The sequence below is a fragment of the Myotis lucifugus genome, unplaced genomic scaffold (assembly GCF_000147115.1).
Source record: "Myotis lucifugus unplaced genomic scaffold, Myoluc2.0 scaffold_36, whole genome shotgun sequence".
NCBI lineage: Eukaryota > Metazoa > Chordata > Mammalia > Chiroptera > Vespertilionidae > Myotis > Myotis lucifugus.
Window position 1 is genome coordinate 7483609 of NW_005871084.1, and position 144179 is coordinate 7627787.

The window sequence follows — 144179 nt, forward strand, 5'->3', positions numbered from 1 at the left end:
CACAGAGAAGCATGGTATCTGGAACTTAACAGAAGGTAAAAAAAAAGTCTGCTGCTGAATTATTAGCATATAATTCAATTTTAAATACCAACTAGTTGAGAGGAAAAATGCAAGGTAAATGGACAGAAAGGGGAGAGCAAGTGTGCTTGAGTGAAGGCAAAAGCAGACTGGAATCCTATGCTCACATAGCAGGTATTGGAAGACTCAACTGTTAAGGATGGATCAGAAGCAGAGCATTCCATTGGCTGAATGAGAAAAAATAACGTATGTAGCAATAATCTACTCATCTTCCTAACCCCTGCAACAGAACACCTGGCCACCAGGTGAAATCATGCACCAGGCAGACAGAGGAAAACAAAGCGTGCTTAACTCCACTGGCTGCAGCATGTTCCAAATAAAAGACTGGATCCCCTTCCCCACCTGGCCTGGGGTCTCAATCCCACCGGCGCGTAAATAGTGCACCTCGGAAGTTTTGCATTAGAGAATCCAACAGGGGAGGAAATTTTCTGCAAGTAAAGAGTAGAACTAGGGCAGTCCGACGAGATTGAAAGGGCAAAACTATCACGCAACAAAACTGTAAGTTCTGATTAGTTTTATGACTTTGCCTTCATGCCTCAGGAGTTCAATTGATCATGGCTTCCAGGACAGCTAGGGGAGGGGAGAAGGGAGGAGAGGAAGGTGCTAGTAACAATTCTCAAAACTCTCCTCCAGCTCCGCGCTTTCAGATGCAAATACCACGCTGAGTAATGGACGGGCTGCGGCCCCTCCTACTTTCCCCCAGCTCCTCTGGATTTTCCTGCGAAGGACTCCATCTGTCTGGAGGGCGCTGGAGGAGGGGCGCGCGTGGATGCGCGTTATTGTGTGCGCGCCTAGCGGCGGAGGGGCTGCCTTTCAAACAATCCTCACTGGGTCTCCGGAAGGTGCCCAAGTCTCAGGGCTCCCCGAGCTGGCCGCGCTAGCCCTGACAGCAGGCAACGAACCGGACCAAATCACGGTTCCGTTCTTTCCCCGGGCGCCTTCTTGTTCTCAAGCCCATCTCTCTCTTTTTTTTGGAGAGGGGAGGGCGCCCCGCTGCTCCGGACCTGGTGCCCCGGCCGCCCAGGGGAAGCCCGCGGGGCCCCTCGGAGCCAGCGGAGGCGGCCCGGGGCAGGGCCCCAGAGCCCGCGCCCCACGGAGAGGGCTGTGATTGGAGCAGACGCCCGCGTCCGGCAGGACGCAGCGTGTGCCGGGCGGGCGCCGCCAGTCCGCCCGACGCGCCGAGCTGCGCGCACTGGGTCCCGGAGCGCCTGCGGGCGCCGGGTCGCTGAGCGCGCGCCCTTTCGGATGCAAACACCCGGGCGGCGTGGGTGGCAAGTGCCGGATGCTTCGGGGAGGGCGGCGGGGCCCCAGGTGAGTGTGACTGGCTGCGGGGGGCTGGGACGGCTCTGCCGGGCAGAAGCACGTTGTGGGCATTTGGAAGCTCGACTCCGCATCGAGCAGAAAGCGGGCGGGGGGATCGGCGTAGAGTTTCTCTGGCGTCCCCAAGTTACTGCTGTGCGGCCGTGGGGCTTGCGCACCCAGGCTGGACGGGCGTGCAGATGGAGCTGAGGGCGCTCGGCCCGGAGAGCTGGTGATGCCCGGCACCAGGTACCACGCAGTTCGCGAGTTCAGGGTGAGCGCAGACTCCAGCGCGCTCCGGATGAAGCGATAAACACGGTCTGGACCGCTCTTCTCCAAGAGGAACACCAGCGGGTCCCCTTTGACCTGGGATGGATGGGGGCAAAAGTCTGCGCTGCCTGGGTCGCCAGGCTCCGCAGCCGCGGTCTGAGACTGGAAGGGGGTGTGCGTCTGCGTGTGCCGGGTCCTTCTGCATCCGCGCTGGACTCCTTTTACCTTCCCTGAAGGTGGAACTCATCTAAGAGTGCTTCGCTTTTTGCTATAGTTAGTATTCTGCTGCTGCTGTGCATCTGCAGGGCGCCCCGCTTCCCCCTCTGTCCCGCTGTTCCTTGGGGGTGCCTTGGGGAAAGGGCGCCCTCCTGCCGCTCTGAATGCAGGGTGGACTTCCCCGTGGGTGCACCTGCTCCATGCTGCTAGTTGCTGGTATTCGACCTCCCAGCGTGGATGAATGAGAAAGAGCCTATTGTCTGTGTTGGCTGCACGTTTAGATCGTTAACCTTAAGGATTTCTTAGATACTGTCCAGGTGAGTCAAGATTAGTAATGAGTTCATCCAGCTGCGGGCAAATGGGAACCTGTGAAGATAGCGTCAAAGATTAGGTGTCTCCGAGCTTTGGAGTTCTGCAAATTGGAGCTTGAATATACTTAAAATACCTTTTTATTTTGCAAAAAAGTAGCTTCTCTTTATTTGATAATTTATTAAGTGAAGGATCTTTAAATTGGACGCACGCTCATATTCCCTGGAACCAGATAGGTGTTCAGATCATTTTTAATGCAGAAGTACATGCACAGAACTTTGGCGGGGGTGGGGAGGTGGGGGGGTGTAGAAAAATGTAAGTAACTGGAGACTGTGTGGCTCTTGCTGACAACTATGCACTTTAAAAATCAGATTAACATCACACAAAAAATTGTATTTTAAAAGAGTTTAGGGGAGTAGTAGCAGCCCCTTCCTTTTTTTAAAGGAAAGTTTTCATTGATATATTGCCAGCAACATCTAAATAGTTTTTAAGTGTGTCTTTATAAAGACAAGTTGGGGGGGCGGGGAACTAAGGGAGAAAATAATTACATTGGAAGCTTCCAGTCACTCACAAAAAATTACTTTCCCAAAGAACTAGTTAGACTTTATATTTACCCAAGCTCTTTCTTGTTACATATATAAAGGGGAAATACATCGAGAAGCATTTTCTTCCTCTTTAGGGCTACTTGGAACAGTGTGAATTAAAATTCAAAAGAACTGAGGCAGGTAGTCACATTGGCAACTTTGTGGGAATCTTACTTATGGGTGAGTGTTTAACAAGGAACGGAGTGACAGGAGCAGTTAGGTGGCATCCAGCGTTAATAGTCTTTATCTGGTCCAGCTAGCTGAAAGTCTGTGTGTGAGAGGAAAAATAAAGGGAACAATAATCAATAGTGCAGACCAGCACCCTGCTCAAAGCCATCGAGGCTGCAGCTTTAATAAAAGGGCATTGTGCACTCACAGCGTGAGATATTATTGTAATTAAGGGCTGCAGTAGGTCGTTAGGATTGTGTTAACAATCAGCTGACAGGCTCACAACTCTTCTTAAGTCCACTTTTATTGATTTAATAGCACAGAGCTTTTCCCTTTCTTATAAAAGGGTGACTGTAGAGCATCTATATGACTGCAGTTTACCCTTGAATTGACTCTAGTTTTTCTTGTCCAATGCAGAAAAGAGGGTGGAGAGCATACTGAGTTGGCCGCTGTTCAGCCTTCCTGGATCTAAAAATCAACCCACTATGCCTCCTCAGGGGTAATGTCTTTGCTGGTCTCCCTATCATTCAGCACTTCAGGGTTTTGTTGTGTGTGTGTGTGTGTGTGTGTGTGTGTGTGTGTTTGTTTTGTTTGTTTTTTTTTGAAGGCAGAGCTGCTGTAAACTTCTCAGAATGTTTACTGATTTGAAGAAGTGAATACATCTGTGTGTCCAGTCACATACTTTCTTAGTCAGATTTTTTAGAAATCTTTTCTAAAGCACTGAACCCATAAATTGTTTAGTGCTGTGAATGTGTATGCCTGAGTGATTTCAACCTTCCTGGATTTTGTCAAGTGTTGTGTTTATTGCATTAGTGGTTTGTATCACATCATGGTTCTCACACACAAAAATGTTTTTTCACTTGCTCAGAAGGCTTCAAAAGCCTTAGCTTCAATTGGGAATTTCAGAAACTTCTAAAATAATGAATACACGTTATTTGATGGCAAAGTGAGTCCTTGGTGTGAAGGAATCGGTTGCTTTTAAGTGGGGCGATACAGGGGAGCTGAGGACAAGGAAGGAAGACATGTGACCAGAGTCGTGTGTGACCATCTCAGCATCTGACAGGCACAGCGGATCTAGCTGTAAGCAGCAGTCCTCGGGTGCCTCCTCTGGGGATGTGTTGGCTTTGCAGAAAGATACCCCAGCCAACATCAATCCCCCTTGTCCTTCTGTAAGAATCCTCACTGAGGAAACCATCAGTGCAAATGATATGCAGACATCTGTCTGTACATTCACTTCAGATTACGCTATAGACTTCTGTTCTGGTAGAATTTCTCTTTGGCTGTTTTGCAGAGTGTTTATTGAGACATGGTGCCTTTCAGTGAGGTCACATAAACTGTACCTGGCTCAGTGTAAATGCAAGGGTAAATGAAAAATTAAAGTTGATGCAGCTAAGATATGTTGTAAGAGTATTAAGGAAAACCCTTTACATATAGTTCTGCCACTTTGTTATTATATAAAGAGCTCAGAAGGGCTGTGCCTTATCACCTTTTCTTTTTTAATTGGCATAGGCTGCTTCTAGTTAACGATAAACTATGATTCCCCTTTCTCTTTTATTACTTTTACCCACCACACAGGTTATTTGTGCTTAGTTGAAATGGACACTATAATCCACTTATCGAAGTTTTCACACAGTGGTCTGATAACCAGAGGCACACTGCAGGCTGTGTGGTTCATTTCCAGGGCCCCTGCCTGAATATTTAGGCCAGTGAACGGTGGGAGGTTGTGGTTTGTGGTTGTAATGCTGTCTGACCTGGGAGCTAATGGACTTGATCACAGTTTCTTTACGTGATAAGTCACACGTGACAGAGAGCCCCAGCTTCACTAATTAAGATGTAAAAAAAATTATGTCTTTTATGCACAAAAGAAGAGGACTGTTACGTCAGTGTTTAAATTATTGAAGTTAATGCTAAACTTTTAATGGCATACAGATGAAACCATTTAAATGACAGTATATTTCTGTACTGGAAGCTGCAGGTGGCACTGCTAAGTCTAGAATGATTATAATGGGTACATTAGGAGCAGATTCATCTCCTATTCAAGATTTGCAGCAACAAACAACCAAATAATCATACCTGTACATTCTTACGTTCTAAGATATTTCCCCGAGTTGGTATCCTATTTCTAAAACATTCAATGGGCCATTGTTCAAATTTCAGTGGAAATAGTTTACTTCTATAGTGTCACAGTATAGAGGGAAGTTATTTTTTAATCACCAGAGTTGTTTAGAAGGGGGGGAAGCAGTTTTAAAGCTGGATTCTCCTCACCCTCCATTTTTTTTTTGCTCCACCTGGACATGCAATCCTAAACAACAGGTCCTGTCATTCTCTTCTTCTTCTCCCCTCCTTACCCTGCTGGATGGAAAATCCTGATGATTTCCTGCTTTGAAAATTCAAACTCATGGCCATATAACAATTTCAGTGAGAGCAACGCTGCTTTTCTTGGCTTTTGGAGAAGCTGACACATTCCAAAGATAATAAATTAAAAAGCACTTCATTATCAGAGTGAGAAATACTTAATAGCCCCTTTAAATTACCCGTAGCATCTAGTCATGCCCAGTTCCATCAGTAGCTGGCTGTGTGACCTTGGGCATTGCGCCGGATTCTGTAGATTTTTATTTTATCCTTCATAAAGAAGACAAGCCTGCCTTGGGTTTTTCTAAAATGTGTTCCAGTTCATGTATGTTATTCATCTGTGGTTCTACCATGTGCAGGATCTTCAGTCATGAGGAGAATGCATTGGGGACGTCTTTATGGTTTTTTATCCTGTAACATGAACCCTCAGGAGAACCAGTACTGAAATGACATCTTTATCCTGTAGGTACTGCCCTTAATAACTCAGCTTCAAGTAGGGTGGCCACAGCTGTTAACATGCTCCTTGTCCTAGACCAGTGGTCCTCAAACTACGGCCCTCGGGCCACATGCGGCCCGCCGAAAACATTTATCCGACCCGCCGGGTGTTTTTGCCGCCGCTCTGTGCATAGGAATTCGTTCATAGTTTTTTTTTTAAGCTATAGTCCGGCCCTCCAATGGTCTGAGGGACAGTGAACTGGCCCCCTGTTTAAAAAGTTTGAGGACCCCTGTACCTAGACTATTTTCTCTCTGTCGTGGCACCTCTGCTCATTCACGAAGGGGAGGACTTTAGAACATATCTTTTCACCTTTCTGTGTTCCCCCAAACACATTTGGTGGCTCTACTTTAAAAAGAAGTAAAAGTGTCAATGAGCAAATATGATCCCTGCTACAGAGCAGGACTCTAACTTTATGTACAGAGATAAATCACATGAGGACCTCAGTGGTAAGGGGTGGCAGCTGTCCTGGTTAAGGCGAGGACAAATGAAGGTCTTTAAAAAAGACATTGGATGAGCCAGGAGGCGGACTTGTCACTGACTTTAAGTAATATCGTTTACTACCCAAGGAATGTCTAAAAAGAACAGGCTTCTTTTCTCTGACCGTACAAAAGAACCGGGAAATGGAAGGTTGTTCTTAAAGTGGTGATATCTTTACAGCGCCCTCTCACCACCGCTGTGAAGTGGTATCAGTCCCACTTTGAAGCATGTATATTGTTCACCCTTCATGAGGATTCATTAAAAACGTGTTGCTTGTCAAACGTAGTACCGTTTTTTCAAAGCAGTCTCGGGATGAGACAGTTTCCTCTCAGGAGGCCAACAGAAAGATTTTTCCCCCCATTTTGCTATTGTTACAACTGTGAAGTCTTGTACAATTATGTTTTATAGATCAGCCAGCAAACATCCGGAGGAATATCAGTTAGATGCTGGAGGTGTCTGGCAGTCATCCATTATGGATTTTTTTTTTTAATTCTCCTGCATTACTTTCTGTCAAGCACACTGACAGTCCTCAAGTATTTTTACCATTGTTTTCTTAGAAAATGCATATTATTGAATTTATTTTGTGGCTGTTATGTCCCATCTAATTGTAAACTGTACATACCTTTAAGAGAACAAAACTTCCGTAAGTCAGTACTACCAACAGATGATAAACAGTGTGTTTGCGGTGAAATATACACTAAGTATATTTTCAAACAGTGTCAAAGGCCCACTGCTGATGCTAACTTCAGACACAGAAGCATGAGAGCTGCTCTTGCCCATAATTTGGAGAAACTGTGATGGTATAAAGTCTTTACTGAGATACACTGTAAACCATTGTTTTTATTTAATATCAGACTCCATGTTAAGTGTCAACAAAAGCTAAAATAGTAATATATTTTATTTTAATATAACTGATAGTCATATTTTAAAGCTCAAGTTATTTCCAGAAGGCATATAGCACTGGGTGCCTTTTAAAAAGCAGTTTAGCATATGTAAATTAATTGGTAATTAGGCATGTGTTGAAAACTACTTGTATGGTTATATATAAATGGGAGTGGCTGAATATGATACATTTGATGCTACTTGTCATGTTTTTAGCATGTTGCCTTTGAGATGGAACAGGATCTGGAGGATTTGTGCTTTTACTAATTAACGATTGGTATGCTGATTCATAAGTAAATTTTGTTGTTGTAGGTAAGGAATTTTTGGTCATTGTTTTAGGTATGAACAAAACATTCGCTTAAGAGCATTATTGTGACTTGATCTGATTTTTAAAAGTGGTTTCACAGTTAAGTGGAGCAGAAAATCCAGGGAAATTTTATAATAATGAATTCATTTTGCTAAATAATATTGGCTATTAAGGTTAAATGAATAATAAACTGTCTACGTACTTGGATATAATTGTTGCCACTTAGTTGAACAAAAATAATTGGAGCAAAATGTAGCATGATTAGGTGATTTCAGGTCAAATAAGTGATCTTGATTTAGTAACTACTGCCTGACTGATTCACACCCCCCTCTTTTTTTTCCTTTTTGCTTCAATCATTTAAAATTTCCTTTGCAAGGTTTCATTTTGTATTCTCTTGATTAAGGTGTGTTGTGCTGATCACAGTATTGTGATTTTCATGTGTTGTTTGGGGGAAAAGTAAATGTTAGAAATGAAAAATATACAAGTTTTATCTTTAAAATATCAGAGCAAAGACAACACATTCTAAATCTTACTCCGATAATTTTTTTATTCTAGATTAATTATTAGTCCTGTAGCCATCACCATGACTCTCCCAAACATCTGTGGTTGGCTCCTATTCATTCTCCTCTCTTCAGATATAACCTATTCCTGGCTTCCTCCTCAGAGTTATAATGCTCCCGATTTGTAACTGTCCAGAAGTTGACACAGATCTGTAGAAGTTACCTAAACTGTATACCATACATCATTTCTCTGCACTGGCTTTTTTCCTGAGCTAGTCAGCTCGCCAGGCCTGTCGCGGGTCACTCTCCTACGCTTGCCCGCTGAAGACAAGATGACACAGCACAGCTTGGGGGCAGAGGTCTTTGCTTGCTTCTGCTGTGACTTGCCCCTTGTTGGCACCTGTATATGGTACTCAGAGAGGGGAGGAGGCCGCAGGAAGGGAGAAGATGAATGATACGGAAATCTAAGAAGGGGGGGTGCAGGTTTTAGCTCCGATTCATGAGGCAATATTTAACCCACTGTGAAAAAGTCAACAATTGTGATGGATTGTGTGCTCAAGTTCATTTATATATAAAACATCATAGCGTGGTGCCTTTGTGTGTTTAACATCTGTGGGATGATAGGAAGTCTGTCTGGAGGGTGAGGCTATAGGAAATCTCAAGTTCAAGTTTTGTTCCTTGTGTTTGATAACACAGATAACTGGAGATTCTCATACTGGTTCAGGATCCCTCATTTCTTACATGCCATTACAACACGGGATGACTTGGGTTGGACTGCTGTACTGGCCTTTACCTTGAAAACCAGATGCCAGGGTAAAGATTGAAAGGAAGGGCCGGATTGGGGGAAGCCTGACTAAGAAAGGGGACATCCGACCTGCTCTCAGGTGTATATTCCTGGCAGACTTAGGCCCTCATGAAACACACCCACTCGGATCACAGCCATTCATATAGTTTACCAGTTTTATAAGCGCACTCCAAAAAGGGTTATTGAGGCATTTACCTACCTCATGAAACAGAATTTCCATCCTCCAGTAATGTACACAAAGCCAGGCAAGGTATCCTTGTACATTCTCCTAGACCTTCAAGAAAGGTAATGAACATTTGGCTCAAGGGCCTGGCAAATACTTCAGACTCCACAGAGAAATATAATGGAATTATTTCCAAAGTGATTGTGACTCATAAACACAGTAGAGTTAGCAAGCAGTTTATATATTGACTTAGCACATGGTTAAGTGTTGATGCTAAAAATTAATTTAGCTCTGGCCCATGTGACTCAGTTGGTGGGCATTGTCTGGTCCTGTTCCCAATCAGGGCATACTATATGCCCAGGTTGCTGGCTGGATCCTCAGTAGGGGGTGTGCAGGAGGCAGCTGATCAATATTTCCCTCTCTCTCTTCCCGTTGCTCTCTTTCTAAATTCAGTAAAAACATGTTTAAACAAATAAAAATGAATTTAATTATAATGAAAACAAACAGTCCATAACTATTTTCTGCCAATTATGTGTCTGCTTCTGTTCTAGATGCTGTGATACACAGATAGGGCAGACATCCCTCTTCATCGAGGTTCATGTTAATACTGGCTGCTTTAAGCACCCTTGACTTAAATAGGAAAATACAAAATTCTCAGGTGTCTCTTATTCACAAATGTTACACTGTGACTAAAGGACCCCATGTCATGCTCCATAACTCACCTCGTTGGGATGTTCTAGCCAGTTTGATAAATCCATAATCTTGTGTGGGAGACAGTCTTATCCAGAGGCAAGAAGAGTAAGTTAAACATCTCATGTTAAAATTCATGCTACATTTCATAAATATGCCAAATGTTTCTTTTATATTACTGTGACTTTCTTAAGTCCCTCTACCCTTTATCTTTGTTAACAATGCACACCTTTTCATAGCTTAAACATGTCAACAAAATCTATTCTATATAACTGTCAAAAGCATAAAAGGTAAGATCTGTAAAAAACAGACTGTGGAGAGTGGCAACTGTGTTTGGACAGGTTCAAGCCTCGGACTAATGAGAGGGCACAGTCCTCTCATTGCCAAGTCAAGTCCCAGCTTGGAGGGCAGAGCCTTCCCAGCACAATTATAGCCAACAGCTATAGTTGTAAGCTTGAACCTATGGTCTGAACACGTGGCTCCACGTGTCTGAGTGATATGGGCTTGATAGAGTTCAGGTGCATGTAATTGAGTAGGATCGAAACCCATGAGAATGTTGTAAACATCTTGACCATGCCCTTACTTTGCTTTGTGGAATCTGGCTATAAAATAAAGACACAGCTTGTGGGCGCTGGCACTGTTTCTCCATTTTATTTTTTTTTTATTTTTTTTTTAAATATATTTTATTGATTTTTTACAGAGAGGAAGGGAGAGAGATAGAGAGTTAGAAACATCGATGAGAGAGAAACATCGATCATCTGCCTCCTGCACATCTCCTACTGGGGATGTGCCCACAACCCAAGTACATGCCCTTGACCGGAATCGAACCTGGGACCTTTCAGTCCGCAGGCCGACGCTCTATCCACTGAGCCAAACCGGTTTCGGCATGTTTCTCCATTTTAGAGCAGCGTCCCACCTAGACCCAGCTCATTCTCTTGTCTGTCTTTTCTCCATCCTTCACTGCCCCCTCTCAGGGTCACTGAACCTGGCTGAGCTGGCGTGGCACATAAGGCGCCCTGGGGCTGAGTATGCCATGGCCGTGCCGGCTCGCCACAACAGACTTTCAAGATAATGTAGTTCAGCTCCCTTCTTTTGCCAATGTAGAAAACTAAATCCCAGGGGGATTCAAGGTCCTACAGAAATAGGGGAGGTTTTAGGACAAAGACCCCAGTGTTCCTATTCCCATTCCCATTATGTTTGTTTTCTTCCTATCAGTGAACATCCCGAGTGAGCTGGAATAAATTTCTCCAACTCCAATATCAGTCTTTGGCTTGTAAGAATTACAGAAATTGCTTTCCTATTACATTATTTTTGAAAAAAGAAAATTGGTGCTATTGTTTGTATCCATCTAGATTTTTTTGGTTCATGATCCATATTCTCTGGCACTGACAGGAACTATCAAGACTGTTTCATTCAGCGTGAGAGTTGTCTAAAACATTTTACTACAGATAGCTTTAAAAAAATGTTCTTGATTTCAGAGAGAGGAAGGAAGAAAGTGAGGAAGAGAGAAAAAAACATCAATGATGAGTGATAATCATTGATCAGCTGCCTCTTGCAAGCTCCCTACTGGGGATTGAGCCTGTAACTGAGGCAGGTGCCCTGACTGGGGAATTGAACCCTGACCTCTTGGTTCATGGCTCAACATTCAATCACTGAGCCACACCAGAGGGCTACACATAACTTTTAAAGGAAAACTAACCTCACTTCACAAACTAACGTTAACAGAACTAGTATTAAACTGAAAAATATCATCATGGCACTAATTACCCTAACAGCTATTCTTTTAGTTGGCCCAGACACTATCATGATTTGTTCATGATTTACTTATTTTATCCTGTTATGAAGTAGATGCCATTATTATCATTTTTGTTTTATAAGCGAGAAACTTGAGGCTTTATCTCTGCAACTTACTTGCTTAGAATTCTGTAAATAACTTGTCCAAGATTGTTTAGCTGACTGAAGACTCAATCTGTCTCTGTCCGATGCATTGCCCAGTCTTTACCATTGTATAGTTATCATAACTCCCTTAACTTTGAATTCCCAAAGTTCATTCGCTACTTAGTTTGTTAGAAGTTGGATACATTTCATTCTAAAACAATGCTATCAAAGTTCACTTAATTCATAAAGTAGTCCAAATAATATAATTTAGCTATATCACATTTAAAAAATTGCCCCAGGCAGCATGGAGGGACCTGGAGAGTATCATGCTAAGTGAAATAAGTCAGAGCAAGATTAGAATCACATGATCGCTCTCATGTGTAATCTAAGTAACAAACTGATGAACAAACAGAGTGGATCCTGAGATGTGGAAGCGTGGAACAGAGTGTGGAATCTCAGAGGGAAGGTGGGGGAGGGTGGGTGGGAGGGAGGTAATCAACCAGAGACCTTGTATGCATATATGCATAACCCATGGACACAGACAATAGGGTGCTGAAGGCCTAGGGCAGGGAGGGCGGGAGCAGGCTGGAGGGGGTCAGTGGAGGAAAAGGGGCACATATGTAATACTTTCAACAATAAATAATTATTTAAAAAATAGTACAATAAACTTTAATACAAAAAAATAAAAAAAATACTCTCAGGGATCAAAGTGCCTGACTCCAAGTTACTTCTTATGATTCTAAGTCTAGAACAACTTGACCTTCTAGAGTGGTTTCTAAATGGACCTATTTCATTGTTGCTCCTCAGATGGGAGATCTGGATTTGGGGAGATGTGTTCAGTGCACAGACGACAGTCAGTGTGCTCCAGTAATGGTTTATCATTCTTCCGGTTCTCGGCGTACACCAAGTCCGTTCTGCAAGCAGCTGGGTTATTCCACAGTGCCCTCTGGAATTTCAAACTTTACAGAGCTATTTTAACATGAACATCTTCCCTTGAATGGAGCTCAAAGTCAGTGCAATCCATTTCTTCCAGTGGTGCGGGCTATTCCAACATATTTAACAAATCTCACCTTTTTTCTATTTACGTGGCATTTTCTATAAGTATTTCTATATATGTTTTCTATAAGAAATTAACAGGAGTAACAGTTACCCCTGTTATAGGAGAGACAGGTAGAAAGATGGAAAAGCGTATAATACAAAGGCAGTGTAGCTTCTGCCTTCATAGGGAGCTATCTTTTGGCTTCATGTTCTTAAAACTATTTTTCTCCTCTCTCAAAAGAAAACACAAATGTTAATCCTTCACTGTAACTGCCCAATTGTTGATTTATTTATAGTCAAAGGAATTAATAAAGCAAAGTGTAGCATAGTGATTTACGTGAGCAGTTTCTCATGAATTATCATTTCTCTGTTTTTGGAAGTTTGTTTTGTAACTGATTTTTTATCTCTTGCATAATCAGGATTCTGTAACTGAAATAAGTAGACCTTAGAATGAGAGGTTTTTTTTCTGTGCTGATGCCAACAATGAACGGGGCTTACAAATACACTTGAGTTTCCTCACCCCTCTGATGGTCCATATAATTCAATCCCGTAAGTGTGTCTGGGGGGAAGGCCCTACTATGCGCAAGCCTAGCTGTGAGATGTTCAGTAAATATCTGTGGAGTCGCAAATCACTGCGGTGAAATAGCATAACCGAACCTGCTCCACAGCATCTGTGACAGTGAGTTTGAAGAGTGGGAACTGGAAACGTCTGAGCTTTCAGCTGATCACAATCAACTCGGAACACGTCAGAGCAGCTGGTGTTCTGTTACTCAGAATCAGTCACCCAGCGTCGAAGCACCTCGTGCTCCGTTATTTCTCTTTACAGTTTCACAGGAGAGATTTAAACCAGCATATGTCCTTCCCATTCGCCTAAATCCCTGCTTTGCTTTCATAGCCTAATACCAGCGCAGGAAACTGCCTGCAATATAAAAAAAAAATTAAATAAGTAAAGGCTAGCATTAAAATGATTTTTTTAATGGATGTGGTTCCATTTGTGTGCAATAAACCATATGCTCAAATAGAATGCCTCAGAAGCAGCGCGGAATTTTAAGGTTGCATTATGGAACAGGAATCATCCTGCCTCAGCGACGTCCACATAGGACCACGGTGATTGCCAGTTTCCATCTAAGTTCATAATCTTTAGTTTAGCAATTATACAAATGATGACATCTTGGGGAAATCAGTGCGAAGTTAGTAAATGAACGTTCCCGGTTGTGCGTCCTGGTTTCTGACACGAGTTGTCGCTTTGTCCCGACAGGAACCTCTTACACCATTCTTTGGCGAAGGCGATTCAGCGGTGGTGACTGCCTCCAACCGGACGCTCTACAAATTATCATCTCTGGACTCCCAGCGGACACCCTGCCGGAGGCAAGAGCTGCCAAGCCAACTGGAACTGTGCCTTTTCTGTTGTCAAGGTTCTTTTCTTACACAGGAAAAAGAAAGAAAAAAAAAAGATGAAGTTGGGCAAAGTGGAGTTCTGCCACTTCCTGCAGCTGATCGCCCTTGTCCTGTGCTTTTCTGGGATGAGTCAAGCAGAACTCTCGAGGTCCAGCTCAAAGCCCTACTTCCAGTCGGGGAGGCCCAGGACCAAGCGCAGCTGGGTGTGGAATCAGTTCTTTGTGCTGGAGGAGTACATGGGTTCGGACCCCCTCTATGTCGGAAAGGTAGGGCATGTGGCCTTTCGCAGTCACTCGTGGTTACTGGGAATGTCTGTGGTTGGATGGAGAACTGCTCATTTATGCTTTGGTGTCAGAGAACATGAAACTCTCACTCTGTCGTCTTTAAATTATGAGCAACTCAAACCTACTCTTTCTAGAGGTGGTCTGGTTTTATGGATTTTTTAAGATTTGCTTTTTAAAATTGTTTTTTGGTTAAAAATGAATATGAACAGAAGTCAGTTAGAAGTGATACTCATTAAACCAATGGTAGGAGTTTGTGGTGCATTTGTTAAGTGGCCAGGTGGGAGCCAAACTGAACGTTATCTTTCACAGCTCTGTTCTATTTGGGCAGGATTTTTCATTTGAGTGCCTTCCGCACTGAGGGGCCCATCAGGAGAAGGGCCTTTCCCTCAACATGCTCATATCCGGTCCAGTGCCTAGCATGCTGTAGGGCTGATACTTACATATTTGCAAAGGTTTCCTAAATTTCTCAATTTGGTGATGAGCACTGGTGAATGTTTCCTTCATAGAGTAAGTTTTGACAAGAAATCTATACATCTGCGTTTTTACTTGGCACTTTGTCAGCTCTAGACCGCTGTTCCTAATAAAGCTGATGAGTTTACGCCTGAGTGAATTTCCAACTTTGAAAGATCGAGGGAGAATCTTTGCTCTTTATTTCATGGGTTCTGTTTTCATTTGAACACACCTTACATAAAGGTGAAAATCTGTTTTTGTTGATGGGTATCTATATAAGTCAAGGTGGTTTGTGTTGTATTTACTGTTCTCATTGAATGCCTCTATATTTTAGAAATAATGATGGACATTTATGGAAAAGAGATTTGAGTAAGTTCAAGGTTTCTAGGTTGTGGATTAGAACTTTTTTTTTTTTTTTTTAGCCCAGCCATAGCATTTTTTTTTTCACTAAGAAAAGATGTGTTAGTACACACGTGTTTTATGTGCATATATATCCTTAGAGCCAGTACTATTTTAGTTGTAGTATCTTATACAGTGTATATGCACTAAATTCCTCTCTCAGCTTTTTCTGTTTTCTTATAACAAAGTGAGAGCAGTCACCATTATGCATTGTTAATGACTAAGAATTTAGAACTTAATTTCATTTTTAATGAACATTTAACAAATTCATCAAACTTTTTTCAGTGGACAGTTTTATATAACATTCAGCTGATTCAGAAAGAGTTAGTAGTGATTAGGTGAAATCATACTTTTATGAGAATATAACATTTTCTAAAGACAACTAAAATATTTCCGTTAATTTCGTTTTAAATGGGGTTGCCACAGTGAAGTTGACATTTTGAAGTAAACATAACTTAAAAAATTTTAAAGCACCCTTCTTGTACATTTTAGTCTTCACATAATAATTCAGAATGCTTGTATCTAAATAATCCTCATAAGTCAATTTAAAATTATGAAAATACATGCCGCTAAGGTTACTTAAATTTCAAATGCTTATGAAGCTGTTGGGCATAGTTTTTATTGTTTTTCTCAGAAATTGTGGGGTTCCTTGATTAGATAACAAGAAATATTCTGTGTTTCCCTTTCAGTTAATCAGAGACAATCACTTGACATTGTATGGGATGAAAAACAAGTTTGTGTTTATTTCTTGTCTGATGTATATTGGGTGTTCCATACAGATGCTCACAGTAAAATGTTCAGGATGCAAATGGGTTAAACACAAAAACTCTTTAAATGACTAAAATTTAGAAAAAATGCAGTGAGATAATTTGAGATGGAGAGTTAGGGGGAAATATAGTTAGTGGGTGAATGATTCATTCCTTATACACAGGGATTTCAAATGCCAGAGAAATCATGTGTACGTATATTTTTTAGGCCTTTGAATTTGGAGACCATGGTAAGAGCTGATGGCCAATGAGATGAATAAATAAATAACATTTGGTCATTAAGACATTGAGGATAATTAAGTCACAAGATGACTTGTGACCTTATTATTTTAGCCTATTTACTGGTTTTATTCAACATGATAACTCAAGACCAAAGTAGAACAGTTTGTTGAAGGGACCAGGAGTGCTTGTAGAACCTTCACCACAAGATCTCCAGGGCATGGACATCTGGGCTATGTTAGAATCTGACCTTTATCATGAGAATCTCACTCTTACCTGGTGATATGAGTTAATAAACTGCTGACCGGAAAGGTATAGACTTAAGGAAAGAGTCATTAGTTATTACTCTGATGGAATTCTTTTTTTACTGAGGTATAATTGACATCTAACATTAGTTTCAGGTGTATAACAATGATTCAACATTTGTATGTATTGTGAAATGATCACCACAATAAGTCCAGTTAACACTCATTATCATATATAGTTACAGATTTTTTTTTTCTTGTGATGAGAATTTTTAAGATCGACTCTCTTAGCATCTTTCAAATATGCAGTACAGTGTTATTAATGACTAGAGGCCTGGTGCACAAGTTCATGCATGGGTGGGGTCCCTCGGCCTGGCCAGCGATTGGGGCTGATCTGGGCTGTCTCGCCCAGTCCCAATTGGGACCGATTGGGTTGGCCAGCCTCGGGGAGGGACTGTGGGAGGTTGGCCGGCCATAGGAGGTTGGCTGGCCATAGGAGGTTGGCTGTGGGAACGCACTGACCACCAGGGGGCAGCTCCTGCATTGAGTATCTGCCCCCTGGTGGTCAGTGTGCATCATAGCAACTGGTCGTTCAGTAACCGGTTGTAACAATCACTTAGGCTTTTATATATATAGTCACCATTCCGTATGGAGTTCTGTTTTAAAGAACAATAGTGCGCCTTTCCCCAAGAGTGTTTCTTAGTTGCCATCATGCCTGTCGCCCTGTCCTGTTATAGGAGTCCCTCCTTGTCTCCCCTGAACTGACTGTTAATTCACAGCCATCTATCGCATTGAATCGCACTGCACTTTTCTAAGTCCAGCCTTTTCCTCACCTTGGCATTTCTCACCTAATGTCCTCCAACTAGCTGACAAAAAATGTGTCTGCAAACCACCCGGCCTCTGTTCCAGGCATTAAGTGGTTTTCATCTCTCCTAACCATAATGGGCTGCCAGCGATTGCTGCGCTCCGGGCCATTACTTTCCCTGAAATGCGTGCTTCGTGCCTCTTCCACAGTCGGCTTCTCTAGCTGTGACCATCACTCTTGTCTTCCCTGCTACTCCCTTTTCTTCCCTGCTTATTCGGGGAGAATTTATTCCTATTACCTCAGTCAGCATCAGATGTGTAGACATTCAGCGTGGGATCCACTCAGCTTTCAGGTCAGCTTGCTGGAACGTGTTGGTGAGCATGCTCAATGCAGCCGATTACACCTGAGCAGTATCTCTCACCAAGAGATACTCTGTCTCTTGATAACTAAAGCTGGGTTTGGTGTTCCAGAAAAGGAATGTTCCTCCTGAAAAGAGGTTGTGTTTAAAAAAATGAGGTAGGAATTAGATTCCATAACTAGGCAGATTTATATTAGATACACACAAAGATAATAATGAATCCCAAATATTTATTACTTGGTTAGGGAAAAGCCTACTCATCGTGGTAAAATTTACATTTTATAGATTTTAGAGGGGAAAACCAGCAGACATGCCCTCTCAATATGTAGATTACCTAAAGTTGGCACCTATCTTAGAAGAAAGCAATGGCAGTGTGTTTTTCCTACGCACGTGTAGAAATCCCCTTTTTACAATAGCCCTACAACCAGAGTGAATTGTGAAGACACTTGTTCTTACCTTGTTACTTTGCAATAGAACTGGGAAACGCCCGGTGGGAATTTGGGCATGGATCAGCTCTGTGGATCTAAATAAGTTCAGATCCTCAGACATACTTTTTACTTTTTGGCAGGTGTTCTTAGCTCTTACTGTACTTCAGTATACTAGTAGCTCTGTGCACTTCCTCCACATAAAATCAACAGTTCAGTTTTTGTTTGGTTTCTTTTCAACCATAGCAAAAATAAAATACATCTGATTTTGTCACTAAAATGCACAAACTTGCCATAAATTCAGTTTAATAGTGCCCATTTTCTCTTCAAAGTTATCTTAGGTTACAAATGGAAATTATCATTACCTAAGGCTTCATCAGTGAAACTGCATAACTGCGAGTTGGAGGAGAGGGGCTTACTGTTATAAACCTAATGAAAAACTAGATAATCTAGATTGGCTCAGAATTTTTTGATTGTCTATCCATACTGATCAAAATATTTTAAAATGCTATCTTCTTGAACTCTTTTATTTGTATTTACTTGTCACCCATTTTGTGATGGGAAAAGCAAAAATTAAAAAAAAAAACACAGGTCTATGCTAGTCCTGTTTTTACATTGTGTTTATGTTGAGATTGAAAGTGAAAAATGAGATAAACTCAAGTGATGATACTGGGCCTCTGTGATTGTTTGACAAGCTTTGCGTGCAGTGCTCATTGACATGGAGTCCCAGAATCTGCAGCAGTCTCTGTAGCTCACCAAGATAAATGACAGAATTAGACAAGCAGCAGGACAGTCTATGCTCAAGCATAGATAGATAAGTGCTATATTGGGAGAAATTTCACCCTAATCTGCATGATTCTTGTATGATTTATATTGATTATCTGTCATCGTAATTATGATCACTGGAGGGAAACAGTAGTTTCTCTAAATATGCTTAACACTATATCCTCCAAGTTCTCCTTTGCTGCTGTCCGGCCTATCCCTTTCCGTGTTCACTTACATCCCCCTCCCCAGTTTCCTGTCTTCTTTTAGTGCTTACCTAGTACCTCCTCTGTGGTAGGTGTTGTGCTAGATGGGAGAGTTTAAAGAAAACAAGCTCCTCTTCATAAAATTCACCATCTGGTTGATAAGCCATGCGGGTAACCAGATGGCAGTGGAAAGCAGTAAATTCTATAGCTAATCTACATCTGTGGAGGTGGGTAGGAGGGAGGAATGGAGCCATGGATCCGTGAACAAAGGCTTGCATGAGGATATAAGATGTTCCTCTGTGATTTCATAATCCTTTTATACAATCTTCACATCAACACAGAAAAAATTATCTTAGAAAGTAGGACAGAGTATTCTAAATCTATATTAGAGGAAGCTTTATATAGTAGAAAGATCAGTACGTAGAAAGCCTAGTTTATACTTGCAAGTTTCTCTGTATTTTGAACATTGCCCTTAAACATAAATTTCTATCCTCTCATTGGTAAACTTGGGATCAATCGGTAAAATTTGGAAACATTTCATTTTGACATAATTTCAGACTTACCAAATAAGTTGCAAAGTATTATTTTAGAACCCAGCTTCTCCAAATGTTAATCTTACATGACTACATCTATTACGTAGACCAGGAAATGAACATTGGTATGATACTGATTACCATTCAGCAGTCGAATTCACATTTTCCATTTGTTACAGTAAAGTGCTTTTTCTGATAGGAGCCGGTCTAGTGTTACATCTTGACTTTGTCTTGTCTCCTTAGTCTTTTCAGCCTGAGGTAGTCACTCCATCTTTCACATTGTCATTCTTGACCGGTAACTTGGTAGCACATCTCACAACCTGGGTTAGTCTCATGTTACTTCCTAATGTGAGCATTTCAGGTGATGTAGTTCTGACAAGATGCCCTTCCCACCACATCTTGTCAGGAGGTACAGGACGTCGATATGACTCATTGGTAGTGATGTTGACTTTGATCACCTGGGTCAGGTGATGTCCTCTAGGTTCCTCTATTGAAGAATCATATCTGAAAGTTTTGAATCTACACTGTCCTTATGGGTTGGAATTCATGATAGCTCTGGTGCAAGGGGATGCTCTGCAGGCTTCATTAAGGTCCATGGTCCAATTTAAGGATGAGGAGTGGCTCCATCTGAAATGTGGGTCAAATTTACATTCATAACCCTATCAAGTAAGGTCCATAATCTTACGTAGTAATTCATCATGTTTCTCAAAAATTTAGCCCTCATAATTGTAAAACGTGGTTTTAGAAAATAATACACAGTCAGCTAACATAAAAGAAGTGTCTCAAGAAAATGCAATCTAATATATTAACATTTTAGTATATTAACAAGGGAGTTGGGATCTAAATGAGGAATAGAATTATAATTAATGTTTGAAAAGATTTAGTCATGCTAATTCCTCCAAATGATTTATTTAGATAGAGTCTAACATTTCTGTTTCATAATCAATACTGACTATATCTTTGAAAAGCTGTCTGAATTAAAAAGGAGGTGTTCTTATATTAGAGGTGAGGTAATAGATACATTTGAAAATAAAATAAGTATAGAGTAAGGGAACAATCATTAGAACTATACATTAGAAGAATTAGAAAGCAAGTCTGGATGATTATATCCACTCTGGAAAATACATTTCTGAAAAAAATGTTAAGATGTTCTATGACTACGAAAATATTTTGTTTTCCTGTGAAGTATCAGGGTTAGTTGCATTATCATCAAACCCTCTTAACATATGTTTTTGAAACCTTTACCTTTAAAAAGCATGTATTCAAGAAAGAATATATAAACTTACATGGTTCTCTAATCATTACATATTCTTGAAATTTAACAAATCTCGAAAGTGAATATAGTAAAAATAACAAGCAGTGGTATTATTGGAGAGATTACAATGGTATTTAGCTTAGATATAGAAATATTACACATGTATCTTAGAATAGACATTTTCAGGATAGGGTGTGCAGAAATAACATATTATTGAAATTCTGGAAACAATATGTAGGACTTTTATTCAATTCTTTAAAAATCCCATCCTTTAAAAATTCTAGTTTTTGGTATATGCAGTATACAATACATTTAAGGAGTTTTAATTGATAGAAGTATACTTTCAAGTAAGCAGGAAGACCAGTAGCCCATTCCAGGAGGGGTTTTAACAACTAAAAGACCATTTGTAACTAGTTGGCCCTACACTGCAGTGCCATTTTCCAGTGAGCTGGTCTGGACCCATGGAGGTTGGCCTGGATCAAGATAGGCTCAAAAGGTTCCTTTTGCCCTGCATGGCTTAACTTTTCAGTATATGGGAGGGTCTGAACACATTCCAGTAAATAACAGCTAGAGAACATGAAATTGCCAGGAAAATACTCATGTTGAACTCAACCAGCCTTAGTCTTCTCAGGCCAACAACCTGGGATTTACCTGCTGCCGTCGCCTAAACAAGAGAGAACCCCAAAGACACTGAGGGTGGGGGGTGGGGAGACAAGATAGCATGGCAAGGCCTTCTGCATTGCTGATTCAGCTAGCATCCTTGTCTTCTGTAGGATAAATTCAGAAGAGCAGTTTTTCAAGATGGGGCTGTGTTATAGGAATGGTAATTACATGAACCAAAATGACTAACATCATTCCAGCAAGTTCTGTGTGTAAACAGCGCACAATTATCTGATAAGAATGCTTCCCTTAGACTGTTGACTTATCTTCTTAGTTAAAATGCTGACATGTTTTAAGGTATTTAACTGAAAACACACAATCAAGATTTGGACAACACATACATAATGCTCAACAGATGTGAGTTTGAAAGACTGGTGATGATCACTGGTGAAATTAGTCAAACCATGCTTAAATTAGATGTTTCTGATGTGTGAGTCATTTAAGGGTCCACAGTGGCGCAGCGTGGGTGTGGAGAGGAGAAGATTACACATTCTGCACTTGGTTCTTTGAAATGAAGAAGAAATAACATATCTGAGAAACTCTGTTCTGCATCCCACATCACTCTACCCTGACACAGTTTATGTAATTTTCTCAACTGAATCATAACAGAACAAAATGTAGGCAGCACATTAATTTTGCTCATTTAGGAGAAATAGGTACTGGTAAATTCTAGTCAGTGGGTTCAGTGTAATTATATTCAAGAAAAGTGAAGCTATCAACAGTTGAAAATGATTACTAACAAGTTAGATGCGAATTATCACAAGACGAAAGCGCATAGTGAAGGTTATTTGCAATGTTAGAATCATACACGGGGTGTGCAAAGAAAGACAGGGCTGTGTCCGAGATAAAAGTCAGTTAAATTGTAGAGCAGATACACACCGTGGAAAACTGCTTTTTATAAAGATCGGTGTAAAATGGTGGGATGGCATAAATCTTGATGTTGGAATTAGAATCTCGAGCTTTATTACAAAGGATAGTTATCTTTTTGGGTGATCATTAGAATACCTGCAAGTAGACTTTTACCTATGGCACAGCAGCTGCATTCGGCGAATCTTGGGGAGCAGTTGTGGCATGTAATGATCTGAAACAAGGCTGTTTTCCCCATTGATTAGTTTGTTGGAGACGTGAGTACAATTGAGGATGGAAAACATATACAAATGAATGAGGATTCAGGGTTAAGGTCAGAGGAGGAAGTGCATTCTGTTTCAGATCCAATTAAGATTTCACAGCGGAATTTATGATAAAAACATAGGGAACCAATATTCAGATGGTTCATATCTTGTAACGTGTATTGTTTTCTCAGTGCTGCTCTCTGCACGCTGCCCACAGCTGCTGATTTGTGGTTAAGTTTGATTGCTGTAAACTCTGGGCACGCTGATAAAGCCGTTTTTCAGGCACTGCATTTTCACGTCCTGCCCAGAGCTCAGGGGGTGTGGGAGAACTGGAGGTGGCAGGAGGAAGGGGTCTATGCTACGTCAGAGGCTTCAGCAGTCCTGCAGTCACTCTTTCTATTCTGTTTCCAAGCAATAACCCCTCTTGGAATTTAGCAAAAAAATAAAGTATTTGATGTCATTTCAGTTGTGTGCTACAGTACCCCATAGAATGTACCCCCTATAATGATTTTTTTTTCAAATTCCCTGTGGTTTTAATATTGAAATTTAAATATTTATATTAATATAGATTTTTTTAATCAGAAAGAAAAATAATGTATTTTTTTAATTAAAAAATTAAAGCTTGAAGCCCTGACTGGTTTGGCTCAGTGGATAGAGCGTCGGCCTGCGGACTCAAGGGTCCCAGGTTCGATTCCAGTCAAGGGCATGTACCTTGGTTGCGGGCACATCCCCAGTGGGGGTTGTGCAAGAGGCAGCTGATCGATGTTTCTAACTCTCTATCCCTATCCCTTCCTCTCTGTAAAAAATCAATAAAATATATTTTTTAAAAAATTAAAGCTTGGGGCTTTAAAGCTCATTTACTCAAGTCCTTTTCTGAATTCGGGAGTTGATTGTACAGTATCCCTGATGTGTGTGATCTGGCAGCCTCAGGTCCATTTTTAGGGCAGGATCTGGGGGAAACACACAGATTTGAGTCATGTTGAGTTCAGCCTCCACCAGTCACCAATGGTGTGACTTCTGGTGAATAGCTTGCTCTCTTATTTCATTCTCTTATAAAATAGGAACAACAATAACAATCACAAGGCTGTTGTAAGCATAAAAAGCAGAATAGAGTTACTATGAAAGCATAATGTTGGGAGGATGACTCTTATTTTTAGGAACTTGAATTACATTTTGCTATTAAAATCTCCGAAGGCAGCTCTTTTGCACTCCCCGCCCCATTTAAAAGGAATGCTTGAGAAGATGAAGTAACTCCTCATCTCCACACCTGTCCTCATGCTCAGCTGTGCTTGTTTTTGGATGTCCCAAAATATGATGATCAGGATTGAACTTGAATAATTTATAACCAATCTGTCAGTTCCAAAAAAGAAAAGTCGAGATTTTTATTTCCCTTGATGTGAATTCTGTCATGAACATTAGCCATGACTACATTACCAAGATTATTGCTGTCATTAGCATTATTATCTACTCTTGAGGAAAACAGTGTAAGAGAAAATTAGGGTTTGGGGCTCAATACACTAAAAGGAAGTTATAATAAAATTGAATATTAACTAGGAAAGCCCAAATTGATCTCTAAATATTGTTTTCCTCAGAAAAATGTTAAATGAGAAGCCTAGTTTTGTTTTTGTTTTTTTTAATCAAACTGAAAACTTCCTGCATAGGCTGCAAATATTTGCCTCTCTAACCCTTCCTCCAGGTCTCTCAGCTTTCTCCTTTGATTTTAAAAGTTAAAACAGCTGTATAAATAAATTGTGGTTCTCTCCTCCTGTCAGGGAGACAGCCCCTGCATCGTTGATAGACCTTGCAGCTGTGGGGCCAGGGCACTGCCTTTCCCACATGTGACTGAATCCAATGCATCTAAGTGGGCACGATTTCCTCAGGGCTGTCCTGGGGGTGTCTGAAGCTACTGCCATTTCCTGGATATAGTTTGCGGGGTTCTTGTTCCAGCATCAAGAAGGGTTCAGCAATCTGGAGAAGGCTGTGTGTAGATTAAATAGGAGTCCAGAGACGAAGCATAATTTTGAAAGGCATTGGGGGTCAGAGGAGCTTAGCTTAAAGGAAAAAAAGATCTAAGTTCTAAGTTCTCCTCGTCTCAGGACCCCATGCTTTTTATTAACACAAATTGTCCTGAGGCGAGGCAGAGATATACACATCAAAGGCTCAGGTTTTCCTATAGAGGCATTGTCAGAATGGAAGAATTAGCCTACGGCTGTTCAGGTGTTTGGCCAGTAGGAGGCAATAACATGTAGATTAAGATGCCCTGAGCTCTCTGGCATCCAAGCAATCATCCCTTTTCAGGTTTGGGGAAATGCCCTCAGCCATTCCCAACAGGTGACTACATGTGTGACTCAACCCTGTTGAGTCCCCAAGTTCCATCAACCTTTTGATGAAACTCTTGAAATTATGACATGCTAGAATCGGCTTCCAGCATAGTTTACTCTATGTGAATGATGGTTGGGGGGCTGGGACTCAGGAGGCACAGAGGCCTGGATTTGAATGGTAATTATCCCACCTTGTTGACCCAGGACCACGGATTTGACTATCCCTAGACTCCCTGTGATGGCCCTGGCCCTGTTGTGAAACCTACCATAAACCCAGCAGAAAGAAATAAAGAGAAAAGAGGTCTGGGGAAGGGGTTAGATGTTATCTTGGAGCTGCCTGTTCAGTGTGAAAAATAGCAGGAAGATTTCAGTTGGTTTTCTGATAAGAAACATGCAGAAGATAAACAGAACTGGGGATTAGACCCCACAAAGTAAGGGGTTTAGAGAAGTAAGATGGAAGCTTTCTGTTTTGTTTTGTTTTCTCATAGGATATTGGAAATTATATGGCAATTTGCATGTTATGTGATCATCTTTGGATATATTATCTATTACAAGTGGTAATGACTTGATAGATTATTCCAGTACATTGAGAGGAAGTTGAGCAAGTTGTTAAACTCTCTCAAGTTCATAAATCAGGGAGATCTGAGTGAATTTCAATATCGCCATTTACTGGGAAATTATTCATCTTCTGTTAGCATATTCTCTGTAAAATGGGTCTTATGTAATACAGTTGTTATAATATATGTGCACTAAATACAGTAATATATGTTAAGTACTGCATATTTGAGATAACATTCCTTAAGGCTTAGCTGTAATCTATACTAATAAAAGCCTACGTAGCCCTCACTCATGACATCATCACAAGATGGCCACCACAAAGATGGCCGTCACAATATAGCCACATGCACAGCGGAGACGGGGCCTGGGGGCCGCTCCATGCAATGAGGCCTGGGGATCCTGTGGCTCCGCGCAATGTGGAGGGGGCCAGTCCCAACATCTCCGCCACCTTGCGTGGAGGAGGTGGGTCCCTGTGGAGGAGGCGGGTCACAGGAGGGAAGAGCAGTTGTGGGCGATTGGGCCGGCAGGGGAGGGCACTTGTGGGCGATCAGGCTGGCAGGGGAGCAATTAGGGGGCGATCAGGCTGGCAGGCAGGCGAGTGGTTAGGAGCCAGTGGTCCTAGATTGTGAGAGGGATGTCTGGCAGTCGGACATCCCTTGAGGAGTCCCAGATTGCAGAGGGTGCAGGCTGGGCTGAGGGACACCCCCCCCCCCACCCCGTGCACAAATTTCGTGCACCAGGCCACTAGTTGTTAATTATGGTGACAGATGTTATCATTCTGCAGTCAGGCACTACTTATTATAACTGATCTGAGTCAAGTGTTTTCTTTTTAAAGCGTATTTTAAAATCAACGTATAGTCTAAGGAGAAAACAAGGATAAAACCAAGCAAGATTCTTCACATTGGCACTCTTCATGACCACAGAGAAGTCCTTCAAGTGACCTTTCCTTGATCTCTCATCCATCACGAAGGGACAGTCGTATCAGATATCCCTGCACCTTGCAAGTCTGAGTCAGAGCCTCCAGCTGATAACATCTGTCAGTGTGCTTTGAAATATATAAAATGTTCAGCCTTAAATAAAACTTATTTTTGATGGGAAAAGCAGTTGGTAGTCATATTTATAAAGTATTAGAGTAGAACAGAGTTTACAACACATACCCTCTTATTTCAGTAATTATTGATGAGTGATACTTGGACACTCTTTTTGGTATTTATTGAAGAGTAATTCTTTGATATATATCATCAAAACACTTTCAGGATTTGGCTGCTATTTTCAATTTTATGTATTTAGAATCAACTCAGATTTTAAATTACATAGCAGGGAATGAAGAAGAAAGAAGATAACCCCAAGTTATGGTTTGAGAACAGACATAACCATCCTTCCAAAAGAAAATTCTGCTCCACTTTCACACTCTAGTTGTCAATGCCCAAAAATGCGTCTGTAGCTAAAATAAGTATTCATAGGACAGTTTTTCAAACCACGTACTAGTATTTGAAAAGATAGGTCAGGACACACACATACACACATAATTGTTTTATTCTCAGATACTTTCTAAATCCAGAAAGCTAATGACATAGTTGAGAGTTTCCCAGGAGGCAAGAGATTCCAGTGCCATTAGGATTCTACTGAAGAAAAGTGGTGCTTTAATGGAACTAGATAAATGGGATTGCTTGTTCATCTCTCAGTTAATTTTCTTTTTTAAGACCGTGCCTTAGGTCAGAGCTTCATTTAGTCTAAAGTTTGGCTCAAACCTATTGCTAGGTTTTACCCATCCTATACTTCATTAAGTTCTGAATTCAGAAACTGAATTTGATTGATTCATTTTATTTCTAAAAATGGTAGCATTTTAACATCTCCAGTTTTTGTGTTGAGAATTAATATTGCTTGCCTAACGTTTCAGGGAAGAAAGGTTACTGAATATGTTGATATAATTAGACTATATGTATAAACAGGTGTTTGTTTGTTTTTTGCTTTGTATAATTGGACAGATAAATCAGGAGAAACCAAATATTTTGCAATTCTGATAGCCTTACTTCTACACCGAAGGAGAGGCACCAGAGTTCACATTAGAAAATATTGTTAGGCTTTTAGAAGTTGCCATTGTAAAGGAATCATTCAGGTAGGCAGGTAAACTTGAGTATAATTAAAGAGAAAACATTAGAAAAAAGAAGGCCAGAGGTTACTCACCTCCCCCCCCCTTTTATAAATTAAATAAAATGCAAGAAAGGATGCTGAAATAAACCATCCAAAGGCTATGCGATACAAAGAAAGGAAGGCTTTCTGAAATGCAGTTCTACAACGTAAAGCTGTAGAAATGCGTCTGTAGCTAAAATAAGTATTCATGTGCAAAAATAATCATGTTGGTTGATTATATCCAAGTGAAAGCTACATGCATTTTAGGGCAAAGCCGTTGCCTTTGACCGTGAAAATCCTCATGATTTCTATATAAAATGAATGTTAAACCCAACCAAAAGCTCATAGGAGGCTTAATATATGGTCCCTGCAGTAAGACAAGTTTGTAGGTGAAAAAAACTCTTCAGCCTGAAGCAACTTTGTTCATTGAATTTATGTTTTACTCAACCAAATAGAAGCATCTAGTTCAGTAGAGAGTAGAGAGAATACATATCCTGAGTTCAAACAATGCTTCACTACTGATTGAAACCATAACTTGGGGTTATCTTCTTTCTCCTTCCTATAAATGGAGGGAGAACTCTATTAAGAATTCATACCCTGCTCCCACACCCCCCAAATTATCACTATTCAAAAAGTGTATAAGAGTTTGATGCATAAGTGTAGCATATTCTTAGATTAAAAAAACAAGTGTACAGCCCAGCAGGTGTGGCTTAGTGGTTGAGCATCCATCCATGAACCAAGAACGTCACTCTTCTATTCCTGGTCAGGGTACATGCCCAGGTTTTGGGCTCAATCCCCAGTAGGTGGCATGCAGGAGGCAGCCAATTGATGTTTTTCTCTCATCAATGTTTCTATCTCTCTATGCCTCTCCCTTTCTCTCTCTCTAAAATAATCAATAAGAACATATTTAAAAAGTGTATGGAAGAATCTGACAAGTAACCCTTTTGTTGGCTTTGTAACAATGTCTGCTTAGAGAAATTAAAGTCTTTACTCATATTTGATTTAGCTTTGATCATCTCATTGAAAGGTGTCATCAGCCTTTTGGTGATTTTAATCTATATATTTTCAGGGAGCCAGTTATTTTCCCTTTATATTTATGTTGATCTACAACAAAATACTAAGTATACCTAAGTGAATGTTATTCTATTTTTTTCTGAAAACTTGTGCCATGCTGAATCAAAAGCATGTTACCTGAACTAGTACAAAATGATGTGAACCTGATGGGCTAAATTACAAAACCAAAACAGGAAAAACCGCGCAGAGAAAACTGGTTAATTTTTATTCCCAGGGATGCGTGTTATCCAGCTTTTTCTTTTCATCACAACTTACACAGTGAGAGTGAGCACCTCTTTAAATTTTGTGCACTCGGCGCCTCACCCTTAGAAAGGCTCGTGCTCTCAGGGAAACACAAGGACAGGCTTGGCAATTGCCTAAAACTGGGAGTGAGTTCATTCTTAAAAGTTGCACCGGAATAGCCTTGCTTCTACTCCTGCCCTTTTGGCAGAGAAGCAAATAAGAGGATTTCCCTCCCCAACTCTCTGACACTAATTCAGTTGCACTGGTTATGGTCTCCACATAGTCACACATGGTCCTCAACAGTGATTCTGGAAATCAGTGGAGCTATAAAATACAGTTATGTAACTGCCAAGGTGGTGATAGAATGGGAAGAATTGATCATTTCTTCCAGTATTTTAGAACATTGGCCAAACTAGAATTTAAATCTGTCGCATGACTATGCCTTTGCCATTTTATCAGAGAATTGATTGAATCCATAGAAAGATTTGGTGGTGGTCCTTGGTGCCCTGTGCTTAGGTTGACCCTGTTCAAACTTTCGTTTTGTTACATGTTTCAGACCTATTGGATTTTATGTCATCCATAGTTAGCAGATGACAAAAAAAAATAATTGAAGAGAAACATTGATTAAATAAGAAATCAGGTTAATACCATTTAAATTTTTCTCTAAAACAGAAAAAATATAATTTGACCATGCATTTCAATTTTATGCAAATACATGCAAATGTAGCACAATAACTATTTTTTCTGTAAGCATTTCATATACTTGAATGTGGTTTCTTGGTACAAATTTAGCGCTATTTCCCTTGAGAAAAAATTTTGTGTTTATGTGTTAACCATTTAGACATTTTCAAAGGTGATATTATCAGAAAGAAGGGAATATAAAACAGAAAGAATATATGCCATTCGAATCCCTCTTAGTTTTACCTTGCCAAAACCCTGTCCTCTCTCCCCTCTATCCCTTTTTTCCTCATTCCTCTGCCACATTTTCATGTCTGCTGATGCTTAAGAGGGAGAGCTACTACCTTTGATAGGGCAAACGACCTTGAATTCTAACACCCTGTGGGTGGATTTTTACTTATGAGTAGAAATGGAATTAAAAGGACAACTAGAGTGTGAAAGTGGAGCAGAATTTTCTTTTGGAAGGATGGTTATGTCTGTTCTCATATTTATGATAATTATGTGCTGTACTGTTGCTGTGAACACTGAATTAGCAAATACTGAACCCATTCCTCCCATGGGAAGTACAAGGTCAGTTTCCCGTGAGCCTCTAGTTATAACATTACTGTCAACTGATCAACCCATAATCTTGCTTTGTGTGTGTTTCTGTTTCTACTTTACTTATTTATATATATTGCTGATCATTAACATAGAACTCACAGCCTCTGGCACTATAACTAGCACCGTAGCAAAGCCTAACTAGCAGAGACCTTTTTTTTCTCCTACACAGTCATCTTATGTGTAGGAACACTAGACAGCACTTTAGCGCTACATTTGGGAACCATTTTAAACAGCTATAGCACCACCAAACAGCACAAATATACAAAAAAATGTGGCACTGAATAGACTACAGAATGAGTGCTTGTTCTCAGACTGAGCTGCAACAAGCCAGAGCATTGCCCTGCTCAGCCTCAGTGGGATCAGGCAAACCAGGAGACTCACATTATTTGCTGCTCTGCTCATGTCCACAAGTGACTACCACCAACTAAACATTAGCAAGTAGGAGAAATCACAGATACGGAGTCTAGAGTCATGAAGATCAACTATATCTACTTTAGCAAAAAGGATATCCATGAGTCATGGATACAATGCATGAACATTTTTTTTCCATGTTACTGTATAGCTTTTATTCTTAACTGGAGGCCCGGTGCACAACATTCCCTCAGCCCAGCCTGCAACCTCTTGCAGTCCGGGACCCCTCAGGGGATGTCTGTCTGCTGGCTTAGCGAGCAGGCTTAAGCTGGCAGGCAGACATCTCCCAAGGGGTCCTTAGCGCTGCTGCGGAGGCAGGAGAGGCTCCCACCACCGCTGCTGTGCTCGCCAGCCTTGAGCCCGGCTTCTGGCTGAGTGGCTCTCCCCCTGTGGGAGTGCACTGACCACCAGGAGGCAGCTCCTGCATTGAGCGTCTGCCCGCTGGTGGTCAGTGCGTGTCATAGCGACCGGTTGTTCCGCCGTTTGGTCGATTTGCATATTAGCCTTTTATTATATAGGATGGTTGTATTTGTTCTGTGGTTTGTATTTTCCTTACTTTATTTTGCATGAACATTTTAACATTAGTTATTAGGCAACTAATTTCCCTAAATAAATAAACCCAAGGAAAAGTAATTTGATAATGAAGATAACTTTACAGTAAGATAATTAATTACAAAGCAAGAATAGCAACAGTGGTCAATACTGAAGAGTTATGTAAATCCAGTTAGTGATGTGTTCCTTAATGTAATGACAATAAACTGCAGTTCAAGGGTAACACATCTTAAGGAAAAAAGTCCCAGGTAACATATTCCATGTCTGCTGTAGAGATATTGCCCCGACCTGCCAGGAGGCTTAGACCTTAATTTATTGTCCAATGATAACAAATGTCAAGATGTTTTGGAAGCATCTTTTGACTTCCTCTTATCACTAAATTTGTTTTGTGTTGCCTTATTTTCTAGTGTAATGTTGCCCTTGCTGTCTTGTATTTAGTATCTGCCTAAGCCATCCTAAGTCCCTTCTGGAACAAGGCAGTCAGTAGATAGACGGAGAAATACATAGATAATGAGGAAATTGATCTTGTATTCTTTTATGATATTTTAGCACCTGCAGTTCAATGAATGGCTTTTGGGCTGATCCTCAGTTAGGTAGAATTTGGTTAATTTATTGCTGCAATCCACTTGCAAAGTAGTACATTTGAACTATTATTTGACTGAATCCAATATATTGTATTGACCATAACTTTAAAGAAACTAATAGAGAACCATGGAATGCACAAAACAAGCATCATATAATATGTCATTTTAAATGTATACATACTTGTATTGGGTAATTCTCAGACCAAAGGGACAAATATAACATCTAGCTATCTATAGAGGCAGTATGAAAACGGGATCATTTCCTTAAAATATGCTGACAATCTGGTAGAGAAGATTATATAGTATGTGCAGTGCAATTTAGTAAAAATATGTCTGGTTAAAGTGAAAGCATGAAATTCCTTGTGTCATTGAGGTAATCGCTGGTCATTTAAGAACCATATTCTCTAACTCAGAATACTTATTTGTAGAAGATACACTGACAGTCAATTGTTAACCAGCATTCCAAGACAGCTTTGCCCAGTGCAAAAAATATTATGTAATATGTAGGAGAAAATCTAAAATCCTTGGGAAAAAAACAAAATGACAAGACAATGAAAAAGTATCTAATAGTGTTTAGGGAACTTAATCTATATCATTTTCCAGCATCATTAGAGTTCATTGTCTATATGGAAGGGGCATTTATTAATTTTATCCTGATTTTGATAGTCTAAATAAAAAATATTGAAAATTATGATTTAGTAGGAGACATGTTTCCTATACAAGGAAATAAAGATTATAACAAAATTAAACTTTTAAATACTATAAGAAATAAAAATTTTAATCATAAATAGAGCGACAGAATATTTAAAGCACCATACTAGAATAAGACACTGAACATTCACCTTAAAATGTGCTATAAATAACTGCTACTCCATATTTTTCTATGTTAGCATACAGCGTCTTTGGTTCCCTAGGCCCAGAAATATTACCTGGCATAAAGTAAATAGTGGTCGTTAATCTGAGTTAAGGCTGCCCATTAATATGGTTATAACATGAATGGATAATGATGACATTTTCACTGTAGCGTTTAACACATATCCAGGCTGATGTCTACAGTGAATGTACTGGATTGTGTGATGGAGATTGATGATGAAGGACTTTTTAGCTGAACATTTTGATATGACACATGACATTTCAGGAGCATACCTAACATTGAGGAAAAAAAAAAGTGGTAGCCCAGGCAAGATAAGAGTTTTGTGGGTTGTAAAGCTGCATAAGAAAAAAAACAGAAGCATAAGCATTGCTCGTGGACATTTTACAAAGCTGTGATTGTGTTGCTGAGCCCACCACCTCCCCACAGCACATGGGTCTTAGGAATGGCTTTTTTTCTGTGCAGGGTCCCAAGCCATGAGCTGCACAGGCTTCTGAGTAAACACCCCCCCCCCCCCCACACACACACACTCACACACACACACTCTCCCTGCATAGCTAACCATAGGTCTTTACTGCAAATGTTTAATTGAAGATATTAATACTATGTGAAGGGGTTGGTTTCTTATTCAAAATGACTTGTGCAAATCCATTGTTTCTGACACAAGACTATCATATTTTTGTGTCTTCCCTCCCCAAATTAAGGATTATTATGATAAGCAATATTTATTGATACATGTGGTTGAAAGTCATGTATGAAATACTTAGAAAACTTTTCTCGAAAAAATTTGAATTTAAAATTTTAGTAGATATTTGATATCTATGTGTATAAATATATATGCATGTATATATGAATATGTGGAAAGAGCTTTTCTTGCAAAACATGTCATGTGATTCATGTTTAAAATTCATTGAACTATGCAGAATGCATTTGGGGCTCAGCGGTCTGGGAAGGACCGCTGAAACTTGGACTTGGAGAGGTGGTTGTCAGCGGCCTGCACTGTTGTTTCTGTTGCTGCCACAGCTGCTGCTGGTGGGCCTGGGGCTGGTATCAGTTCTCAGTGTAACTCCACGGAAATTCACAGAGTGCCTGCTATTCATTCTACAAGATACAGCAGGAGTTTCCTCACAGGCATGAGGATGAGGAGTAATTATCAAATTAAAGTAACATATTTTAAGGAAGTCTCTGTCTAAATTCGAGGAGATTTGGGCTAAGTGAGCAGGGTATAGATAGAAGAACGAGATTAGAGCTGCTTGAGTTTTGAATTCTATACCATGCAAGACCAGATGGGCTGTCCGGATATATCGAAGCAGAAACAACAATGTAATGAGGCAGAGCAGTAATTGAGTGTGTACCTGACTCACTCCTCCTGGGTGGGTTTTAGGAGGGAGGGGCTGTGCCTTTCATTTGTGCCTTCTCCACAATGAACAGATGGTCTGCCGTGAGTATTTGTTAAATATATTACACAGATGAATATAACCAAGAAACTACAGTTTCTAAGTAGACTGAGACTAATAGGATCACGCACTCAGTAGATATATAGGCAACCTATTTCCTAGATAACTTGGTAAAATTCAGGGCAAAGGAAGTAATCAGTTAGTGTGAAGAATGGAGAGAATAAATCAGATTTAATTTTTAGCAGGTAGATCGTAGCAAAATTAAAGCACTGAAATTATGATTTAAACTATTAAGAAGAATGGCAGATATTAGGTATGAGCATTTTTATTTTTATAATATTTTTACTGAACTCTGTCCTTCATTTGGACATTCTGAAAACAAGCTCTTATTCAGGACTTGATCCAGGTTCAAGGGAACAATGTATTAAACTATCTGCACTCTGGCTAGTTGGGTGCAGAGGATGGTTTAAAATGGGCAGTCTGACTGGTGCTTAATTGAGTAAGCATTTATTAAGGGACAGTAATGTACCCTTAAAGGTCTTTGAACCCAGTGGAAGTTTTTACTTAGAGCTCTGCCTAGTAGGCCACATAGCAAATTCTACATTACTGGCTTAAATCATCAAAGAGGTTTAAAGACCAGAAATCTTAAAACCACTTGGGATCATGAACCTTAAACTAGCTGGCTTTGAGTATTTTCTCTAATCTGCCCATCCTAAATAATAGGAAATTTAAAAAGGGGGGGAGGGGAAGGGAGGAAATGGAAAAAAAAGAGAGGGGTAGAAAGAGAGATGAACCCCTACCTGACACATTATATTTAAAGTTCATTTTGGTAGCTATAAGCCGTGCTGGGTGGTATGAGCAGGTGTGTTTACAGATAATCACCCATTCATACCTCATAGGGCCACTGCCTGGCTGTTCAACTGATACAGATGTTTGAGTTTCTAGGAGCTCAGAACTTCTTGAAGTCACTACCTCACTGACCACACGTCCCTATCTGTTGATGCCACTTGCCAGACATTTGCACAATCCTGAGAATAGCATAGAGTGTGTGATGCCCTGTCCTCAGGGGGAAGAAAGAGGAGCTAAGATGGACATCCCGGCTGGTTAGCCAGAGAGTGACAGTCAAAGTGTTCAATAAGAATCTACTCGGGACTATTCCACTTTTTCCAAGTTTAGATTTTATCTGTAGTTAAGCCAGCTGACCTGGTTGAAAACCAAACTTATGGGCTAAAGAAGTACAAAAAAGAAGAAATTCATGTTCTAATGGTTCTGTAAAAAGGTATGTCATTCTGAATAGTTTTTAAGACATGCATGAATTTACTCTCTGATCAAATATTCATGTTGTCCATGGGCTGTACACTCATATGGCTATATATTGGGGATATAAATATGCAAAGACAAATTCTTGTCCTTCCTGTAGGTCACAGTATGATGAGGAAATGTGCACATAATCTCAGTGTTGGCTGATGGTGGATTTCATAAATATGCAATGGAAAGTTAGGAAAGATACAAAAAGCAGACTGGAGAGACCAGGCAAGTCTTTAAAGAGGACGTAACACTTGGACTGAGCCTTGAAGTATGAGAATGCAGCCTCTAAATGGACATGAGAAAAAAATGTTTAAAGATTTCTTTAGTGTTCTTGCTTGTGAAGCAGCTATCTTATAAAATTGTAAAATGTTTTTAGAAGGGTCTAATCTAAAAAATTAGGGACACTTCTATAGTTATGTCTCCATGTTTATCATTTCACTTGAAACATAAAACATCTATGAGTGTATATGTGTGCGTACGTATATACAGGGTGTCCCAAAAAATGTATATACAGTGAAATAGTTGATATCTCAATTTTGAAAATAAAATGTATTTTAATGAACGCTGCCTTTATAATTATTCAAAGTGTCTGCATATATTTTTTCAGACATCCCCCCCCACACACATATAGTGTGTATATGCATATATTTAGATATGTATTTGTATGCATAGTTGTAATATGCCTCTTTTGCACACATGCATACAAATTAGTCAAATATTTTGGTCTAAGACACTGTCGTTTCCTCACAGTGTTTTTCACCAAATAGCACTAACATAATAAAAACTGCTCTTTATTTAGTATTTTGTATTTTGTAAGTCATGTATTTCACATGATCTCACTTGAGTCTTACAGAAACATTTTGAGGTTGGGAGAAACATGATTATTACTGGTTAATTTCTATAAGAAAATTAAAGCCAAGAGAAGTTATATATGTAACTAATAAGCCATAGATCCAAGCCTTGGCCCCCAAACTCTGACCATAGCCCATCTTCTCTTCGCCACTGTTGGTCACTGTCTATTTAGACTGATGCAGGCACTCTGCTAGTATTGTTAGGGGCCGTGTTAAATGACAAAATATATAATAATTAGATGTTCGCTCTGGGATTCTCTCCAACAAATCCTGTCCCACATCTTATAATTAGTTTAGAATATGACAGAATTATTGGGAAAACAAACACAAGGCGACCAGGTTTGATTCCATCTGCCCTAATTGTTGTATGTACAGTGTTCTCCAATCCTCCTAATCCGTCATCTGTTTCTCTTTGACCTTTATTGTAAATTGATGTCTGTGGCTTTTAATTATAAACATTTGACTTAACAACCTCTCTTTGTTTAGTATGCTAATCTGTTTATATGGTACTTGGATATTGAGTTTTGAAAATGACATTAACTATTCATTTTATGGTGGAGTGTTAGATGTTTTTCTTAAGCGTCCCCGAGGCTGACATCCTATGCTTTAAAAAATAGGCTCTGAGGAGATGTAGCCCCGTCCATGGAGCCTCAGAATGACTGCTGCAGACAGTCTTTCCTCTAGAGTGGCTAATTATATGGAGCCATCTGAGAATTGGGAGAGAGGGAAGAGAAGGAAAAGGGAGGGCTTCCTGGTGTCTGTCCTCCAGAGGAGTGACTTGGTGTGTCCTCTAAGGGTCAAAAGGAGGTCAGTGTCTTGGGTATAAGTGTAAATAATCAAAACACCTGAACCATGAAAAAAGTAGGTGAAGCAGCAGCCAGTATACCACCCTAGGGCTCTGTGTGAGTTATTTTATATTTTCATTTTCTCGCCTTCTATTCAAAAAAGAATGCAGATGGAAGAACTTGTGCACCTTCTTCCTAAGGTAATCATACTGCATTCTAGAATGATCTGGTTTTCCACTTTTTCCCCTCCCAGGCTTGAGAGTCACATTGTAAGGTCGTAGCTCTGTGCCCTGAGAGCAGCAGAGGAGCAAGAGCACTCTTCACTGTTTTCATTGTTACCCAGGCCCCGGCCCTCTCACCCATGCACACTGAGTGTGTGTAGCCTGCATCACAACTCAGCTCCTGACTGGTTTCCATAAAATATCTGCCCAAGCTGGTTTGGCGCAGTGGATAGAGCATCAGCCTGCAGACCGAAGGGTCCTGTGTTTGATTCTGGTCAAAGGCACATGCCGGGGCTGTGGGCTTGATCCCCAGTAGGGGGCGTGCAGGAGGCAGCTGATCAATGATTCTCTCTCATCATTGATGTTTCTCTCTTTCTCCCTCTCCCTTTCTCTCTGAAATCAATAAAAATATGTTAAAAAATAAAAAAACAAAAAAAAATCATCATTAAACTTAAGTGAGGCGTTGAGGAGTGCCATCTGGCATTCCACTAACAGATTCTCCTCTGATGTTCTGGCCTTGCCTATCCCACCTCTGAGGCCTGGCCTTAAATGGCTTAAAGGATTTCCCTCTCTGCTTTCTCCGTGGAGCCTCCAGCTTCTGGTTCTTCTCTCTGTTTGATCTGTGCTGGAGGACCCAGGAATTATCTTTTATAACTTCAGTGCTTGCGAGGAAGGGGTGGTTGTCTCGATCTCCATCCCACAAAGTTTGGGGGACAGTTTGTCTACATAGATGACATATGAGAAATTCCAGTGAATACACATATTTCCATTTCATTACAAAACAGGAACATTTATTTTTACTGCATTAAAAGGCTGTATAAGAGGACTATTACAACCCAGTCTGTAGATTGCAGCTCTAAGAATTGGATATTTTATTAATGATGGTAACTATAAATTGTTTACAGCATCTCATCACACTGTACTTATCACCAGAGTGTACGATCACTCAGCGTGACGGCAATGGAGGCTTGATTTTGTAAAGGAAATAAGAATGAGATCCTCTCTAAAGACGTTCTAGAGAAAACCCATGAAGTAGCAATACCAAATGAAATGCTGTCATTTATCGAGGCTGTTGGCCATCGCGTTTCTTTGAGCAACATATAATAACCAATGTTTCATGTGCTCTTTTCACTTTCTTGATTTTCATGTTTGACAGATGCAAAGTAGGGATAATTTTGGTATGGGAATCTGATGGATTTGACTGTAGAAAGCCTGAGGCAATGCGTTCCTGCTTTGCAAAGCCTGGTACATTGCAGGGCAGAAGGAAGGAAGAAGGAAATATGGACGAATTATAAAGAAAAAGGAGATAACCACAAAAACAGCACTTATTATAAGTTGCATTTTCCCCACATTTTTTCCCCTCAGGTATGAGGATACCTGGTACAATGAATGACATCTTCAAATTAGAATATCTGGGTTTCTTTTTCTTTTGTGGTAGTAAATGATTATGGTGCCCGTGAGCTCATACTGTTGAAGGCATTGAAACTGAGCTGCCTTTTAACGTGAAAAGTCGTAGGGAGCCACCTTCCCACTCTCTTGGTCTTGAGCCGGAGAGCAGTGAAATAGTTGGACTTTGATAAGATCATATGACAGTCATATAAAACTGTGTGTTCGTGATGTTAAAGGAAGGGAGACCAGGCAAGTGTCTGCCCGGCTTTTGTAAAGTACAATTGCTGTGCTGTTAATGTGTGTGGGAAATAATGAAACCCCGATTCAGGGCTGCAAAGGGTGACCTGTAGACAAAAACATTGTTAGGCTATTGAGGTGGGACATGCTGACTGACGATTGACTGGGGGTGGGGGTCAAAGGAAGACAAGGAGGGATCTGAGCCCAAAACTGAAATATTCATTAGCTGCAAACTCAAGGTCTGCCATATTAAGGTTGGGTGTTTTGTGTGTTGTTTTTTTTAATAGTCACCTGAGGATATTTTTCCATTGATTTTTAGAGAGGGAAAGACAGAGAGAAATATCGATGTGAGAGAAACACATTGATTGGTTGCCTCCTGCATGCCCCTGACCAGGGCCTGGGCCTGGGCCTGGGAGGAGTCTGCAACCAAGGTATGTGCCCTTGACTGGAATCGAACCCAAGACTCTTTAGTCTGCAGGCAGATGCTCTATCCACTGAGCCAAACCAGCTAGGGCAGGTTGGATTTTTCATATGGAGGAATGCATGAATCTTAAGATTGTCTAGAGCAGTGGTTCTCAACTTTCCTAATGCCGTGACCCTTTAATACAGTTCCTCATGTTGTGGTGATCCCCAATTTCATTGTTACAAATTGAACATAAGCATAGTGATTAATCACAAAAACAGTATGTAATTATATATGTGTTTTCCGATGGTCTTAGGCGACCCCTGTGAAAGGGTCGTTTGACCCCCAAAGGGGTAGCGACCCACAGGTTGAGAAACGCTGGTTTAGAGTCAGTCATCTCTCATGGGAGGAAATGGAGGGGGGCAGCATAGTATAGATAAGAATGGGTTGAATACAGACTTTGTTGGTGAGAGTTCTATTTGAGTCTGTGAGGTTACTGTGTAAGCTTGGTGAAGGTATTTAATCTGTTAAAACATAATTTCCTAGTGTATAAAATTAGGCCAATAAAACCTACCACAGAAGTTTGATAAGAGAATTAAAGTCTCTTTTGCCATAGTGTCTGACACATAATTATGCAATAAATATTAGCTCTCACCATTAGCTGTTTGCATAAGAGAGCTATAAAAAAATACATAAAACAGGGTGGATAAAAGTCAGGATTGCAAGTAGACAGTGAAGAAGTATTCGATTACGGAAAGGAACAGAGCAGCTACATATTTTAACAGGAGTGATGAGATTCGAGTTAAATGTGATCGGGCCTGTGGGAGAATTTTGTCATAAGTTTATCATGATTAAAATGGTTCCATTTCACATAGGACTGCAGTCCAGAATGGACTCCTGGCAGTGATTACTAAGTCACAGTGACTACTAATCTATGCTAATAATAGCCAAGGTGGCATCACGCCCTCACGTCATCACAAGATGGCCATCACAAGATGGCCGCATGCACAGTGGAGGTGGGTCCCGGCAGCCACTTGGCGCGGTGAGACCTGGGGGTCTTTGGCGCGGTGAGACCTGGGGGTCCTGCGGCTTTGAACGGTGTGGAGGAGGCCAGTCCTGGTGTCTCCGCTGCCTCATGCAGAGGAGGCAGGTCCTGGCAGAGGAGGCAGGTCCTGGCGGAGGAGGCAGGTCACGGCAGGGGAGGGCAGTTGGGGGCGATCAGGCAGGCAGGGGAGGGCAGTTGGGGGCGATCAGGCAGGCAGGGGAGCGTAGTTGGGGGTGATCAGGGTGGCTGGCAGGGGAGGGCAGTTGGGGGCAATCAGGCAGGCAGGAGAGAGCAGTTGGGGGAGATCAGACCAGCAGGGGAGCAGTTAGGCATCAATCAGGCTGGCAGGGGAGTGGTTAGGAGCCAGTGGTCCTGGTTTAAACTGGCAGTTGGACATCCCCACGGGGTCCCAGAGGTGCGGGCTGGGCTGAGGGACACCTCCCCCCCTTCATGAATTTCGTGCACCGGGCCTCTAGTTGTTTTATATTTGACATGTGACACCATGCGCCCATTTTCTTATGGGATTTTAAACAAATAATGTAAAAGAAAGGAGATTCGGTTGGCGCTATTTATTTATTATTTATTTTTATTGGTCCACAGTAGTCAGAGTTTTAGTTAATATAAGCAACATAGGAAACAAGGGGAAGACACCACCAAAATGATGCCTCCTGAATGTTTCTGTTTAGTAAGAGCCCTGGGTAGCAGGCTTCTACCAGGAAGTTACTGTCACTCCAGTAGTATTGCAGGGAGGGTGGGGTAGTTCAGATTGACACAATACATTTTAACCAGGTGTCTATAATGTGACTAGATGAAGCAGAGCAAACGTATAACATTGTAAATCTCAGGGAAAGAGAGCAGATGGGTCTTCTGAGTGTGTATATTTGTAAGTGATACTAATGCATTTGTGCCTAAGATATGCTATAAATTGTAAGTACTATTAATATTTCCTTTCAAATAAGTGCACTTGACCTGACAATTGTGTTTCAGTAGCATATTATTTTGATGTTCCCTTTAAAGATAAGTTGTGTATGTTCTTCATACATTTTTAATCAAAAGCTAATTATGTTTGTTGAGTTATTTAACCAAATTTCTAGCTGGTATACATAGGGAAAACAGGTTCTCACTTGCAACTACCCTAGAATAATGCCTTAATGTCTTTTTCTCCCCCACAAACCATTACAAAACAGACATTTTGAAATTATAGAAAAGAATGTTACAAAATAAATCTATGGGATTTTCTGAGGATGCCATCATCTGAAAATATTCTACAACAGTCCTGACTTTAGCACATAACCAACAATTCCTATATGTGATTTTATAAAATTGTGTAACCTAAGGCATTATCATCCATCTACAACAAAGCCCCCAGGACCCAGTGTGTATGAGGAATCTGGATGGGTGATTATAGTTCACCAGGTTTCTTTGGAGGGGGTTTAGAGAGAGTTGTCAGGATAACTCCCTACTCCGATCCATTCTGTAAATGAACAAACTAATGTCCCAAGAAGGTACTAATTGCCTCGGGTTCAACATTAGAGCAGCATCTGTGGCTCTCGCCTCCAGTCCCCTGATTCTTGTCCTCTGTCAGATGCTTAATACAGATGTGAAGTCGGTGTCAGCATTATTCTGACTCACCTTAGTGATTCTGATTGTGCTGCCAGAAAGCTTGTTTTATTTGCCTTGAATCTCAGCTCGTGGATTAATGGAGACCAGAGTGCTAGTATTTGGTACTCATTTGAGAAGAAGGGACAGAATCATACTATGAAATAAATGTGGCTGTTAAAGAAAATACTCAGAGAATGTATTGCATTTTTAAGAAGGGACAGAATTTCATTAGTTTAAAAGCCAAACGAAATTTTGCAAAAAATCAGTCTTAAGCAATGGTGCTACTCAGTCTCCCCTGCTTGTTTCTTAGCGCTGGGATGCGCCATCTTCCTCCAGATGGTGCTGGTGGAATCCTCCAGGTGACACCAGATCAACCTGTAAACGCAGATGGACAGGCCAGGCCCTCTCTCCCAGGAAAACCCATGATGCCTTTCCCAAGTCTGGCTCACCCTTATGTCAACTGTTACTAACCTCACTCCATGTTGCCAATGCCTCCACTTTACTCTCTGCCTTTCCTTTTCTTCCTGTAGCTTTACTGGTTGTATTACATGTGTTTATGGAAACTTTTATTTTTAGGGCATTAAACAATGCAGTCAAGATTGTCAGCGATGGGAAGGCAGGATATTGAAGTCACTGTGGTTGCTGCGGGTGCAGGAAGGCTAGGGAAGAACTCTGTTTGCATCATTTATTCCACGTGCTATTTTGTTTTGGAGAAGAAAATGTGTCTTAGTTTCTTCTGAGGTCACTTGAGGCAGAGTATGGTCTTATTTCTCGTACCTGCTCTATTTTAGAAGAGACAGTCCCATATCCCCTGGAGGGTCTGTTGTGTGAAACGGGTTATTGTCTTCATTTAGGAGACTTCTGTGTTTATTGAATTTTTGCCGGAAGTTTTTTTGAGTTATGTTTTTTAAATTTGTACCTTTTCAGCAAATTACTGCCAAAGCTCTGCAGACCTGCTTATATTCTTTTTTACCTAGTTAAGAAACCGTTTTCTCTTGTTTTTTCAAAATGATGTCAGTAAAATGGAAGGGTATTTCCCTAGGCTCTTCTTGTATTCCTCTCTTCCTTTGGGCCTGTGGTTCTTACATTGGGTGGGTCATAGTATGACCTGGAGAGCTTTTAAAAATAAAAATAAAGAGGTCTGGGCCTATGGACACATACTCTATTTGAAATATTCTGCAGCAGATCTGGGCACCGTACCACTTGAGTGAACATGAGGCGCTCACCCTGGGCAAGGAGAATGGAGTGAGGAGAGTGTCATGTGGGGAGAAATGCTTACAGGTGTGGCCACGGGGCTGAGTGAAGGCCATTTTGCTTCTTTCTCTTCCCCCGTGAAAAACATCACAGTGAATCCTCCTCACTCTTGTGACTGGTTCACTCATAGCGTGAAGTTTATAGACATTAAAGCATTTGGAGGCATGGAAAAAAGAAGAGTGTATCGGGGGGAGCTCTGGAGCTAGGCAGGGTCTTCAGAATTGTCCTGAATTAGGAGAGGAGGAGGAGCTAAAAAGCTCAGCTGGTCATGGGGTGTGGGATGGCCCCCCCCAAAAGTATCACCTTTGGCAAAATGGCTCGCTCTCTTTGCCAATTTGCAATTTACCAAGTGTTGGAATTTTCTCACCCAAATGTAAACTCCAAAATTTTATTTCCATCGTCTTCGCGATTCTGGTTTCTGGTTTTGAGTGCATAAGGCAAGGCAGCGCAGTGCGGAAGACTTCAGGAAATATTTTGCAAACCCATTAGGGATTTACCTGAGTGCCTTCTCTAAAATGCCAGGTGCGAAACATGCATCTCAGTCTGAAGGATGGCCCTGCAGGTGGCCTGTGCCACTGCGGTGGCGAGGACCCTCCAGTTTCCCCTAATGATAGGGCTGGCCACGAACTTTAAAGGGATGAGTGCCTAGAAGCAGTCACAGAGCCGTCCTGTGAGGTGCTATCCACTGACCCAGCACTTCTTAGCTAATCTGGGTTAAGGGCCATTGACAAGCTTATTTGTTTTTCAGAACACAGGACATGCTCCCTTGTGACCTCCTAATAACTTTGTAACTACATTTCATAGGAGTTACTTAGAAAAAATGCCATCCCTATTTATTACTACTATCAGATTCAACCACTTTAAGTTACTTTGTACAATCATGAACATTGCTGAGCTCCTCCTCTCGATTTTCGGATTATCTGGACCTGGAGACACGGACCCAGTCCTTGGACCATACTTGGAGTAGCACCGCTCCACCCCTTGTGACTACATTGCCTGCTCAATCTCTAGTTAAAAAGCAAGATTAAAAGTTACGTTCCTGAGGGAAAAGCTTACAATTCCCAGGGATTTGCTTTCTAACTAACAGCTTCCGGTTCACTGCCTGGCGTTTAGGACTGAGTGAGTCAGGTATTGCACAGGATCCTAAAGTAGAGAATGTGATGTGCTCACAGGGACATCAGCCCAGGAGCAGTTTTGTTCAGTAAAAATTTGGTCACGGCAGAGGAAGTTGTTGGAAAGTTTGGGATGGCCCCGGAGATGGCTGCTGGCGGGAGGAGGAGATGAGCACTGTGCCGCTTTCTTTAGGGAGGTGCAGGCCGCTGTGGGGAAGTGGGAATGCTTTTCTGCGTGGTTATCGCTGGCTCCCTGATGAACAAGATGTGCCTCTTAATGGAAAGCTGTGAGCAACCACGCCACGGGCACACGTGTAGAAGCTTTCAAACAAAAGCGGGAGCATTCCTCCCTAAGGAATGCAGATCGTTCTGCTGTACTTTATACATAGGGATAGAAAGTTACTTTTTACAAAGCACTTCCAAATGCATTCCTTCCTTTTATCCTCACATCACCGTTCAAGGCCAAGTGTCCATTTGCAGATGCTGATCTATAACAGATGGATCAACTGAGAGTAAAGAGCCACAAAGGTCAGCTCAGCCAGGAGCAGAGTGGACATTCACCGGGCATGCCCCTGGTTCCTTTGCACTGACCTAACAGTGGTGGCTTTCAGCTACCAAGTAAATGAACTGAGACCCTGCACGGGATGTTTATCGCCACTGAATTAGTGTGAACTTTTTCCGAGAATAAACATAATCTGGGTAGTCCCTCCTTTCTTTTTATTTATTGCTGGTTAAAAAAATTAGAAATGGGGTTTTCTTGGCAATTTAAACCTTACCTAAGCACTTCCTGTATTAGATCCCGTTCCTATATTCCTCTCTGTGTAGTAATTAATGTCAATACTTCCTAAACCATGCGTCTTCCTCAAAGAGGCTTCATGAGAAAATTGTGTCCCGTTATCCTCGACCACAGTGATAATTATAAATTAGGAGTACTTCAAGCAGAACAAAAGGACCCATCCCCTTGTTTTCATGTGTAATATTTCCTCAACAGCTTGATAATTACAGGGTGCCCAGTGGCATGTGGAAGAATCTATTAGAAAGCATAATGAGAAAAGAAAACTTGTATGTAATGTGTATATTCCAGCACTTTTATTTCTGCCAATTATTGTTTAAATCTGCCCTCTATACTTACAATTTTAACCTTGTGAAAGTTAGGAAAAGTAAATTGCATCAGTTCTAACAATCTGTAATATATTTTTAAACTCGAAAATACCAGGGATCTATAATAAGTAAACCTATGGTAGAAAATTCACCTTAGAAATCTTTGCTTATGTTCAATAAAAACCATCCACAGATTTATTAACATGTTCCTCAAAAGAGAATATGCATATTTTTTACGTAGACATCATTACTTGATTTTTTATAAACAAATGTAGCAGCAGCATAGACTTTTATTTATATAATAATGTGTTTTTCATTTTTCTTATTCTCAAATGTTCCTTACAAGGAAAAATTGAATGCAAATCTATAACTATTTCTGTCCTCACCATATGTAGGTCAGTGAGGATTATCATAGAGATATTTTATTAGTGTCAAGAGCTTCCAAGATAAACATTATCTCTTTCCCAATAGTTTCATCTTATGTCTAGATTTGTTCTTTTTTCATGACATGAAATTAATATGTTTTCAAAGGCAAAAACATTAAAAAGTACAATTCTGATGGTGTAGTCATTTACTCTAATCAGTCACATTCTGCTGCGTTATCGCCAGTAGTTGCCACAATTTTTCATTCAAGTCCATGTGTAGATATTTTTCTCTCCATTTCACAGACGAGACTAAGAGTCAGAGCATAATGACCAGGTCACTAGTCAGATGATAACAAGCAGAGTTTAAGCTGTTTATAGAGGGAAGAAAGTTCATCTGTAGAAAAATTGATTTTTAAAAATATTTTTTTATTGATTTCAGAGAGGAAGGGAGAGGGAGAGAGAGATAGAAACATCAATGATTAGAGAAAATCATTGATCGGCTGCCTCCTGCACGCTTAATTGAATTTTTAACCTCAGTCTTTATCATCATTTGCAGACTTTTCTTTAAGCAGATGAATTGAAAGTGCTGGACCAGGTAGTTCATTAGTTTGTATCAGGCCCTAGTTGATTAAATACCTGTAAGAAAATCGTCAGAACTGCAGTGCATTGATCCGTTTTTAATTTTGGTCTTTGCAGTCTTCAAGAAAAAAAAAAGTAAAAATTAATCAAGAACATGGAGATTCTTCCATCGAAAGGTGTATAAAACTCTCCTGGAGTGTGTGTGTGTGTGTGTGTGTGTGTGTGTGTGTGTGTGTGATCTTATCTGCTCCTAAAGGGCTCTGTCTCAGGGGGAGTAAAGGTGTGCAAATTTGCTGGTGCAATGTAACATGCCAAGTGTCACCCTGGGCATATAGAACAAGGTGTCTGTGCTCCATCTAGATAGTTTAGAGGAGTAGGGAGAACACACCAGAGATACAGGATGTGTTTTTGTTGTTGTTGAGTTTGTTTTCTTTTTGCCTAATGCCATTAAAACGTAAAAGGATAGAAATTGAAATAAAACAAGCCTGACTGCTTTACGAAGTGGATTCATACATTTGCTAAATTTAATACAACAAATTGTTTATTGAGAATGAAATATGGTGATTAAAAGAACCCATCTCTTAAGGAGTTTATAAGTTAAGGGAGGGGTTGGATAGATGAACAGTGAAACCAGACTTTCAGTATAAAGCAGAATTTGATGCGTTCTGTTGTAGAAATTCAAGCAGCATTGCATGGAGGACAGTAGGGTGGCTAAGACCTCAGTAACAGAGAACTTGCATTAAGCCGAGTAGGATGCCGTTGGTGAGCAGGATGATGGACGTGTTTTGAAAAAAATAGAAATGCTTGCCATGCTCAGGCAGTGGTGAACACCAGGTCAATGTTGGAACACAGGAAAGAGAGACCGGGGTGATAGCATACCCCCACATGGAGCCCTGTGCTTGGAATTGGGGTTAAATCCATCAATCCTGGGTAGCAATTAAATGTATTTAATGAGGATGTGATATAATTCATTGCATATTTTAGGGAGATGTTTTCTGACAAGCACAGTGACAGCCTAGATGATGTGACTCACTAAAGGGGAATAACTGGGCAGTTTTGTAATGGCCCAAGTGAAAGATTTTAAGATTCCAAATTAGGATTGTTGTTTGGAGAAATCTAAAAGAAGGGATTGATAAAATAGAGATATTGGGTGGGTTCTTTACCAAATGGGAGATGATGGAGCTATAATGAGTTATTAAACATATGTTTTAGGGTGCCTGTACAATGCACTTTGTGTTCGTGGCCTGTGTAGGATATGAAGAGTCCAACACGATTGGGTATATACTTTGTTACCACACACAGTTCTGGCATATAGTGAGTTCTGGGAGTCACATATGGTCTTATCTCTTTCCCTGTCTCTTCTGGCCCCTTAGGAGCTAGACTCAGGTCAGGGCTCTGTGCTCCTCACTGTTTGTGCTCATTTGCAATAATGATGATAATAATCCTATGTAATAAAAGGCCAGCCACCATAAGCATAACGACTCGAACGACCAGAGACCAGAACCACCAGGGCCACTCGCGGGCTGGCCCCGCCCCCAAGCAAATGGTTAGGGGTGATCAGGTAGGCAGACCAGCGGTTAAGGGTGATCAGGTAGATAGGCAAGTGGTTAGGGGCAATCAGGTAGACAGGCCAGCAGTTAGTGGAGATCAGGTAGGCAGATGGCCCCTCGCCGGGCTGGCCCAGCCCCCAAGCAAAGAAAGAGGTAGGCCCAGGCCAGCCAAGCCATCACACCCCATGCCTGTTGCCTGCAGAGGGAGGCCACTGGTAGCGGCGGGTGGGGGGGTGCGGGGGGTTGAGGAGGGGCAGACCACAGATGGCAAGCAGTGGCAGCAGTGGGAGTGGGGCCAGCTGCCTGCAGTCTGGGGAAGGAAAGCCCCATAGGCCATGATCTCAGGCTAGGCCTAGGGACCCTACCCGAGGGGTCCCAGATTGTGAGAGGGTGCCGGCTGGGTTGAGGGACCCCCGCCCCCCGAGTGCACGAATTTTCATGCACTGGGCATCTAGTAATAATAATAATAATAATAATAATGATGATGATGATGTAAATATTTACTGTGGTGTCATGACACTTATTTTGAAAATTATTTAGGAACCCAGGCAGTATAGGTGAATTTTGTCTGGTGAGTAATGAATCAAGATTTTGTTGTTGTTTAGATGGATCACAAGATGTTTACAAAGTTATTTCTAGTGAAATAGATATAGCATCCTGAGTTCTACTTTGCCCCAAATAGAGTACAAATATTTGTTTTTGAGTGTGCTTTTTCATATAATGTTTATTGATTTACTTACCATGTTGTAGGATCATTGAATGTTTATGTTTATTCCTGGCCAGAGGTTTTCACTCTGGAGTTTAGTACTTACCTCAGTCATTGACAAAGGTTATGTGCATGCCTGGTGTGTGTGTGTGTGTGTGTGTGTGTGTGTGTGTGTGTGTGTTCCTGCACCTACATAGACACGTGTCAATTTAAGAATACCATTTGGTAATTCTACACTTGCAACATTTTTCATTGCTGAGTGTACTTTTTCATAACAGAAGGATGGTAGTTTTTCTCTAACAGCATGGGTTTTCCTCTACCTATTAACATTATTATAATGTGCATAGACTCACAGATCCAATGTCTGATTGTAGCTGATCATCCATCACATATCTATCCTAACACTTCAGTGTTGGTCATCACCTTTAACTGTACGTGTCTGTACAGTTGCAAGGTCACTGAGCTTAGACTCAAAGCCCTTTTCTACTTGTGAAGTTTGGCAGTGATTATAAGCCTAGGATGGTGGTCCTTGCTGGGGGGAAAGTGCCAGTGATGGAGAGGATGGTAAAAAGTTCAAGGGCCCCTGAAACAGATGTGTGTGTGTGTGTGCCCCTGAGTGTGTGTGTGTGGTGGGGGTTAGAGGAGAAAGAATCTAATCCTCGCATAATTGGAGATGCAATGAGAACAGCAGTGGTTTTGACGGGGATTAGTTAAATGAATCATAAGGGCTGGTTCTATAAATGGGAGTCCCTAATAAGATTTAGAGATACAGCAGGCCTGTGACTGAAGGAGTGGCCTGTGTATTACATATGTATTTCTGTGGTCGTCAACTCTTCCTTAACATTTCCCACCACAGTCAGCCGCAGCGTGTAGACACTCCTAACCCAGAGGCTCAGGTGAGGGTGAGGAATGGTTTGGAGGGTGACTGTGACAAGTATCTACAGGGGGAGTACTTGAGGTGTCAGCAGCTTGAAAACAACTTATTTTCATTCATCATCTGCCTTTGTCTCAGGACTTGGACTTTTTGGTATGTGTTGTCGAGGGTGTAAAGCAGTGATGGCGAACCTATGACATGCGTGTCAGAGGTGACACACGAACTCATTTTTTTTTGGTTGATTTTTCTTTGTTAAATGGTATTTAAATATATAAAATAAATATCAAAAATATAAGTCTTTGTTTTACTATGGTTGCAAATATCAAAAAATTTCTATATGTGACACGGCACCAGAGTTAAGTTAGGGTTTTTCAAAATGCTGACACGCCAAGCTCAAAAGGTTCGCCGTCACTGGTGTAGAGGTTAGTGCTGTCATATAATGCCAAGAAAGGAGCCTTCTGGTGAGTCATAAAGCCTGTGGATGGAAACCACCTGAAGCACTGAGATTTTTTTAAAATTTGGGGAGCTATCAGGTGGGGGCAGATGGCATGTACCAGTCTCTCAGTGGGAGGGTCCCACAGGAGGGGGTGGCGATGGGCTTCCACCAGCTTGCAGGGATTTGTAATCCTGGTGCAGTCACAGAGAGTGGCCGCAGGAACTCGGGCAAAATCCTTAGCCTTTGTCTACCCCGGTTTCCTAATCTGTTAGTAGGGATGATGGAGTCATAATGTGAACACAGAATGAGTTATTGCACAGAGAACATTAAGAACAGTTTTTGTGCACATGGAGCACACACTATACTATTTCTCAACTTTCTTCATCTTAAATTAGAGGGACATACATATGGAGTAGTAACCCTGAGAATGATGGAAGAAAGTGAGGTAATTCACTGTATTTCAGGACTACAACTTCTCCACATGCTGGATAAACATGCAGAACAGTGATCCACCTGATGCTTCCACGTTGAACAAATCTAAATTATAACTGGTGCCAGAAATCACTTTTCGTACTTTTTTAGTCCTGACTAAAAGCTACAGAAACTAAGGCATAAATCAGGTATTTGAATATTCCGAAGCAGAGTATAAACACAGCTGTTCTGGCACAGTGGAGGGATCACTTAACAGAAATCCGGGGTGCAAGCCAGCGCTCTCCCCAACCGCCCCCACAGAAGGAACATATGCCCTGCACGCACCTTCCGAAGCAGTTTGCCATATTTTATATTTTTAGCACCTCGTCTTTTAAAGACTGCAGACACAGTTCTGTAGGACAGGGGGAAGCTGTGTTATTTGGTAAATCGGGTTTTTGCATTCATGTTTATCCAAGTCCAGAATGATGGCCATTCTAGAGAATGAACGATTGTTGAAATGGCAGGTTGAGTCCTGGATTTCCCAGGTGATGAAGTTCAGAAAAAATGTGTAATTGTTCCTGAGTTTCCTAAGGTTCCTCTGCTCAACATAATGTTCTGACGTGCAGAAGGGACAGTCCCAGATAGAAAATGCAAATCAGCCGCACTACCCATGCTCCTTGATGCCAGGGTTAATCATGCAAATCGGAATGCAGTTCTTGGTATTTGGAGAAAGGGCTTAGTTGAAGTCTCAGGCACGTATTAATTTAAAATTCCTACTTCAGAGAGCAGTGCTTTTTTTTTCAGCTTCAAATTTTGAAGTATAGAACAGGATCTGGGGGCTGATTTAGTGATGGACATATATCCATATTTGACAGTCATGAAAAAGAGAATGGAGTGGGAGGGAGGGGCAGCCTCAAAGAATGCTGGTATTTATAAGTATAATACATACTCTATTAGATCGAGATTTATAAATGTTCTATAGCAAGTCCCTTTGCTTGGAACAAGACCAAATCAACCCATTGTACGTGTTTACTGGATATCTGCTCAGTTCGAAGGAGATGTCTACTAGGAAATCAGGCAAGGACAGACCCATTAAATAACAAAACAAAAACACAAGTTCCGGCCTATCCGGTTTGGCTCAATGGATAGAGTGTTGGCTTGCAGACTGAAGGGTCCCAGGTTCGATTCTGGTCAAGGGCATATGCCTGGGTTGCAGGCTCGATCCCTAGTACGGGACGTGCAGGAGGGAGCCAATCAATGATTCTCTCTCATCATTGATGTTTCAATCTCTCCCTCTCCCTTCCTCTCTCTGAAATCAATAAAAATATATTTAAAACAACAACAACAAAAAACACCACGAGTTCCTAACTTTGGAGAGACATAAAATACCTTTGGAGATGAGGCTGTTTACAGGAAGAAATGAAATTGTCTTGCTCACTAGTCAAGTGGACATGCTCCAATAGCCTGCCCGCTGTGCGCAGTGAGCGCCAGCTCATCTTTCCAAGAACAAAAAAATGGTGTGTGCTGCTGCCCAACATAAGAATTATTTTTACATATCTCCATATTGCTGACTCCCTTGTAAGTTAATCTCATCTCACATGAATTTTTCACCAGCTTCACTCTGATGTTGATAAAGGAGATGGTTCCATCAAATACATCTTGTCAGGCGAAGGGGCAAGTTCCATTTTCATTATTGATGAGAACACGGGGGATATTCATGCCACCAAGAGGCTGGATCGCGAGGAGCAGGCCTACTACACGCTCCGAGCCCAAGCGCTGGACAGGCTCACCAACAAGCCGGTGGAGCCCGAGTCTGAGTTCGTCATCAAGATTCAGGACATCAATGATAATGAGCCCAAATTCTTGGATGGCCCATACACTGCCGGGATCCCCGAAATGTCTCCTGTGGGTAAGTAAACAATGCACTTGTTTTGCAGGGTCTGATTTTAGGGGCTTTGGCTTTAAAATTAAATCATCATATGTCCTGGAAAAAAAATCGCGTTTGCATAACATAACAATTAGGGTGAGGGGAGTGTTGGAGATGTGTTAGTAACCAGGACCTGAATACTTATTATTCAACATGTTTATTTTATGACAAATTAGCAAGTTTTTCCTTTTACACAGCTACCTCAGTATTCTCAGGAAATTGCTTAGTTTTTACATTCACTTTCAATTTAAAAGTAATAATTAAAATGATGCTTAAGAAGTTAAAAAGGAAAATCTTTGCAGACACAGCAGTGGGACGATCTTTTATTTTTCTCTCTCCTGATAGTAGGATAATGAACTATTGTAAGCATCTCTGTGTGGTCACGGTATTAGGTAGGTTGTCAGTGGCTAGTCAGACTGTCATTTAGATCTGGTGGTCTCTTCTGTAGACTATTCTTGAATGACAAAGGTCCATCCACATGCCACCAGTAATCTTTTTCTAATTTCTCCAGAAACTTAAGTGCATGGAATTTTATATTGAATTTATAATAATGGGAAAGTGATCCTCAGTTTGAGATATATAAAAGAATGATGAAGGTTGTTTTGTTCCAAGACCCTTTGACATTGCCCCATTTCTGCAAAAATAGAAAGCAAAGTACTTCCAGTATATACTTTATATCAAATAATATTAAACTCTATTTTAAATTCAATATATTCAGGTACCTTTGGAATAGTTTCAGCCAGTATTTAGTTTAAATATGGATGACCTTACAAAACAATAAAACATTATGGGGTTGGAATGGAGATAGTAGCTTTATATGTTTATTTCCTATTATTTTTATTATCAAAAGAGGATGCTTATTTAAAATAATAATTGAACTTGTATTTTAACACAGGAAAATTTTACCCTGAGTGATTTTGCTTTCAATAAAGGTCATTCCATTCATCCAGGATTCAATAAACGCATTTACTATGCTGGGAAGTGCAATTTCAAAGATGTGTATCGTGTGTGCCCTTTAGGAGAAATCAGAATTCAGTGACCCGAGATTTCTGTTCTTATCGGATGGGAGAGGGAAATTTGGGGCACATGGCTCTTGATTCCAAAGAAATCCAAATTGAGGATGAGCCAGAGGAATCGATGCTTGTGGGCAGGAAAAATCCGAACCACAGTGGTGGTATTATCACTCCAGTAGCTTCCGTGTACATATGGCTTTGACCAAAGAAGCTTTTCCACACTTTCCCTGGAGAGCTTGCCTCTTCAGAGTGCTTCATGCTGTTGTTGTTTAACCACAATAACAAAAACAACAGTGATGACAGCAGCGACAAGATTTTGGAGGTTTTAGAGAAAAAGAAGGCACCTTATCCTCCTCAGGATAGTAATGTTTAGCAAAACAGGAATTTCAAGGAGTGTTAGAGCAATTCAGTTCAACCCCATCATTCCCGTGGGCATGGTGGGTGCTCTTCATTGGCTTGCTAAGGTTTTCCTCTCCCACCTGGAACAGAAGGGGAACTTTGTTTCAGAGGCTAACGGATGCCCTGTGGCTTTGGTTTCAGTGGTGCCACTCTGGTGCCAAACAGCATGATTTTTTGCACATCTTAATTTATTTTAGTTTTTTTGATTGATTCCAACAAGTTCAGAACTTCTTAGAAAATGATTTTCTAATGCCTTCAGGATTTAATTGACACTAATTGTGATCATTGGGTTAATATCAACATTTGAAATAAGAATAAGGAAGTTCTATGTAAAATAGGTTATATGGATTTTTAGTCATAGTTTATCAGAGTATTTTATTCTAACTGAGTAGCTCTGATAACCACTAAGTAGTATGGTGTATATATATAACACAAGCTTTCAGTGTTTAATATTGAGGGCTATTTTTTTTTCATTACATGCTGACTAATTGTAAGATTTAAAATACTTGCTAGCCCTTAGGATTGTTTATTCGTTGCCAGAAGAGCATAAGAAAAGCATGGAAAATTTAAAGTTATTTGAGAATATGTCTGTGTATACAGTAACAAACACTTTAGAAGAATATATATAGTACACAACCAAATTTCCTGAAGTATACTTTTCATCATTTTGTTTGTTTAAAGTTGTTTTCTTTTCTAATGAAGTAGAAAATCAATACTAATATCATCAGAATGAATAGTTCTGTAAGATGGTGCATTATAGAGAAAGTCAAAAAGTTTGCCCACCCCTGGTCTAACATTTTAAAATAAAATTTAATTCTTAAAACGGTTTTCAAATATACATTTTTTACTATTTGGTCTTAGCAGGCATTCACAGGGCACAATCACCCAAGATCATAAAAGAAAAAAGAAAGCAAGCAAAACAAATCATCAGCATAAAAAAAGGACAGCACCATCTATTTTACTTCGTAATTTCAACCTAATTTTAAAGAAAATGGAATTGCTAAAGACAATCATAGTGTGAAGAAAAGAATAGATTTATTACAAAATGGACATTAATGACTTATTTAAGGCATTTAGAAAGGGGAATCTATGTATGAATACATCTAAAATAAATGTTAGATGAAAAATGCCATATTTTCAAGAAATTATTAGAGCCAAACTTGAACCTTAGAAAAACACATTAAAAAGATGATCTGTTCCATCCCCATCAGATAGAGCATAATTGATAAAATAACAAGTGCTTAATATAGAAACTAAGAAAACATATCTAATGTTTTTAAGATTACATCCCAAATGGAAATAAAAAGAACAGAGCACACTAAATGCTTTCCCTAGGGAATAGGTAGATATGTGATAAAATGAAGAAGCAATATGACATCTGTCTTATGAATTGTAGAAAAACAACTAATAAAACAGTTATTAAAATTGTCATGTTTTTCCTCCTTTGGGGGTTTGGTTGAAATTTTCATTTCATGCTTTTGCTTTAAATCAATTAGTAGAAACAAATAAAAAATAAATAAAACTATTACTAAAGAGATAGAAGAGCCAACTAATACCCGATTAAATATTAATCCAATATTCTTTTATAGTGGAATTTATTGGAGTGGCATAGAACCACACAGGTTTCAAGTGTACAACTCAGCAAAACATCATCTGCACACTGCATACTATATCGCCCAGAGCAAAGTCTGTTTCCATCCTCATTCTCCCGCCTTTGTCCACCTCCTCCTAACCACCCCCCCTTACCCTCTGGCTATCACCACACTGTTGTCTGTGTCTATGTGTTATAGAATATGTATGTGGGTTTTTTTCTGCTTAATTCTTTCACCTTCTTTCATCCAGTCCCCAGCCTCCCTCCTCTCTGACAGCTGTCAGTCTGTTCAATGTGCCCATCCATGCTTCTGTTTCTATTTTGTTTGTTAGTTTATTTTGTTCATTAGATTCCACATGTGAGGGAGATCACATGTTATTTGTCTTTCCCTGACTGGCATATTTCATTGGACCTGGAGATTAAAATGATAGTGAGATAATCCAATATTCTTTATTCAGTTAATGGAGTTTCTGTTTCTGTCTGGGCTTGCTCAGCTGCAGCAGTGAGATCCCCTTCATGATTTCAGTGTTCAGATGCTCTTGTTTGTCAGGCTGCCTCCTGGACAGTGATTGAGACTTAGAGAGATTGCTGCTGCTAAAAACTTGTTACCTGGCCCTGATGGATGAGATGCCAAAAATTTGAGTCCCATCCAATTCTGAGTATATCCCAGTCTAATAGGCATCATCAATCTTATACTTTTGCCAACCTATTTTCATGCCCCTTAAATATTTCTGAGGGCTTAATGAGTATTTATCATACTTCTATCAAATTTTAATGTGCCTTGAAACAAAAATGCAAAATTAAAAACAAATCTAGTGCAGAATCATCAGACTTTTGTGAGTGTTTACATTTTGTGGCATCGGAAGTTTTTAATTCATTGGTTTTTGGGTTGGCATGTAGGGACCTCAGTGGTACAAGTGACAGCAACCGATGCTGATGATCCTACATATGGCAACAGCGCCCGCGTGGTCTACAGTATTCTGCAAGGACAGCCCTATTTCTCGGTGGAACCCAAGACAGGTAAAACTTGAAATGCAACACTCCTCAGAAAGTCAACATGTCTACCTTGGCATAGAATTAATATTAGTGATTTTTACGCCATATAGTTGGCACTGATACCATGTTATGGTGCTTTTTTTCAATATGCATATTATGGTAATAAGTAGCATATTATTTATAAAGTCAATAGCACCTATTAAGAACATTTAAAAATATTTGTCAGTATTCCTAATTATAAGATATTTTATATTAAAACTATTTCCACTACTATCTCCTGACTGTATAAGAAAATCTTGATTATTTACCTATAATTTTATTTTTTGTTTCTATTCTTTTTTTTTAAAAAAATACATTATTGGTTTTAGAGAGGAAGGGAGAGGGAGGGAGAGACAGAAACATCAATGATGAGAGAGAATCATCAATCGGCTGCCTCCTGCACGTCCCACACTGGGGATCGAGCTTGCAACCCAGGCATGTGCCCTGACCGGGAATTGAACCATCGCTTAACCACTGAGCCATTCAGGCTGGGCTCTATTCTTTAATTAATTCACAGAGGAATTATACACAGTGAAATTTAATTCTCAAGAAGAAATCTGCCTGCTATGCAGCCAAATCAGTGGTAAGTTCAGTTTATCCTTCAGAGGCCAGATTTCTTAGGGAAATTAGTTTAAACATCACAGATAGGATGAATTCTGCTAAATCAAAGGCTAACTTAAATGACTAATTTTTAATATTAAGAGCCAAAAAAAATATGAGTTACAGGATTGCCTAGATAGAATATGTGGCTGTTTGGCTAGATGCTGTGTTTTGCTTTTAAGCTGTTACAGTTTACATCAGGTAAGAGTATAATTTGGAGCACTCTATCAGTTATAAAATAATATTTTATCAATTCTTCTTTTCTGGCTCAGTGTGGAGGGAAGAGTGGGTGGGTGTGAAGATGGTTGGTGTGTGGCATGGATTCTCTTCATCGCTGTGAAAATCCAAAAGTTCCTTATGTTTTAAGAATTTTGCCTTTATCACAGAGAATTCTTCAAATAGCCATGCTTATGATTATGAATATTTGATAGTACCTATGATTCTAAATGAATTTTTAATTCCACTTATCCTGTTTTCCATATTTAAAAAAATGACAATTTTAATTCATTCTCAAATCACTGCGGGGGATAAAAATTTTAAATGTCTTTTGAGAATGGCAGTTGTAATCATGCATGAACAGAGATGTGAATTTAATCCTAGCCTGTCATTCATTAGAATTTTCGGAGACTGCATTGTATATTTGGTGGTGGAGTTTTAACACCACTTGCAAAGTCTAGTAGAGAAGAAATAGTTGTGATTAAGCCAAGTACTAAAGGAGAAGCAATTGAAAGTATTCTATTCGTGATATGAAGCCTGTGAATGTAGAAAGCATATTTGTGGTTGATTTCAGGATAGACCTGAGAACTTAAATTCAAACACCCACCCATTCTCTTCTCTATCTACTCTTTATAGCCTGGAAAGACATTGACAAGTTTCTGACATTTTGCTAACAAATTATATACTCTTGTATTATATAAGCGCTCTAAAAATAGCATGTACTTATTCCAAGGGTTAAATATTTTGCTTCTCTTAATGGTAGGCTTTTGATTTTAACTCTGTTGTAAGCTAACAGGTTTTTCACAAGCCCTGTGTAGGTAAGGTCTCCCTGGTTGATTAACTGGGCAGTAATCTATTGCTTGGGATCATATTATTAGTACTTCAAACTTAAGTTTAATTTCAGAATCTAAGGGCTTCTGTGTGACCAGAGATGAAGAGAGTTTGACTTTATTTTGTTCAGAGTTTTTAAAGCTCTAATCTTTGGGACTTCTCATCTGTAGTCATTAGTGCAGAGCTCTTCTGGGAATTTTTACCCTCTTTGTTAATTCATAAGGTGGATAATGCACTTTTTACCACCCAGATGTATTTTTCTGACAAAATGGTCAATTTTTAGTACTTAAGGGCATGAAGACCTGTAAATTAATTTAAGTTAGGCTTCCTTACTTGGTATTGGTATTATTCTCTGTGAGAAATAACATTATTTCTTCATCTCTAAATTTAAGAGTTTTTGAGAAGAAAGTAACATTTCTGACAGAAAAAAAAACATGCTGAATATATGCTAACTCAAGATTATGTAAAAAAAAATTAAAGAAAAGGACCAGAAAATCACTATTAGGTACATTTCTAAGTTTTTAACTTCCAATTTCTTTTTTAAAAAGAAAAAAAATATTAAGTTTATTATTAACAAGGATCATACTAATAATCACTATTAATCACTATTACTATTTATGGATCACATATCAATAACTGAGCATTGCTGAAACCTCTAGCTCATGGTTCATCGTAGCACCACTTACAGGCCCAATGACCAAAGGGAACTGTACTTCCTACCTTAATTTCTCCATTCATAAAACAGGAATGAGAGTACCAGCAAAAACCGATGTTGACAATTGACTGTAACAAGCAAATAGAACACACTGGAAACAAGATAACGTCATAGTAAACTAAGAGATTCCTGTCACCTATCTTCACAGTGTCCCCCAATTTACTGAGAGACTGAGGTTATTTCAGAGTGTTCACCTATTCTGTAAACCTGCAAGCAAACAGACCCCCGTTTTGGTCTCTTTCACATATGGCAGGATTGGCTATTAGTATGCAGTCCAAAATGAAAGTGCAGGTGTCTTGTTCTAAAATTAGTAGGATTTCAGGATGTCATCAGCAGAGCAAGAAACCCAGCATGGGAACAGTGTGACTGCACAGGTCACAAGGCCACGGAGCTGGCCCTGGACAGTGGATTGAGTGTTAAATACCACTTGTCATGTTGGAGATCTTTTGTAGGCATAGAGGTGTGACTACTTGGTACCTGTGTTATGCTGGGTGGGGCAAAAGTAGTTTACAGTGGTTCATACGGAAAATAATACAATAATTAGTAAGTGATAATACAAGAATAAACTCTGTGTTTGGTGTACTCACTGCTGAAAACCTACTTTTGTCCCACCTTGTATATTACATGTATATTTGTTACCTCATATATTTATGTAAGTAATATAGCCATAACAGAACCCCCCTCCCACTGCCCTTACACGTGATCCATTCTGTGGCATGGCTCATGGTGTGGAGGTGCCTCACGTGTGTCAGGGCTGCCAACCTCCCCTCGCAGCTTACGCAGGTCTCTTCCTCAGTCTCTTTATTTGATGCCAGCTCTGGAATTCTTTGATGTTCCAGAAGCTTTCATCTTTACTATTGGCTCTTCTCTATCTTCTTATGGTTCTATTATATGCTTCACCAAAAGGTAGACAGACCCAATAATATAAGGCACAGACAGAAAATTTGGAAATAAATATAAATTATTAGGAGGAGATTCACCTTGCATGCCTAATGTATATTGCACCTGGACAGCATGAATATCTTCAGCCACATATTCCCTGGGTTATGTGATAGTACAGACTCCTGAGACTAATCCAAAGCATGACTGAGCAGAACGCAGGCGCCAACATTGTTTGATTCCCTACCCTGGGGTGGTACATGCATAAATGCTTCAGAAGATTCCATGGTAACAGAACATGCAGAAACAAACCCTATGACTGGTAGAACATTAGAGAATCATCTAAAATTTTATTTCTGACCAAACACCGTGCTGTTGCTGAACAGTAACAGTGATAAATGTATGTTTCATATGCACAGTACTTTTATGTGAACATGGATTATAAATACATGAAAAGTTCTGGGTTACTGGGTCAGATGCAAAATTATTCAGAAAGCCCCAAATCTGATCCAGTCTCTTTTCTAGAGAACTGCAGGACATATTCTTCTCATTAGAGTAGCTGAAAAGTATTGATTATTGAAATTAAATAGTATTGTCTTGCATAAACCCTCACAGAACTGTAGGGATCCGACTAGCAGGATTGGCCTTTACCACTTCAGAGCTATAGTGTTAAGGACTTGCCGTGTGCATGTGTGTCTATAAAATACATAGCAAAACGCAAGTCAAATCCAGCATCTCAGACTTCTTTTCCAACTGTCGACAGTTTACACGTAAAAGCGAAGAACTAGCAAAAGTCATAGAACTATAAATCTATCATTTTTCGAGTGTCCCTATTTAAATTCAATTCTCTCCCAATTATTTTATTCTTGTCAAAAATATGTTTAATATTTGAGGTATTGAGAAATTACCTTTGCCATCTGCATTACTTTGCAAACTTATGTCATGATTTTTGCTTTGGGAAAGTGTTATTTATAGGATCGCTTATAAAGAGACAATTAGAGGTGTGAAAAATAAGTGAGTGACTTTGACTACTGGACTTCTCTCCTAATAATTCTATATTTTCTTTAAAAATAAATGTCTCTAAGTCAGTCTCTGAGGGACTGAGGCTGTAGTGTTTCCTTTGCTGACATGTTGAGATGCTGTGAACCTCTCTCTATCACAATAATTGTGCAACAGTGTCCAACACAGTTAGTACATTAGAATAAGTGATCGCTAACAACAATAACAAAAACTGGCCTAATTAAAGTATAATTTAAATGCTTAACATATAGATGTTATTGTTGTTGTGTGTGTCTGTGTGTTTGTATTTGACAGCTAGTGCTCAGATCTAAGCAAAAATGTGGTTTCTTAAGATAGTTTGACTGTTATCTAACTTGGAATCTTAGGAACCCATAATTCATTGCTTAAGTCATTCTTAAATATTGAAAGGCTTTTCTCATCTGTTTCCCATCCCAAGAACAGTTGTTGAACTATAGAATATTGTGAAGTATAGGGCCAGACTAGTATAGTATTACCTAGGCCAGTGGTCGGCAAACTCATTAGTCAACAGCTAAATATCAACAGTACAACGATTGAAATTTCTTTTGAGAGCCAAATTTTTTAAACTTAAACGATATAGGTAGGTACATTGTTATTAACTTAATTAGGGTACTCCTAAGGCTTAGGAAGAGCCACACTCAAGGGGCCAAAGAGCCGCATATGGCTCGCGAGCCGCAGTTTGCCGACCACGGACCTAGGCTTATAAGTGATACTTAGAGCTAAACTGTAAGACATGCAGACCACTGAAGAAACAGCCTTTAAACAATTTAAAATTAAATACAAAAATTTGGAGGATATGAAACCATTTTTATGCTGAACATGAGGGAAAAAGGATATTTATCCAAATTTGTATATAATTGTTTTCTTCCTAAAGACCCATCTCTATCATAAAACCCAGTTTCTCTCATGAAAAGTCCATGACACAAGACTTCCTCTGCCTGAGGAGTCAGAGAGGATTTAAATTCTGACTTGTTCCAGAAGTTAGAATATTTAATATATTTTAATAAAATATATTAGACATTTTTTTTCAAAGTAAGTCAATAAAAAAAGTGTCCTAGGTGCATAGGTCAGACATTGTCTTTGTTGGAGAAAATGAAAGTGCAAGAAATGATTAAGTAGGATTCTGGATTCCTTATATCTAATTAATAAAGATCTCATATTGATAGTTTCAAGGTCTCTATAGACCAATATTAAATAAATACATTTTCATTAATATTAACTAGATGTACATATACTAAGTATATTAGGTATATATGCCATTTTATATATTTACATATAACATAGTTAAACTAAATTCTACCTCATAATTAGATATTACTGCCTAATATGCTTACATAATAATTAAATCATATAGTTATTAATATAAAATAACTTATTCACTACAATAATGATTATTGGGTCAAATTTCCCAATCAAGCAACATGAAATTCTGAAATCAATTCATCATCCATCTAAATTATTGAGGGATATCAATACTAAATGCAACTGATTAGAAATAACAACAAAACATGCCAATATTTTTAGTGCTGTTGATGCCATTAGCATAGTCATCTTATTTTTGGTAATTTTCCTCAGACCTATAGATATAATATCACCCAGCGTCAAAGCCACAGTTTGAAATGGTGTTTCGTTTATTAAACATGAACAACTCTCAGTGTTTTCTTTGTAGAATGTTTCCATTATTTTTATGAAAAATGGATAGTAGAGATCATAGTTGAAGGTGTCATGGTGATTTCACATCACCTGGAATTAAGTTGTTGGAGAGTGTGAAAGATAAGAAAAGGATGGGTTTATTGTCATATACTTGTACAGGTGACTGCCCATTATTCTAGATACGGATTTAATGTTGTTTCTTTATAACTTGATATTTCCTGAACCACATTTCTAAAAACTTGAAGATAATCCTCTCTGTCCAATATTGAAAAGCCCTACTCATCCACATTACAGCATTTTCTCAGTTTTGTAATATTGTCTGTAGCTATCATATCCCTTTGGTCTTTAATATGCATTAAAATTATTAAAAAATAAATAAAACAACAAAAGGCAACATCTCAAGAGGGCCTGATGACCTATGTCAGTGTGCTTCACTCATATGAATTCAGTGAATCGTGATGCCTTTTACTGGGATTTGAAATTTTACAGGAGTCATCAAGACCGCCCTTCCAAACATGGATAGAGAGGCTAAAGACCAGTATTTGCTTGTTATTCAGGCAAAGGATATGGTTGGTCAAAACGGAGGACTCTCAGGAACCACATCCGTCACCGTGACCCTCACTGATGTCAACGATAACCCACCTCGCTTTCCTCGCAGTAAGCAAGCTATTTTGTTAAGTGGCGCCAGGTGTGCGCACTTTCCTTGCCCATCTATAAAAATGTCTTTATAAATATTTTTTTCCAAATTCTTCTCAAATAATTTGCTATTACTATACTCTTCCACAATTTTGTTTTATCAGGGGCATGATTTTAATTCAAAAATATAGAATAAGGAGGATATTAAAAATAAATAAAAGCAATCATATATTTCTATTATTTCTCTCTAAAATACATGGTTCTTCTTCATTCACATTATGTGAATATTATGCTTTATTTTCTTTGTTTACATATTAACCTTTTTAAAAAATAAATGCATTTTTATTGATTTCAGAGAGGAAGGGAGAGGGAAAGAGAGATAGGAACATCAGTGATGAGAGAGAATCATTGATCGCTGCCTCCTAGACACCCCCCACTGAGGATCCAGCCTGCAGTCCGGGTGTGTACCCTGACTTGGGATTGAACCACGACTTCCTGGTCATACACTCAACCACTGAGCCACGCTGGCCGGGTATATTAACCATTTTATTCTAAGACATTTTTAAACATTCTGTAATTTACATGACCGTTGCAATGAGTAATATAAAATAATGCTTTTATATTATTAGAAAGACAAAGTAGGAGATTCCTGAGCTCTTTCATTTCTTATTCCCCTCCTTTTTTTAACCACTTCATGCACATTGAACAATCCTTTCTAGTTCTACCACATCTTTCTTGGGCGAACACTAAGTGTTCCAAAAAGAAATCAGTCTAAAGAACCAGAAAACCACAGGCCCTCAATTTTGTTTCTTTGAGCAAAATGGCTTTTGACTTAACCAAAAAAAAAAAAGATTAAAAAAATTCTGTATGTAGAGATGTTCTGATTATAAAAAAGCATTTTATCTTGCTCTCTTTCAGTTTCCTTTTCCCCCCTCTTTTGTTAAGTGTATGTGGTGCTTCTTTAGAATGTTCAAGGATGTAAGGAAATTTTACAGACTACAATGTCTCTAAAATGCTTGTTTGATAGAAATGGGGAACTAAGCTCCCTTACACAAAGACCTTAGGAGCGAATAATGGCAAGCGAAGAGGCTTTCTCTGCAGATATGAATGCCACTATGTTTTCTTTCAAATACTGCTTTAGATATCTCATTTTCATTTTATATATTTTTAATATTTATATTATACAGCCAACATTTTAATACATCCTGGCCAAAAAAACCCCACAAAAAAACAACCACCAAACAACAACCATAACATTTATATCCTAAGTTTTTCTTTTTAAAAAATGAACCTATCCTTAAACCTATCCCCTTGATGGCTTATAAAGGGGGAGGTGAGGATTGTAGGATTAAAACTATACAAACAATAATGTTATTATATTGGGCTCAGAATAAATTTAACTGTTTCTCTTTAAGCCTACAGAGGTAAAAAGTGATGCTTATAATTTTTGTGGTTTCAGTCCTCAAGATTTGATAAGATAGAGCACAGATTTTCTAGCTCATTGGATCTTCTAGTTATAAAAGTGAAGGAAGCCAAGGTTGTGTCATTAGATTTTTCAGTTTTTGCTGGGATTTTTCTCTATCATTTGGTTACTATCCTAACTTTAAAATTTTTGGATTTTATTAAGGAAAATTCTGGAGATATGTAAAGAGTCACTCAAAAATGATAAGCATATATTGTAATCATTTCTTTAAAAATCAGTAACTTATTCACAAAATTTAGAAAATTGCAAACAGCAACAGCTCGCGGCCTAAAATGTGTTTCCTATAGATACATTTTTTCTTTACATAGTCCTCTCAGAGAGAAACCTTCTGTATAAGAAAGTGAATATGCACCACATTTGGCGACCTGAAGGAAATGGATTAGGGGGAGGAAGCGGGAAACAGTAGGTGATCAGCGCAAACAGTGAAGGAGCATCTGTTCTGAGGACTTTCATAGCTTTGGAGGGTTCGTCCACACATTTCATCTGTTCCCCTAACTTTTTAATTTCTCGTTTTTTTTGAGTTGAGGGATATTGAAGAAGAATTTTAGTAAGAGAATTTTTTTAAGACAAATTATCTTTTCATTTTTGCTTCTCTTTCCTCCTGTTCCTATGATACTGCCTCTGCTCTGGTATCATTGTACCCCCGTCAGCCCTGCATACAACCCACAGAATTACTTCTCATCCTTGGTAAATTTATGAGCTAAAACAAGACTAGTACTGTTTTTCATAAACTTTCTTGTCCAGTTTTCTGAAACTTTGTTAGTAAAAGAAGTTATTATGTAAATTCCAACATTAAGTAATCAGAACTGTTGAGGCTTGTATTTGCCAATGTTAAGCCTAAGCTATACTATTTTTATTTTTAAATACTTATATTAGTTATAGCTGAGTTGTTTACATTCAATGATTGTATATGAATTAACTGTATAGTTATTTTAAATGTATTTTGGTACTTAAAGTAGCATAGTTCCTACCACTAGAAATACAGGAATGGAGATTCTTTTCTTGCCTCTTCTCAGGCCATATGTTTCTGCTGACACATACTCATTATTATCTAATCATCCTCCTGAAATATCTTGAGACTAAATGAAACTAGTCTCATATTGCCTAGTGTCTTCATTACTAAAAAAGAACACACAAATTAAGCAAAGATGATGCACAATAGCCAACTAGTTACTTGTTTCCCCTCTGTTAGCTTGGTGTAAGGTCTGGCTCATTTTTGTTTGACTTTTCGCAGGATCTTACCAATATAATGTCCCTGAGTCATTGCCAGTGGCCTCTGTTGTGGCCAGGATTAAAGCTGCTGATGCAGATATAGGGACTAATGCTGAAATGGAATACAAAATTGTGGATGGTGATGGATTGGGGATTTTCAAGATTTCTGTTGACAAAGATACACAGGAAGGAATCATTACCATACAGAAGGTAACATTTTATTTATTTGTATTTTCTATATGGCAGCTTCACAGAGATTACTGAGAAGCCATGTCTACTTTGAAGGAAAAATGTATTAGACAAACTGAATGGCCACATGGAACCATCATTGTGTGTGTGTGTGTGTGTGTGTGTGTGTGCGTGTGTGTTGTTGTTTTAATTTTAGGAAGAGAGGATGTGAATTTATTTGTAGGTGTCATAATCTTGGGGCCTACTGATGACATGTGTAATCATACTCCATCAATTCTATTCTCTGAGTGAACTGCGCCCTATCCATAGCTCTATGACAATAGGCACACTAGCCAATGTTTTACTCATTTTAAGTGACCTATTTGGAGAGATGACTGTGCCTCTTCATTGATTATTTCAGTAATGAAACCTTAATATTAACTGAAAGCCTTTGCAAGCAAACCAGATAAGCACTCCACATATTGAAAATAATATAGATAAACTTGGAAACAGAAAGCAAAATGTTGCCCTAACCCGTTTGGCTCAGTGGATAGAGTGTCAGCCTGCGGACTGAAGGGTTCCAGGTTCGATTCTGGTCAAGGGCATGTACCTTGGTTGCGGGCACATCCCCAGTAGGAGGTGTGCAGGAGGCAGCTGATCGATGCTTCTCTCTCATCGATGTTTCTAACTCTTTATCCCGCTCCTTTCCTCTCTGTAAAAAATCAATAAAATATATTTTAAAAAAAGCAAAATGTTGAAAGCTTGCTACATTATCAATTTTTTAATTTGTATTAATTGAAATGCTTGAAAAATTTATTCAAACAGAGCAAGGTAAGTTGTGAAGCCCATAATGCCTTCCATCTGAGTGCAAAGCAAATCATTATCATCCAAACTGAAGGCTGTCTGTGGGTGTTTTTAAGTAGCTCCTGACACTGATTAGATATGGGGAAAATGAGCTGCTTAATCCCTCAGCTCTGTTTAGACATGATCTTTAATAAATGTTAAATTTTAAAAAGTGTCAAAAGGAATTATTGCTTATCTCAAATATTGGAAACACTAAAAATTGAAATATAAATGAAAATCCCCACTCTGAAGAGGCTGGGATTTTATGTCAGTCTGACAGTCCAGGTGTAAAGCTCTGTAATTAACTCTTCTAGATAATTAACACATATCAAAAAAGAAAGTTATATTTCAGTTGTTATAGGAAAACATATGTTTGATTTTGGGCCAATGGGCAAAACATTTCTGTAGTTATTTCCAGTGGACAGCTGCTGTTGTAGCTCAGCTGGTGAATGTCTATGTAAAAAGTTAAAATAAATAGGATTGGCCAACTGTTGGTAAAATATTTTGTTTTGTTGTCTAAAATAAAAGGAATGCAGCAAGGTACACTGCTGTTCAAAGATTTCAAAGATTCATTCGAACTCAATTTACTTATATTCAAGAATGTTTAACTATTTTTGTGACATGGCATTATAGATGCATCTAGTTTTTAGGTGAGAAACTATTAATCCAATCTCATTTTCAGGAATTATTTTATCAATTTGTTCAAAATGTAATTAATATTTTATATGTAGCTAGTAGACTTCATACTGTCATAAGGTCTTTTATTAATCTGATGCTTGTTCTCTTTACAAACCTTAAATAGGGCTTATACTTTAATTCAGTGGTTTTCAACCTTGGCTGCACATTAGAATCACCTGGGAATCTTTTTAAAATCCTGACTTCTGGGCCTCATCCTCTGGAAATTCTGTTTCTTTGTTACTAATGTTGTGGCCACACCCCATAACAAAGAAACAGAATTTCCGGAGGATGAGGCCCAGAAATCAGGATTTTAAAAAGATTCCCAGGTGATTCTAATGTGAAGCCAAGGTTGAGAACCACTGCTTTAATTTATCACGTAAGCATCCAAAAACTGTTGGATCCCTTGAATTATTTAAACTGGTATTTGCCAAGTATATATCCCACTGTTCCCCAGTTCCATTTGAAGAGCCAGAGTAGGCACTAAGCCTCTTTTCATTCCTAGAAGCAAGATGGATTTTCTAGCTCTTCGAACACTCCACCTCCTGTGAGAGTCTCCTATGCTCTGCCCCCGTGCCCTCTTTCACTCACTTTTAAATCTGGAAAAGTGTTCCTGTTGTTCTGTCTTTAAACCAAATAGGTAAACTGGGGAAGTAAAATTGTCTGTACGAACTATTTTTCCTGTTCAAGGAAGAGTGTATTTTGTGTGTGTGTTTCCCTTCAATGATGGACACTTGGTCTAATACAAATGCAATGAAGTTGTCTCAATTCCACAGACACTGTGGCTTTTGCATAGACTTAGCTGTGGCCACGAGGATGTGGGTAAATAACCAAGGCTGTGTAAGAGTGTCCAGGAGAGCTCAGATCCCATCTGCCAGTCAACTGGTCAGTCCCACCTAGTCTGAATTTGCACATGGCCTGAGGAAGGAGTTGAACAGTGGATGGATAACAGTGTTCCCCATGTAGACGGGGAAAGGCAGATTTTCCAAAGAGGTGCCACCTGTGCAGATTCACCATATGCGATGACTTGTGAAGTTCAGAGTTAGAACTGTGAGAACTAGTAAAATGGGGAAGGGATATTGGCATCAGACAAGGTGATGTAAGTGGAGGGGCTCCTTCACACCTTTATTTCTCCTTCCCAGGGTCACAGTTAGTGAATAGGAACTAACTGTATAATAAATTGCAAATAGGAATGGATTATAAGTTAATATTAAAAGGCATTTTAGGTACGCTATAATAAAATACACAACAGAATAGAAAATTGTATTTTCTAATTTCTCTTAATCCTTTATTATTGAAACTGTCTGTGATAATTCTAATTCATTTCAAGCATTTCAATTCCTTTCAAAGGACTATATTATAATATCAATATTTATTGAACATGTCATTTTTCTGGTTTTAGTCCAATAGCACACCTTTTTTCGTTATTATTACATGTAAAGTATTGGAGTCATTTCTAGATTCTTGTCTTGCCTTTTCTTGATCCATATAGCAATTGGCTGTTTTTTTTTCTGTTTTCTTCAACATTATCCTAAGGTTGGTTATCACTGCTTCACTCCAAAACTATTATTTTACTAGCTCTGAGCTCACAACCTGTGTCTAGCTCTAGCCTCTCAATTCTTAAAAATCTGTGCTTAAAAAAAATGTCTGTTCAAAACACAACACCATTTTATTTTTATCATCTTAACTAGTTTGAAAAGAATCTACCTTATGCCAAGGAAATAAAGGAGAGTCATAGAGCAAATTGAAAGGAAACAGTAAAATGATCACTAATGGGGTTACATAACAGAAATTCTAAAAGTATTTATTAAAGATCAATAGCTTCATAATAGCTCATGAGAAGAGTTGTTATGTTTCTGCCCTTCGGTCCACCATAGGGTGTCAACCCACTAGGAGTTGTGGATGGAGTAGCCATCCCCCTTGTCTACATTTCTGAAATCCACCCTTTAAAGGCCCTGGAGTTCCACTGCCCATGTAGATAAAGCCATTTCTATTGGAATTGGGGTATTTTATATCTGTGAACCTTCCTTGATAATCATCCAAACTTATTCTTTCTCTGCAGTATAATAAAACCTGAGTCCATTGCTTTTTCATAAACAATGTACCGTCATGGTTACAATGAGCTTTATTCCACTTTGAGAAAACTATTATATTTTGAAACACATACACACACATATGCCATTCATGACATAGGGTGAACTTAGGAGCAGGGAGAGAAGAATATAAAAGCAGTCTTTTAGAAAGATATGATAGAAAAAGAAGTACAGAATTGTAAAATATTACCTTCGGTTATGTTATTGTTCCAATACTCTTACACAGATAGTTTTTATTCATATGACTAAATATGCAGGATTTACAGGCTGAAAATTGGTATCGATGTTCTATTTTTTCTGTAATTTAATTACTTTTTCTATACATTAAGAATAAACTTGATTATATAGTTTAAAGTGATGACAAAACTACAGTTTTAGAAAGTTAAAACAATGTACAAACTTTTTTATGGCCATTTATGAATGATTGGATTATAACCAGCAACATAAGGCTTCAAAATTCACCAAGTGTAAACATAAATATTATCCCATGTGCATGAAAACTGTCTTTCCACCTGGAATTCTTTTTACATTTCCATACCACAGTTTTGAATTTAGGAGCTTTGTGGTCTTTTATTTTTCCTTTCAGATATGGCATTTCTTCCTCTATGGCACCTCCGTTTTCAATCTAAGACCTCAATTGGGGTTAAATATGGAATATGGAATTTTGCTTCTATAAACTACATTACCATAGAGTTACAGTGCAGTAAAAAAAGAGCATTTTCAAAATGCATTTTCTTAAAGCATAAGTACACATGCATCTGGATCCGTGGATGGCTTTTATGGTGGCTCACATGTTTTTAAGCTTCTTTAGACCAATTGTGCTGTACTATCTTCATAATTTCATTATATCCATACCCTAACAAAGGTTAAATGAAGTCAGAACCATCAAATAATAGAGCATTGTTGGGAGGTATTGATAATACAGTTGGCCTCCATTCACTGTCCGGGAAGAAGAGTTAGAATATGCAAGGTCCTGTCAACTTTCAACTCAGCCACACGGATTTCTGAGCTCTGGGGTTAACGACCTTGTTACTGAAATGTGTCCTTTCTCTATGACTTGCAGGAATGAGGGACTAATTCCCAGAGTCAAGCATGTGTTTCAGTATTTCATAAAATGCTGCTGATGTGCAGTAGAGGGAAATCAAGCCAACAACATTTCCAATAGATTTTTCTTCTTCTCATTATGTGTTTCATTCATTAATCCTGCTACTGTGGATGCACATTTCTCAAAATGGAGCAAAGATAATTCTTCTATTTGATGGAAAAGGCATAAGTTTTGGTTTGTTTTAGTTTTAAAGGTTGGATGTGATATGATTAATAGAGTAACTCTCATTTGGTGAACTTCTGAATTTCAGATTATATTTTCCAATGTTTTAAACTTATTTTTTCTGTGTGATATATAAGTAGATCCTAACATTTTAATCATTATGCACATATGTGCATGTATATATGCTGTCGTCTATGTATTAATGTTTAAAACTTACTTGTGTTTGGATAGTAAAGATTAGATATAAATATAGGGTCGTAAAGCCCTGGCCAGGTAGCTCAGTTGCTATGAGCATCATTTTGACACACCAAGATTGCAGGTTTGATCCCCAGTCAAGGTACATACAAGAATCAATCAATGAATGCATGGTTGGGTGGAGCAACAAACTGATACTTATTTCTCTTTCTCCCCCTGTCCCATCTCCTGCTTCCTCTCCCCACTTCTGTCTAAATCTACATATATAAAAGCCTAAGTGACCATTAAGACTGAACGACTGGATGACCGGCTGGTAGCTATGACATGCACTAACCCAGACCTTGCTTCTGGGGCCCTGACATCCCCGAATCTGGTTCACTTGCACCCAGGACCCAGACAGGAGAGAGGCGGGAGCCCAATACCTCATGGAATCAGCCATTGGTTAGCTTGCTGCTGGGGCCAACCTCCTGCAGTCCCACCCCAGGTGGCTGCCATCCCCTCCTCCACGTCAGCCCGATCACCGGCCAGGCCAAGGGACCCACCCATGCACAAATTCATGCACTGGGCCTCTAGTTCAATCATAAAATTTAAAAACAATTTTAAAGTAAGAAATCACTTTTTGAAAAAAGTTGATAGTAATGTAAATGTCAATACATAATTGACTTCATTAAAGCGACTAACCTGCTTGCTTAGGAATATTTCAGGTTTTTAAATTTTTTTATTTCGACAGTTTCTTAGAGCAATGTTCTCAGAATGTGTGTATGTCAAAGACATTTTCTAGGGAATTGATCATGAATTTTATTTTATTATATTTTTTTGCTTAGTACAAGTCACAGATAATATAGAATTTTTGTTGCTTATTTTTTCATGGTGTGTTGTTACATCAATTAGTTTCAATAGGTAGGATTCCCAGAAAGATGCATTTAAGAAAGAGATAAAAGATAATTTAGTAATTGTATAAGGAAAGTAGGAGAGATAATTTCAGGACAAAGTTAATGTTCCAGTATGGGTAACTGGATGAATAATTGTGTCGTTCCTTCATAATGGGAGTGTGGAAATGATGAATGTAGTTTGGAATGTTACATGTGAGGTACCTGTGATACCAGGTAAATATGTCTAGGAGGTCAGGAATAAACGTTTGTAGCTCAAAGGAGAGGTCTAGATGACAAACTTGGGTTTGGAAGTTCTAAGTATATGCATGACAATTAAAAATAAGACAGCAGTGAATGGGAGGGGTGGGAGTGGAGTGGAGGAGGTCAGTGGGGGAGAATAGGGGACATCAGTAATACTTTCAACAATAAAGATACATTAAAGGAAGTAAAGAAACAATTGAAAACTTCCATAAGACAAGTATATAAAATGGGGAAAGAATGCATTAGACATTACTTTGTGAAACTGAAAAATTTAAGTTAGGGCAGAGAGATTTAGAGAAGGCTAATTGTTTAATTCTTCCATGATTAAGGCATTTTTACAGAGTTTAAAAATAACTGATCAACAAAGCAAATAAATAACAATTCACATTCAGATAAATAAGAAGAATTGAATATATTATCAATTATGGAGGGAATTGATGGATTCTGGAATATTTGTTAGATAGTGGAGATAGGATATAACAGTAAAGAAATGATTGGAAGCATCAAGGACCTGGACTTCATAGAAATTCCCATGTCTAGATCTGACCTCTCTCCCGCAATATCATTTGGTCATTGATTTGATCAGCTGGGAGTATATTCAAAGCAACAGCATATGCTTTGATCCAAAAGACAGGTGGAATCTTGAGAGAAAAAGATGTTTTTACAGATAACAAACAGGCTTAGTTCTTTTGTACAAAATCAACATTAAAGACACTAAATAATTAGACATACTCACATGCATTTGTACATACACACATGCATGCACATGTGCATACACAATACACACATGCATCACACACACATAAGAACAGAGTGAAGAATTTTTAGAATTTAACTTCATAAATTCTAGAAACATCAACAACAGCATTGACCCAAAGTGCAAGATCTAAAAGCAAGTCATTGAGATTAATGTCAGCATGTTTGTTTATAGCCCAAAGCCAAACTCTATGGATGGGAAAAAATGCAGTGCAATGATTTTGTTAAGCGAATTCAAATGATATTCAACTGAGGTGGTACTATTTTTTTAAAATATATTTTTATTGATTTCAGAGAGGAAGGGAGAGGGAGAGAGAGATAGAAACATCAATGATGAAAGAGAGAATCATTGATCAGCTGCCTCCTGCACGCCTCATACCTGGGGATCGAGCCTGCAACCCCGGCATGTGCCCTTGACCGGAATCGAACCTGGGACCCTTCAGTCCGAAGGCCGATGCTCTATCCAGTGAGCCAAACCAGCGAGGGCTGAGGTTGTACTATTGAAAAAGCTTTAAATGGCAGTAGGAGCTATTGATAACTATTTGTCACAGTTATCTTTTTTAATTCAAGAGATATATGTTATAAACTGACTTTGCCAAAGACATAGACCCTGTTGTCCTGGAGAAAATAGAAGAAAAAGACATAGTCTTTCCTTTTGATTTGCTCATAACAGCAGGAAGTAATGGCACTAACAGTGGTACAATAGTAACACAGCAAATATTTGAACAGTGATTACTCTGTGTAAGTCACTGTTACAGATGCTTTAAATTTATCAGTAATTTACTGCAACACTATGAGGATGGTGAGGTAGGCAGGTACCTAAAAGTGATAATGCTATACAATGTGAGGCCCCAGTTGTTCGTAGAGACTAAAGAACTTGTTTTAGAGGAAGGGGATGTGTGGTGGATGGGCATGGCCTTGAGTTCCCATAGTCTGTCTACCCCAGTACACATGCAGTTTTGGACTTTCACTGCAACGCTCTGCTATTTAGTTTTTGCATTAATGATATTTTTAAATGCACGTAAATGCTCAAACCTCCGAGGGAAGGTAGGGGAGGGTGGGGGTAAGGGGGAGAGATCAACCAAGATACTTGTATGCATGCGTATAAGCATAATCAGTGGATTCAGACAACAGAGGGTGAGGGTGAGGGCAGGACTGGGGCGATGGGGGGCAGTGGCGGGATAACCACACATTTGGTTAATCAATAAAAAATAAAAATAAATAAAAGCACAATTTTATTAGATGTTTGAATTTATTAAAAAAAAAAGATGTGTGTAAAACCCCTCGTTGGTACTCAGCTCTTACTATCAAGTTTTATTATTAGGTGAGGGGGTTGCCAGAACACTCATAAAGATTTCATTAAGAAATGGAAGAAAAAGTTCCATGAGAAAGAAGGACTTTAGGATTTAAACAACTAAACATTATAACTAAGACAGAGATTGACCACCTTTAAGGACCAAATAGTAAACGATTAGGCTCTGCAGGCCACACAGACGATGGCAATTAATTTAAAGAACCCAGTTTTGTATTTTGGGGAAGACTGTGCCAAACAAGCTCTTCTCTCTTCCACTGTCTCCAGCATAGATGGCACTTGACAAGTGACAGAGCAGCTTTTAGCATCTGAGGATGCTTTGTGGGGATCACCTATCTGGGTCTACGTGACTCACATCTGATTCTAGGTTCTTATTACTCCTACATTTTGATTACGGTTGTGGACAACAGCATGGAAGTGTTTAAGTTAAATTTCCAATTACATATAGTTTCCAATGATATGTAGATTCAAATATTGAATAGGACCTGTTTAGACATTACCTGTTTCCTTCGCTTTCCTCTTCCTTTGTCTTTCCTCAATTGTCATTTTAACAAATTTCCCCAAGTATAACCCTGCTCATTAAATCTTCAAAGTTATGAAGTGCATTGCTTATATAAAAATCAATAAGAAAGAGAAACAGGAGTTAATGTTTTATTGCATAAGATTTTTCTTCAATTAGTTTAACAATCCTATCCATCACACCACACCCCTCTTTGAAAAACTAGCTGTCTGGCTGATTCTGATTTGCTCTGAAGATCATTTTGTGCAGCAATTCCTTTGTAATTTTGATTCATAGCCCTTCATATGAATTCTTTTATTGCTCTATTTTCATAATAGCTTTTAGGCAGCCAATCCCCATGCAGGATGCGGTGTTTCTTGATGATTTAGTGGCATCCAGATGTCTGTACCTCATGTTGTTGCCTTTTAGACACATTTTTAAAAACTCAAGTTGCTTTAAAATAATTGCATTCATTTGTGCAGTAAACTTGAAATTATTCTGTCATAAGTCAGTCAAACTTCGACTGGAATACAGAAATACTTGGCATCTCTTTTGGTAAGCCTGCATGACTATCTTAAAAGTTGTGGTGGTTTTCAGTTATTTTAAAAGGAGATGGTCAACAGGATTTTTGAAAAACACAAGCTATTATACGTAGACAAAAATGTGCGAAAGTAAGATCTCTCTCATATAATTTGTCAGTTTTATAGGTAGTATAAGAACAAATGCAATAGGCTAATAGCCAGGCTATTTGTGTCATGCTGAGAGTTTCTAAGGTATTTATTAGTAGGTAAATAAGAATGCTTTGTTTTATTCTTAGCAGTACCCAAATTAAATATTAGATTCCTTGTGTAGACCCAAGAAAACTTGAATGCCAAGGTCAGGTTTTCTGCAGGAGGATTTGCATCAGATTACCCGGTGCCTTTTAAATACGTCTGCTTGTGTCTTTCCTGAATCTTCTAAATTAAATCTTGGAAGGGGAGGGAATATGTTAGAATGTTCCCCTGAGTGGTCTTGATTCTCACCTTTGGTTGAGAACCATTAGGCTCAAAGTACTTTCAGGTACTAGACAAAAAGGTAGCCTTGTAAACATGTCATGGGATTCGTTAATAAGGTGTTGTTTAGGGCAGCGGTCGCCAACCGGTGGTCTGTGGACCACTGGTGGTCCATGAGGTCCGAAAGGTTGGTGACCGTTGGTTTAGGGTGCTACTATTTTTCTATGACACCTCAGATAAGAATTGAGAATTTTCTCACAGTAATTCTATGAAGTTATCTGTGGTCAAGAAAAACAATATACCTGTTTCTTCCCCCACCTCCCATTCAGCCAACAGGATTCTCTGGGACAAAGGTATAGTTCAGTTTTAAGGCTCTCATGGCCTGGATGCCAGTGTTCCAGTTTTTTTCTAATTAAAGAAGAATTTATTGAGCCCCTTCTATGTACCATATTCATTATAGGCACTGAGAATGCTAGTAATGAGCAAAAACGTCTGGAGCTTACATTCTACTGGATGAGACATTAAGAAGATAAATATTTCAGCAAGTGCTTACTGGTCTAGGTATCATAAACTTATTTTGAGTATTAATTTACATATTTCTCTGGTGTATTAATCAGAGATGAGCCATGGAATCTCTTTATGTATTGTTTATGTTCAAACACACACAATGTATAAATTTATATTTTATATATACCTGGCATATGTCATAGACATTGCATATTTATACACATATTGCATATTTATATACACATAGTGCGTGTGCATGTATATACAGATATATATATACCCTTTGTTGTATTTATATAACTGCATTGTTTATTTTAATCAGCGCCGCATCCTTGTGGGGTGAGGTGTAATACCTGTGCACCTATATGTGTGCACACAGGCATACTCAGACAGGCTGAATTAGGCTTACATCTCAACATTACATTTTAGCCCATTTTTCTTAGTGCTTTTGTTGTTGTTGTTAAATACTGACAAGTAAGTTTTGCTTTATATTTGATAGTATTTCTTTCCATTTCTTTCCTTTTTGAAATCTCTGTTTTACATCATTAAATGTAAAGAATATTTTGGGACAGTTTTCAGTGCAGAAATTGAGATTAAAATTCATGAGAAACCATGAGCCTCTATATCCCTTGAAGAAAGAGCAGCCTGTTATTATTGTAAAAAGTCACCATATTGAGAGTAGAATCCTTTTTCTTCACACCTGGTGCCACCGCAGTAATACATTTAATGCTCCTTACATGTTTTTCTGCCACCATCTGGTTTGACTAGGGTCATTATTTTTTTTTTTTTTGAGGATTGTGTTGGCATGGTAATCCTCTTGAAAAGTTACAGAATCAAGATCCTGGAATATAACTGAGAGCCATCTAATATAAATAAAGAGAGAGAGAGAGAGAGTGTGTGTGTGTGTGTGTGTGTGTGTGTGTGTGTGTGTGTGTGTGTGTGTATGCTGATGGAAAATGGCAGAGGGGGACTCTGGGTGCTTCCTTGAGAAGAATCCCTGTGTTGTCCGGCTGCCCAACCTCACCTGCCTCTTCAGCTGCTGTCTCTGTACCTGGAGCACCTGAACTGTCAAAATTATAACAAAGTCCCTGAAATCAATGAAAATGTCCTTTTCAATGAGAAATTCAGTTGAAAGTTACATTTCTCTTTCCTTTCAATGTGCTCCCCTCATTCCGCCCCCGCCCCCCGGGATATTGCAGTTAAATGACATGGTTGAAGAAGGTTACATTGATGTCCCTATTGGAAAAGATTTTAAAATCTTATCTGTTGTCTTTCAAATAATACTCTAAAGTCCTGTATTTGTCCCTGCAGTGTTTGGCAGCAGAGCGGAAAGAAGCGTTTAGAGTTTTCTGTGAGCCAGGACAGCAGTAAGGATTCTGATTGGCATTATTATCTATTACTTTTGAATGCTGATGGTGCATTTTTTGTGGCTGAGTCCTTCCCATGCTTATTGACCTTCATAAATGAAAACGCTCTGCTTTACTGACTACTTAATTGGCAATTTAATTTTTCTAATAACTTTCTTGCAGGACCTGGATTTTGAAGCCAAAACAAGTTACACACTACGGATAGAAGCTGCAAACAAAGATGCTGACCCTCGCTTTCTGAGCTTGGGGCCGTTCAGTGATACGACGACCGTGAAGATAATTGTGGAAGATGTGGACGAGCCCCCCGTGTTTTCCTCCCCCTTGTACCCTATGGAAGTGTCGGAAGCTACCCAAGTTGGGAATATCATTGGCACCGTCGCAGCTCATGACCCAGATTCGTCTAACAGCCCTGTGAGGTAACCGCTCCTGGCTGTCTGTTTCTACAATTTCACAACAATGCACTTTATTCACAGTTCACATGTCTATGCTTTTGGTTCATAGAAAATAAAAACCAATTTTGACTATGTATCGAGCCATAACAGCAGACGCGAAACAGAATCAGAACAATTCAACATTTTGCTCATTCAGAATGTGCCACCTGATCTTCCAAAGCCATTATCACGTAGCAGTATTCTGAGGCATCCGTTATTATCCACAAGCCATAGCTGATGAGCCCCTTCATCCAATTATCCTCAGCTCTTTCAAGGCAAACTGTATTCAAAGGTGTAGTGATGCATGTCCTAGTTATAGGATACATGCATATATTAGAATACTAATTTATAGATAATTGAAACCAGGGATGGATATTTTTAAATCATTTTTTCATATTGGTCTATTTGGATAGTATATATTCATTTATATTATTATTTTCACTTATAAACAATAATATAATACCTAATATATGTATAAGGACTATTTTTAAATGTCCTTTCAGTCATCCTGTACAGAGAGGAGAAACATTATTATAACCAATTAACCTCTTTGGTCTAACAATTTACTCTTAAAGGATTTCAAAATGTCACAATATTCTAATTCACACTTTTTGCCTACTATTTACAATCCGAAGTCTACATGTATGTTTTTGTGTATGCATGTGTTTGTGTGTGTGCACATATGATAAATTATGTATTAAGTGAATATTATATTACACATCTTAACTTGGGATCATAAGTAAGACTTTTCAGTGTGACAGTTTGGATTTGATTATACAGTCTGCAAAGTATAAAAATCAATGAATGTTTTATATTCAGATATGTTCAGCTTATAAGCACAGCCTTTTAGATTTAACCCATATGTGAGAGTTCTAAGTGCTTTTGAGTTAAATTCTGAGCTAAGCCTGGACATTGACTACCAAGTGTGATGAAAAATATCTGTAATTTAGGCACTGATTCTTAAGAAAAGCTCATAATGTGTATCTCCCTTAAACTATAAGCATATCTATCTATCTATCTATCTATCTATCTATCTATCTGTATTAGTGCTCTTTTTCCTTCTCTTTTGTCAGACAGTTTAATATTTAGCATAGTTAAGAATTGGTATAATTGTTATTACAAAACTGAACTCATAATCATTGTTTCTCTATCTATATAAGAAATTCAGACCATTCAGATAGCTGTATTATTTTAAATGCAGTGCTCGTAAACCATTTTAAGAAATAATCTTTTGTTCCTTAGAATATTTGTAAATCACAAATATACCAGATGAATAAGCCTCCCCCTCTTTCCTATTAGAGCCCAACCTTCTTCGTCAGAGCAGCTCCCTGGCTTAAGCTCAGCTACATCCGCCTAGTCTTCTTACCTTGCACAGGCTTGAATTTGGGTTTTGTTATAGCATCGCATCTCTAGTGACACACTTTCCCACAGCACAACTGTAGGCATAGATCAGCTCCTCGGGATAGTTTGATTTCTGCTTAAATGATTTCATTTCATGGGGAGAAATACCGAATGTTTGCATGAAGTTGGGGATGTGGAAAAAAAAGACACACTAATAAATATTATAATTCAGTACTTGAATAAGAAGATTTACAGAAATTTTGATTTATTGCATTGGTATTTTAATCTTGTTTGCTTTTTCTCATGTCTTTGTGTGCCATCCTGTTAAAGCCTTTCAGAGTAAATATTACAACTTGTATAATATTTTATTTGTAAAAAATATAGTGTTATATAGTAATTTGGGGATGAAGAAGGAAGAGTAGGCCCAAGTGACTGGCGACTTGAGTTAGAGATGAAGTGAGTCCAGAAGCACAGAGACAGATACAAGGGACAAGGCCTGAACTCTGACGATTTGTTACATAAAAATCTCGATGGGCTTAATTAATGAAAGAGAAGTAGATTTCTACGTCCTATATTTTTTTTTAATCTAGTGAAGGTGACCTAAAAGTTCAGGTTAGTACTGTCCACTTAGGATTTTCTAATCCCTGAGTCTCACAAATCGGGAGATACAGACTTTGTTTAGAGTGAACTTAAATGTGATTTTTCATGTGACGACTTATTTTGCATTTGTAAAATTGATTTATTGGCTTACATTTAATAATGGAATTATTGAGACATTCATTTGTATAAGCTTAGCAAAGTTATTTGAGCTGACATTTTTCTGGATTTGTCTCTTCTGGATTTGTCCTTCCTGTCTATTTATGATATCCTTCAAGCCAACCTCATTTTGTAGTTTGGGGAGTAATATGTACCCCCATGCATCCTCTAAAAGACTGGTCCTCTTCCCAGCACTGCTATTGCAGAGTGACCTAGGAAGTAGAAAGGAAAGGCAAGCCTTATCCCTGCTTTATCCCAGTTTTTTCTTTTTTTTTTTTTAGGATTAAGTACCTAATGCTTTTATTCATTTTTAAATTCTTTAAAATCTTTTTTTATTGATTTCAGAGAAGAAGGTGAGACAGATAGAATCATCAATGAGGAGAATCATTGATTGACTGCTTCCTACACACCCCAACAGGGGATCGAGCCCACAACCCGGGCATGTGCCCTGATTGGGAATAACACTGTGACCTCTTGGTTCATAGGTCAGTGCTCAACTACTGAGCTATGCAGGCTGGGCAGTAACTGATGCTTTTAAACTGTGAATCGTGACTTATGTATTAGGAAGTAGTATCATTATGTTTTGCTATTATTATACCTTACTAGAGGCCCGGTGCACAAAATTTGTGCATGGGTAGGATCCCTAGGCCTGGCTTGCATTGAGGGCTGATCGGGTCCATCCGGCTGCCGGTCGGGGCCTTCCTTCGTTCCGTGCCGCCCCCTGGTGGTCAGCGCACATCATAGTGAGCAATTGAACTATGGTCTCCTGGTCGAACTCCCAAGGGGACACTTTGCATATTAGCCTTTTATATATATAGATTGTGTTTTCATGCCATTTTTATTTCAAAGTCAGTAATATCAGTGACAGGAGACATATTTTACAAGCAACTATATTGGCATTCTATATTGAAAATTGTTCTGTATTCACATAGAAATACATAGAAAGGATTAGGTGGTTGGTTAATGGGCATAAGCATGTAGTTGCACCCTCAACTAGCAAAATGTAAGTAACCCTCTTTTAGCAAATGCCAATGCCTGAGTAGGTAGGTAGCCAGTTTTCTGAGGTCCTAGGGAAAGTGTCCTCAGATTGAGATGGAACCAACTGTTAAGAGTCTTAACAGTTGTGAGCTTTGGGCTTTGATTCCCCCAGAAATATTGCAGTTCTTAGAGGAATGGAGAAGCAGTATTTGTTTCATTTCAATTGTTTAAAATTAGACCAATAGTATTTGAATTGTAAAGCAGAATGGGAAGTTGGATAATTAGTGTTTGAATTTTATTCACATTCTTTGTAGTAGAATACTGAAATCTAGCATTTGCTATTTATATTTGGAATATTTTCTGATAGGTGGAGCAAGAGATTAGAATTCTAGAAAGAAGTGCATTGACTTGCCTCTTCCCACATGATTTCTGCCTTGCCCAGAATTCTTAAAAATTTACCTACTTTTGGCACCAGTCAAAAACTCTTCATAAGTCTTCTCTGTGCATCTGCCTTTTCCTTAAAAAAGTACTGGGGCCCATATAGCACCGAAGGACATTTGGGTGGTTAGAAGTATAGTAGCAATTAGGTGGAAAGATTAAACAAACGCAGAGCCCAGTGATTGGCCAGAATAGAACAGCATTGTGAAATGCATGTACTTGTTATCACTTGCCAACAGCTAGCTGGGGTACCTAGCCCACCATGTCATGTATAATTTGGTTTCCTCTTTTCCCACATGGAAACTAGAAGCCAAAGCTGAAAATTATGTGAAATCTGAGGTTACTTACCTCCCCCCCCCCCAAAAAAAAGGCATTTTGAAAGCAAAGTGGATAACTGGATAACTGGTAGCAAGAAGTTTCCTGGCTTCCCTCCCCCCACCCCTTTTAAAGTACTAGTTACCATTTCCTATACATTTTGGCCCTGAATACCAAAGATGTATCAGGATTTTCTGTTGAACTTCCAAGAACAGATTGTGTTCTGCTAATTCCGATCATCTTTCTGAATGGCAGAAATGTCCCTTCTGTGTTTGTCATCCATAAAGATGTTAAAAACTGTATTAGCATCTGAGAGTCCAGAGGACGATTCGGTTCCCAGGTCAGCATTGGAAGCTGATATGCAGGTGCGTGGGCGAGATGAACACAAATGTGGCCCTGCTACACTCAGAATGACAAAAATCAGTGGAAATCTGAACAATAGATATAATGCAACAGAAGAATACATGGATCAATGAATCCTCATATGCGTGTTAAAAACCTGCTTTGTGCATGACACTAGGGAAAAAACTGGCAGGAAAGAGATGAATAAAACATTTCCTCTGACCTCAAGAAACTTACAGTTTGGAGGGAAAAAAGAATCGATTCCATAAAAGCTAAACAGTGTGAGGTGGAAAATGTCAGAGCTGTAACACTGAGAGATAAAGAATCACCACTCCGGACTTGAGACTCCATTTGAAAGAATGGTGGTATAAGCAGGGGTGAAGGATAGCAGGATTTGGAGCAGCCAAGAAAACATTATGCAAAGTCTGTTTATGTTTTATTTAGTTATATCTTCAGCATCTAGTGCTATACTTTGAAATCAGAGAATTTATTTCTCTGGCCGGCAACAACAAGCCCAAAGTCCCTGTGCCCAAAATAGCCAATGAATTGCTGCATAATATTATTAGAAGTAAGGTCAGATAGATGTGAAGGGGGGGGGGGTGGTGATAAAATTAATGAGGATAATTTTCAGCATTTTTAACAATTTAAATCCAGAAGTATATTTGTATTTATGTTTAAGGATACCAGAAAAATAACATTTACCTATAGGCTTTTTTTGCTAGTATGTTCTCAGTTAAAGGTGATAAAATAGTATGAGATGTTACATTATGTAGTGTGACTAGTATGAACACATGGGGGGTTTTGAATAATTCAGTGTGTATGTTTAAGTAGCTTGTATACATGCATATATTTGTACATATTGTTTTGATCTAAATTATTTGTGAATATCTGATTATTCTGAGAAACTTAGTGATCCAGAAAAATAGTAGTTCATTTGAAAAGGAAAATATGAACTGTAATAAATTTCAAAATGCTGCTGAACTTAATGTAATTATCACTAAAAATGGGAGGGGGGAAGTATATGTTCAAGTATGGTGAAAGTAAAAAGAAAAATTTTTGTTAAAATAGTGTAGTTAATATCGAGAGTTAGTTTTCAAAACTGGTTAAGTAGGAAATTCCCAACTTGTATGGGAAATTGTTTCATCTTTATTGGATTGCTGTAGAATGAGAACTCTACTCTGAGCAAACATCTTCTGAGATAGCTTTTAGGAAGACTCCAGGTGAAATGAGTTTATTGAAGGTTACATTTCTCTTGATTGGTCCCCTGCAGTATTTTCCACATTTAAAATTCTTATTGAAAAGTCTTATTAGTAGAAGAATACAAAATCCATACTCTTTTTGGTGTGAGACTTTGAGAGCTATACATAAGGTTAAAAGATTAGGGAGCAAATGTTTATGTTGTACTCAACTGTAAGCATTCTTTAATTGCAGTCAACAGAAAGTGGCCATAGGTAAGTGGAGAAAAATGAGTTCATTGAAATAATTGGGGATAACTCACAGAATGAAAAGAAAAGTTGAATAGTCAGTCTTCAGATATGAGGAAAGTAAGGTTTGTCTATAATTATGAACAGTAAGAATGAGCATTCAGTCTTTGTGGATGTGGCCATGAGATGTGTGCCAACTTTTTTCTTATCCAGTGACCTTCTGTTTAAGGCTCACATATCTTGCAAAGTTTCTTGGCCTCTCCTAGGGAAAGTGTCCATCTCTTATTCAGGAAGTCTGGGCATCTTGGTTTTGAGTACCATTAATGTTGCATAACATTGGGAAAGTTTCAATCCCCAAAGGAAAACTGAGTTGCCATTATCAGAAGAGGCGGGTGACAATGTGAACAGAGACATCGCCAAGCATTGAACTCAATAGTTTATGCTGAAGGAATTTATAGCTCCCAAAGTCTCACACCAAAAAGAGTATGGATTTTGTATTCTTCTACTAACTGTGTTATCACACAGTTAGAATATGTGGTTCCAGGATTTTAGCAAGTACTGTATTAAAACTTGAGCACTCCTTATAGCAACACTGGGACACATGCACAAATTTTTTTAAGATGTTAAGGATTCAACTCAAATGATTGAGCTATATCTATTGTTCAGATTTGTCCATGTTTATTCCATGGGCTTTTGTCATTTTGAGAGTAGCAAGGACACATTTGTGTTCATTTCTCCCACTCACCTGAACATTCTACTTGAGAACCTTGACATGCATATCAACAGCCTGGCAGGCGATAAGAATGCTTCTTGTGAATATGAATAAAGAGCATTTTAATTGATCGCCGTAGTTTATCTAGAAGCAGCAATGAAAATAACAGGCATTTGTTTTGTGGCAGACGTGCAGAACCCTGAGGCTATACAGATATGTAAGTTCTGGTCCCAACCCTCTTGTTATCTAGCTGTTCAAGAGATCTTACACAAAAACTTATTTAAAACCCAATGTTAAATCTGGAAATGAGAAATTATTTTGCAAAACGTTCTCATTTTGCAGATAAGGAAACAGAGAAAACCAATGGTGACTGGAGAGCCCAGGTTAGTACTGTAGGTCAGTGGGCAGGGTCCTGGCTATTGAATTTCTAGTGTCCAGTTCATGATGGTTTAGCAAGGATCACTTAGGGCAGTGGTTCTCAACCTTCCTAATGCCACGACCCTTTAATTCAGTTCCTCATGTTGTGGCAACCCCCAACCATAAAATTATTTTCGTTGCTACTTCATAACTGTAATTTTGTTACTGTTATGAATCGTAGTGTAAATATCTGATATGCAGGATGTATTTTCATTGTTACAAATTGAACATAATTAAAGCATAGTGATTAATCACAAAAACAATATGTAATTTATATATGTGTTTTCCGATGGTCTTAGGCGACCCCTGTGAAAGGGTCATTCGACCCCCAAAGGGGTCGCGACCCACAGGTTGGCGACCCACAAGTTGAGAACTGCTGATGTAGGGGTATCCACATATCATACAGACTGATCTTATGCACGATTTGGGAATTGTTTTTGGATTCATTTTTTAGTTTAAATAAATTGAATAAAAGAATTTATTTGAAAAATGAAAGTAGCAGGATCTAAGGAACAGGGATATCAAACTGATCTCCCTGTTGTTCAGTACCTTAAGCATTGAAGAATTTTAGCAAGTTTGCATTCTTTATTACAAACCAGGGAGGGCCAATTTTGAATTATATTTATTTGCTGTGTTTTTGAAATGGAATGGCTTACTGGAAACTTTAGAGATTTTGATAGGATTAAAAATTGTTCTATTTTTTTTTCTTACCAATATGTGATATGTATGTCCTTGATTTCCCTATACAAAGTGCTCTAATTTCTGGTTTGATCCTGGGAAATTACAGTTATAAAAATATGCAGTGACTATGTGGCAATGTAGAACACTTTCGAAGGTCAGACACTTACAGAGATTTTGGAGATCTCTATTTCAGCTCCCTTACTTTCCTGATTAATGAATTTGAGCCCGGAGTGAGTGACTAGTAGTTCCCATAGGGCGTCACATCACACTGGCACCAACATCCCAGGGTCTTTTGACTTCTAATCCTGTGGTTTCCTATTCACATCACATCACACTTATTTTTGATGATATTTTTCAAAATTAACAATGGTGTGATTTAACAGCAAATTGATAGTTTGAGAAGGGGGGTGAGTTGGGGATAAAGAAATCTCTGTCAAGTAAGCCTTACTGGGTTGGCAAAAATTAAAAGGCGTTAGCTTTTAGGATTGAATCTTTCTGCTTTCTGATCCATTTTCACCAAATGTTGTATGGCAGCCTTCGTTTTCATCACAACTTAATCAACCACATTCTGCACCACTTGCTCATCTCCACAGGCAGAGCTCCAAACCCTTGTGGACTGAGGATCTCTGATTTGAGACAGGAGTGCAGTCTTGTGAGATGGCATTTAAGTCTCAGATGCCCAGGCTCCAAGGGCGCTGGAAGTTGGGGGTTGAGTGGGAGAAGAGGCTACGACAACCCTTCGGAGCCCACCACACTTGTGGGGTCTTGGAGAGGCCCCAAGTACAAGAGAGCCATGATTTGTGACGTGCTTGGAAGGGCTTGCTGCTTTAACACTGGGTGATTGTCCTCAAGGAAGTGTAGGACTAAAATAATTGCCAGGAGTAGCTATGTGAGGAAAGGCACAGAAATGAAGATACATAGGATGTTTTTATTCATCAAGTAATACATCAGTTTGACTAGCCTAGGATTTTAGATAGGAGAGCATTGGGAAAAACCCAAAGAATACGGGTCATAGAATTGTAGGTGGCAGGGACTACAAGCTCATTTTTAGGTTCTGAGGTGTGTACTGGAAAGATGGCTCCGACAGACATGCTTCTGAATCTTGGCTCCTTCAGCCACCAACTGTGAGACTTTGGAGTCCAGGACTGAAATACAGCAATAATGATGCCTGCTTGCCTTAGTTAGAAATTGTGCTTGGCTAGTAGCAACAGAGCTTAACACTAATGACTTACTAATGAGATGTCTGGAGCTCTGCACTCAAGGACTGATAATTTGGCAGCATAATGTCATCAAGGGCCTTGGCTTCTTACACCAGGCACTCATCACCTCATATTTACCAGATGGCTTTTGGACATGTTCCCTTTGTGTTCATGTCCCACGTGAGATAGAGGAGAGGGGGCAGAAATCACGTGCCAGCTGAATTAGCAACTCGCTCCTGTCTTTTAAGGAGATGTTCCATGATGCTCAACGCAACAACTTTCTTTTGTATCTTATTTGCTAAAACTTAGATACTATAAGGACACCCAACCTACAAGGGAGACCAGCAAATGTTGATTTTCAGGCAGGCGCATGGCTACCTCCAACAAAAGCAGGGTTCTGTTAATAAGAGTTAAGGGCAAATGGATGACACGTCTCTGTCATACATGACCTTGCATAGTTGTTTGAGGATTAGGAACCAAAAGTAAACTGCGTTTCAAACACTCAGCACTTTCTGAAGATGAGAAAGTTTAGAAGGAGGGACAGTTTCAGGGAAAGGTTGATGAACCTGCTTTTAGATATTTAGCTTGTGTTGAAGATGTCTGCAGTAATTTACAGAATCTCAGGAAAAGGATTGAGGCTGGATACCAAGGTTTCGATCTGTCTGCACAGTAAACAGATAAGCCAAAGCTTTAAGTGCTGTTGCTGCAAAAAAATGGAAGCGGTCTCTTGAATTGGTCACTGTAGCATAGGGTGAAGCAGGCCAAGTGTTTGAGGCTGTGATTTTCAGAAACTAGTGATGATAAGTTTGGTTCACAATTAGAGAAACTCCATTCCCTTTTCCTGTTCAGCCTCTTCTTGACTCAGGCAACTGCATTTCTCCATTACTAGGCCAGTGGGCCCAGAACAGCAGAGGGTGCTCCCCCAAATTTCTTCAGGGCCTGTCTTCTCTTTGGCTCAGTTATACACACACACACACACACACACACACACACCCATTCTAATTCAGAGACATTTCTCACCTCTCTAAAAGGTGCCCACATTTTTTTGGTTAAGAAATGGTCTTTCTCAGGTTAACTTTATACATTAGCTAATGCCTCATACATAAACGCTAGCCTTTTGCATATGCAGAGGGTTGGTAGGAAACAGGAGCCCCTGTAATACTGGGTGACCCCAAGTTCCGCAACTGTTCTGGGCAGTTTGTACTCCTTGTTCTTGCTGAGGTCTCCCCTCTCTTCTCAAGCCAGTACCTCATTCTCTCCCCACATCTGCCCCGACTTCCTTCATCAGACTCCAGGATAGCAATGTGTTGGTTTCCTACTGTTTATTGTAATTTGTTATATTTTAAAACAATATTTATAAATTTAGTTTCCTGAGATAGACTGTCACATGCAGGTGCTTACGAGTAATTGTTGATGGCATGAATAACGGAAGGGAGATATAAGGATGTCAGAATAATTAGCAAGTTACCAGATATGTATATATGAGGCTGTGCGATTTAGGGAGGCCTATGTGAGAATTATAGGTATTAAATGACATACAGCTGTAAGTGGGTGCAACATAGTTTATGATATAGAAATGGTTACTATTAGGATGATAGAGACTTTGGTGTCCATTCTTCTTCAAAATATATAGAGGTGCAGGTGATAACTGGTTCTCCAAAAGATTAGGGGTTTTTCTATGAGGTGAATAGAAGTTGAAGACATTTAACATTAAATGAATTCTCAAATGTTTTTATTCTAATCCTGGAAACTTTAAGGCAGTCGATAATAGAGGCAAATGATTTGGTCATTGACTTTAGCTCTGTGGGAAATTAAACGAATAAGTATCTCTCTCCCTGCCCACCACCTCCCTCCACAGCAATTTTGCATTCTGATAAAGATCTATACGCTTGTGATGCTACTAACAGCTTCTCAATATCTGCCTGTTACTTATTCAGTTCTCTCTTACCAACTTACGTAGCAGGGGCCTTTATTATTACCACTCTGGTGCATATGCCCCTCTCCTTCTGACCCCTCTCTCCTTCCATTGTCCACAACTGGTTAAATCCAACCTTCTGCTTTTATGCACCTTCCAATACATGCATGAGAACAGAGCAAGACAGGCAAACAAAGACTGTTTTCACATTATGCCCACAAATCCCAATATACTTCTGTGTGTATGTGTGTGTCTGTGTCTCTATTCTAAAAAAGTACTTCTCTCCCCTCCTCAAACCACCTTCTTCTCTTTTCTCATATGCCATTGAGAATATAGAAGCCCTAAAAAAATAACTTCAGATTATCAACACCAAAATACCTATTCCAACACAAGGACAATAATATTTGTTATTGTATGGTTAATTATCTTTTCTAATATTTTCTGCCTCCTCTATTCTTTTTATGTGTCTTGCATTTTGTAGTACAGTAGACTTGAAGTAGATGATTCTATTTAATAATAGTTGAGAAGTACTATATAAATGTAAAATATTGGCTTAGTCTAAGTTGCATGTGTGTTTGTTTACTTTTTATTTAACTAGAAAGTTTTTAAATGAGAGCTCTTAATTCACCCAACTAGAAAGACTTTGAGTAGAATCTAGTCATTCTTGAGCACAGAGTGAATTATATGTATGGAACAAAAAATTAGATCCAATAAGAATGATTTCCCACTAATGTTTGGATAGTATATTTTGTGAAAAGCTTCTACACACCAAAATATTCATGCAATTTGAGGGGTTCTCCTTTGAAATATATCTATGGTACCCTGGTCAAGACCCCTGAATGAGAGAGACACATTCAAAAAAGTGTTAAGGTCAGCCTGGTATTTTTGACACTAGACGTTACTAAGTATATATGAATGGGCAAATGTCTACGTATGTTTCATTGTAAAGAGACCTATAACTATGACCGGGGCTGCTAAATTGATTGTAAATGGTTTTTAGGAGCCAACATCATAATGATAATAAAGACTTATTTGAAGTTTATAATGGCATATTCAAAACATCTGTGAAGATAACTGTACAGTGGTGTTTATTTTGTACTAAAAGAAAAGCAAAGAAATTAGATAAGAACCAAGTGTAACATCAGTGAAATTTAAACTAAGCATGCATTCATTGTTATTAATATGACAGATCGTGGAGTTACCAGGACTCGGTGATTGGTTATGCACTTAATGAAATACATTTAGTAAATTATAAACATAAATGTTGAAGTTTTTTTTGTTTGTTTTGCTTTGTTTTTTATTCAATTAGGTATTCAATTGACAGAAACACAGACTTGGAGAGATACTTCAACATTGATGCCAACAGTGGAGTGATTACAACGGCCAAATCTTTGGATCGGGAGACAAATGCTGTTCATAATATCACAGTCCTGGCAATGGAGAGCCGTAAGTTGAAAGGTTTAAAACTGAATTAGGATGGAGGACAATGGGATGACATGAAGTTATAATTTCAACTCCAGTTATATTAGGTGCTTATTTCAATTGAACAAAAGCTTGAAAATCCTTAATTTTAAGCTGTGAAATATATTTTATATTCATTAGTTTAAATGCTAATACTTATAAAGTTGATTAAAAGAGATGACTATCAAATAGTGGGCCTGAATCATCCTCACAGAGCGTCTTGTCTTGTGGTCATATTTCGTGTGCTGCATTTATGCTGATGTGGAGTTGGTCAAATAGCTTACAAAATGAGTAAATTGATTTCTCTACCTAAGATGCCAGATTTGCATATTGTGATAATAAACTCTTTTTAGCCCTAATACGAAAAGCATTAAAAGAACAATGCATAATCATAATGCATTGTTTTATGTACACATAGAATATATATTTATCTTCATAATAATTATGAGCTCTAGCATCAAAGAATAGTAAAATACATGGTTCATAGAATATACTTTCAACAGTACTTACCAGGGGCTAAAAAATACACAGGTATACTATCTATATTTCTATATACATTTAGTTATATGATATTGGATCAGAGTTTCTGTAGCTCCCTTTAAAGTCTATAATGTTATGATTCCAGATTTATTTGAGGCCTGACCTTTTTCTTATTAGAGTTGTACTTATTTTTTACAACAGTTATATCTTTATTTAAGTATAGATTTCAAAATACTCCTATATGTAGTACCGCCTTGGTCCCAACCACAGCTCTGCTATTAGTCCCATGCCAGAGATTAGAGATTAAAAAGGGTTAGGGTTGGTAGGTGAATAATTAGAGTTGATTTTAACTATTTTTAATGGGAGTTTAGGAAACATTAAAAAGTTTGAGTAAAAACTCTTTTACTGAGTGAAAGGCAGTGGAATAACAGTTCTACCCAGAGTAAGTGACAAAAGCTTTTCCTCTTGATTAGAGAATCCGTCTCAAGTAGGACGAGGCTACGTGACCATCGCGATCCTGGACATCAATGACAACGCCCCTGAGTTCGCCATGGACTATGAGACCACCGTGTGCGAGAATGCCCAGCCGGGGCAGGTGAGAGGCTTCTGAGCACCATGCTTCTGGTTTCTCATTTCCTTCAAAGGAGCCAGCGGTGGTTGCCTTTGAAATCCTGCCAGCTGTAAGATAAAATATAATCAGCATGTTTCAGCACAACGAATGCTTTGATGTGTAGCATAAACTAATATTAAAGGAACTTTCAAATCGTGGTTTCATTGGGATGATGAAAATTCCTCAGGAAGAAAAGTAAACATTGTGAAAGTCATGGCTAATGGTTAAGGGCTTAACCTCCTTTAACAAAAGGAGGAATAGAGCCCATTAAGCTTGATTGGGCCGTTTCCCACCTTACACAGGAGGGCTCAGTGCCTTGAAGTTCTGAGAATTAAGTGTAGTTTCATCCCAGTGTGGTTTGTTCCACTCATCCATGTTGTCCAGGGTTGTGCGATCTTTCCCGGGATGGAATAACTAGTTGGCTCATTTCTGAGGTTCACGAAGGTTTGTTCAAATCTAAGATCTGAAAAGGACATGATAGTTTTTCAGAGCCCTTTTAGACTGGGTTCCCGTTGGTACATCTGCCCCCAGCTCCCACCTCATTGAGGAAGTCAGTGCTTATTCTATGGTGCAAAACTGCTCTGTCCTGCACACTGTGTCCTCATGCTGCCCTCCTCGCCCTAGGTTATCCAGAAAATCAGTGCGGTGGACAGAGATGAGCCGTCCAACGGACACCAGTTTTATTTCAGCCTAACCACTGATGCAACGAACAACCACAACTTCTCCCTGAAAGATAACAAAGGTAAGGGTTTGTCACTGATGGTGGAGGCAGCAGGTACAAACTCTAAGCGGGTGCTTTGGCTCACTCAGGAATGCTGATTATGGACTTTTTTTTTTCCCCAGCAAGGACATTAATTAAAGGGCAATAAGCCCCTAAGGTAATTTTTATCTATGGATTTACTGTCATGAAGAAGCTGCTACTTAAATAATTTTAGGCCTAAATCCAAATAGGGGGAAGCCAGATCCATCTCTCTCTGTCATTTTCTTCTAGACATTTGCTTCCTTATTTGTTTACCAAGCTCCTTAAATGATCTAATCGGTTGAGGGCTGGCTAAATGCCTTAATTAGGACTGTCCTGCACAGGTATGACTTGAGACATCAGGAAAATACTAATTGTACTTGACATATTTCAACCTAAATCAGTTTTGACTTAGAATAACTAATGTTAATATTGAAAATATTTTAACCTAAAATAAGTGATCTGTGCAAAGATTAAAAAGAACAAAAGAATTCTCTGTCATCCCAAATCCCATTCTTTTGCTCAAAAGTAATAACTCTTACCACTTTCCTAAATGTCATTATAGAAACATTTTTGCAAACACCTACAAATAAATTCTGGTTTTGCTTAAATATATATAACTGTGGACATAAAGACAGTATAAATTATAATAACTTTAAGCATGAGAACCTGCTATCGTGTAAATTCAAATTTTTATATTCATGTGTGTTTTCATTCAAGGTATTTATTTTAGCAGAAGAAGAGCATTTGTACCTAATATCAATATAAAGAAAAGTATTCCCAACAATATAGAAAATGTAATTATTTCAGACTGAATGTGTGAACCAGGTTTTAGAAAAAAAATGTAGAAATAGATTTACTAGTCAAATCCTGGTTTATCTAAAAAGACCTGCTCTCAGAAGGTGGACATTATAAGTGCTTTTACCTAAAGCCACTGTCTTCTTCAGTGCAAAAAACCCTTTGGTTTGAAAAATTCACTGTGAAATAATAATTTATTCTGATTCCCTTCTCTGCTCAAGAACACTGTCATATCCCCTGAGTAACAGAAAAGACAGAAAATTATCCATGTGAGGAATCCCAGACTCTCTGATCTAATCATAGTTGGTGGGGACAGTGCTCAGCACTTCCATTCATCCAGCACAAGGCAGACGGTCTGTGACCTTCCCAAGAGCCTGTGAGGATTTCCCGCGTGTGTCACCCCCCGCCTCCCAGGACCACTGTGAATGGAGGCAACATGAGCCTAAAGTGTCTGGATTTTCAGGACACAATTGAAAGATTTCCCCAGGTCAAGTCCAGAGCTCCCTCCCCTGGACCTTGAAAGAGAACATGAAGGGATAAACATGTTAGTTCTTACATCGGCTTCCATCTTAGGAAGCACATAACACACATGATGAGTTTTATGACCTCTTTCTGGAACACAGGGTTCTCATCTTACATATTGGGCATTTCAGTATGAGCTCCTCAATTCATTGTGTGTTTGAGCATGTTATTTGACATCAGGCACGTTAGATTACTAATGAACAACTTTGTGTATCAAATACTACAACATCTGAATGATTGGGAGGACAAACCATAGACCTGTGTGTGCACGCACATGTGTTGTTAACTGTATACAAACATTGTCAAGGCAATATTCTTCAACAACTCCATATATAGTTTTTAATGAACACCTCTCAAATTTATCGTTTTAAAATAAGATTTGTGTACATAAAAAGCTACCAGTTTGCCCTGGCCGGCTTGGCTCAGTGGATAGAGCGTCAGCCTGTGGACTGAGGGGTCCCGGGTTTGATTCCGGCTAAGGGCACATGCCTGGGTTGTGGGCTCCATCCCCAGTGGGGGGTGTGCAGAAGGCAGCCAATCAATGATTCTCTCTCATCATTGATATTTCTATCTCTCTCTCTCCTTCTCCCTTCCTCTCTGAAATCAATAAATATATTAAAAAATAAAAATAAATAAATAAAAGCTACCAGGTAAAACCTGAAAATTAAAGTTTTATTCCTGCCATATCTGTAATTGCATGTTATACACTTTATGCAGTCTCATGTGAGCTTGCTGTTTAGAATATTGTTTATTCTTTCATGGTAACACTGGATAAGCATCTTTTTGACAGCTTGGAAAGGAACAATATATTAAAGCACTGGACGAAACTATGGTCCTGGTTTTCCTTCTTTTCCTTTATTAATTGCTGTCAATTTAAAGAATCACATAAATTCTTAGTTACTTAAGACAAGTTAACTGCATAAATTGCTAGCAGTTAAATCTATTTCAGGTATAGAAATCAGTTTTGTAATACAGCGTTATTGATCACTGTTAAACGTTTCATAATTACTATAATTGTTTAGATGAAATAAAACATTGAGTATAAATTAAGCACAAATGACCTATTTTATCACTAACAAAATGTTTATATATATGGGTTTTGGTATACCAATATGAATGTTAAAAACTATAAGATAATTCCTTTTTTGAATAGTTATGCACGCACTCAATTCAAATGAAATTAGAGTAGCTTATTTCACTTGTTTCTATAACGGGTTTGGAATTTGTTGAGGAATGTATTTGAAATTTCATTTATGCTATCTGATGATGCTCCTAACATACTTAACCTGTTAATTTTTATCATCCTGTAAGTGTATGGTTTGAAATTTAAGATAATTAAAAAGATATATGTAATTCTTACAAAGTTGCAGGTTAGAAATGATAAGCTTTTTTATATTCAATTTTACTTTACAACTGCATCTTTGATTTTAATTGTCTAGCATGACAGATATATTAATACTAGAGGCCCGGTGAATGAAATTTGTGCACTCCGGGGCGGGGTGGGGAGGTAAGGTCCCTCAGCACGGATTGCGAGAGGATGTAGGCGAGGCTGAGGGACCCCACAGGTGCAGGATTGGGGCCTGGGAGGGACGGCACCAGGGTGTGTCCAGCCCATCTCGCTCAGTCCCAACCTGCTGGACCTCAGAAGCATGCTATCCTACCGGTTGGAGCGTCTGCCCCTGGTGGTCAGTGCACGTCATAGCGAGCGGTTGAGCGGCCTTAGCATATCATTAGCATATTACACTTTGATTGGTTGAATGGCGGACCAGATGACCAGACACTTAACATATTAGGCTTTTATTATATAGGATGATTCTCTGTCCAAAGAAACTAAATAGAGTGACTTGAGTAAGATGAAAGTTGGCAGGACTGATTCCATCAGAAATCACATGTTAATAGCTCTGCTGTCTTCCTCCCAGACAACACGGCCTCCATTCTCACCAGGAGGAATGGCTTTCGGAGGCAGGAGCAGTCTGTGTATTATCTGCCCATCTTCATCATGGACAGCGGGTCGCCTTCACTCAGCAGCACCAACACCCTCACCATTCGAGTCTGTGACTGTGATGCAGATGGAATTGCCCAGACCTGCAACGCTGAAGCCTACGTCCTACCTGCCGGCCTCAGCACCGGAGCCCTGATCGCAATCCTCGCCTGTGTCCTGACGTTACTGGGTAGGTGCTGTTTCCAGTGCTTGTGCTGTAAGAGCAGTCACAGCCACATCACAACTCTTTTCTATCCCTCTATCCCTCTTAAGTATATTTTTCAAGAACATATGCAAATATTCTATTTGATGGTATTTTGCTCACTGAGCAACCCATGGTCACTAGTTACACTTTCCAGTGGTATATTTAAAAATGTAACTCAGAAAAACATGTCAGGTCTCTTTTTTAAAACAGCAGTGAAGATACATGGCTTATGTTTAATGTTGAATTTTTCAAGGTCAGTCACCTGTTTTGCCTTAGAATATTCTGCAGAGGAGATATATTCGAGATAATTTTTTCTATGTTGTTTTGATAATGTGCTTATGTTAGAAATTATGCTTTCTATCCTAGCTCTTTTCAGAAAAGATTTAAGGTGGATTTTATAATTATTTACCAATTTTAAAAGCCTGCAATTTCATCAGTGCAAAAGTGATAATTCCTCAAGAAGAACTAACATATTTAATGGTACTTTTCCATGATTACTGTGTGGTGAAATTAGATTTATAACTCATATTAGAATTGCCATTTTTATAAGAGATTATGCAGCATCCTTTTAAAAATTGGGAGACATCCAATGTGGGCATGGGGTAATGGGTTTATTCCTCAGCTACATTCCCTTCACAGTGTTTAACTTCCTACAGCAAGGACAACAGGCATTTCATATTTCATCTGAGACTGTACCATGTGTTTTCTTGGGATTTAATATAATTTTTAAATCCAGTTATAACATAGTGTTGTAGAAACAGAACTTAGCAATGGGAGTCGTCATTGTGTAATGTTTTAAAAAATATGTTTGGACTTATGTATACCTAGCTTTTATTACTGCCTCCAACATGCACTATTTCTTCACCAGGGGAACGTTGATTCTCCCAAGGCTGGCTTCTTAATCTAAAAGGGACAAGTATTAGAACTAGACTCATAGGGTTGTGAAAATTAAATGAGGTAATTTGTGTGCCTTCCATAGAGCGAACATTTCATAAATTTTACACATTACCGATGAAGCAAGTTCTCAACCTATTAAGCAACCTAAACCTTACTTACTAATATACTGTAAGTAATCTCATTACAAATGGAAGTTATCTTCAATAACTTCAGTTAGCCAAATCTAAAAGAGAATTAACTATGTTCTCATATAGCTTCATGCAAGTAGCAGAAATTAGAAATGGCAAGTAATTCCTAATTACGGCCTGATTAGAATGTGAGGGACTAGAATAAATTTTGAAAAAGATGGAACCATTGAAAACTATTTTGAATGTTCTACCAGTTTCCAATACATAATAGTAAAGATGTAAATCGCATATTTATTTCGTAGTTGAATAACCTAGAAGAGAAGATATTTAAGATATTCTGAGCTCAGAATAAGGGTCAGGAAAGAAAGGTGGGGTAGATGGTGTGTGAATGACTCTCTTTGAACTTGACCAGTTCATCACAAAAAATTTAGATGATACTGCACTTCAAAGGAATAAGAAAAAAATGTAATCCCCAGAATTTAATTATACCCAACAAGTAATTAACTTTTGAGTTTTTTAAGGCTGTCTATCTAATGATAGCTTCATTTTTTAGAAAATATTTTCACCAGTGACTTAGGGGTTCTTTGCAATTTAGGTTGCTTGATGAGTTTAATTAGTTAAGAATCATTACCTACTGGTTACCGGAAATGAAATAGAGTTTTAGATTTCAATCTTGCATATGACGTATGTATACATCATAATATTAGCATAATATTCTCGGGATTTGGCGAAAATACAGTTCAGTATGACTCTTCTTTTTGTTAAATTTGAACTTTTTTCTTAAATAGACACCAGGTGAGGAATGCTTCTTCCATTTCTAAGGGTCAGGAGTTTATGTCCCATAACTCAAAACAAATACTGTTTGGAACCAGAAGCTTCTGCCTACAGCTTCCGTTTTCCTGTAAGGACTCTCTGCCCAGTAATCAGTCTGTAAAAACATTAACATTTCAGTTCAGAAGTGGGTCTCTTTATGCCTTTTTCCCTGTCTTTAGAAGCAGACACAATCAGGACTTTTTTTTCTACCCTCATGGTTCTGTCTCCTCTATTATAAACTCTGGGTTTTCACGGTAGGTGTTGAAGCTAATGGGACAGTCCTCGGAGGGAGTGCACAGCCTGATTTGTAACTTGACTTCTAGGGCACAAATGACTCATTTTTTAAAACACCTCAACAAGTGGTGTGAATCTTATTTCTAGCCACTACATATCAGGGTTTCTAACTCAAACCTTTTCAGGCTTCTGAACAAATATTGCTAGAAAAGAGCAAAGTGAAGAGGTGGGAATGGGGAAGAACTTGAGGATCAGGTTAATTTAAAGGTGAAATGGGGGAAGCATCTGGGCTTTAGATGCCTGCTTCCCAGCATGCCCAGTGTGTGTTCCAGGGATGTGACAAAGTAAAGCTACTTGTGACGTGACAGAGGAGATGCTCTGACGTTTCCAGCATGTCAGTACTGGAAGGCATCCCAGAAATCCATTCCAGCTCAAGCCCCTGCACTTCGCACTGGGGGAGATGATTTCCAGGAGTTCATATAAAAGTTAGTGGCATTAAGGCATAAGATTCTAGGTCTCCTTATGCTCAGTCACTGCTGTTTGATTTAAGGGCAACGGGCATACACACTGCAAACGTAAAAACTGTTGTTTACATGTAGTCCTTCTGTCTCAAGATTTGAAGTCCATGGTATCTAAAGCTGGATTTGTGAGTCCTCACAGATATCTGTATTCTACTTTGTGGGTTAACTCTTTTCTGCTTTCTCTCTCGTCTTCTTGCTCTTACCCTCTTTCTCTAATTTACCCATCCCTGAATTATTAAATGAAAGAGATGATCCCCAAATTAGAAGACAGGCTTCCTTTATTTATACCAAGTACAAGTTAAATGGGCGACATTGTTATGTTCAAGGTTCATAGGAAGGCATCACTCAGATGCCTCAATTGTTTTTCATGTATTAAAACTTCACCAATGTTTGAATGCTGTTTGAGTTAGGGCAAATGCATAATTTCATTTATGGATTTTATCATAATATAATAATTGTTGATTATTTTTCAACCAGGCTGAAAGCACTTTAAGAAAAACCAAATTATATGAACAACTGATACATTAAATTATTACTTAAGTAGATTTTAAGAAATACTCAGAAATAATTTTCTGTTTTGTTTTAAAATATGGTTTCAATATTAAACCATGTACATTTATTCAGAGAACATGACAGCTAGATTCTTTGTTACTCTGCATGAAGCTTTGTGCTGTTCACTAAAACTATCACTGAATTTATTATATTAAGTTTTGTTCACTCTTTATTTAGACCTATAGGTCTAAGTAACTGAAACTTGAAGTCCTATAACTTTCCCTCCTACTTTTGGCTCTTCACACACAGCTGTGATTAGTTAGACTGGCCCAGCGTCAGGTTCAATAAGGCATTTGTGGGACCACTGTTTACTGCGTGGAATTCAGGCTCTGCCAGGATGGCATTTAGCTGTCTTCCCTGTTACTGTGACCCACTTGATTTTGTTCAACAGGAATAAAAAACCCTGGTTATGTGAGTGATAGTATATAATAAACCTAACTGGGAAATATATTTCATTGCTGAGAAAAAGTGATAACACTGGTAAAGATTGTGCCCATCGTGATGTATAACCATAGCACCTATTTGTCATAGCAGTCCCACTGATCATGAAGAGTAGACCACAGTGGCTAATTTATGGTAACAGAAGATGTGCTCATTTTTCAAGCAAGTGAGAGCACAGTACAAAATGAATTACATTTAAGGAGCTTGTACTAAGTGCTCGACATTAACCAGGTGCTTTATAAGTATTATCTAATTCTAATAACGCAATTCCTGGACAGATATTAGTGTTATTATGATGCCCTCTTTTTATATGAGAAAACTATAAATTAGAGGTTATGTGCACAAAGATACAGAGTGTCGGAGCCAGGATAAAAACAGACGAGACTGCCTTTTGATGTCCTTTCTGAGGTACATTTCCCTGTGGGTTTTCTGATGAGACACCGTGTGTCTCTGGGACATGCCTGTAAGTGTGTGGGTACGTGGTCCAGGTACTGACAAATTAGAGGCAACAATATATTTGATCTGTTTCACATAGTAGCTTTACCACTCCTTTGGTTAACTCTGAGTGTCTAATTTAAAGTATCCTCCAGTTCCTTCCAGCTGTGAGAGAACATGTTGAGAATGATGTGTGTTACATTTGAGATTAGACGTCAGTACAGCTGACGTGTACCAGTTGTCTTTGTGCACAAAATGGCCATTTGCTTCGGTCAGTTTTTCACTTGAGATCCACAGAAAAATCTTTCCAATTTTTACATATAACGGAGGGGAGTTTTGCAATACTTGTTTCAGTTTTAATAATTAAACTTTTCCCTGTCATGAAGCATGGAAAGCAGGATTTGCAAACCTCTGATTAGGCTCTTTCATGGAAGATCTAGATAAATGTGGTCTTTGGTCTGCTGACATTAGAAATCTGAGTAGAATTGTCAAATACTGAACCATTTTTCTGTATGCCTACCTCTCTCCCTAATTTAGTTCCTACTTATGTGTGTGTGTGTTTTTTTTTAGTGGACTCAGCTTTACTTCCTCCTCTGTTCCATCCCCCATAGCCAATTGGTCCTCTGGTACTGCTAACTTAACTTTGTTCTTCTTGAACCTGCTCCTTTCTCTTCCTTGATGATGTGCCCGATTTGATCCAGGCTCTGTGTTTCCCCAGTCTCTATCATCCCAATCCCTCAGTACCACAGAGTAGGCTCTTTCTGTGTCTGGGACGATGCTCCAACCGAGCCTGCCACAGAGTAAGCTCTTTGAAAGAAAATGAGTGTGGCCCAGTTCAGCTTAAAGTAAGATTTCCATGGCTTCCCAAGACTGAAATCACTGGCATTCTGTGACCTAGCTCTTCCCTCCCAGTCAGCCTTATCTGTCTTCTTCCAGAGTGTACTTGACCCAGACTACATGGGTTGATCTTTCTTAGATTCAGCCTGCTTGTCTTGCTCCTTCTGCCTGAATCCCCCTCACCACTACTAGCAAGTGGTAACTCCATTTTCTATTCAATACTCACTTCCTTTGCTTCTGAGCCCAGGTTGAGTGTGGTACCTATGGGCCTCATGACCTTATGTATAACAGTCCAGGAGCATCTTTCGTCTCTCTATCTCCCGCAGTGGACTCCTGATTTTGGAGGTCGGGCAAGAGCATTATTAAAGTATAATTGACATACGATATTATACTGGTTTCAGGTGTACCACATAGTGATTCAATATTTATATTCCTGACAAGGTCATCACCATAATAATTCTAATAACCATCTGTCACCATATAAGTTATTACTACAATCTTGACTATTTTCCCTGTGCTGTACATTACATTCCCATGACGTATGTTTTTATAACTGAAAGTTTGTACCTCTTTCTCCCTTTCACCTTTTTCATCCATTCTCTCACCCACTGCTGTACGTCAACCATCAGTGTGTTGTTTTCTGTATCTATGAGTCTGTTTCTATTTTATTTATTCCTCTAAGTCCATATTGTCGCAAATGGCAAGATATTTTTATGGGTAATATTCCGTTGTGTGTGTGTATGTATACATATAACATTTTCTTTATCCACTCATCTGTCAGGAGATACCCAGGTTGCTGCAATGACTATAGGATGCATATAACTCTTCAAATTACTGATTTTGTATTCTTCAGATAACTACTCCAAAATGGAATTTTGGGATCATATGGTAGTTCTATAGTGACTTCACCAGTTTATATTCTTACCCCCAGTGCATGAGGGTTCCCTTTTCTTCACAATCTCACCAACACATATTTGCTGATTTATTAATAGGCAGTCTGACAGATATGAGGTGCTACCTATTGTGATTTACATTTCTCTGTTTATTAGTGATGTTGAACATCATTTAATACTAGAGGCCTGGTGCACAAAAATTCATGCACTGGGTGAGTGGGGGACGGGGGGTGGGTAGGGGCTCTCACAGGATGTCCTACTGACGGGGAGCGGGCCTAAGCCGTAGTCTGGCCTCCCTCTGCAGGAGGCGACCAGCTGATCAGAGGAAGGCACCGCCCCTGTCACTCCCTCTGTGGGAGGCGGTCAGGGGAAGGTGACACCCCCATCACACCTCTGCTGCTGCCACTGCCGGCCACGAGGCTGCCTGAGCCTTGGCCCAGCCCTCATTGTCTGAGCCTCGGGCTGGCCCTGGGCAGTGGCAGCTACCATCCGGTCCCCCGATGCATCTCCTGGTCATTGTGTCATGGCGTGACAACCACATAGGCTTTTATTAGATGTCATAGATGTCTGCTGGTCAACTGTATGTCTTCTTTGGAGAATGTTCAGGTCCTCTCTCTTTTTAATTGGATATTTTTATGTTAAGTTGTATGAGTGCTTTATATATTTTGGATATTAACCCCTTCTTGGCTATAGATTAACTTACCATATATGTATGGGCTAATTTATGGGCCTTCTATTCTCTTTCATTGATCTAAGTGACTGTTTCTATGTCAGTTTGAAATCAGGGAATGTGTTACCTCTGCTTTGTACTTTTTTTTCAAGATTGCTTTGGTTACTCCAAGTTTTTTGTGGTTCTACATAAGTTTCAGGATTATTTGTTCTAGTTGGTATTTTGATAGAGATTTCATTGAATCTGTAGCTTGCTTTAGGTAGTATGGACATTTTAACAATATTAATTTTTCAGTCCATGAACATGGTATATCCATTTATTTGTGTTGACATCAGTATTTTTCATCAAAGTATTACAGTTTTCAGAATATAGATCTTTTGCCTCCTTGGTTAAATTTATTCTTAGTCATTTTATTTTTTGATGCAATTTTAAATGGGGTTGTTTTCTCAATTTATCTTTCTGATATTATTAGTGTACAGAAATGCCACTAATTTCTGTATATTAATTTTGTATCCTGCAACCTTACTGAATTTGTGTCATAATAGTTTTTACGGTGGAGTCTTTAGGGTTTTCTATAATACGTCATCTGTGAATTATGATAACTTTACCCTTTCCTTTCCAATTAGGATGCCTTTTATTTCTTTTTGGATTGATGTACTAGTAGCTAGAACTTTCAGTTCTAGGTTGAATAAAATGGTGATAGTTGGCAACCTTATCTTATTCCTAATCTCAAGGGTAAAGCTTTTAGCTCTTCACTGCTGAGTATAATACTAGCTGTGAGTTTGTCATATATGTCCTTTATTATGTTGAGATAAGTCCCTTCTATTCTTGCTTGGTAAAAACTATGATGCAAGCTTGCAAATGGCACAGGTTAATAGCCCTGAAGCCATATAAGGGCTCATGAAAGAAAAATGAGAATGTATAATTTTTAGACTCTTTCTAACTATAGAAAAAAAATGCAGTAGAAATTTTTGTTAAAATTCAGTTAAAGTTTTAAATGATATCATCTAATTTATCTTAATCACTTACTTGCATTTTATCAATTACAAATATTTACTTACCCTTGTGACTATAAATAATATAGTGGGTTCATATGGAGAAATTCAGATTTTGGCCTTCTGTTTCTAGGAATCTGCATATATCTCTGCTTCTTACATAGAACCTTTGGGGCACATATCACAATTTGTAAATAGGTTTGTTTGCTTTAAACAAATAAAGCACCTTGAGAATTGTGATCTTAATTTATTTTCAGAGCCTAGCATAGAGCATATAGGAGGAAAAATATTTTGGGATGAATTTGGGTATTTATCACACTCTACTGTTTATTTTACTGCCTTGGAATAGACTCAGTACCCCTATTTTTCATTATCCTATCATCCAATAAATAGAATAGATATTTAATTAGCTAAAGCAATAGGGAGTTAGCCAAATCACATGCAAGTCCATGGTAAAGCTTGTTCCTGTCAACTGTGACTCAAATTTTAGCAAGGCCCAAGGAATTGGAATTGAATTTAACAAAACCAAATAAAGTTTACTAAGTATAACACTATTTAAGCAATTTACAAATACTATAAATCCACTTAATCTTTATTAAGTTGCTATGGGGTAGTTCCTTTGAGGTAAGTTTTATTTATTATATCTATTTTAGAGAGGAGGAATGTGAGGCAGGTGGAGAGAAAGTACATCACCTTAGTAAACTGACTTTTAGTAATATTTATGCAAATTAACATTATAGAAAAGAACAGAGAGTTAAAAAATAGAAAGTTATCAAAAGGTTAAGTTCTACTTGCACACTGATGTGTGTCATTATTTATAATAAATTGCTGAAATTGTACACTGATTGTGCTGGCAGATTTTTCATTTAGAAAAGGTCATATCAGTTAACACCTTATAGATGCAGTAGTAATTGTAGTGTAATTGCTGTTTCGCTGTTCAATATGTCATTTGGCAATACAGTTTTATAGTAGCATTCCCTAGGACCATATGCAATTAAATTTTTTTCTAGTATTTCTAAATCTCTGTTTTGATCCGCTGTCCAAAAGAAATATATCATGATTAAAAAGTGTGAACCACATATGTAATTTAAACTTTTCAAGGATACTCATTAGCAAAAATGAAACAAGTGAAGTAAATGCTAGTAATATTTTCTTTAAAGCAAACTATAAAGCAGTATAAGCAAACTATTATTTTAACATATATGCAATAGAAATATTTCACGTTTTTATAAAAATTAAGTCTTCAACCTCACAGGTGTATTTATGCTTCCAGCATATCTCAATTCAAAATGGTCACATGTAGCTGATGCCTAACAAAGAGTTAGACATATCTTTTGTGACTAATAAAAAATTCTGATAGTTCATATAGACCATAGAGAAAATAGTGTTTCTTGATGAAGGCTCACTCATCTTTCAAGTTTTACCTCAATGCCATTTCTTCCATGAAAATTTCTCTGAGCACCCTGGCCAGAACATACTTCCCATATATATTCTCCTAGCATATGTTTTATTACCATATAGTTAGTGCATTATATAATAGTTAATTTATTTCTTCTTATGCAAAATATTGAACTTCTTAATGGCAAGAATATCTTCAGTCACAGAACCTTGCCTGGACTTTATTTAATAAATATTTATTGGATGCATACTTAGCATCAAGTATTGTTCTATGCAGATTAAAAACCACTGTCCTTATAGGGCTTATACTTTTAGCAAATCAGTGGTCAGTAGAAAATATTGTTCAATTAAACAAAATTGAGCTTTTACACTTTTGGTGTCAATCATCTCTAAACAACGGGATAAATGTAAGGAAGTGATATTTAACAGGTATACATACACAGTCTTAAAACAAATTTTTTTTAGGGTAGAAAGGAAGTGGCTTGATAGCTCACATGACTGAGCTGTTTTAAATAAATCCCAGACTCAACATTTGAAATATGTAAAAACATAATTAAATGCATTAAGGGAAACTGACCCTCTTTAAGTAGCTTTATCTAGCAATGGTATCATTTTGTACCACATCCACAGATTTCTTCATGGTGATGGGTACCAAAATTGGATATTAAGAATTCTGACATTTGAAAGTATAGAGAGCTCAGTGCAGGGGACTCAGGGTGACCATGAGGTGCTGAGCTGAGAACTACACTGTAAGTTATGTTACAACAAATCTGGATGACTTTTAAGAAGACAAGACACTTGATAGCAGTTTAGTGGAGAGAAGGGCTTCTTACTTGTAGGGCCAATGATGCTATGGTTAACCTCTAGGAAGCTGGTTAGGAAAGGACTGAAATGCGTACTTTGAAGATGACTAAGCAAAAACCATGTTCCGTTTTATATGTCTGTTACAGATCCCCGAGAAGTTGAAAATGAAGGGCCCACTAGTTTGATATTTTTTATATTTTTCTCCATCTTTCTTTTATTTCTCTCAGTTTGGGGAGAATGCTGCCATTCTGGCCTGCAAGTTTCTTTACACCTGTGTATCTCTGTACCTTCATACATGAACTGCATTATGATTTATGCTATATGTACAGATAGTCTACAAAGATTGAGCTCTGTGGATGCAGGGGTTCTCTTGTTACAGTTTTGCCACTACCTAGCACTGTTTCCTACCATATTGGGATACTCAGTAAACGTTAACTTGAATGTTATGAAACTGAGATCTAAAACCAGAAATTTAGGGCAGCATTATGCTTTTTCTGCTGCATTAACATTCTAATTATTTTTCTAACACCCACTCCTTAAAACCTGTTGATTCTTGGGCCTGCCGTCTCTTTCTGGTGCTTCCATCTCCCACCTCATCTCCTTCCTCGTGCTCAGCTCTCTAGCTGCACTGCCTTAGACCTTCACTTATCAGTTGACTGTGCTGAGAATAATCTCCTTTATCACATCTGCACTCCAATCCCAGCCGCAGTTAAATATTTCCCTCTTTGGGAAAAATACATTTAGTTGTCTTATTAGTTAACTAATATGTGTCTGTCCCATTTAATTTACTAGTAAGTCCAGGAGGAAATGTCTTATGCCTGCCTCTATGTGCAATATTATGTTATCATTAGAGGCCTCGTGCACAAAAAAATGTGCACTCAGGGGGGTCCCTCAGCCTGTGCCCTCTCACAGTCTGGGACCCCTCGGGGGATGTCCACCTGCTGGCTTAGGCCCACTCCCCGGGGGATCAGGCCTAAGCTGGCAGTCAGACATCCCTTTGGCAGCCCAGGAGCCCTCGGGGGATGTCCACTTGCCAGCAGGGAGCAGGCCTAAGCTGCAGATGGACATCCTTAGCGCTGCTGAGGAGGCAGGAGAGGCTCCCGCCACCACTGCTGTGCTGGCCCCTGGTGGTCAGTGTGTGTCATAGTGACCAGTTGTTCTGCTGTTAGGGTCAATTTGAATATTACCCTTTTATTATATAGAATAGAGGCCTGGTGCACGGGTGGGGACCGGCTGGTTTGCCCTGAAGGGTGTCCCGGATCACAGTGGGGCTCCCGCTGGGGTGCCTGGCCAGCCTGGGTGAGGGGCTGATGGCTGTTTGCAGGCTGGCCAAGCCCCCCAGCAGGGACCCTTACCCCATGGGGATGTGGCCAGCCTGGGTGAGGGACTGAGGGTCATTTTTTGGCTGGCCATACCCCCTTCAGGGTGGGGGTCCCCACTGGGGTGCTTGGCCAGCCTGGGTGAGGGGCTGATGGCCGTTTTCAGGCTGGCCATGCCCCCGGCAACCCAAGCTCCCAGTCTCTCCTTTTTTTCTTTTTTTTTTCAGCGCCTCCTTGAGTGGAGGCCATGACGGGCTGGAAGCAGGTATCTGGGATTTATTTATCTTCTATAATTGAAACTTTGTAGCCTTGACAGAGCCCAGGGCAGGCGGGAAGCTTGGCTTCCTCCATCGCCCAGGGCAACCCAAGCCTCCTGCTCGCTCCATCTCTGTGGCCGCTGCCATCTTAGTTGGGTTAATTTGCATACTCGCTCCTGATTGGCTGGTGGGCGAGGCTTGTGGATGTAGCAGAATGATGGTTAATTTGTATGTCTCTTTTATTAGTGTAGATACCTAATGCATATACTAAATGGTTAACACATTTGTTAACTGGATATTTAAATCCACATGTCTAGACTTTATACCTACTCTTTCCTCGTTCTCCACTCAGAATTATATTTCATATGACAGAAAAGACAGATGATAAAAGCACTTAAACTATATAATTTTGTACATACTTAGATCAGGAAATAGTTTTTAATATAGAGATTATCTCTATAGATCCTGAAGAGCAGTTAATACTTATTCTACATAAAGGTTAAAATTTATTGTTATACATGCTCCAGTATTTAGAAAAAAATACTCCTCCAAGTCATTGATATGTTAAACACTTCACATTGCTTCAGGCAAGATTGGGAAATGAGAAACTCCATAAGATATCAGTATCCTTAATGTGTATTTTATCTATGGGTGCTCTGGTGTTTCACCTTTACTGAACACTGTATTTGAACATCAAAAGGCAACTTTATAGGTAATGTGAAAATGTTTTCATTAAAATATAAAAGATAATTGTTTTATACATACACACAGGTGTTAAGAGCACCAACACCCTGGTGCAGTTGAAAATCCACTTAGTTATGTTTTTTGGGAATCAAAAGAATTATAATTGCCTGCTATTGATTGGAAGCCTAGCTGATAACATAAACTATTAGTTAACACATATTTTGTATATATGCTGTATTCTTATAAAAAGTAAGCTTGAAAAAGAGTTAAGTAAAACATAAGAGAAAATACATTTACAGTATTGTATTTATACTATAAGTTCATGCTGCCTTAGACAAATGAATAATCTCTTAATACCTACATCAATATTTTCTTATATGCTACAAAACACTGTAGATTTTATATGTTTTACTAACACTAGACATCAAAAATGGAAAAATAATTCACTTATTTTTAGGTATAACGATCATGTGTTGATAACCGAGCAGCAGCAATATGATGACATTATGGTAGCCTAATCAAGTGTTATAAAATTTTTATAGCATACACTATTACAGTCATATTCTTCATACAGTATTGGAAAGATTGTCATATTTTTTAAAAAAACAGTTACAGTTACCTATAGTGATAGGTTAATATGCTATTTCTCCAATTATGAGTGAGGCATATTGTACAGTAATATAATTTTTGAAAGCAAAGTTATATAAAATAGTAAGAAAAATAAGTAACACATTATTAATTTTTATGAAATATCACACACTTTATGCCTAGTCATTCCACTTAAAGGATTGCACCCAATGGTCTTCATAATGAATACTTAGGCAACGGTGATGATGACACAAAAACATTTCTATGGTTATTTGCTCTTCACACAAAGACAGACACACAAAACAGATACATTCATTATATGGCATGATGATTTTGGAAGACCATAATGGTCTTTGCATTGAGTAGGCTGAGGAGGAGGGTTGGTCTTGCTGTTTCAAGGTGGTGGAGGCAGATCACTCAGTGTAAACATGGAAGTACACATAATTTCTGTCTGATTTCTTATGTGGCACCACTCCTCCTTTTCACTGTTTGCTTTAGTTCCAGTGTCTGCATCACCAAAGGGTCCATGTCCTAAAACAGTGGTCGGCAAACTGAGGCCCCTTGAGTGTGGCTCTTCCACAAAATACCATGTGCGGGCGCGTATGTACAGAGCGATTGAAACTTCGTGGCCACACTCAAGGGGCCAAAGAGCCACATGTGGCTCGAGAGCCGCAGTTTGCCGACCACTGTCCTAAAAGAAGCCAGAGCCTCTGGAGTCATCAGGACCTTCTTTGGGGGTTGTCAGTCAGTTTATTTCTGGCTCTGCTGCTTCTCCATCTTCTTCTTCATCGTCTGGCACTGACTCAGGTTCACTCATTTCACCTTCTGTTAATTCCTCTGCTGTGGTGTCAACTAGCTCTCGAACTTCAATATCCATACCTTCAAATCCTTCCAACTTTTTTTTGTTATGTCCCCAGTCTCTGTCAGCTTTCCTTGACTGGCTCTGTCATAATTGCTCTGAAGCTTTGCATGACATATGCACACATTTTTCTCCAATAGAAATTTATTGTTTGGGGCATGATGACTTTCACAGCTCTGGCTATCACAGCACTGGCATCATCAATGGTGTGGTCCTTTCTGACTTTCATGATTTTTCTATTTGGGTTCTCTTCCATAACCTGACAATCCTTTCCATAGAATGCCATGAATAGCGAGCTTTAAAGGTCCTTAAGACCTCCTGATCTAGAATTGGAGACTTTGGGGTCAAGTAGACCACTATGACACCTTTGGTGTTGAATGCACGAAGTGCTGGGTGGCATCAATATCTAAAGAACTTAAAAGGCAGCCCCTTACTGGCCAGGTACCTCCTGACCGCAGGGACAAAGCATCAAGGGAACCAGTCTAGAGAAAGGGTTCTCATTGTCCACGTTGTCTTGTTCTCCAACCAAAAGACTGGCAGCTGGTGTTTCTCTTTTTCCTTCAAGACTCGTAGGTGAACAGCTTTATCGATAAGTGCAGTCTGGATTATAAACCTTACTGAATTTGCCCAAAACAGAGTTAGCCTATCCCCTCCTGCTTTAAATCCTGGTACTTGCTTCTCTTCCTTATTAAGAAATGTCCTATGTGGTATTTTTCCTCCCAAACAGGACACTTTTGTCTGCTTTTAAAAACCTCTTCAGTCAGATATCCTTTCTCCTCAATGATTTTTTAATGGGGTCTAGGAGCCATTACGCTGCCTCTTGGTCAGCAGAGCTGCTTCTGCTGTTACCTTGACATTTTTTTTAAGCCAAACCTCTTCCTAAAAGGATCAAACCATCATTTGCTGGCATTTCCTTCCCCAACTTTGGATCCTTCACTTTTTTTTTGCTTTAAGTTCTCATAAAATAACTGCTTTTTCTAAAATCATACCAGTCTCTAGGTATGCCTTTCTTATCACAATACTAGAGGCCTGGTGCACAAGATTTGTGCACTGGGGGTGAGGGCATGGTGGGGGCGGTCGGTCAGCCTGGCCTGCGCTCTCTTGCAGTCCGGGACCCCTCAGGGGATGTCCGTCTGCCAACTTAGGGGATCAGGCCTAAGCCAGCAGACAGACAACCCTCTCGCAATCCGGGACCCCTTGCTCTTTACCACATTCCTGCAGCGGAGGCGCTGCTACTGCTGCTGCGCTTGGCAGCCGTGAGCCTGGCTTCTGGCTGAGTGGCGCTCCCCCTGTGGGAGCGCGCTGAGCATCTGCCCCCTGCTGGTCTGTGCACGTCATTGTAACTGGTCCTTTTGCCGTTTGGTTGATTTGCATATTATGCTTTTATAAAAAGCTGCATTTTTAATAGAAGGTATTGCATAAAAAGGTATTTTGCAAAACAGAAGGTTTTCTTACCTGCTGAAATACCTTTATACATTTCCTGTTGTGGTTTTTTTTTTCTATAATACTGGATTCATTTATCTTGAAATGGTGAGCAACCATATAGCTACTGACCACATCCTAAGGTACATATCATGACTTTTCTCTGCTTCTTGGGACTGATTTCTCCATTTCTAGTGGCATTTCTTATGGGTCCCACCGTGGTATTCAAGGTGTACGGCATTACAATAAACATGGGGGAAAATACGTAAGAATTGCGACAGATCACTTTTCACTAATACACAGTGCTCACGTGGAGATGAGTAGGGTCACATGGAATTTTAAGCAGATGCTCACAGCACTTGGGCTCACCTCAGCAAAATGAGGCTATGAAATTATTGCAGTAGGAATACAGCTGCTTTTATGCAATTATGTTTACATTTCTCTGCAAATGGTGCCATTCACAGTGTTTGTGTTTTAGTTTGGTAAATTTCAAATTTATATAATAGATTTTTATGTGTTATGGTAGTAAATGATAAACTAGCCTAGAATCGACACATACATTTACTAGAGGCCTGGTGCATGGGATTTGTGCACTAGTGGGGGACGTGGCCTGAGGGATCGGCCCACTGTGGGAGCGCTGCTCATCCCAGTCAGCCGAGTGGCTGTGGACCTGCCCTCTGAGCAGCTGCTCCCTGGTCCAGCATCTTCTGTGGAGCCAGAGTACTCACCTCTCCAGGGGACCTGGTCGGGACTGGGCCCAGAGATAATAGCACTGAGAGGCAGCAGAGTAGGCCTCAGTCCTGTGGTGGCCATGAACCCGCCTGCCAGCCTCCGGGCTCAGCTCTGCGAGGTGCTGCACGGCCTGAGGGCATCTGGAGGAGGTGCCAGGGAGGGAGGAGGAGCCTGGGGCGAGGAAGTTCCTGCACATCGACCCAGAGTTTACAGTGGGAGCAGACGCTCATCCTGGTCAGCCAAGCAGCGCTCCCACTTTGGCAGTGCACTGACCACCAGGGGGCAGCTCCTGCGTTGAGTGTCTGCCCCCTGGTGGTCAGTGCACATCATAGCAACTGGTAGACCGGTCGTTCTGCCATTCGGTTGCTGGGCTTTTATTATATAGGATGATGTACCTTTTTCTTTTCTTTTTTCAGCATTTTATACTACATTTCTGAGTTTTTTTAAATTTTCATAAATCTCCAAAAATTTTTCCAACATTCAAAATATCTACTTATGACTTCCAGTCAAGATAGTGGAATAAGTAATTGCTGTGCTCACCTCCTCCCATGAGCACAACAAAATTACAACTGAATTATTTGACAAGTATAATTGAGAACCACCTGGAGACTAGCTGAACAGAACTTCTTTAACTCAGGATATAGAGAAGTCTGTTGTGGGGATGGGATATGCAGAACAGGCTGGTCCCACATCCACTTGTGACAATTAAGAATCGGAGTTACATCTCAGCTATGGAGGTTCCCATTGAGGAGCAAGTAGTCCCAGTCCCACACTGGGCTCCTCATCCCATTGCAGCAATGCTGGAAAGAGGAGTCCCCATAACTTCTTGCTGTGAAAACTAGAGGGCTACTGGAGACCCAGGCATTCCTCTTGAGGGGCCCCAAACAGACTTGCTCACTTGAAAACTCACTCATTCTTGTCCCCAACACAAAAAGTGCAAGGGATATGGGAAGAACTGAAGAGTTAGGTCTGGAGGGGTGGGGATCAGGATGGCTCTCTCTAGGGACAGAATTGCTGTTCCTTTGTTGAGCCCTTCCATCTCCCGACCAGTAGGCATATGCCAAATCTGAGCTCTCCATTAACCTGGCTAACAGTTTTCTCCACCCTGGTAATTTCCTGAGATCTCACCTCACTCAACTTGCATTCCCAGCAAGAACTGCTTCAGTGGATTTTCCAAACTAGAGGCCTTCCTCAGCTCGTGCTGTGGACTTTCCTAAAATCTCTCAAAGGTCCCCAGATAAGCAGTGGCTGGCCTCATCATGTCTTCTACCTGTTGCTAAGTCGCTCCAAGCCTGATGCAAGTGATGAAGGGTCTCAGTTTTCACTGTCATTCCCAACTGTGAGCTGCAGCCAGTGTTAGCTCAGAATGTAGCTTCAACCAAGCGGGCACAAACCTGGCATAAGTGACAGCTGATCTCAACTCATGTTGTGATGCTCATCAAAGGGTTCAAGCCTGGCACTAGTAACATCTGCCCTCGGGTCACAGCATAGTCCCTCCAAAGCAGTTCCAGAACCAACACACCCGGTGGCCAGCTGCAGACCACACCAGCACACCACCTAACCAGCTGCACAAATGACACACCCTAAGGGTAGATTTCATTGGCACCACAGTCCTGCTAAAGTGACTTCCACTCTATTGTGCCAGCCCCCACACAGTAGCTTTTCTGCTGCAGTCATGGCCAGCCCTCATTGTCAGTCAGTCAGTCAATACCACCCACTGACGTGCCAACAGCAATCAAGGCTCAACTACAGCAGGGGAGCACACACAACCCACACAAGGGAAACAACTGGAGCCCCCAGCTCAGGTGAACAGGCCTCATAGGACAACTACTACATATGGCCACCTTGCCAAGAGTGGGAGAAGTAGCAAATCTATCTAATACATAGAAATAACATGGGGAGGCAGCCAAAAGGAGGAGAAAAAGAAACATACAGTGGTTTTGTGACATTCTTGTGAGTTAATAAACCTGTTGTCTTTATCATAACCTGCATGTCTTTTTCCATACAAACAATTTTAAATTGCCCACCCCTGTACAATAATGAAATTTTGTCATTTGCAGCAACATGGTTGGACCTAGGGGGTATTATGTGAAATAATTGAGACAGAGAAAGAAATACTATATTATTTCACTTATATGTGGAATCTAAAGAACAAAATAAACAGAAGCAAATTCATAGACACAGAAAAATTGATGGTCACCAGATAGGAGAGGGGCGGTTGCATGGGTGAAAAAACTAAAGGGAATAAGTATTGCCAGTTATAAAAAGTGTTAGGGATGTAAAACACAGCACAGGGAATACAGTCAGTAATACTGTAATGACTATGGTGTCAATAGACTTATTGGGGCGATCACTTTGTAAGTCATAAATGTCTAATCACTATGTTGTATACCTGAAACTAAAAATGTCACCTGTAATTGGACAATTAAAAAAAATTAAAAGTTCATGTACAGCTGTTCAAGGGTCAAATGTGTGTAAGAGAAAGATTCATTGTAATTTTATGAAGGAAAGAGAATTTTGACATCTTCTGCCTACTTTGACATTGACTTAAACTAAGAGAGTATCTAATTATTACATATCTTCATATCTTCATTCACTTTTATGGCCTTTTATACTCAAATGGAAAGGTTCCCCCCTCAATTTTGCTCCCTAATATGTGTAACAGATTTCTCATTTTCACCTGCCCACCCATCATGATCCCCTTTGATACTCACCTCTCCTTCTGTCTTAATCTGTCTGATTTCTCAATAAGAAGTCTTATTTGGTCCCACTTTCCTTCTGTTACAATTACTTTTATCTTTGTGGAACTATGTAAAGATTTTCAGAGACTGAAGTTATATACCTAAATCTAAAATTATTTCATTTATCCCTATGTTTTAAAACTTAATGATGTGTCTTTTTCTTAATTAGCAATTGCCACTTGAGCTCTTGGCTTGTAATCCCATTACCTCAGTGGTTCTCAACCTTCTGGCCCTTTAAATACAGTTCCTCATGTTGTGACCCAACCATAAAATTATTTTCATTGCTACTTCATAACTGTAATGTTGCTACTGTTATGAATCGTAATGTAAATATCTGATATGCAGGATGGTCTTAGGCAGCCCCTGTGAAAGAGTCATTTGACCGCCGAAGGGGTCGCGACCCACAGGTTGAGAACCGCTGCATTACCTACAATGGAGACACTGAACTCAGAGTGTTATAGAAGTGCACAGGCTGAAGCTGACAGAGGGAGGTGGTATGTCTCACCCCTAATTATTGAATTTTATGACAGTGACACTAGACGGGTTGTTTCACATGTCTAAGACAACAATTGAATATAAAATACTGTACCCTGTGTATAGACCTTCATTTCTCACCTTACTGACCTTTCTTTCTCCCACTTAATCTTTAGTTCACAGGCTTTGGCATATAGTATTTGGTACACTTCCAACTTCACTTGTTAACTAATCTTATTCTTCATTTTCCTTTGAGCAAAGGAGAAATGCGATGTCTTCACTTGCTGTGTTCATAGAATTTTGAATTAATTTTATCACAATGAAAAAAATCCAATCTTGCCCACCAAAGGTCTGGCATTCAGCTAACTCTACCTACATTATTCCCCAGACTCTTTACCTCTGGAATCCACCCTGTGAACACTGAAGTTGTCTGTAATTATCATGGATAGCTAGGCTCAGTTAATTTAAGTTACTTGCCCACGGTCACACATCTAACATGTGGCAAAGGCTGGACTTGTATCCACAGTCTTCTCGACACTAAAGCTTCATATTAGAGTAAGGTCCATGGCAGAATGTTACAGTAGTGGTAATGGATCTGTAACTTTGTCATGGACCTTGAGAACCACAAGGTTTTGCAGTGGTGCAAATGAGAATTCTCAGAAGACAAGAGTTGGGAATCCATTTAGCAGGGAAGGGAGGTGTGTACCAGACTGCTTATGGGAACAAATGAAGAAATTATTTGTACATAAGATTTTGGACTACATATCTGCCATGGAGCCAGTTGAAGACATTCAAACGTAGTAAGTAGGAGTAAAAGTGAGAATAGGCATATTTGTGCCACAGCAACATGATAAGGTACCAAAAAAAGCTCAGAAATATATCTCAGTTTCTAAGTTGTAGGCTGTCAGTAAAGCTTATGGGTGAGCCATAGGTCAGGGTGAAGTGGGAAAAGAAAAGAAAGGGGGGGAGAAGAAAATGCACAATAAATAGTTGGTTTCACAACTATTTCCAAGGAGCCTCAATAAAAATGTCTTCACCAGACACATCCCTGTTGATGTTTGGAAAAGCAGATAGCAGACAAATTCTTTAGAAAGCATACACTTTTCACTGAAGATAAAATTATTTTAAAAAAATATTAAGTACTTGAAGGTTTGAGATTTAAAGCAGATTAAGGTGGAGAATGGAGCGTGTTTTACCCCCTAACCATTGCGTTTAATTTCTCTTCGTTTGATACCCTTCTTCGTGGGTTTTACATTTTTATTTTCAAATGTATTCTTAATCGCCAAAGTAACACCTTACAAGATATTTTAAATGTAAGTATTTTAAACTTCTTTTAAAACATATGCTAAGAGTAATGGCCCTTTGTACCTTTAAGATCTTCCAAAAAAATTTGGCTGATGTGATAAAAATTATTTAAAAACATACGTTATTTGTAGATAGATAACTAGTGATGATTCATTAACTTATATATTTTTAAATTCTAAATTTTTCTACTTTATTTTAAATTAATCCAGGGGCCATGAAATCTACAGTGTTCACAGTTCTGCAGTCATTCATTCACCGTAGCTAGAGCAGAGCCAGATAGGGCATGGCCCAGGGTACTTGCTCTTTTTTACTTTCTAGTGCAACCATGTGCTTTATTATCATTTATTCATTTTGTTATAAGAAGCAAAATTCCTGATGTTAAAGGGGTGTTTGATTTCTTAAATCTGTCGTTAGCTAACGCTGAAAATTTCACAACCTATATTCTCTCTCTCAGTATAATGCATAAAGACCAAGTTCAGTATTTCATACGAAAAGTGAGATCAATTTTCTAGAGAGAAGCTTTTAATCTTTGTATATACTCTGACATGCCAGATTGTATTTAACAGCTGAGTTTCAGAGACAAGTACTAGGCATTTCTTCAAAGAACCTGACCAAATGCTGTAATCCATTTCCTTCTGAAATTGCAGCTGCTAAATTATACCCAAAACATTTATAAGTGTCACTTTGCCTTTCCAGCAATTAAGGAGCTCAAAAAATCCCTTTGTGATTCCTAGCTTTGAAATTATTGTATTTATCCTGAACTGGCCTTCCACTTTGCTCTATCAAATGTTACCGAGGAGGTTTAGGAGGTTATGTTAAAGAGGGAGGCATCAATTCTGAACAGGTGTGGAAAAACGATTTCTTTTGATGTACTAAAGTGTTCTATTTTAAAGGCATTTTAGCAATTTAACACATCAACTGTTGTGAATTCCCATGTAAGTAGGCGGCCAATTCATTTCCCTTGAAAGGGCAGAAAGTCTGAGTCAACATCAGAGCCCTAATGGTGGCAGCTTGACAGTCACTGCGTTTACAGAAACTCTCCCTTTGCTGTTTCAGTGTTGATCCTCCTGATCGTCACCATGAGGAGACGGAAAAAAGAGCCCCTCATTTTCGACGAAGAGAGAGATATCAGAGAGAATATCGTTCGCTACGATGATGAGGGTGGAGGAGAGGAAGACACGGAGGCTTTTGACATGGCAGCATTGAGAAACCTCAACGTCATCCGAGACACCAAGACCCGGAGGGACGTGACTCCAGAAATTCAGTTCTTGAGTCGACCGACTTTTAAAAGCATCCCAGATAATGTCATTTTTCGGGAATTTATTTGGGAGAGACTGAAGGAAGCCGACGTGGATCCCTGTGCGCCCCCTTATGACTCCCTGCAGACGTATGCGTTTGAAGGGAACGGTTCCGTGGCCGAGTCCCTCAGCTCCTTGGAGTCCATCAGCTCAAACTCTGATCAGAACTATGACTACCTGAGTGACTGGGGGCCCCGTTTCAAACGACTTGCGGACATGTATGGGACCGGCCAGGAGACTTTGTACTCCTAGCCTTGGAACTTTCCTTGGGAATGGACTGAAGACAAAGTCAAAGCAAAACAAACAAAAAAGACTACATAACACAAAACAAGAACTCCCCTTGCTAGAGAAATGGTTGTAAATATGTCTCCATTTTTAATGGTTTGGTTTCTACCTTGGTGAAGCGTACGGTCGTTCGATGGATCCAAGGACCACACTGACCACAGACTCTAAGCAGTTGAAGGCTTTTGATAAAAAGAAATGCTCAGTGATTTGTGAATAGATAGCAACTCTCAAATACCTGCAAAGGCACCTAACCTCTATGAGTAAGTAGTGCCCTGTGTTGTCAGTGAACCACGGATGCCCTGTGCACACCTTCATGGTACTGTCAGTGAGAACAACACGATGTGCCATTGAGAAGTTCTGCAACTTCTCGGATATACAAACATGGGACAAATTTAATTGATGGTGATGCTTTACGCTTGCTAGATTAGAGAATCCAGCAGAATTTTATTGCTCTGGTTTAGCAAATATATTTCATTTAGCAAAATATAAATTCTTAGAAAATTCTTTGCCAGTCCTCTAATACAAGCCAATGAAATTGGATTTAAGGCAACGTAAACCATTGTTTAGCAAATAAATATGAAGTGTTCCAAATAAGAAAAAGGTTAATCATTCTGAAAGTGTGCAACCGTTTTGAGATGCTTGTGTAGGTATAAAAAAAGTTGCTGTCTATTTGTTGATTTTTTTTATTACCTCTTCTGATTTTTACAGGAGAATATCTTTTCTTTTTTATCTGACACATGATCTTATATTAATTTTGGAGCTCCAATCTCCACCAAATTCAGGTCCATCTACTGCCTCATAATACTGAGCTCGTCAGAACATGCTGATTTTTCGCCAGTCACAGCTCCATGAAGGAAATGAAGCATGGAAATGGAGGAAAAAAAACAGAGCAATTGAGCATCTCAGAGAGGAGCACAGCTACAAGGACATATGAGTTATTGGTCTGAGTCATTGGAACGTACAAAACATTGGAATGAAATATTTGTATTTTAAAAAGATTTTAGAGAGAAGTGAGATTTCCTTTGATGTGAGATTTATTTTTCAAGGTCAAGAGTTCTATATGCTCCAAAGACTTTTGAGAATTTGTTTTACCCCACCTTCTTTTGCTGTAAGCATATAGAGCAAAAGACTGATTTTTAAAATATGTCTTAATGTCATGTGATAAACTTCAAAACCCATCTTTAAACTCCAGTGCAAATATGTTCTTCAAGAATAGACCTGGCAATGTATAATTTCTATACTGGTTTAGACGTGCCAAAGTGAGGAGAGTAATTTCAAGGGATCACGTGTGTTTAAGTTTGTGATGGGCTTCTTCAAAAAGAATAATTTTATGACTAAATATTTCTACCTATCATTAAACAACAGACTAGTTTAATGTGCATATATTCAAGTAAGAATGGATTTAGTTTCTTTTTTCCTTTTAGAAAGAGTTATTGTTGGGTTCCTAATAAATCTATAGATAATGGACACTGTATAAAAGATTATGTTCTAAAAGTGCTTCTTTCTGAAAGACAACTGCTGGAACTGGAACATCAACATTTTGATGACACTAGGAGAAACTGTGTAGGATTGTGTAAACTTGCAGCCCACCTTTAGAAATGAAGTATGTGAAAGTGGCCTTCAGCTTTATCAAAATCAGTAATTCAATAAATTTGATTATCCGTAAACAGTCCTTTCATTTGAATAAAGTTTTGTAGACATTGTTTCATGCCTAGATAGATATGCTTCTTGCTGTATTAATATACGTATATATGAAAAACCAATTTTATAACAGAGTAAAAGATCCCATTCATTACTTTTAGTCAATATGTAACTTTTTCAACAAAAAGCTAGTACATGTCTACCCTTTTCAATAAAATCACAGTGTGGTATAGGAATTAGGTAGGTGTTGAATCAGCAGGGTGCTGAGAAAACAGTTTTGTAATAACTCCCTTGTTGTCTGCAAGAAGATAAAATAGTTTAGTACATTTGGATGATGTCAAAACTGCTGATTGTTGCACATATCACTTAATGGAGATTTGAATGTATTTTAGAAAAGGAATATCGCATTATTCACCTTACTTTCTTTCCTTTTAAAGAATATATTTTCTTGGTTTTTAATTTTTTTCATATTTGCCAGTAATATATTGGGAAAAGACTAAAATTTAAATAAAGATTTAAAATTCTTGCATATACCCAATTGCCATTTTATGTGTGAAAGATTATATCAATGCAGTATTGAACTCAATTGAGTGGTATTTTTAAAAAATGTTTGACATGACTGAAAAAATGATAAAATTTCTATGAAGTTCTCTAGCTAAATTTAATTATTATGAAGGTGACTGTATTTTAGTGTCCTTTTTTTTTCAGAAATCTGACACTGTATATGATTATCTGGTATAATAGTTGAGAGATGGGCTATGTTTTAAAACCACAGACTAGAACAGATGACCGATTTAAAAAATCAATTTTAAAACAAGTCAGGAGCTTCTCCAAAAACATTTAAATAAATACCTATTATCTAGCCAATAAAATTCCGTGGTGTACTAGAACCAGCTAGAACCAACTCCCAAGAACCAATGATGTCATCTCTTCCCAACTCCACTTCTAGTGACACCATTTTGGTAGGTTGAAGTGGTCATATTTAGACCACTATGGAAATCAGCAAACACCATCTGTTTTCTTTGGGAGAACCAGTTGTTAAATTTTCGCCAACACTCCACTGATTAAGTTATTTTATAAAAGGAACTTTTATGATTATAAATGCAATATGAATGAATAGACTATCAAATAGTAACATGAAGGAATTTTTGCTCTATCCTACTTCTTAATATAAATGCATGTGCTAATTATTTCCTGGTAGCAAATTCTTGGAGCTACAAGAAAAAATGAAGAGGGTCCATTTCAATATGAAAGTGATGGCTTAATAATTTCAAGTGCAGATAACAGTTCAGAAAGTCAATAAATTTACATATTTCTATTTGTCCATGTGGGGCCATCAATAGAAACTTAAGGTGCCCAAAGTAATGCGGGTTTTTGAATGATTTAACTTCTTAAAAAAGTATTTCCATTTCACCTGTTACTATCCATGTCAAGGAAATATGTCCAAGTGTTACTGTTGTAATGAGCTACTTATTAACTAGAGGCCTGATGCATGATATTTATGCAAGAGTAGGCCTTCGCAGCCACGGCAGCTGCTGCCTGGCTTCGTGCGGAAGGTCGGAAGGACATCCGGAAGGATGTCTGGTCTAATTAGCATATTATGCTTGTATTATTATAGATAGGAAGAAGGCAAAGGGAAGGCCAGATATTATAAACATAGTCACATGGGCAGCTTCACCAGGAAGCTGCAATATCACACTTCCAAGGGAACCACTGGTCTATTCCCTGCAAATCACTAGGGGAAGGGACTGGACAAAGGGGAAGATGAGCACCTGTGCAGTGAAGTAGAGGTGAGACAGGAAGGTGTCTGTCAATCAGCCCTGGGAACAGATCATTGGCTAGAGGAGCGGAGGCAATGCAAGCCTGCAACCATTTGAGAATATATAATCCCCAAACAAATGAATTCTCTCTCTCCTGTTCCTTTGGCTTTGCTCCTGCTTTCTTGCACTCATCTGTATTCCCTCCATAGCCATGTGGCCCTAGAAGCCACAGGGCCCATGGCCATGCAGACCCCACACACAATGGAGTATAGATGGGAACACAAAATAAGCCAGCCTCATGCTGGATTGGACTGTGCAAATATGGAACTGAAACTCTGGGCACTGGCTTTAATTCTAGCTCTGCTGAAGACACAGCTGAACTCCCACGGCAGGACTGAGAGAGAGGACCTTGGAAACAGGAATTTAATTCCACACAATAAATGCCACTCATTCTCCCATGCGAGTCTCAGAAAATTCCTTTTCTCATGACATCGCAAGAAGCCCACTTCCACCAGCAACCGGTGGGGACACAGAAGACACCCCACCAACAACAGAAGCTCCCTTTCTAAACTGTTATCTTTACATAATTTTAAGCCAGCATAACGAATAGAAAAACTAAATTTTACCAAGAAAGGGGACTTCCACAGATCAAGCCTAAATTATCATTCTGGATTCACAAAGCAATTCTCCAAGTTCATCTGGAGACTAAAATTAGGAGGGAGATAATCAGAAAAGGTGAGCTATATGGAGACAATGAGTAGACAGGGTACCTCGATGAACCCTGGAAACTTTCCTTTGATATGAAGCTCAGCTTGAGGCTGACTGCAGTTGTGGTGAGATAACTACAAGACAGGCAGGCAGTAATAACGTTTCAGTAATGATAGCTGCCTTTTCATGCTTTTTCACTCTGCCCTCTGAGAATGTTTTAAATTATTTTAACTTCATGCACAATTACATTTACTACACTGGATGATGAGCAGGCTTCAGCAATTATTCTCACGTAAGTGGTGTAGTTATACCAGGTATGAGTGATAGTTGTGCAATGGCCCACATGCTCAAAGAATCTTACATGCAAATAGACTTAGTTAGCATTACACTCAAATGTAAAATCTAAAGAAGCCAAAAATAAGTTAAGGTAAATATATTGCAGTTGGCAAAAACCATCTAGTTTAAATATTTTAGTTTATAACCACTAGTTGTAAATAATCTTCAAATTTTCAATTTTACTATGAGATCTATGGACTTACAATCTGTCTTTGTTACCCTAATTGTTTCTGAAACAATATTTAAAGGTTTAATTATGGTTGATCTAATTAAATTTGAATGAAAGAAAGCTTTAACTTTTAACTATTTTGGGTTACATGCAATGTAAATGACAATAGATAAAGAATCTTACTTTCTGTAAGTCTGTGGTGTTTATTTGATCTTAAATATATAGTAAATTAAAGTTATTGATAACAATGTATATTGTGTGTGTGTATATATATATACACACATACATATATATGATGATGATGATGATGATGTCTGAAAGTTTGGCAAGGGAAACATACAATTTTAGCTGACTAATCATCATCATAATCAAAAGAGCAAGAAAGTTGTAACAGCATTCACCTTCTGAGTGTAATTGAAATTGTTTCAGAGGAGTAGGATAATCCCTTAAGCAAAATGGGAGTTTGGGGCATAATTTTAAGCCAGCATAACGAATATAAAAACTAAATTTTACCAAGAAAGGGAACTTCCACAGATCAAGCCATATGTGTGTGATATGCTGACACTTTTTCATTGTTTTGCTAACTTGTAGTGACTCAGAGTTTAACTGAAAAGGACATGTGCCTGTTTGTATATTTTTGTGTGTGTGATTGGGGAGCATTGAGAAGTATGTTTGAAGTGACCTTAAAAATTGTCTAATATATTTCCTTGTGAATGCCAGCATATTGTCATTTAGCAAGTGCCTGTTAGGCAGCAAGACCAGAAAATTTGATAATAACTGAAGGGAGCAATATTTTATTTGCTTTATGAATCTAATTTAATTTAAATAAGAAGGATTTGGGTGCTAAGGGGATAGCCTTTAGCTGAACTATCTGGAAAATTGCCTCATTTTTTTTATTGTGTGTATACGATCTCATTATTAACACAATATGGTGTGTGCGCTATCAATGGTGGGGTGTCACCAGGCTTTGGCCTTTTGACCATCAGTACTAGGAAGTACCCTTCATCTGTGGTCATGAATCTGGGTCAGAAGCCAAGTCCAGACACTTTTGCTTTGCCCTGGATGCCATTCTAGTTCTCTGAAACTTTATGGCTTCATGATGAAAATTGAGTTAACTACTACCCTATTTGTTTCATAGGCTTGTGAGATGATTAAGTCAAATGCTGTGCAAACTGTAAATCACTGTAAAAATGTAAGACTTTCTATTGGAAAATTATGGAAATCATGTAATAAGGTTGTTTATACAGGGGTGGGCAAAAATAGGCTTACAGCTTTATTATCTCTCTGTTTCACATACTCACAAATGTAAACCTACCATTGCCCAGCCCTTATTTATTGTTATTTGGTAAACAGATGATTTCTGTTTGGGGAAATATGCATTAAGAAGGGAGGAAAAGCATACAGTTGGGAAGGAATATTTTAAGAGACAATTGGCATAATTAATTGAAACCACTATCTAAAAACAGTCATTTTATCGGGTCTTTAAAGGTTGGAGTCTAGTCCACACTATTAAGAATGAAGGCTCTTAGCATGGACAAGATTACAAACAATGTTCAGTTCTTTCCTGCTCAGATGACTGAGGGGAAGGGAACAGTCTTTGATGACCCAGCCTCATTGCAGATCTCAAGCACACCAGAATAGAGAAGACTATTAAACGGCAATAATGAGGACAAGTTAAGGGAGATCCCCAATATCCAGAGGAAATAGAGAAAATGAGGTTCTAGAGACTTCAATAATTCTGTCAGTCACAAGTGGTGTATGTGTGGTTAATAATTTATACGCCCCGAAGAATTAGTACAATATTGACTTCACGTGAAAGCTGTCTTGTGCTCTAGTTTTGATGACCTGAAAGCACTTCCAGTATCTCACAGCAGCTTATCATAGGCTTTTATAAGTGAAGAAGCTATTGGAGATTAATATACACAGGATAGTGCTGATTTGTCAGTGATCGCCAGTTCATAAATGAGTATTAGACTTCAACTCCACTTTAGCTATTAGTTATGTGAATCTCATGTGAACAAGCATTATAAAATAACATGTTAATAACTATATAACTACTGAAAATGTTGAGAAGTACAGCATGCTTACACTCAAAATGTCAACTTTTACATTTTTTATTGCATTATATAATGCAATTATGCAAATGGTTTAAATTTTTATAAGCAGGAAAATTATATGATTTTCTAACTACTTCATGCTATATTTTTTGTAGTATGAACACTATGATTTTTGTGGAATGACTATAAATTATTCAAGGAAACATGTGAAGTAAGTGGTAGAGATGAAAGAAGAAAAAGAAAACCTTAAAATATTTTGCTTGTTATATTTTCTATTATTGTAGACCCTCAAAAAAATGGTATTCTGGTTTGGGAGGATAAGAAGGGAGTTGAAACATTTCAAAATCAGATTCTCCAATCATAATTCGACTTTCACTTCCTGGCAAAGAATGTGGGACTTCTTTATTCTTTAAAATAAATCTAACTGGGAAAATGGCATTAAGTTTGGTGTTTCAAAGTATTGAGAAAACTGAAATATTCACCGTGCCAGTAATCAGACATTTCATCACTATGTTCTTATCTGTTGCTTGTTATCTGTGAGAGGGTTCATTGTTCCAGGAATGGACAGTATCACAGCAATATGGCAGACTAGTTATTCTGAGGGTCATCCTCTCAGTAGATTCCTATACCTTTTACTACATTGTTGACTCAAAGGAGGGTAAGGAAAAGCCCAACAAGCTTTACACTTTGCAAAAGAAATAAAATAATTTTAAAAAGAGAAAAAGCAGATACCATGGAAGTGAATGTAAACCAACAGGGCCCCAGAAGTTGCGCTATGGACAGCTGTCAACCCAGTGCCACACCTGTGGAAGACAGTGGGACATCTGCGAAGCCAGGACCCGAAGGTACTGACATCATTTGAGGCTATAGCTGTCCCACTAGCTCCCAGATTATTTTCAATCAAACATGAATGAACAGCTAAAATCACGAAATACAAGATGATTCACGGAAACCCCAAGCATTTTCACAAATTGTAATTATCAAAAACATAAAAAGAGAAGGAGGCATATAGAGGCTAGGGAAAGTAGGTTTATAGTTATAATAGAGGTTATCAGTGATAGGGGTATATTTATAAAAGACCCAAATTGTACATTTAAAAATGAATAATGTATTCTTTGAAGCTAAACTTTCAGTGGAGAGAATATGTACTGCATTTGACACTGAATGAGAGAGACTTGGTAAACTGGAAGATAGGTTGAGAAAAGTTACCGAGGCTGTGACATAGATTTTTTTAAAAAAGATATAATCTGCAAAAGCATAAGGAACAAGGAGGTCTAAAATGTTTTACTCATTGTGATGTTTTACTTAAAAATTAAGTAGAATGTTTCACTGTCTCATTTGACTCCCATCTTTGAATGATGGCCATCATCTAAAATGCCGAGGGTTACTACAGGAGAGTGCAAACAGGCACCTCTGTGAGATTCTCACCATGGAGGCCAGTAAATAATATTCTTTATACGGTAATGCTGAAACTCCCCATGGACTCAACTGGTCTCTACATTGGACAAGGACGTACTTATAATCATCAGTGATTTTGAAGCACTTCAAATTGTCTTTTGCAATTGAAATATTAAAATAAGTACTAATAGTATGAATTATAGCTACTGAATTAAAAAATCCATGAATTCATGCTGGCATAAATGAATATAAAAATTAAATTAGGAGTAAAAGTACTTTCTTACAATAGAATAACAAATAAATACGGAAGGAATAATGAAGCCAGGAAGTTATCAGTGATATTAATACTGTGTATGTTTGATGGTGATAAATCTATTATTTACATAGCCTCAAGATTTCTTCTCACAACATATTACAAAGGGAAAATAATAGTCTTAAAGTGGAGAAGTCTGGCCAGATACTGCCTTAATTAGCAAATGACCTGATCACTAACTAAAACTAGGACAGACTGTTATCAAATGCATTTTGATATGATGCACTGATATGTATCATGTTTCTAATGGAAGACTCAGTGTAAAACAAACTGAGAAATATTCTCCAAATTAATGTGTCCATCTTTTTTTTTATCTTAAATTTTATTTTAGCAGTATTCTGATATTATTTTAAATGTCACCCATGCATCTGTTAAAAAATCAAACATAATAAAAAATATAAACTCATGCTTGGAATTCCTGAATTCCTTTCTTTCACCACAGACAGCCAGTAATAATTTCTTGGGAATTCTTCTAGAGATAGTTTTTGCATGACAAGAATATATGTACTATTTTCCCAAAAAACAAAAAAAAAAAACAAAAACAAATGTCATACTAATTATATCTTTCTTATCCTTTGTTTCCTTGACTTTTCTTTTTCAGCCTAATAAGTGAAATAAGCCAATCAGAGAAACACAAATACCATAGATCTCACATGTGGAATCTAATGAACAATAGAAACAGAGGCATGGATACATGGAACAGACTGATAGCTGTCAGAGGGGAGTGGTGTGGGGAGGACTGGATGAAAGAAGGTGAAGGGATTATCCAAAGAACATATATACATAACCCATAGACATGGACAACAGTGTGGTGATAGCCAGAGGGCGAGGGTGGGGTGGGGGCTGGTGGAGGTGGGCAAAGGGGCGGGGAAAGGAATGGGGGGAAGAATGGTGTCAACAATAAAATTAAGTTTTAAAAATATCATGAAACTTAATGTGGTATATCTATATGGCGATATGGAAATCTCTAAGATAACTAAGCTAAAAATGATAACATTTTTTTTTAATTTCAGATTAAAAAAATAAAGATATATAAATGCAATTAATTTCAGATTAAAAAAATAAAGATATATAAATGCAATACACCTACTTTCAGAATTACAAGGCACGTTTTGCAAATTATTTTCTGAAGCTACAACCTGAAGGCCAATTTAGCCTCCCCCAGACCACAAAGTGAAATCCTTTTTATCTATTCAGTGAATAACAAAAGGCATCTGTGATTATGGTAGAAACAGAATATTAAGTAGAGATAGCATTATCTTTGTTGCCAAGATAAGTTAAAAAAGATTAAATAAAACATAGTAAGAGACTTGCACATAGCAATGCTAATGCGGACAATGCAGGCGTGGATATAGTTTCTATGGTGATCACCAAGCTGCTGCTAAGCTCTAGTTCCTTTTTCCATATGACAGTATATTTTTTGTTATAAAATGTAAGAGATGCTTTACATTCACCAATAGAGTGTGAGTTGGCACCAGCTAATTTGCATATAAACCATTGGTTTTTCAAATAACTGTCTATAAAATTTGTAAAGAATATTACCACTTTTTATCCCATGATGTGAATGACATAGATTTTCTGATTGGATTGGTATAGATTCACTTACTGGAAATCTATGTATTTATTAAAGATCAGAAATTTTCTTTAGAAAATGTTGATAGTGGAACTATAGGTGATACAGCAACAATGTTGATGTGATTTTTCAGTGATTTATTTATCATTCATTGTACTTGTTAATAATAATAATAAATGTCTGGTTTGAGCCATTGTTAAGTAGGTACTCAAGTTTTTGTTGTCAAACACCTTCTCTACAAAGTCAGAGTGTATGAGTTAAACATTTTTATATTAAATATTTTAAGAAATTTAAGTGCTTATATTTAATCAGAAAATAAAATTGACAAAGTATATTTTAACAAAATAAAATGAAATGGGGGGGGGGGGATCCCATACTTTATCTGCTTTTCTGGCTGGCAAAAGATAAGTCATAATTACAATTTTATATGCAATTACTACTACTAATACCTTTAAATATATTTCACTGAGGAAGATTAAATTATCTCTTAGCCCCTGATTACATATCAATGTCTATAATGTACTCAATGATTTTACCTTTGCTTTATTCATTATGCCTTCTAGATAAGATTAAGATACTCACACTGAGAATTTTCCTACAACAGCTACTTCATAGAAGGCTCTGTTTTCTTGAAACTCTCCCCCAATTATATAATGCAAGCTCTAAGTCTTGCCTAACACCCTCTTATTGAGATGCCCCACAATTCTGCGTTTAGCTTCTTCTTTGTTGCATTGAGTAATTGAACTATTTTGGTGAACTACAGGTCTTTTACTGGTGGCCTTTGACTATAAGGCATTGATAGCTACATAGCAGACAATGATGGAGAGATGAGGAAGTAACGGAAGATAATGTAGGGCCAAGGGAGTGTTTTTTCAATGATGGGATGATAGTGCAATATTTCTGTAAGCTGATGGAGGGGAGATAATTGCTGAAGATATATCTCTGACTTGAGAGAGGGAGGGGTTGAAGGCCCAGGGCTGGCCTTACATAGGTAAAAGGGGAGTCCATAAATAGTAATATTAGGAAAGGTAGGGCCTACTGCTACCAGCACAGGTAGCTTGAAAGATGTAGTAGTGGGAGCATGTAGAAATTCTCTTCTAATTCTCTTGTTGTTTTTGCTGAACAAGAGAGACTTCGAAGTCATCAGCAGAAAGTGAGGAGGGGGAATGACACCTTTTTGGATTAAGGAGAGCAAAGGAGAGAAGCAGATCTCTAGAGGGACAGTAGGATGAAAGGATGAGAGAAATGGAGCAAAAGCAGGACCTGTGGTAGTAGTAAAATCTCAGCACCCTTGAACTTACTGATCATGATGGGAAATCACCTGTCTCTTATATTCCCAAATCCCAATACCTGATTTACTAAGATTATCAAGCTGTACACACACACACACACATACACACACACACACAAACACACATTCCTGAAGGTAGATTTTTCAGAAGTGGTCATTAGGAGGTACAGCATGGCACCACAAGGTACAGCCACGAGAGGTAGACTCCTGGGTACAGCCACGAGAGGTAGACTCCTGGGTCCAAGTTCAATTATCTGAGGGATTCTGGGCAAAAGACTTGCCTCATTACAATGGAATATATTATGTATGAATGCTAAGAGAGTTAAATACTTACAAAGCACTTAGAACAGGCATTACATTTGCTAAATAAGCAGGAATCTTATATCATTTTTTCCTGAATTATGTTTGGGGAAAAAATGAAGTCAAATGAGTAGCATATCATCATGGCCTTTACTAACATGATTCTTTCTGGTGGTCATTAGGACAGATCATGGCTGGCAACTTGAGTGAGTTAATCATTTAACACTGACGCATTCACGAATGAAAGCACTTCTTCCATTTGCTCAAAAATTCTTGCGCTATTTTCAAAAAATTATGTATGGAAAGTATTGACAGAAACTTGTGTGGAAAGTTGGAGAAACTATCAGTTCCAGATAATAAGATAGCAATCAATTATTAATACATTACTAAATTGGCCAATTATAAGGGTAAAAAATGCATTCTTGACTTTATTTTTTTTTATTTCTATGAGAGAGAGATTCTAAGACGTTATTGTCCAACAACTCTCTGCATGACCACCAAAACAAAGCCCCTCTAAAAATAGAATACTTATTTTGAATGTGTCCACTTAACTGACATGCTTTAAGGATTACTGTGAGATATCATTAAGACAGCCCCAATGTGAAAGTGTAAATTACTACTCATTACTACTTTACTGATCCAATTTTAATATTACATTGAAAATTTTTGAGATATTTAATTTTGTTTGTGCTTACATATCTGCTGTTGTATGGCTAAAGATTTATTTAAAGAAACATTGTGCTCACAGAGTCTAGGAAAGTGTAAAAGACCAGGTCTATTGAATGAAAAGTCTTACTCAAAGCTATAAAAATACAAATAATCAGACTTCTAAAAGAAATGATTTCTCTTAGGGATTTTTTTGACCCTGGCATTCCAAATACATAACTTCTCCAAAAAAAATAAAACATTATGTGATACTTTTATTAATAAAGTATTTGGGGCTACAATAGACCAAAGCTGTCCAAGTCCACCTAATTCAGAAGCAAAGAGTGATGACAAAGCACAGTGCCTGTGAGCAGCCTGGAAGCTTTGCAGGGGAGCTGAGATCTACCCCGGAGAATAGGCTCCTGTGAAAATAACATGAGGCACTTTACTGCACTGACCTACTATCTTTGGAAATGTGTTCGATGGTAAGTATTACTGACCAAGTGCTTTTTTACTCTAAAAAATGATTCCAAGGTTTCCTTTTGCTTCTCAACGAGTTTTGCCTTGCTTTGCAGGCAATGCCCACAGAGAAAAAAGGTTACTTTGTGTGATACTACATTGAATTTTACAGTCGAGGATGCTATAAGGATTTGTGAAGTGTATAAAATTTAAAACATTGCTTTCCCCCCCCCCAGGAACAAATAAAAGGTTGAACAATGTCTGTGGCTTTGTTCTTCCATACCTAGTGCCCTGCTAAGGCAAGAGAGGATGGCAACAGTATTAAGACATTATTGCAAACTTATTGATAATTATTCATTTATTTTTTTTTGTTATGTAGAGAGTACAGATAGCTTAATTGGCTAAGTAGGCTAAAATATGGGAATGAAGAAAAATAATAACTTCAAACCCTTTGGGATATTGTCTTCAAGAAAAAAATCTTTTCTAAACGATAGAAAGTTAGCTTTCAGGAAAACAAATTAAAAATAAGAAATATCACCTAAACAAAGAAAGAAAAGGCAATTAAAAAGCTATTTTAAATATTTAATATTGAGAATTGTTTATTTTTCCAGCCTGCAAATACTGAAGAGTCAATGTGCTATTTTACTTATTCAGACTGTGCAAACCACCAGAATTGAGAGCTTTCCAATGTTTTAGGCACCACCAGAATTACCAATGAAAGAAAAGAAACTGGATGTCAAATATTCATCTTCTTATGGATGGATGTACATGTGTGTGTGTGTGTGTGTATTTCGCTATTATGTTCAAATTGGATTTCAAGATTCAACTCTGAATCAAAAGCAATGGGGCAGTTTGCAAGCCAAGTAGTTGTCCCTTTGCAAATTGCTAAGATAATTATATAAATTATTTAGATTTCAGGTAGAATAAAGCAAACTCTTCTTACTGAAACTGATCACATGAGTGTAAAGGCCATTATGTAATTACCATTTGTTAAAAGGCCCCTAATGATACCTTACAATTTTTAAAAACTATATTTTTATTGATTTCAGAGAGGAAGGGAGAGGAAGAGAGAGAGAGAGAAACATCAATGAATCATCGATCAGCTGCCTCCTGCATGCCCCCCACTGGCGATCGAGCCTGCAATGCTGGCATGTGTCCTGACCTGGAATTCAACTGTGACCTCCTGGTTCACGGGTCGATGTTCACCCAGGCTGAGCTTTATTTTTTCCAATATATTTGTATTGATTTCAGAGAGGAAGGGAGACTACCATTTCTTATTCCTAGGAACCATCTTTATCTAGTAGATTGCACAAAATTTATTTTATTTTATTAAGGATTTAAAAATATCTTTAAAGATAAACTTTGACATCACACTGAAAAGATCTGATATGAATATTGTTCTAGATACTTCTCTACATGAATACAAAAGAAATTCCTCTCCTTTTTTTCCCCAAGTTTGTTTGGAAGCTGTGGTATGGGTCACTTTAAAGGCTTTTGTTCTGTATAAAGTGCATACTGTTTCAAGTAGTATACTTATATTTTTGTGCAGAGCAAAATTCAGGCATTCATATAATAGAGCTATCTGAAAATTTATTTATTGATATATTTTTGTGTATTTCTATTGGTATCCTTAGTCGTTGGCCTTCAATTTCTAAATGTTTTATTGTAGTTTTTCAAGCTTTATATTTAAAACAAAATCAAATAATTTAATTTTCAATTGCATACCATTTGCTAGCAACAGAAACCCTTTTTGAATACTGTGTATATATAGGGTGTCCCAAAAATGTATATACACTTTAATAGCTGATAGCTTAACTTTGAAAATAAAATGTATTTTAATAAACACTGCCATTATAATTATTCAAAGTATGTGTATACATATTTTGGGACACCCTACATATCCCCAATGTCATGCTTCTACACATTGGTGCCACAACCTCTGAACAAATCAGAAATAGCATGTTGTGTTGACAATTGCCTCTAGTCACTGGAGAACTGTTACCTTAGATTTATTAAATTTAGTGCACTTTGGAAAATGGAAAATTAAACACAGGAGACTAAAATATAAATTGTATTCTACCAAATAAACCCAGCTCTTTTGAGCCTCTAAAATAAGCATAAAATATACAAAGGGCTGAATAGAGACCATTTCGAGGGCAACTGCCAGTTTGACAAGGCTGTCTGGCCCCTTGGCAACTTGAAAATATAAGGTGGTTCACGTGACCCATGATTCTTTTGTCTGTCTTGTGCTCTTTCACCTTTTATATGATAATTTCTCAGTCCAGTCAGTGAAGAGCTAAGCTAAGCTACTTTGAAATAAGTTTGATGCACATGCTATAAATGTGTTAAGGAGGAACTGGGTTATATGCATGATGCATATCACCTTCTGAAACTGTGCTTGCATTTTGATGGTATAATATAAATAAACCAGACAATCATAGAAGAAAACCACATCCACCCAATGACAAACACTGTAAAAAACAGTTCAGAAGTACCCAGACTATTATTTACAGTGAATAACTGGGGGTTTCAGATTAGGGCTGTACCTACCAAGTATATTTCAATTCTGGATGAAATATTTTAAATTCATGTGTCCAAGAAAATGCTTTCGTTCTTTGATAATCACCATGTAATAACATTTAATTATGTAGGTACAGTGCAAAAAATAAATGAATAGTAAATGTATTGAATAACTACTTTCCTTCTATTTCTTGTTTTTATCAATGTAATGGTAACAGACAATTAACAGAAAAACACAGAGAGGTTAGAGGTTACACACCACACTCTTTCCAAACTCGAACACACACACAGAAACCAATGCACACGTTCCCCTGAAAATATGAGTAAACTTCTGCTTTAGTTGTTTTGGGATTTTCTACGAAGCATGCCAAAGAGTTTAAAGGCCTTAATTCAGTTTAAATAATTATCAATATACCTTTTGCATGGATCCTAAATTTATAAAAAATTCTCACTAGTGAGTGGTCTTCAAGAGTCCTAGGTTAAACTACATTAATTTAGAATAAGAGAAGATAAAATTTTAAAAATGGAAATTGCTCCTTTTTCCAAACCTTATGACTAATAAATGTGCATTCTCCTTGTGCATTGTCTCGTGGGTTAAAAATTCTGAAAGTTAGTTTAATGTGTTTGATTCACTCAACTACATGGCAGACTTCTTCAGGGAAGCAAAGCTGCCCTCTATTATAGCCTCTTCCACTCAATAAACATGAAGACATGCTTCTGAGTTGCATGTAGCATACACCTGAAGTCTACTGTTTATAACAAGCAAGCTAGTAGGAAAAGAGCTGAGGCTATTAACATAATCTGAATAAATATTGTGATTGATTAAAGGTTCACCGTTTCTGAATATTAAAGCAGTGAATCCAAGATCAATCTATACTGAGTACATTTAAATATTGAACTAGAAATCATTTCAATGGTGAAAACGGTTCAATTTAAAATAATAACATATATGCCCTAAATGATGAAAAGATATAAAAAATGTTGTCCAGTGATGATGACAAAGCTCAATTATTCTATAAATTTTTTTTAAAAAAATATAATAGCTTGCATCAAAGTCATTTTAACAAGCTATTGATCTCCATCTTTTCTTTACTTGTCAGGCATGGTTTATATTTGGTCCTTTCATTGTCTGGAACACAAGTATCTCAAAGAATCCAATTCAATATACTTCCCTAAAAGGGTGAAGTCAGTACAGCTGATTCCAATACTTAGCAGCTTTCAATACACTGAGAAATGGTAGCTATATAAATCGGAGCTCTGATCAATCCATCAGAATATCCCTTGGATACATGGCATGAGCATGAATCTACAAAGACAGCATAAGTGTAAAGCCATGTTTGAGGCACTTCAAGAATTAATAGATGTGAATTTCTCTTGGCAGCTGGCTAATCATTTCCGAAGCTCCATATAACATCCCAGTTTTCTGTGTGAATGTGCCCCCATGTTCCAGTCTGTGTATAAATAACACAAGACAATATGCAGGCAAATCGCGAGGCACTGCCACAAAGCAGAATTCTCAACAGCAATATAACTCTGGTTTTCCCTTTTTATCCTATGACTTCACTCACTTTGAAACATACTTGTTTTGAAGCTTACATTAAAGGCATAGGAAGACATGCCAGCTTCTTCTGGAGACAGAATCCCTAGAGCATGACCCAGCTTTAGACACTGTTCGGGCACCTAAGGAAGGGCAGAGATGATGTAGTGGCAACAGGAGGATAGCTGTTTGGAATCAGATAAACTTGGAATCTTTGTGCTGACGTTGACTTACTCTGTTGTTTGGACTATTAAATCAAACCCTCTTAGTCCCCGTTTCTTCATCTGTAAATTAACTTCAAATAGTTATTGCTGCTGTGAGATTTAATGATTGTGTGGGTTTCTCTCCTTTCTATGACTCCCAGTACCCCTTGTCTGACTCTGTGTTCACTTGCAGGACAATGACCGGTACATTTTCATTGGTCATTGTTTTCTCTGAGACAATGATTTTAATCTCCGATTCCCTTCCTTTGGTGCCGCTTTGGTTCTGCAGTTTTAATAACTTTTTGCTGTATTCTTGAAAGCCATCCTCATAAAACAGAAGCTAACTTTTAACATCCCTTCAGTATTAAATATTTAATGGTGTTTGAATACTAACTTCTTAAGCGTGTTTTAAATCATTCTGTAAATACACTAGTACAAATCATAAAGACTTCCACTAGATACTGAGAAAAATAAGGAATTAAGTCCACTACAAGCTAAATAAAGATCCACAGGGGATTTTCTATGATAAGGAGGGCAGGGAATACATTTCCATTTATTTCCCTGGAGTGAAAAACTTTTTCTGCTAATTACTAGATAATGACCATAAAGTGTATTGAAAATATGTAAGTGCTGTTTATAGTCTTTCTAATGAATGAAACCTTTATGACTCCTTCAAATACTATGATCATTTTAAACATTTGAAAACTCGTTATACTAATTGCTTTTCTTAGCCATTTATGTTGCAGGGTGACTGCTATCATTTGAAAAGAAAAATATTCACCTTCTTCCAGGACTCATCCTATCCTTAAGTCCATGCCTTCTGGTTTTCATGTTTGACTTCAGTCAAATATTCTTTTAACTACCAAATTATCTATAGCCCTTCATGTCTGATGTACAAGTAACACCAGTGGGTAGCATATTCCTTTAATCTCTTGTTTCAAATTTAAAAATGGAGGATAAATGGTGATGGAAGGAGATTTGACATGGGGTGGTAAACACACAATACAATATACAAATGGTGTACTGTAGAATCGTACACCTGAAACTATATAATCTTATTAATCAATGTCACCCCAATAAACTTGATAAAGAATGAATTAAAAAATAGAAAAACATTAAGATTGCCTAAATCAGTGGTTCTCAACCTGTGGTCGAGACCCCTTTGGCGGTCAAATGACCCTTTCACAGGGGTCGCCTAAATACATCCTGCATATCAGATATTTACATTACGATTCATAACAGTAGCAAAATTACAGTTATGAAGTAGCAACGAAAATAATTTTATGGTTGGGGGTCACCACAACATGAGGAACTGTATTAAAGGGTCGCAGCATTAGGAAGGTTGAGAACCACTGGCCTAAATGATGTCAAATGCTTAAGTCTCTCAAATTCCAATCCTCTATTTTTTTTTCAGTAGAGATTGAGCTTTTATTTCTACATTTTTTATTTTTTAATTTAAATTCTTTATTGTTTAAAGCCATGGTCGGGAAACTGCGGCTCGCGAGCCACATGGGGCTCTTTGGCCCCTTGAGTGTGCTCTTCCTAAGCCTTAGGAGTACCCTAATTAAGTTAATAACAATGTACCTACCTATATAGTTTAAGTTTAAAAAGTTTGGCTCTCAAAAGAAATTTCAATCGTTGACTGTTGATATTTGGCTCTGTTGACTAATGAGTTTGCCGACCACTGGTTTAAAGTATTACACAAGTCTCCTTTTCTCCCCATTGACCACTCCCCGGCTGCCCCACCCCCTAGCATATGCCCTCATCTCCCCTCTTCTGTGTCCATTGGTTATGCTTATATGCATGCATATAAGTCCTTTGATATCTCTTATCCCCTTAGCCACCACCTTCCCTCATAGGTTGGACAGTCTGTTTGATGCTTCTATGACTCTGTTTTTGTTCACCAGTTTATGTTGTTCATTATATTCCACAAATGAGAACATGTGATATTTATCTTTCTATGACTGGCTTATTCTGCTTAGCATAATGCAAATGGTAAGAATTCTTTCTTTTTTACAGCAGCGTAGTACTCCATTGTGTAGATGTACCACAGTTTTCTAATCTACTCATCTGCTGATGGGCACGTATCCTGTTTCCAAATCTTAGCTATGGTAAATTGTGCTTCTATGAACATAGGGGTGCATATATCCTTTCTGACAGGTTTCTGTTTTCTTGGGGTATAGTCCTAGAAGTGGGATTACTGGCTCAAATGAAGTTCCATTTTTAATTTTTTGAGGAAACTCCATACTGTTTTCCACAGTGGCTGCACCAGTCTGCATTCCCACCAGGGTTCCTTTTTCTCCACATCCTCTCCAGCATTTGTCCTTTGTTGATTTGTTGATGATAGCCATTCTGACAGGTGTGAGATAGTACCTCATTGTTGTTTTGACTTGCATCTCTCAGATGATTAGTGACTCTGAGCATGTTTTCATATGTCTCATGGCCTTCTGTATGTCTTTTTTTGAAAGGTGTCTATTTAGGTCCTTTGCCCATTTTTGATTGGATTGTTTATCTTCTTTTTGTTAAGTTGTATGAGTTCCCTATAAATTTTGGAGATAAAACCCTTATCGGAGATAACATTTGCAAATATGTTCTCCCATGCAGTGGGCTTTCCTATTGTTTTGTTGATGGTTTCTTTCGCTGTGCAGAGCTTTTTATTTTGATGTAGTCCCATTTCTTTACTTTCTCCTTAGTTTCCATTGTCCTTCGGAGCTATATTGGTAAAGATATTGCTATGACAAATGTCTGCTATTTTGCTGCCTATGGCTTCTTCTAGGATATTTATGGTTTCCCAGCTTACCTTTAAGTCCTTTATCCATTTTGAGTATATTTTTGTGTATGGTGTAAGTTGATGGTCTAGTTTCATTTTTTTGCATGTATCTGTCCAATTTTCCCAACACCATTTATTGAAGAGACTGGCTTGATTCCATTGTGTGCTCTTGCCTCTTTTGTCAAATATTAATTGAGCATAATGGCTTGGGTTGATCTCTGGGTTCTCTGTTATGTTCCATTAGTCTATATGTCTGTTTTTTTGCCAGTACCAGACAGTTTTGAGAACAGTAGCTTTGTAGTATAGCTTGATATCTGGTATTGTGATCCCTCCAACTTTGTTCTTCTATCAAGATTGCTGCAGCTATTCGGGGTCTTTTTTTTAATTCCAGATGAATTTTTGAGAGTTTGTTCTAGGTCTTTGACGTATGCCTTTGGTATTTTAATGGGAATTGTATTGAGTCTATAGATTGCTTTGGGTAGTATGGACATTTTAATAATGTTGATTCTTCGAATCCATGAACAAGGTATATTCTTCCATTTGTTTATGCCTTCCTCTTTCTCTTTTATCAGCTCCTGTAATTTTCTGAGTACAGGTCCTTTACCTCCTTGGTTAAATTTATTCCTAGGTATCTTAATTTTTTTTGTAGCAATGGTAAATGGGATTGTTGTTTTAGTTTCTCTTTCTGTGAGTTCATTATTGGTGTATAAAAAAGCCATAGGTTTCTGGGTGTTAATTTTGTATCCTGCTACATTGCCAAATTCATTTATTAGGTCCAGTAGTTTTTTTAATGGAATCTTTATGGTTTTCTATGTATAATATCATGTCATCTATGAATAATGACAATTTTACTTCTTCTTTCCCAATTTGTATGTCTTTTATTTCTTCTTCTCGTCTGATCACTATGGCTAGTACTTCCAGTACTATGTCGAACAGGAGTGGTGAAAGTGGGCACCCTGTCTTGTTCCTGTTCTTAGGGAAAATGTTTTTAGTTTTTGTCCATTGAGTATGATGCTAGCTGTAGGTTTGTCATATAAGGCTTTTATTATGTTGAGGTATGATCCCTCTATTCCCACTTTGCTGAGAGTTTTTATCAGGAAAGGGTGTTGGATTTTATAAAATGCCTTTTTTGCATCAATTGATATGATTATGTGATTTTTGTCTCTGAATTTTTTATGTGATGTATCACGTTTATTGATTTGTGGATATTGTATCAGCCTTGAATCCCTGGAATAAATCCCACTTGGTCATGGTGTATGATCTTTCTAATGTAATGCTGGATCCGATTTGCAAGAATTTTGTTGAGGATTTTAGCATCTATGTTCATGAGGAATATTGGCCTGTAATTCTCTTTCCTTATAGTGTCCTTATCTGGTTTTGGGAATAGAATAATGCTGACTTCATAGAAGGAGCTTGGAAGTGTCCCTTCCTCTTGAATTTTTTGGAATATTCTGAGAAGAATAGGTTTTAGTTCTTCTTTGAATGTTTGGTAAAACTCTCTGGTGAAGCCATCTGGTTCCGGGCTTTTGTTTGCTGGAAGCTTTTTGATGACTGCTTCAATTTCCTCCATAGTTAGTGGCCTGTTGAGGTTTTTTTATTCTTGATTGAGTTTTGGAAGGTCATATTTTTCTAGGAATATGCCCATTTACTCTAGGTTATTTAGTTTTCTGGAGTAGAGTTGTTCATAGTATTTTTTTTTTTACAATCTTTTATATTTCTTTGGGGTCTGTTGTTATTTTGCCTCTTTCATTTCTGATTTTGTTTATTTAGGTCCTCTCTCTTTGCTTCTTGGTGAGCCTGGCTAGAAGTTCATCAATCTTGTTTATCCTTTCAAAGAAACAGCTCTTGGTTTCATTGACCTTTTGTATTTTTTTTTCTCTCTGTCATTTATTTCTGCTCTGATCTTTATTATCTCCTCTCTTCTGCTCACTCTGGGCTTTTCTTGTTACTCTCTAATTCTTTAAATTGAAGAGTTAGATAATGTATTACCGGTTTTTCTTGTTTTTTTGAGGTAGGCCTGTAATGCAATGAACTTTCCTCTTAGGACTGCTTTCACTGTGTCCCATAGGTTTTGGATTGTTGTGTTTTCATTGTTATTCATTTCCAGGATGTTTTTAATTTCTTCTTTGGTCTCTTTGGCAACCCAATCATTGTTTAATAGCATGCTGTTCAGCCTCCAAATGTTTGAATTTTTTATTGTTTTTATTGTAGTTCTCTAATATTATGCCATTATGTTCTAAGAAGATGCTTGATATGATTTCAATCTTATTGAATTTGGGGAGACTTTGCCTGTGACCCAATATGTGGTCTATTTTTGAAAATATCGCATGTGCACTTGAGAAGAATGTATATTCAGTAGCTTTGGGGTGGAATGTTCTGAAGATGTCTTTTAAGTCCATCGGATCTATTGAGTCATTTAGGATTGTTTCTTTGCTGATTTTTTTTGTCTAGAGAATTTATCCAGTGATGTTAATGGGGTCTTAAAGTCTCCTACTATGATGGTATTGCTGTCAATCTCTCCCCTAATATGGTCCAGAAGTTTTTTTGTGTGTTTTTTTTTGTGTTTTTTTTTAATGTATTTGGGCTCCTGCATTGTGTGCATATATGTTTACCAGAGTTATATCCTCTTGTTGTATCAAGATTATGAAGTGGCCTTCTGTATCTCTGTATCTCTTGTTATGGCCTTCACTCTGAGGTCTATTTTGTCAGATATAGTATTGCTACCCCAGCTTTTTTTTCCCATTTCCATTTGTCTGAGAGATATTTTTCCATCCCTTCATTTTCAGCCTGTGTGAGTCTATTGTTCTGAGGTGGGTCTCTTACAGACAGCATATATATGGGTCATGTTTTCTTATCTATTCAGCCACTCAATGTATTTTGATTGGAGCATTTAGGACATTTACTTTTAAAGTTATTATTGATAGGTACTTGTTTGTATCCATTTTTATCTTTTCTGCCTGTGTTCCTTCTTTTTCTTCTTCTTCTTTTTACAATAGTCGCTTTCCCATTTCTTGCATTGTTGGCTTGGTAGTGATAAACTCTCTTAGCCTTTTTTTTTGTCTGTGAAGCTCCTGATTTCCCCTTCAATTTGAATGATAACCTTGCTGGATAGAGTATTCTTGGATTCAGTCCCTTGCTTTGCATCACTTTGTATACTGCGTTCCATTCCTTTCTGGCCTGATGGGTTTCTGTTGAGAATTCATTCAATAATCTAATGGGAGCTCCCTTGTAGGTAACTTTCTGTCTCTCTTGCAGCCTTCAAGTTCTCTCTTTGTCGTTAAGGTTTGCCATTGTAATTATGACTTGGTGTCTTGGTGTTCGTCTTTTGGGGTTCATATTGTTTGGGTCTCTCTGTGCTTGTGTGACTTTTTTCTTCCCCAAATCGGGGAAGTTTTCTGACATTATTTCTTCAAATAGGTTTTCTAACCCTTGCTCCTCTTCTTGTCATTCTGGCACTCCTATTATATGTATTGCTTCGTTTCATGTTCTCCCAAAGCTCCCTCAGGCTCTCCTCCTGTATTTTGATTTTTTTCTCCAATTGCAGTTCAGATTGGGTGTGTTTTGCTTCTCTGTCTTCTAATTTGCTAATTCGATCTTCTTCTTCTCCTAGTCTACTGTTGAAAGCTTCCATACTGCTTTTTATTGTAGCTATATCACTCTTTATTTCCTCCTGATTTTTACATAGGTTGATTTTCTCATCCATCCAGTTTATGAACCATATGACCCTTATTCTGAATTCCTTTTCTGACATATAGCATGCCTCTTTTTCATTAGTTCCTTTTCTGGCGATTTCCCCTTTTCTTTCCTTTGGGGGTTGTTCTTCTCTCTCCCCAACTTTGCTCTCACCAAAGGATCTAGGTGTCGACTCGTGTGGAGCCTGAGGCTGCAGTGGTGGGCTTGATGATGGGTTGTGTGGTCATGGTCGGTGGCTGCTCCTCAGGTGGTGGCAGGGTGGCAGCTGCCCATGGGGCAGCTGCTCCTCGGGGGGTTGTGGGGCAGTGGCTGCTCCTTGCGTGGTCACAGGCAGTGGCTGCTGGAGCAGTGGTGGTGCCTGGGGCTGCTGCGTAAGGCTCAGCTGTATGCGCACTCAGTCGCAGAGTCTGGGGCTTCTGCATAAGGCCTGGCTGTTCGCACACTTGTGCGCTGTCTTGGTGCCTGGGGCTAAGTCGTCTGGCTGGGGGAAGAGGGGAAGTGCCCTCCAGAACTTACAGGAGCCCTCCACTCTGGTGGCTGGAGTCCCAGTGTCCGTGGGTTGGCAGCTGAGGCAGCAGTTCCCTGGTCAAAGTGGCTGTAGGACCCTAGGTGGTGGCTGAGGGCACCCTGGGTGGAGGTGAGGCTGGGATCCCAATCACAGCAGCTCTCCCCTTCAAGACGGCATGGCCTCTGTGGGAGAGCCAGCACTCTAGAGGAAATTACAGCAGTAGCAGAAGCTGCCTGACTATGCAAGCCCGGTCCGCCAGCCCCTGAAGGTCCTGCGAGATCTAGCTGTCATTCACTCAGACACACACACACACACACACACACACACACACACACACACTACATGTCCACACACTCTCCTTTCGCTCCCTCACTCACTCATACTCTCCCTCACTCACACTATCTCCCTCACTGCTGTCCCGCTGGCCACCATCTTGGAATCTCCCTTTATTTTTATTTTTAATCTTATATAATTTTGATTCTGCCCAATGGCCACATTTCCTACCTCTTCTCCCTCTAAGGACAAAAAGTTAAATTCTCCTGTTTGTGGTTTCCAGTATATCTTGTGTAGTGCTCCCTGAAGACTGCCAGAGCAACATAAAATGATAATTTACGCTTGTATAAACTTTCATGGATTGGAAAAATAAATGCTTGGCATGACATCAAATACTTGTCTACATTTGTTAGTCCTCCACTTTGGTTTAATATGAAAATGGTGGATAGTTTGTCTCCTTTATCTTTTATTGTGCATGGAGGTACAAACCAGTGAGTATGATTCATGGTGACCTTCTAGCATCGCTTTGTTCTCATGGTCCCTCGTGCTTGATTCTGTGTCTGAACTGAGCAGCAATCAATTTATCACTGAGCAGAGAAAACAGAAATGAGCAAAGTAAAGAATGTGTTAAAGGGACACATACAATTGACTATTATCTAGGTATGCATCTAGAATCTAAACTATAAACACATTGTTTTGAGCTAACGAATAATTTATGACTAGTTCTAACTTATGTCTGGGCCTGGGATTAAAATATCTGTTAACATTATATATTTCCTATGATCTATGAATTATTATTGTTTTGTTTAACCCACTCATTATTGTCACAGGAACTTATTAAGGGATAAATATTAATCATGTTTAAGCTTATTTTAAAAGTAATTTAACACTAGAATTTTTTCTTAAATTTATTTTTGTAATCCCATTTAGTCTTATAATTTAGTACTTAAAAGTAGTGTTTTTAATTGCTCTGCAGAAATTCAAATGACAAAATAAATATGGATTTAGCTACACCAGGAACCTATAACTAGATACATAGATATTGAGAAAATATTAGACTAGCACTCAAGTATTTGACCTCAACTATGCTGAAGTTCTCTTTGGAATGGAACAGTTTGATATCCCTAATTACTAAGATCAGAGCCCACGAGGGACAAAGACAGGCTTCTGTTCTGTAGAGGCAGAAATGTCCTCTCAGTTTCCTGGCCTTGGTTGTACCAGAGAAGTGGCCACAACCTCCGTGCCCTCCAGCTCCTTCAAAACCCTGTCTCATTTGCCTGAAATCTGCTTTGTATGTCTTCTGTCCCTCCTTTGACCGAACCCCTCATCTACTTATTAGCCTTCTCAGATGGAAATGACATACCGCATCCCTCACCTACTTATTAGCCTTCTCAGGTGGAAATGACATACCCATAGTGTAGTCTGTCCTGACCCCTCATAATACCACCCACCTGTGATTCACTGATCAAAGGAAGGAATAGCCACAGGGCAATTCACGAGGCAGAGACAGTATTAATTCTGAAACAGTCTTAACACATAGTAGTAGCTCAATATGAGTTTTTTGAATAAATAAGAAAGAAAAACATTTTTTAAATTTTTCCATTCAAACTACATTGGAACTCTAATCAGAAAAGTGACAACTATAATTGGAAATTAAACTTTACAAGAACTTGGTTTATGACAAAGTAGCCCCAAATCAAGAGGGAAGAATGAACTATTAAACGTTTGGGGGAAAACTGGTTTGTCAAATGGAGAAAAATTAAAAATAAAGCTGAATTCTTACTTTTGACTCCAGATGGATTAACAAACCCCAAAGTGACAAGTGTTAATATGCAGGTAAAATTACTGGTAGAAGAACATCATTTTGGTCTACATGGTACAGGGCTGGCTAACCAAGATCCAAAACAGAAACAAAACCCCCACAACATGAAGCTAGAAATTAATTGGTTTGATTATATCAAAAGTAAAGAGTGGTGTTTCAACGTATGAACAAAGTGAACAGATCACTGCCTCCTTGGAAGGTGATCTGTGCAGATTAAAGGAACTTCTAGTATCCAGAATACAAAACAAAGTCCTGGAAGTTAATAAGAAAGGAGGCAAACCCTACATTTATAAATGGGCAAACTCTAAATGGTTAAAAAGAATATGAAGGTGTCTCCAACTACTTTTCAATTAGCAAGTGCTTGTTAAAACATGTAGATTCTATTTAATACATTTCATGATTGATGTGCCAAGTATTGCTAGACACATGGGGACGTGGGAGCCTGGGCACTGCTAAGGGCTACATGGAACAGTGTGGCCACTTTACAGAGCAAACGAGCAGCACTTTGTCAAATGACTTTCCTGAACCTTTCGCTTTCTCCTGGCAGGAGTATTAGACATGCAACCTTTGCCTTGTGATTTTTGCAGTGCTTTTGGCTAAACCCTCAATGAGGAATCCAGTCCTGCCAACACCTTGATTTCAGACTGGAGACCCTAAACAGAGGACACACTCAACTCACCACACTTCTGACCTCCAGAAGCTGTGAGGTAATACGTGTGTGTTGTTTTATGCCCCTACATTTGTGGGAAGTTGGTACAGCAGCCAAAGAAAATGAATAACCTTGCTTTGAGGAACAGGCATTGCATGGAGTCACCAGAGTTCAGTAAAGCAAATGGCTCATAGGGTAGATCTGATGCCCTGGCTGGGGTTGGCTGGGATTTGGAGGGAGAGAAAATGATAATTAACTTACTTTACTCTCACAACTGGAAGCATTGTTCCTGAATTCTTGGTGACATTACCATAACTACAGACCTAAAAATAAAACCCACTCAAAACTTTCAGTTCAGTGTGGAATAGTGCCCTGTGTTTTTGATTCATCAATCATGCTACTGTGCCACCTGGCTCCTGAACCTGGGCTGTGAAGTGTGACTTTGAATCTCACAATATCCTATTGCCATGAAATGTGTGAGAGATGTTGCAAAATTATTTTTTGAATGCTGCCAGTTTCTGAGAATTTGCCTTTCAACTCAGATCTCACTCCCGAGTTGCTCCCTTCATAGGACTTCTCTTGAAATGTTAAATGATTTGGTTTCATTTGAATAAATACTTGAAGAAATCTTGGTGCGATTCAAGTACAGTTTTCATTGTCAGATATCTGACAAGATATCACTCATTTGAAAAAATTTTAAAATAGATGTGCTATGACTGCAACATGTACAGGAATGTCACAAGTTTGCTAAAGTCTGTAAAAAACACTCCTTTGCTTGCTTCGCTTTTGACTGCAATAATTTCAGCTAAATCTTCCATATCCCTCCCTGAATTTCGTCCTCTGCCATGTTCCAGTTACTGTGCTCATTTACAATAAACAGTCAGTCACCTGTCCTTGTCGTTAAATGACACCCTGCACTAAGAATTTAAAGACCTCTGAGTAGCATATCAGAAAGGTTAACGGCAAATTAAATGATGCATTTCACTGTTACTGTGGACTTCATTAAATTTAGTATTCGCTATTGGTCTTTTCTAAGATCACAAGTTCCACTGAATCACTTGATTCTGCCCTTGTAGTTTCAATAATAATTCAAAAACTTTGTTTAAAAAAAACCCTTGTCAGCATCTTTCAGAGTCAAGCTAGTGACCCAACACCATCCAAATATCAGAGAA

The 144179-nt window shown here is 38.6% G+C and overlaps 1 protein-coding gene across 1 annotated transcript; it reads left to right on the top strand.

Moving 5' to 3' along the window:
• Positions 1 to 13789: 13789 nt before the first annotated feature.
• CDH7 (cadherin 7) lies at positions 13790 to 116403 on the top strand. Its single transcript, XM_023752663.1, has 11 exons — positions 13790 to 14176; positions 51635 to 51929; positions 55851 to 55970; positions 62407 to 62574; positions 65271 to 65458; positions 77218 to 77471; positions 89314 to 89450; positions 90419 to 90540; positions 91180 to 91297; positions 94534 to 94785; positions 115856 to 116403. The coding sequence occupies exons 1-11, from the start codon at positions 13967 to 13969 to the stop codon at positions 116347 to 116349; spliced, it is 2358 nt and encodes a 785-aa protein (XP_023608431.1). The 5' UTR covers positions 13790 to 13966; the 3' UTR covers positions 116350 to 116403.
• Positions 116404 to 144179: the final 27776 nt, after the last annotated feature.

Coding starts and splice junctions, on each gene's coding strand:
- CDH7 (XM_023752663.1), top strand. CDS start 13,967: ATGAAGTTGGGCAAAGTGGAGTTCTGCCACTTCCTGCAGCTGATCGCC. Junction 51,930..55,850: donor CCCCGAAATGTCTCCTGTGG/GTAAGTAAACAA, acceptor GTTGGCATGTAG/GGACCTCAGTGGTACAAGTG. Junction 94,786..115,855: donor CTGTGTCCTGACGTTACTGG/GTAGGTGCTGTT, acceptor TTGCTGTTTCAG/TGTTGATCCTCCTGATCGTC.